The 141,279-nt window shown below is 40.3% G+C and overlaps 13 protein-coding genes across 27 annotated transcripts in view; 5 read left to right on the top strand and 8 right to left on the bottom strand.

The window, feature by feature from the left end:
* The first annotated feature begins 60,566 nt into the window (after positions 1–60,566).
* LOC104426757 (beta-glucosidase 11) lies at positions 60,567–65,453 on the top strand. 4 transcript variants are annotated; one of them, XM_018865296.2, is made up of 13 exons: positions 60,567–60,729; positions 60,873–60,996; positions 61,154–61,217; positions 61,960–62,015; positions 62,203–62,278; positions 62,386–62,457; positions 62,570–62,657; positions 62,894–63,427; positions 63,813–64,033; positions 64,445–64,473; positions 64,594–64,681; positions 64,838–64,928; positions 65,041–65,453. In XM_018865296.2, the coding sequence occupies exons 4-13, from the start codon at positions 61,965–61,967 to the stop codon at positions 65,279–65,281; spliced, it is 1,491 nt and encodes a 496-aa protein (XP_018720841.2). In that variant the 5' UTR covers positions 60,567–60,729; positions 60,873–60,996; positions 61,154–61,217; positions 61,960–61,964; the 3' UTR covers positions 65,282–65,453. The 4 variants fall into 4 exon arrangements, with proteins under 4 accessions (XP_018720841.2, XP_010038208.2, XP_018720840.2 ...); XM_010039906.3 differs by lacking the exon at positions 60,567–60,729 and having other exon boundaries at positions 60,740–60,996; positions 62,894–63,149; positions 63,312–63,427; XM_018865295.2 differs by lacking the exon at positions 60,567–60,729 and having other exon boundaries at positions 60,740–60,996.
* Positions 65,454–65,527: 74 nt separating this feature from the next.
* On the bottom strand, positions 65,528–67,476 carry LOC104426758 (universal stress protein PHOS34). Its single transcript, XM_010039907.3, has 4 exons — positions 67,097–67,476; positions 66,554–66,648; positions 65,937–66,058; positions 65,528–65,811 (listed from the first exon to the last, which is right to left on the bottom strand). Exons 1-4 carry the CDS (start codon positions 67,290–67,292, stop codon positions 65,724–65,726), a joined length of 501 nt encoding a protein of 166 aa, XP_010038209.2. The 5' UTR covers positions 67,293–67,476; the 3' UTR covers positions 65,528–65,723.
* Positions 67,477–67,590: 114 nt separating this feature from the next.
* On the bottom strand, positions 67,591–70,824 carry LOC104426756 (universal stress protein PHOS34). The gene is made up of 4 exons (XM_010039905.3): positions 70,524–70,824; positions 70,291–70,385; positions 68,121–68,242; positions 67,591–67,917 (listed from the first exon to the last, which is right to left on the bottom strand). The coding sequence occupies exons 1-4, from the start codon at positions 70,696–70,698 to the stop codon at positions 67,830–67,832; spliced, it is 480 nt and encodes a 159-aa protein (XP_010038207.2). The 5' UTR covers positions 70,699–70,824; the 3' UTR covers positions 67,591–67,829.
* Positions 70,825–73,787: 2,963 nt separating this feature from the next.
* On the bottom strand, positions 73,788–81,575 carry LOC104426755 (ABC transporter C family member 4). Of its 2 annotated transcripts, none has more exons than XM_010039903.3 (12): positions 81,182–81,575; positions 78,226–80,399; positions 77,759–78,079; positions 77,570–77,656; positions 76,864–77,484; positions 76,596–76,760; positions 76,084–76,378; positions 75,447–75,661; positions 74,996–75,301; positions 74,803–74,866; positions 74,469–74,708; positions 73,788–74,314 (listed from the first exon to the last, which is right to left on the bottom strand). In XM_010039903.3, the coding sequence occupies exons 2-12, from the start codon at positions 80,320–80,322 to the stop codon at positions 74,214–74,216; spliced, it is 4,512 nt and encodes a 1,503-aa protein (XP_010038205.2). In that variant the 5' UTR covers positions 80,323–80,399; positions 81,182–81,575; the 3' UTR covers positions 73,788–74,213. The 2 variants fall into 2 exon arrangements, with proteins under 2 accessions (XP_010038205.2, XP_010038206.2); XM_010039904.3 differs by lacking the exon at positions 81,182–81,575 and adding an exon at positions 80,531–80,683.
* A 12,250-nt stretch (positions 81,576–93,825) lies between these two features.
* LOC104426754 (uncharacterized protein Os08g0359500) lies at positions 93,826–96,496 on the top strand. The gene is made up of 6 exons (XM_010039902.3): positions 93,826–93,983; positions 94,792–94,978; positions 95,378–95,531; positions 95,617–95,657; positions 95,745–95,898; positions 96,151–96,496. The coding sequence occupies exons 1-6, from the start codon at positions 93,979–93,981 to the stop codon at positions 96,237–96,239; spliced, it is 630 nt and encodes a 209-aa protein (XP_010038204.1). The 5' UTR covers positions 93,826–93,978; the 3' UTR covers positions 96,240–96,496.
* Positions 96,497–98,411: 1,915 nt separating this feature from the next.
* On the top strand, positions 98,412–100,431 carry LOC104426753 (syntaxin-related protein KNOLLE). Its single transcript, XM_010039901.3, has 3 exons — positions 98,412–98,575; positions 98,814–99,381; positions 99,766–100,431. Exons 2-3 carry the CDS (start codon positions 98,814–98,816, stop codon positions 100,125–100,127), a joined length of 930 nt encoding a protein of 309 aa, XP_010038203.1. The 5' UTR covers positions 98,412–98,575; the 3' UTR covers positions 100,128–100,431.
* Positions 100,432–101,317: 886 nt separating this feature from the next.
* LOC104426752 (WD repeat-containing protein GTS1) lies at positions 101,318–105,541 on the top strand. Its single transcript, XM_010039899.3, has 8 exons — positions 101,318–101,603; positions 101,798–102,005; positions 102,104–102,199; positions 102,576–102,650; positions 102,804–102,914; positions 103,558–103,649; positions 104,053–104,137; positions 104,998–105,541. Exons 1-8 carry the CDS (start codon positions 101,443–101,445, stop codon positions 105,364–105,366), a joined length of 1,197 nt encoding a protein of 398 aa, XP_010038201.2. The 5' UTR covers positions 101,318–101,442; the 3' UTR covers positions 105,367–105,541.
* Positions 105,542–105,810: 269 nt separating this feature from the next.
* Positions 105,811–108,804, bottom strand: LOC104426751 (probable U6 snRNA-associated Sm-like protein LSm4). The gene is made up of 8 exons (XM_039304919.1): positions 108,620–108,804; positions 108,376–108,426; positions 108,038–108,079; positions 107,765–107,861; positions 107,548–107,627; positions 106,944–106,983; positions 106,412–106,579; positions 105,811–106,129 (listed from the first exon to the last, which is right to left on the bottom strand). The coding sequence occupies exons 2-8, from the start codon at positions 108,376–108,378 to the stop codon at positions 106,107–106,109; spliced, it is 453 nt and encodes a 150-aa protein (XP_039160853.1). The 5' UTR covers positions 108,379–108,426; positions 108,620–108,804; the 3' UTR covers positions 105,811–106,106.
* Positions 108,805–109,826: 1,022 nt separating this feature from the next.
* Positions 109,827–118,101, bottom strand: LOC104426749 (DNA mismatch repair protein PMS1). Its single transcript, XM_039305394.1, has 12 exons — positions 117,566–118,101; positions 116,776–117,099; positions 115,021–116,207; positions 114,358–114,370; positions 113,945–114,210; positions 113,731–113,857; positions 113,328–113,396; positions 113,094–113,167; positions 111,944–112,009; positions 111,210–111,313; positions 110,411–110,592; positions 109,827–110,167 (listed from the first exon to the last, which is right to left on the bottom strand). The coding sequence occupies exons 1-12, from the start codon at positions 117,812–117,814 to the stop codon at positions 110,048–110,050; spliced, it is 2,781 nt and encodes a 926-aa protein (XP_039161328.1). The 5' UTR covers positions 117,815–118,101; the 3' UTR covers positions 109,827–110,047.
* A 726-nt stretch (positions 118,102–118,827) lies between these two features.
* LOC104426748 (stress-related protein) lies at positions 118,828–120,180 on the bottom strand. Its single transcript, XM_010039895.3, has 3 exons — positions 120,024–120,180; positions 119,705–119,932; positions 118,828–119,590 (listed from the first exon to the last, which is right to left on the bottom strand). The coding sequence occupies exons 1-3, from the start codon at positions 120,057–120,059 to the stop codon at positions 119,147–119,149; spliced, it is 708 nt and encodes a 235-aa protein (XP_010038197.2). The 5' UTR covers positions 120,060–120,180; the 3' UTR covers positions 118,828–119,146.
* A 1,602-nt stretch (positions 120,181–121,782) lies between these two features.
* Positions 121,783–122,493, bottom strand: LOC104426747 (rapid alkalinization factor). The gene has a single exon (XM_010039894.3). The coding sequence runs from the start codon at positions 122,439–122,441 to the stop codon at positions 122,058–122,060; it is 384 nt and encodes a 127-aa protein (XP_010038196.1). The 5' UTR covers positions 122,442–122,493; the 3' UTR covers positions 121,783–122,057.
* A 1,869-nt stretch (positions 122,494–124,362) lies between these two features.
* On the bottom strand, positions 124,363–128,252 carry LOC104426745. Of its 11 annotated transcripts, XM_039304182.1 has the most exons (4): positions 128,074–128,252; positions 127,900–127,972; positions 127,663–127,760; positions 124,369–125,054 (listed from the first exon to the last, which is right to left on the bottom strand). In XM_039304182.1, the coding sequence occupies exons 1-4, from the start codon at positions 128,156–128,158 to the stop codon at positions 124,912–124,914; spliced, it is 399 nt and encodes a 132-aa protein (XP_039160116.1). In that variant the 5' UTR covers positions 128,159–128,252; the 3' UTR covers positions 124,369–124,911. The 11 variants fall into 11 exon arrangements, 2 of the variants coding, with proteins under 2 accessions (XP_039160117.1, XP_039160116.1); XR_005547335.1 differs by having other exon boundaries at positions 124,363–125,054; positions 127,663–127,755; positions 127,848–128,252; XM_039304183.1 differs by lacking the exon at positions 127,900–127,972 and having other exon boundaries at positions 124,367–125,054; positions 127,663–127,755.
* A 9,749-nt stretch (positions 128,253–138,001) lies between these two features.
* Positions 138,002–141,279, top strand: part of LOC104426744 (putative indole-3-acetic acid-amido synthetase GH3.9) — a 3,801-nt gene continuing 523 nt past the window's right edge. Inside the window, 4 exon segments of the mRNA XM_010039893.3 lie at positions 138,002–138,369; positions 138,478–138,579; positions 138,785–139,608; positions 141,026–141,279. The exon segment at positions 141,026–141,279 is cut by the window's right edge and continues 106 nt beyond it. Of these exon segments, the coding sequence (XP_010038195.2) occupies positions 138,077–138,369; positions 138,478–138,579; positions 138,785–139,608; positions 141,026–141,279 (1,473 nt within the window). The 5' untranslated portion in view covers positions 138,002–138,076.

Here is a 141,279-nt window from a genome sequence, read left to right as displayed (position 1 = left end):
GGACGTACTACAATTACCTCAGAAGATGTAAAGTCCGCCTTATTCTCTAAGGAGTGACAGAGAAAGTTGCGAGATGACGGTATGGCACAAGGAGTAGCGCAAGCACTGACGATTCAGGGTAGAGAACAACGTCGAGGTCCTAGTAGCAGCAAAGGTAAAAGAAGATCAAAATCACGCCATAAAAAGTCCAAGGGACATGTGAAGTACTTTGAGTATCACGAGGAGGGGCACATCAGTAGAGATTGTCCAAAGTGGATGAATAAAGATGATAGGAAAAATGCCACAAGCAGTGTGGCAAATGTTGCCAAGTGAAGAGATGGAATCACTCCATCGAAATCAAACATGAGAGCTGGTCAAAGTACCCAAGAGTCAAAAGATTGTCGGAAGTAAATGGGCCTTTAAGCGGAAAGAGGGCATTCCTGGTGTCAAGACAGCGAGGTATAAGGCGAGACTTGTGGCAATGGGATATACACAGCGTGAGAGCATTGACTACAATAAGGTATTCTCTCGTGTGGTAAGACATACTTCTATTCGTGTTTTACTTGTCTTAGTTGCTTCGCAACAGCTCGTGTTAGAGCAACTAGATGTGAAAACTGCATTTCTTCATAGTGAGTTGGAGAAGCAGATTTACATAAGCCAACCAGAGGGATTTGCTATTCCAGGTAAGGAAGATCATGTTTGCTTGTTGAAGAAATCTTTGTATGGGTTGAAACAATCTCCTAGGAATTGGTATAAACGTTTTGATGCTTTCATGGCTAGTCAAGACTATGCGAAAAATCAGATGGATAGCTACGTTTACTTTAGGAGATTGGAGAACGGTTCTTTGATTTATCTACTTTTATATGTTGATGATATGCTAATAATAGCTAAGAATATGTCTGATATCGATGTGCTGAAGAGGCCATTAAATGCTGTATTTGAGATGAAAGATTTAGGTGCTGCAAAGAAAATATTGGATATGGAGATTTTGCGTGATAGGGGCTGTAGGAGTTTTACGTCTATCTCAGAAGAAATACATTGATAATATAGTGGCACGTTTTAATATGCAGTCAGCAAAATCTGCAAGTACACATTTAGCGAAGCATTTTAAACTTTCAGAAAAATTATAACCGCAGGCTGAGGAGGAGAAGGAGCATATGTCCCGTGTTCCTTATTCTAGTGCCGTGGGTAGTATTATGTATGCTATGGTATGCACTAGGTCTGATATTTCACAAGCTGTGAGTGTGGTCAGTCGCTATATGAAGCATCTTGGTAAAGCTCATTGGGAAGCTGGAAAGTAAATCCTCAAATATTTGAAGGGGACAACCAGACGTGGGTATAGTATACTAGAAGAACAGCAATGGCAATGAGACCACTGGTTTTGTGGATTCGGATCACGCCGGTGACTTGGATGATTGCAAATCTTTAACAGGATACGTGTTTATGCTAGCGGATGGTGCAGTTAGTTGGAAAGCATCCTTACAGGATCAACTGAGGCGGAGTACATGGCACAAACCTTTGTAGTGAAGAAGGCGAAATGGTTACAAAGTTTGCTCTCAGACTTTAGGTTAGAATAGAAAAGTGTGGATATACACTATGATAACTAAGGTGCGATATATTTGGCGTATAATCCAATTTATCATGAGCGAACAAAGCATATCAACATCAGGAAACACTTCATCCGAGATGTCTTAGCTAAGGGTAATGTTATCATCAAAAAAATTGCTACAGCAGATAACCCGGCAGACATGATGACTAAGTTTGTTTCTTTGGTGAAGCTCAAGCTCGCTTAAGCTCTATTGGCGTCTCGTGGAGAGTGAGCGTCCGTCGGGGTGTTGGGAGAGCAGCATGGATTATGAGCACTATAACTTGGCTTCAAACGTCAAGCCAAGGTGGAGAATTGTTAAATTATGACTTGCGTTTGAGCATTTGCAAAATGCGATTCGCTGGACTCTTGAAGATTTACAAAAGAGAAAATAATAGAATAAAGAAAAAAAAAAGGTGCAAAGTTTTCTTTTTTTATCTACATGAGGAGGCCAAATAAGGTTAGTTACGTGGGACCCAAAGTCAAGTCTTGACTTTTGGGCACACACACAATATTAAAGCTACGGAAGAAAGCAAGTGTAGTTCTCTCCACATAAAAGCCAAACATTCATAGGCCCAGGTCAAACTTTGACAATGGCGGACAATGGAGCTGCTCAAACACGTGGCCATGAATGAGCTTGGAGGTGGTGATGGTGACTTTGCTGGTGACAACAGTAGAGGGAGATGTTACATTAGGTTCGGTTCGGAGGGAGAGAGAAACATTTGGAGTTGGTTCAATGAGTGGAGCTATTAATTACAAACATCGAGATGCTAAGCAGCTAAAATATAAACATTATTGGGGTTGTTAAATTATAACTCCAGTTTGAGCATTTGCAAAATTCAATTCACTAGACTCTTGAAGATTTATAAAAGAGAAAATAATAGAATAAAGAAAAAAAAAGGGGAGCAAAGTTTTCTTTTTTTATTTGCAGGAGGAGGCCGAATAAGGTTAGTTACGTGGGACCCAAAGTCAAGTCTTGACTTTTGGGCACACACACGATATTAAAGCTACGGAAGAAAGCAAGTGTAGTTCTCTCCACATAAAAGCCAAACATTCGTAGGCCCAGGTCAAACTTTGACAATGGCGGACAATGGAGCAGCTCAAATACGTGGCCATGAATGAGCTTGGAGGTGGTGACGGTGACTTCGCTGGTGACAATAGTAGAGGGAGATGTTACATTAGGTTCAGTTGGGAGGGAGAGAGAAACATTTGGAGTTGGTTCTATGAGTGGAGCTAGTAATTACAAACATCGAGATGCTAAGCAGCTAAAATATAAACATTAATGGGGCTGTTAAATTATGATTTGAGCTTGAGCGTTTGCAAAAATACGATTCACTGGACTTTTGAAGATTTATAAAAGAGGAAATAATAGAATAAAGAAAAAAAAAGGGGTAGCAAAGTTTTCTTTTTTTATCTGCAGGAGGAGGCCAAATAAGGTTAGTTACGTGGGGCCCAAAGTCAAGTCTTGACTTTTGGGCACACACACGATATTAAAGCTACGGAAGAAAGCAAGTGTAGTTCTCTCCACATAAAAGCCAAACATTGGCGGGCCCATGTCAAACTTTGACCATGGGCACACACATATAAACATAAAGTAACGTCTCCAGGAGGGGGGCAGCAGAAAACCCTACGTAGAAGAGTGAAGCCGCCGAAGCTCTCTGCACGTAAAAAACTTGAGGAGCACCGCTGAAGCTTACAAAGAAGATACGTGTGTGGAAAAAAAAAAGACATTGTTCTTGTTTTGATGTACATAGAGCATTTTCGTTTGAGCTTGAACGCGTGGTAATTTTGTGTTGTGAGTTTAAGTCTAAGTGAGTTGTTTATTTATAAACAATTTGGGTTTGGGGTTAAATCTAGGTGTGGGAAACACTTGAGCGTGTGAGTGATTGTAAACTCTAATTCTCTTATTATAGTGAATTATTTGCTGCTAGCTCTTCCCGTGGATGTAGGTACCGATACTCGGACAGAACCATGTAAATTTCCAGTGTCCTTATTATTTCTTGTTTATTTCTCCAGTGATTTCACATTGACATAAATTGCAAGATACTGTCATTTCCGCGTATTATATTCCAACAATTGGTATCAGAGCCTGGGATTAGATTTCTTGATTATGATTTGGAGTTTTTGCTTGTCTGATTATTATCTGAAAATTATGTTATTGCAATTATGTCTGAGAGGAAATATGAAATTGAGAAGTTTAACGGGAGCAACAACTTTGTGTTATGGAGCATCAAGATGCATTGACAACACAAAGTTTGGCCAAGGCACTGGATGGTGAAGATGGGTTGCCTATTATAATGAAAGCCTCTGAGAGGGTAGAGCTAATGGAAAAAGTAAATAGCACAATCCTGTTAAATTTGTCGGATAAGGTTTTAATAAAGGTTGCTAAGGAGAAGGATGTCACAGCATTATGGGCAAAACTTCAAGCACTCTATGTGAAGAAAGGTTTGAACAATCGCTTGTACATATTGAAGAAGATGTTTCAATTTAGATATACTGAAGGTACGTCTATCATAACCCACCTAAATGAATTTAATAAACTCATGATGGATCTAATGAACGTTGGTAAGATATTTGATGATGAAGAACAAGACATGATGTTGTTAGCCTCTTTACTAGAGTCATGAGAGCACTTTACTTGATTCATTGTTACGGGGTGTACTACAATTACCTCGAAGAGGTAAAGTCCGCCTTATTCTCTAAGGAGTGGCGAGAAAGTTGCGAGATGACGGTCCATCGTAAGGAGTAGCGCAAGCACTGACGATTCGGGGTAGAGAACAATGTCGAGGGCCTAGTTGCAACAGAGGTAAAAACATATCGAAATCACGCCATAGAAAGTCCAAGGGACGCATGAAGTGTTTTGAGTGTCACAAGGTGGAGCACATCAGGAGAGATTGTCCAAAGCGGAGGAATAAAGCTAATAGGGAGAATGCCACAAGTAGTGTCACAAACGTTGTCGAGGGGAGCACTAGTGATGCAAAAGTTGTTTTATGTGTGACTACTACTACGTCAGGAGATGAATGGGTGCTAGATTCGGGGTGTTCTTATCATATGATGCCTCATAAGAACTGGTTTACTACATACCAAACTGCAGATGGTGGTAGAGTTCTTTTGGGGAATAATGCAGTCTGTAAGGCTATGGGGATAGGGACAATTCAGATTCGGATAAACGATGGGTTGGTGCACACATTGACATATGTGAGGCATGTACCGGAGCTCAAAAAGAACCTTATTTCTCTGGGGACACTCGATGACATCGGGTGTAGGTACACCTGTGAAGGTGGAGTAGTAAAGATCTCTCGATGTTCCATGACAGTGATGAAGAGAAAAAAAATGAATGCTCTCTATCATCTATTGGGAGAGACCGTGACAAGAACCGCTTCAGTTTCATTAGGTGAGTTAGACTCTGACTTGACTCAATTACGGCATATGCGTTTGGGGTACATGAGTGAGGCAGGTAGAACGATGCTAAGTGAAAGGGGGTTATTGAAGGGTCAAAAGACAAGGAAGTTGGACTTATATGAGCACTGCATCTTTGGGAAGCGTTACTGAGTTAAGTTTACTGCAGCTATTCATTCGACCAAACGACCAGTTGAATATATTCATTCGTACGTCCGGTGCCCATCTCCTAGGTTCCTTCGAAAGGAGGTGTCCGATATATGCTGACATTTATTGACAATTATTCGAGGAAGGTATGGGTATACTTTCTGAAGCACAAATATGAAGTGTTTGATCGATTCAAGAAATTTAAGCCATTGATTGAGAAGTAGTCAAATAAACAAAACAAGTGCCTAAGAACCGATAATGGCATGAAGTTCTATGGTAAAATTTTTATTGAGTTCTGCGAGAAAGAAGGTATTGTGAGATACCGCACAGTGTCGTGGTAGGTTCGAGGATCTTAGGCGGCGGAGCGAACTCCTCTATCGTGTTCAATTTCCTCAGGCTGACCCCCTCAATCCATCGTACTGGGACACCATAGCATAATCGCGTGGTACTACAGAAGAACAGAACTTTGCTTGAGCGAGCTTGATACATGCTTTCGCATGCAAGACTTGGTAAGGAATTTTGGGCCAAAGCGGTAGATATGGCATGTTACCTGGTGAATCGATCTGCATTATCTGCTCGAGTGGAAGACTCCTGATGAAGTATGATCAGGGAAACCTGTTCATTATTTCGGATTATGTATATTCGGATGTCTTGCATATACTCATGCGAGTGATGGTAAGCTTGAGCCGAGGGCGAAGAAGTGCATATTTCTGGGTTATGCACATGGGGTGAAAGGCTACCGGCTGTGGTGCACTGATCCCAGATCACCCGGTTTTCTAATCACCAGAGATGTGATCTTCGATGAGATTGCAATGCTTCAAAAGAGGAGTTCTGAGACATAACTGGCAGAGAAGACAGATCATGATATCATTAGTGAGGTGAAGTTACTGGTGGAGACTCTGAAGACCTCGAAGGTAACAAAAGTTGAGACCACAAATGAAGCCGTAGTTCTTGAAGTTGGTGATAGTAAACAACCCGCAAAGCCACATGACACTATAGTCGCAGATAGACAGAGAAGACAAATTAAATCACCACTACGTTATGGTTATACAGATACTGCTTATGCATTGACTATAGGTGATGAGGTGGAGATAGATGAGCCTTCATCTTACTCTGAGGCGATGGCTAGTTCGGAGTCGTCGCAGTGGCTAGGGGCTATGAGTGAAAAGATGGAATTACTCCATCGAAATCAAACATGGGAGCTGGTCAAAGTACCCAAGAACCAAAAGATTGTCGGAAGTAAATGGGTCTTTAAACGGAAAGTGGGCATTCCTTGTGTCGAGACGGCGAGGTATAAGGCGAGACTTGTGGCGAAGGGATATGCACAGTGTGAGGGAATTAACTACAATGAGGTGTTCTCTCGTGTGGTATGATATACTTCTATTCGTGTTTTACTTGCCTTAGTTACTTCGCAAGATCTCGAGTTAGAGCAACTAGATGTGAAAACTGTGTTTCTTCACGGTGAGTTGGAGAAGCAGATTTACATGAGGCAACCGGAAGGATTTGCTATTTTAGGTAAGGAAGATCATGTTTGCTTGTTGAAGAAATCTTTATATGGACTGAAACAATCTCCTAGGTAGTTGTATAAACATTTTGATGCTTTCATGGCTAGTTAAGACTTCGAAAAGTCAAATTGATAGCTGCATTTACTTTAGGAGATTGGATAATGGTTATTTGATTTATCTACTTTTATATGTTGATAATATGCTGATAGCAGCTAAGAATATGTCTGATATTGATGTGCTGAAGAGACGGTTAAATGCTGAATTTTAGATGAAAGATTTAGGTGTTGTAAATAAAATATTGGGTATGGAGATTTTGCGTGATAGAGCTGCCGGAGTTTTACGTCTATCTTATAAGAAATACATTGAGAAGATAGTGGCACGTTTTAATATGCAGTCAGCAAAATTTGGAAGTACACCTTTAGCGAAGCATTTTAAACTTTCAGAAAATTATCACCGCAAGGCGAGGAGGATGAGGAGCATATGTTATGTGTTCCTTATTCTAGTGCCATGGGTAGTATTATGTATGCTATGGTGTGCACTAGGCCTGATATTTCACAAGCTGTGAGCATGGTTAATCGCTATATGAAGCGTCCTAGTAAAGCTCATTGGGAAGCTGGGAAGTGGATCCTCAGATATTAGAAGGGGACAACAGACATGCGTATAGTGTACCGGAGGGACAACAATGGCAGTGAGACCACTGGTTTTGTGGATTCGGATGATACCGGTGACTTGGCTGATTGCAAGTCTTTAGCAGGATACGTGTTTACGCTAGCGGGTGGTGCAGTTAGTTGGAAAGCGTCCTTACGGGATCACATTGCCTTGTCTTCGACTAAGGCGAAGTACATGGCACTAACCTTTGTTGCGAAGGAGGCGATATGGTTACAAAGTTTGCTCTCAGACTTTAGGTCATGTATCTACGGCAATTTTTTATATACTTTCTTAAGGAATTTCATGTTCTTTTTTTTTTTTTTTTTTTTTTAATAGAGAAAATGTTGCTTCCTCTTCCTCTCGAGGCCCACTGGGCATATCTAGGTCTGCCTATCCCAAAATGCCATAACGAGTGAGCTTGGACGAGAGATTCATCCTTCAACCTGGCTTGCGGACTCTCGTCTACACGAGTTCGATTACTTTTATAAAGAAAAACCAATATTCTTTTGGTCATGTATTTGAGGCAATTTTTTTATATACTTCCTTTAGGAATTTCATGTTCTTTATTTGTTCTTTTTAAACTCGCATAACAAAGCTTTCACTTTTACCTTGCTCTCCTCGGTTGTGTCTCCATTTAAAATTGGAAGTTTCGTTTGGTAAGCGAATTCAAATCAACAAAAAAATATTCTGGAAAAAAAATATATATTTGCAAGAACTTATCAGGATTGACATTACTTGAGGAGCTCACGATGCAAAGAAAAAAAGATTACGCCTTTTTTTTATCATTTTGTCAATAAAAAAAAATTATTTCTAAGGACTTGCTAATGCAAACTGATGGATTTTATGGCTATTGGGCCGCCCAAGCTAGGCTAACCTGGCCCGTAAATTAAAGGGCCCATAACCCTCAATTTAAAGAAAATAACCGCCAAGACAGTTATTTTGAGGGTTATTTCTTTAAAAGAGAAAATAACATGTTTTTCTCTAAGCGTGGAAGAATAGAATTGTGTGATCTAAAAGGAAAAGAAGAAGAACGAAAAAGACTCTTCCGTGTGAAGAAAATTGCTCCCACTTGATCTTTATCACAACGTTGCAATAGGTGCATTTAATCAGTGGAAAAAAAAAGTACGTTCTTTAACATAATATACCTCCAATTAGTGATAAAATGTTTTCTTGGGCCCGTTTTTGTATGCAATTTTACATTACTCGATAGTTTAGTTTAGAAATTCAGAATTAGTTTCCTTCATTGGTATTAAAGCATGTGTTCTTGTTTCCTAATTGTTAAAACATATATTTTTTTTGAATTTTTGGCTGGATATCGCAAAATGGCACCAACGAATGCTTGGGTATGAAAAACGACACTCGACCATTCTGTTCAAGGCTGTTTCTCGAAGTTCTGTGCGATAAAAATCGTTTTTGCAAGTGTAGGGTTGTAGTTCTCGTTAAGACAAGAAAAACAAGTAGCGATACGCCTCCGAAGGATGCCAGATGCACCTCCACGTGCAGCCGCAAAGGGGTGGCTTCGTCGACGCATGAGGCCCCTCAAGCACGTGTGTGGCACGCGCGTGCGATAACCATAAGCGCGTTGTGATATCTTGATTTTCAGGTTATGTTTTCAATTGAATAAGTCAGGCCTTTCATCGACGCACCTATAGTTCTATTCTCTGAGCTGATCACTTACGAGATAACTAGTTTATCTGGTGAAGCTGTTAAGGGATTTTAACGTAATAGACTTGAGAATTCAACTAGAAATCGACAGCTCGATCGTGCTAATCTACAAGGGTCATTACGGCACAGTTAAAAATTGATTAGAGACCGGAGATAGGTTGACTCGACTAAGCCATGTGATTAAGTGTGGGTGATTTCACCTAATTGCAAAATTCTCGTCGATCGACACTAGACCGATCTTTCTGTCGTTTTGGTACCCTGCGTCCGTATTTAAAATCTCGAGATTTTCACAATAACCGAGAGTCGCCAATGTGTCGAAGATGTACAATGTGGCTCGAAAATAGTCGATCACGGGTCAATTGCACTAAAAATTCACAAAAGCTACCCGGTAAATTAGGTCACACTAAAATCGCGTCAGATTGAAATTAACCGTGAATTTGAACCCGATTTCAGAAATTAAAAGTTCTATCGTGTCACAATTTATTTTAGGAACATCGACTCATCCTTTGAAGAATTTTTTATGAGCCCGGGATTTTTAGGGAAAATCAATTCGGACGATTCGGAAAAGAAAGGAAATTCGGAGGGGCCAAATTGAGTGAATGTTTGGCCTCTTTAGTGAGCTATTTGGTGAAGGAAAATTGTGAAAATCGTGTAGGCTTCCTCCGCAGCAAATTTGGTCATCAAATTGGAGAGATTTGTTAGGAAATTGAATTTCGGACATTTCAAAAAAAAGGAAAGACATTAATTGAGTGGATAATTTTGTTTGACTCCCCGCCCCCCATTTGCAGCTTCTCTCGTATGCCAGCTGCTCCTTCGCTGTCTTCTCTTTCAGCCTACGGGCCTCGATATGTCAGCCTACGATCTCAATATGTTAGCTTAGAGTGAGCAGTATACCTAGCAACTTCTGGTGAGCATTATTAGTATACTAAATCAGCCTGCGGGCGATATGTCAGCTTAAAGCAAGCAATATACTATTTATCAGCTTAATGTGAGTTATACTATCTATTTTTAGCTTAGAGTGAGCAGTCCTGATTATGATCAGACTTTATAGATAGTATTGATTTAAATGACCAGGAGATGGTCTTGTTGACATGGAATCGATTGAGTCGATTGATCGATGATTCGATCTGATTGGTTGAAATGATTGACTAGTTATTTGAATTAAACTGACTTACAGGAATGAGTGAAGGCAAAGGCAAGTCCTCTGGCTTGTGTTTGTGCTTAGGCAGCCCTTATGGCATATTTTCTTCCTAGTCAGGTCTTAAGGGGTTGAACTTGCTTAGACGTCGTCTTACCCCGTCGTGGGATAACATTTTCAGGTCCCTAGATGGCAGCTCCTCCTGAGCATTTTGGTCAGCTGAAGAATGTCACAAAACAGAGGTCTTACATTCCTCTGCATGGGAGTCCTAGGGGCTGGACCTATGAGTTGGTAAGGTCTATATTCTGGGTCGATGCGGGTCTACCCAAAAAGGTACCCCAGTGATACAGATCATGGTATCGCCAGGCTCAAGATGGCCAAAGAGAGGATCCTATACCAGAATCTGAGATACCTCTGTATGTGCTGAGGTTGCTTTTGGGAAAGGCACAACAGGTCCTCTCAGAGGTTCGGTGGTAGACGCAGTAGACCCGAATCTTGAAGATCCCAGAAGTCCGGTGTACTCGACTACAGACTCCAATGAAAGCGAGGATGTGGAGTAGGAGGAAAATTAGTAGTTCTTTACCATCCCCCCTTGTTTTGTAGACTTGACTTATGTATATATAGGCTTGGTTTGTGTATAACCCATTATGATATGTATGACCCGTTATGAGATATATATATAAGTGTGTTGTTGGTTTTAAAAATTATAGCCCTACTTTCCTATCCCATTTTTTTGTTGTCTGGGGATTTATTTATTTGCTTCCGCATGCGTAATAAAATGAATGGGTCGGCGATGTGTCCTGGGACGTCACTATTTAATCGACCAAGAGGGATGGGCACGTGCTCGGAAGATTGGGGCATGACAAGAAACCTCATGGATAGACCATGAAACAAAAGCCAAGGTGGATGTCAAACATGATTAATGAGTTGGGGGATGCTGACCACGTTTTGAGTTACGAGCAACAAGTGCAAGCAATGATCCGTTCCTTGCCTCAAAGTTGGGAGCACATGAAGGTGCACCTGACCCACAATTATAACATCAATACTTTTGAGGATGTCATGTGCCACCTTGAGCTGGAAGAAGACCACCTCTTAGCTGTTAAGCTGAAAACAAATATCTATTATGCTAATTCTAGCTCACAGGAGGCTTTGAGCTTTAAGCGCAATCGTTTGAATTTGTTCAAAAAGTGGAAAGGCAAGGGAGCAAGCTCTTTAGGTAAGAAATCGAGACTTGACCAACGTGAAAGAGGAAAACGTCCTCATGTGAAGAAAATGTCAAGGGTGAATGTGATAATTGTGATAAGAGGGTCACTTTGCTCGCGATTGTGTTTAGCCAAAGAATGTAAACACCCTCTATTTTCTAACTGAATTTAATCCTTTATGAACTGTAGATTCAGGGAGCAATAGATCATATAGCAAAGGATAGAGATGCCTTCATGAAGTTCTAATGAGTTCCAACCAAAATGAAATGGGTTTATGTAAGAAACAACTCCAAAGCTAAATTTAAAGAGATCGGCACTTGTCAGTTAGTTATGCGTGGTGGATGCACTTTGTTCCTACATGATATACTAAATGCTCTAAAAATTCGTCGAAATTCAATGTCTATTTTAGTATTGGTTTGACTTTGTTTTAATTTGAACTTTGATAATAATGATGTGGACTTGTATTTAGGTACGAGTTACTATGGTTGTTGATACTTTCTAAATGATTTTATTGTGTTAGATGTCGACTATAGAAATGTCAATGTTTGTTATTCCCTCTTCACATCTTCTAATTCATATGATAATAATATGAATATATAACATGCTAGACTTGGTCATATTGGCCAACAACAAATAAATAAATTAGCTGAAGAAGGCTTATTGGACAATATTGAAAAAATAAATTTGCTTATTTACGAGCATTGCTAGCGGGAAAAAAGCAAGGAAACCATTTGAAAAAGTAATAAAAGCTAAATTTCCTTTACAATCAATCCATTCTAACATTTATGGTACAATAAATGTAAAAGCAAGGCATAGGGCTATATATTATATCGTATTTATAAATGACTATTGTGAGGGCCCGATTTTCGTCCGCCTGAGTAGTAATGTATTTAAGTATAAATAATTAGGTGGCACCAATAGACACCACTTAGATTTTAGATAATTATGTATTTAAGTCTAAAAGCTGAATTTCCTTTGCAATTAATTTATTCTGACATATGTGGTCCAATGAATGTAAAAGTAAGGCATGGGGCTATATATTGCATCACATTTATAAATGACTATGTGACGGCTTAATTTTCGTCCGCCAAGTAGTAATGTATTTTAAATATAGATAATTAGGTGGCACCAATGGACACCGGTTAGATTTTAGATAATTATGAAATTTTAGGAATGATGGTGCTCATTTCGTATATTAGCCAAGAAATTTTAGTTTGTTTGTTTGAGTCATAGATGCAATCCTCAATCGCAAGTATTTGTGGTATGCGAAAATTGGACACGATCGATGTCGAATTTCCAAGGGCACGACCGCCTCTCGTTCTGTCTCTCTTTGTATCTCTTCTCTCTCCCCTCTCTCTTGCCGTCGCCAAGTGGCAGCCCCTCTCTTCCTCACCAATGCATGCCCATGCATGCATTTCTCTTTCCCAAGGACCATCATGGTCTCTTCTCCCCAAGGCCATCATGACCTTCCCCTTCTAAGGCAAGTGACCACCATCATCTCTCTCTCTCTCTATCTTGGTGTCCCCCTGTCCAGAAGCTCTCTCTCATTTCCCTCTCACTTGTCTCTTTCCCCTCCCTCACACTCAACCTTTCCTTCTCCCATCCCGAAGCTCCTCCGCCTCTCGACCTCCTCTACCATGGCACCGTTTTGTTACTCCGTGGGGGTTCACGCCATGAGGAGTGATGTCAAGCTTCGAGGAAGGCCAAGCCGCAATCGTTTTTCCCCCATCCAAACCGCGTCATGTCCATCCATTGTTGTCGAGACAAGTGAAATTCCAACTCTCTATGTTGTATCGGTTTGCTCATCATGCAGATCGATGAGTTCTGTCTTGGATATGCTGAGTTGTTGGTTGCATGTTGTTGATGGTTGGAATCGTGTCCCGAGAGTTGGAAGATTGTTGTTGCAGTGAATTGGTCGGGATTTTAGTTGACATGCATGCTGTTTTTGTGGCCCGAATGGTGCTGCATGTGGGTTCTAATGCTTATACTTGACGTATAGAAGTTTTCTATGATTTATGGTTGAAGATATGTTGCATGTGGTCTAAAATGTTTGATTTTGGATTATTCTTGGTCTGTAAACTTGTGTGGTTCAAATTTACAAGCCATTTAGAGCCTTAGTTTAGATTTCCAGAAACTGGAATTGCTGGACCTTGCTGGCTTGTTTATTTTGTGAAGTTTTATGTGTTTCGAATTTGAGGAAATTTCCTCCTTGAAAGTTGTACAAGACATATTGAAATATAACATATTTTAATTTTGGAATTTTCTGAGATGATATGGATGGTACAATGGCCTACTCTTTCACCGTGCTTGATCTATTTAGTGCAGTAGGAACAGTGAACCAATTGTCTTTTTGAATTTTTAGAAAATTTTACTTTTAGATTTTGGACTTTGCTTCTTTCATAAAGAGGATGTTGTAATTTATAACTTATCCAATATTCAAGATATTTTGACATGTTTAGGGCTATGAGATGAGTATAATTTTAGGACTGGTTGCTTTGTTCCAGTGCACCAGATTTTGCGTGACTATGTCCAATTTTCTACTCTTTATACAAACTGTTTTGGACTTAGTCTCCTTCATAAAAAATATTTTTTAAGGTCTTCCCTATAACATATCAAAATTTTATAAATTTTCCAGTTCATTTACTATATTTTTGGCTTTGAATTCCACGATTGTGCAATTCTAGTCGATTCAGTTCTTTAGTCCAAATTTGGTTAAATTTTATAGGAAGATGATGGAATCTTAAATTGTGGTCTGTTGATCTTCTTATCTCTTATTGTATTTATTGTTTGGATTAATTTTTTTATTAATATATTCCTTTTTGCATTTTTTAAATTTGAATTTTTTATAAGTTCCATTTTTTTCAACCAAAAAAAAATGAATAGTCCTATTTAATAGTTGGAATAATTAATAAATATGTTTCTCATTTTTTTCAAACCATAATAAAAATGGATCTTCTTTAAATATTTCTAACTTCGAATTCTCTATTTTTATTCCTATTTACCATCCTCGCAGCTAGTTCCGAAAGAACCTTTCGATGTAATACAAGAAAACAATGTGTGCATGATAGAAACTATATTTATTTGACTACCCACTTGTGTGTTTTTGGTGTTAATCTAATGCCATTTGCTTGTGGAAATTGAGCTAAAATCATGAAGGCCGATTTAGTAGAGAGGATCGTAAGGACCGATTTTGGCCTAGTGGGCCATAAGGCTTGATTTAGGCAATGGGCCACGAGTCCTGAGTGAGTGAGTGGGCTGTGAGGCCCAAGAGTGGGCGAGTGGACCACAAGGCCCAAATGGCATGCAAGTGGCATGCAAGGCCTAAGTGTGGTGTTCGTGGCCCGATTGGGTTGCAAATGGGCCACGAGCCCAAGTGCAACATAGATGAGAGCCATGAGGCCTAAGTGTGGTATTAGTGGGCCGTGGTTCCAAGAGTGTTTTCATGGATTGTGAAGGTCGAGACTTGTCGTGGGGGCATGAGGCCAGTGAAGTGTCTTGTGAGCTCATGAGGGCCACTAAGTAGGTTGTATAAGGTTTGGATTGTCTATTATGTTCTGGATTGATTTTGGAAGTGTTGTAGGTTTGGATGAACCAAGTTGCGGTGAAGTTGGTTATTTTGGCTAGGTTCTCCTTCCCTAATGGAGTCTAGACAGTTAGTTTTAGGTATTGATTGCATGATCAATTCTATTAGTGTTAACTAGAAGGCAAGTCCTTGGATGCGTGATGGTATAGATCCCTGCGTAAGTGTGACGTGGTTGTTCTTCGAGTGCTTAAACCAAGATAAATGCGTGTGAATTTGCATGCCTAAGACACTGTTTAACAAATACCATCGAACTGCAAACCAATGATGCTTCACGGAGTCAGAGAGAAATTTGGGATGCCTAGGAATAATGAACCTTAGATGCCTAGGGACAGTGAGCCCTAGATGCCCCGTTGTAGGGATTCCATGGTCAGTGGACCATGAAACTTGCATAGGCTGAATAGCGAACTAGTGTACGCCATGGCGGACCGGAGTGCACACTGGAATTTCGTTAGATGGGATTATTCCTCCTTGCGTGGTTTGGTAAGCGCACCGACCATGTGTCTTGGAGTGGAAACAAAAAGTGAAAACTAAAAGATGTGTGAAAGATGCTTGTGTGCATGGTTGCATTATTCTTCGAGATCGATAGATTATGATGGCGTAAGTGGAGATTGAGGGTCTAGACCAAACTAGGGTCTTGTTGTTCTAGTTCATTGGTCTTTAGAGTAGTGGGGATAGACCAAGTCCAAGGGAAAGTGAGTTGCGTATCTTAAACAGTTTTTCTTCATACATACGAAGGGCGAATCGTATGGTATAATGTTTTAGATATTTCATTGCTAGGCTTTAGCTTACTCTTGTGGTTGTTTACATTTTTCAGATACTTAGCCATGGACACGATTCTTGCTACCCTTGTTGCATTCTACGGCACCTAGCTAACTTTGAGGGCATAGATGAAGGCTGAATGGTTAGCTTTGTGGGAATAGTATAACCCTTTTGACGCCTCCAAAGTGTAACCCTATGATCACCCCTAATTATACATAATACAAGACATGAAAGCTGTTGGTTGTTTCTCTCTAGTGTACGTCCTTTATTATTGATGTTTGCTTGATGTTTGAAATTGTCTTCCGCATATGCTAAAAAGTAAAGATTAATATCTCATGGTAGAAAAGTGGCGGACTGGGATGCCATAACTGTACTCAATTCGGATATGTTGATTTGATTTCTCATAGATTTGAGACATTAAATTGCTTTAAAAATTTTATGAGCTTGGTAGAAAATCAATTAGAAAAGAAAATAAAAGCGTTGAGATCTGATTGAGGTCGAGAATATTTATCTGATAAGTTCAGAAATTTATGTGATGAAAAAGGAATAGAAAGACAATTATCCGTACCACATACTTCTCAACAAAATAGTGTAGTGGAAAGAAGAAACATAACCTTACTAAAAATGGTCAGATCCATGATGACACAAGCTAACTAAGTAATTACTTTTTGGGGTAATGCTTTGTTAACTATTGCCTACATACTTGATTGAGTGCTTTCTAAATCAGTTACTTCTACTTTATGTGAGTTATGGACAAGTAAAAAATCCGATTTATATTTTCTTAAGCCTTTGGGATGTGCTACCTAAATTCATGAACCCTCTCACAAGTATGACAAATTAGGTTTGAGAGGCAAAATGAGTATATTCATGAGATACTTAGAATACTCAAAATAGTATGTATTCATTGGTGAGCAAGAAAGTGTGAGTATAACTGAATTCAAATAACGAGATGTCACATTCTTAGATAATGAATTTCCTAAGAATGGCAATATAGGTGAGGATTACTCTTTATTTTAAACATTGGATCAAAATAATGAACTTAATGGAGTTTGTCTAAGTAAGAGTAATGTGAGAAGTAAGGAATCAAATTCGACTCAATCTCAATTATAACCACTAGATAAGACAATAACATAATTATCTAATTCAAGTAAGAGTATAATGGAGAATACTGTACAAAGTATACAATCTCCTATACGGCGTACAAGTCGCAAAAGTATTCCCCAACGACGTTTTGATATTGGAGGGGAAACTTTCATAGTTGCTCCACAAAATGAAGATGAGCCAAGGAATGTAAATGAGGCTCTAAATTGTCCTAATGAGGAAAAATGGATGCATGCAATGGAAGAAAAAATAGAGTCAATAAAATCAAGCCAAGTTTGGGAATTGGTTGATCTTTCAAAAGTACGCAAAGACATTAGGAACAAATGGGCTCTCAAAACAAGGCAAAAAGATGATGGCTCAATTGAGAGATATAAAGCTCGCCTTACAATAAATGTATATAATCAACAAGAAGAAATTGATTATGATGAAACTTTTCTTGTAGTGAGATTTACCTCAATTCGTTTCATTCTAGCAATTATGGCAAGTATGGATATTGAATTACATCAAATAGATGCAAAGGATGCTTTTCTCAATGGAGAATTAGAAAAAAAGATTTACATGGAACAACCCGATGGTTTCATTTCAAAAGGCCAAGAACAAAAAGTATGTCGACTTTTAAAATCGATATATGACCTTAAGTAGTCTTCAAGACAATGGCATATATGTTTTCATAATATCATAAAGGCATATGATTTTACAATAATTAAAGAAAATCATTATATTTATATCAAAAGATTCAAAGATCAATTTGTGATCTTATCATTATATATGGATGATATACTAATTGCCAAAAGCAATATGGAGTTAGTTAATGCTATTAAGAATTGGTTATCTTCCAATTTTGAGATGAAAGATATAGGTGAAACTACATATATTCTTGGAGTTAAGATTTCAAAATATCGTTTAAAAATATTATTGTCTCTTTCGCAAGAGACATATATAAATAAAACACTTGAACGATTCCGTATGCAATACTATAAACTCATAAATAATCTTATTGCAAAAGGTGAAGGATTGAGCCATGGACTGTGTCTTGAGACTCCACAAGAATGGGGACAAATGAAATGTGTCATTATGCTAGTGCTGTTGAAAGCTTAATGTGTGCTATGATATGTACAATACCTAACATGTGTTTATAGTTGGAATGGTAAGTAGATACCAATCTAATTTAGTTCAAGCACATTGGACTGCTGTCAAAAGAATCCTGAGGAATCTAAATGGTATTGCTAACTATATGCTGAGTTATCAAGTAAGGGATCTGCAGCTTGAAGGCTATTTAAATGCTGACTGGAAATGAGATTTAGATAAAAGGAAATCTACCTCTACATTTATATTATTAATGAACAATGTCATCATATTTTAGAGCAGTAAGAAACAAATATGTATAGCCTTATCCACAATGGAAGCCGAGTTCATGGCATTATCATCGGCAGTATAAGAGGGTGTTTGGCTTAAGAGATTTTTGGATCATTTAGATGTTGCTAAGAATGTTGCAAGCTCATTGTTGGATAATTGTAATAGCCAAGCAACGATAGTTTACACCAAGGATCCAAAATATTATTGCAAGACCAAACATATAGATACTAAGTACTATTTTGTCAAAGATATAGTTACATGAACAGATATGAACTTGTAATACATATCTACGCATAGAATAATAGCAGATCCTATGACAAAGCCAATTCCTAGATATGCTTTTCATGGAAATGTAAAATCTCTAGGACTGCTAGAAGCTGATGTACTAATATTGTAATTTCCCTAAGTTCACTATTAATGAAGCTTTCTATCATCATTAATACCTATGAGTTTGTTTAACGTTAGTGCATCCTAAATGTTTAGTGCATTATGTTAAGAAAGTATATCCGACAAATAAGAGATTAACTTATTCACACAAGTAATCGCATCTATTTACTATATGGTAAATAAAGATGGGACAAGTTTAAGCTTATTATCTAGAAGATAATTAAAAGCTCAAGCTTAAAATATATATGTCATCTTAACTGAGTGTTAAGATGAGATCATAATATTTATTATACCCAAAAGTAAAATAATCCACGTGTTTTACTTTATCTATCTTTAATGCCAGATGTGAGTTCAAATGGAGTCTTTAAACATAGTAGATTTGTGAACTCAAGTTAGACAATGAATACGTTGAACTATCATCTGTATGGTATTTGATATAGAGACATACACTCTATGGAAAAGGAGATAATATCGGAATACGTATTTCATACTACGTATACATTAGATGACCAATAAGAGTTGGTAAAAAATTTGATCTCAACTTTAAACCGTGTAAGACTCTTGAGGATAAAAGTTCCTCAATCAAGCGCCCTCACAAATCTTACTTATTCTCAAAATTTCTATTCAATGTTTGCTATCTTAAAATATTGCCAATGATTATGGAATTAATTCAATCTAATGGAACATTTTAAGAAAATCAAATTGAATTGAAATTGAGAGTTTTGAGGGAAGAGGAAGATCAATTTGTTATTGATGTCAGATTCTATATGTATTCATAAGTCGACCAATTATGATTATTTATGTTTAATCGTAATTGTGAATACAATATATAGTCGAAATAATTATGCTCAATTTCAGCTGCTATATATTCTTAACAGATGTATTATAACGAACTCTCAAAATATGTTGGTCGCACGGATTATTTACTAGTATGAATATTGCAAAGAAGAAAGAACCATATTTATCCCATCATGGGTGAGTGGGAGAAAATGGAATTTATGGCTATCGGGCCGCTCAAGTTGGGCTCACCCGGCCCGTAACTCAAAGGGCCAACAACCCACAATTTAAAGAAAATAACCGCTAAAATAATTATTTTGAGGGTTACTTCTTTAAAAAGAGAAAAGAACATGTTTTTTTCTGTAAGTGTGGAAGAATAGAATTGTGTGTTCTAAAAGGAAAAGAAGAAGAACAAAAAAGGCTCTCTCCCTTGAGAAGAAAATTGTTTGCACTTGATTTGTCTCATGACGCTGCAATAGGTACATTTATTCCATGAAAAAACGAGGTACGTTCTTTAACGTAATGTACCTTCAATCAGTGATACAAGGTTTTTCAGGGCTCGGTTTTTGTATGCAGTTTTACGGTACTCAATAGTTCGAGTTCAGAAATTCGGAATTAGTTTCCTTCACAAACAAAGAAAAAATTTCCACTTCGCAGTGTAAACCAATGCATGCTATTTCATAAAAAAGTGCAGTTTAAAAAATTGCTTTTTTTATTTTTATTTTTGTGGAATAAAAAGTAGGATGCTATTTCTTTTCGCACCTATAGTTATCTACAAACGTTTTCATCGGCTTCAATTTGATGTAATTATGCATTAAATATCATATTGGCTCTACGATGAAACGGTCGTAAAAAGTTGTACCGTAAGCTAGTTTGTCATACCAATATTCATTTTATAGTAGCACCCGATATATCTAGCTTCAAAGAACAGCGATCATCAAATTGTACCATGTCGTGAATTGATTCCATTTTTTGTAATATAGAGCAATATCTCGTAACTTTCTTTTGCACATGACTTGACAGACTAAAGAAAATTTTGGCCAAATTTGAAGACAGTTAATATGTCGCAACCTTCTAAGCAGAGTTCCGTTAAGGAAAGCAGGTTTAGCTAATTGTCGAGAGGGAATTACAGTTACCTCTACTCAAGATTTGCTCGGATCTTCCTCAGCGTGGATTGTCCCATACCCTTACCACGCACGCTAAATTGGCAAATTCAAATTCAGTTGATCTAAAGACAGAATTCTATCTTATAAGGTGATGTGGGAGCATCCAACTTAGCTCCATCAACTAACTCGGCACCGTCAATGCTCATTCAAGCAAGATAAGATTTGGGCATAATGTGCTTAAATGGGTCGAGATTAAAGTTTCTGAATAAGGAGATACCAATCCATTCCCTACTGAGTTATCAATAAGACGATACTAATGGGATCCAAGTAAAGAGTTATCGACAATTAGAGTGTTATCGAGTGAAGAGTTACTGATACTTCTCAATACACTTTTAGTTGCTAATTTCGAAATTTATCAACAACCTATCAATGGGAAACTATTCTAGGCAATTTCCATGCATATTTGGTGAGCTTTTAAGATGCTTATCTTATGGTTTTAAGCTTGGAGGACGAATTTGGAAGATAAGGCACAAGCATGAAGAGTCAAGAATACAAGTTCTGCATTATTAATTACATTTTTTAGTTCCTTAGAGTCTTTAATGATGTGTAAGTTTCAAAGAGTCAAAGTTCTTATTCCCTAGGCTCTTTATTATACTTTCTAGTTCTGAAGTTCTTTAATGTTTCAATAGTTCCCAAAATATCATCTTTCCTATACTTAGAGGAAGACTCTCCATTGTAACGGAGACTAGACAATTTTGATAAATGAAAATATTTGAGATTTTCTCTGTGTGAGTGAATATCTTCGGAGAGTGGATAACTCCTTTATCGGTCTCTTTATCCTTGGAAAGTGGATTACTCCTCGGTGGTGAGGCAAGAAGCACTTTATTCTCGGTTGGTGGATTTCCTTTAGGCCCTAGTGGTGAGCTTCTCTATCCCAAAGTCCTTTATTCTTGGCAAGTGGTTTGTCCTTTAAGCCCTAGTAATGAACTTTGTTTATCCCGATCGTCATCCTTGATTGGTGGCACATCCTTTATACCTTGGTGACAATCATTTTCTATCCTCACATTTGCATTTCATCCCTCCACAACCATCCCCATACACACCATTCTCATATGCTTAACCACAAAAATCCCTATATCCCATAATCACTCGCCCACACACGCATCATAAGGAGTTGTCATTTACTTATTGAAGCCAGTGAGGAGCCAAGTAGAACGCGAGAGAATGTTCCACATCCTACTATCACAACCTCACCGAACAGTGCACTACCTAGGGTTTAGTTAATGAATTACTAAGCATAAACTTAGCTCGGGCTCTCCCAAGTCAATTCCAATTCGCAACTTAAATTCAAGTTATTAACATACAAATGATTTTTATCTAGAAGTTGTCACTAATCTGTTTATTTGTGAGTCTATTAGAAACCCAAGTAAAGTATTGAAAATATTACTTTACTTCTTCAAATCAAAATTTATGGATTCAGAGACTTAATAATGCTTGATTACTCTAATACCCTTTTGGTACCTTTTCTCTTTTATTTTCAAAATATTTTGTATGCAGCTTGAATTAATTTTTAACCTAACCACTAATGTGACATCCCAGAATTTCAACTCCGTTTTTCACTGAATAAATCGGGCATTTCATTGACACGCCTATAAGGCTATTCTCAGAGCTGATCACTCTCGAGATAACTAGACTATCTAAGGAAGCCATTAAGGATTTTAAGGCAAATAGACTTGAGAATTCGACCAGAAATCGGCTTCTCGACCGTGCTTATCTTTAGAGGTCAATATAGCACAATATAAAATCGATTGGAAATCAGAGATAGACTGGTTCGACTGAGATGTGTGGCTAATCGTGGGTGACACCACTAAATTAGAAAATTCTCGTCGACCGGCACTAAACTGATTTTCCTATTGTTTTGGGACCCTGTGTCCGTATTTGGATCATCGAGATTTTCACGACAATTGAGAGTCGCCAATGAGTCGAGTGGGTTCATAGTGGCTCGAAGAAAATCGACCACAAGTTAGTTGCACTAAAAATGCCTAAAAGTTACCTGGTAGCCTAGGTCACGCTAAAAACGCGCCAAATGAAATTAATTATGAATTCAAGTCCGATTTCAGAAATTGGAATTTCTGTCATGTCATAATAAATTCTAGAAGTGTCGACTCAGTCTCAGAAGATTTTTTTTCGACACCCGACACTTTTTGGGAAAAAGTTGTCGTGTGGCCATTTCATTCAATTGAAGCCGGAATTATTTTGTTGGTGAAATTGAGAAGCATGGGGGATTCTTGGATAAGGAAAATAATCAATTTGATAAAGGAAATATCAATTGATTTTTGGGAGAGTTATTTGAGAAAAATTTAAGAGAGATTTTGGATGCAAAATGCAAGTGTAGACCAAGTGCTTTAATTTGGATTTCCCTTGGTTATTGAGGTGCCAATTCAAGAGAATTTGGGATAAGAATTTCCTACTTGGGGAAATTCTTTTCTTTTATTTTTCTTCCCAATTCTTTCCTTTTTGGCCAAGCATCCAAGCATCTTTCTCTCCCCCTTTTTCTTTCTTTTCTTTTTCTCTCTCTCTCTCTTTCCCCCTCTCCCTCCCCTTTGTGCGAGCACCCCTTCCACCGAATTGTGGGCTGTCTCCCTCCTTGCTTTTCTACCTTTGACTTTTAAAACCCCCTTTTTCTCTCTTATTCTTATCTCTTCTTCTCTCTCTTCTCTCTTCTCTCTTCTTCTCTCTCCCTCGACACACTCTCTTCCCCCCTCACCATTCGAACGAAACCAGAAGCGGAAGAAGAAGCCGAGACAACAACACCGAGAGAAGAAGACCGAAGCAGCTCGCCGTCGCCGCCACACGCCGCCGGGCTGCTGTTCGCACCACCCACGCAACGCCGCGCATTCCGCCGCCCGCCCCTCGTGTCCAGGCGTCCTCCCCCGTGCGACCTTGCCTCTATCCAGCCGCGTTCAGTCGCCTCCGGCCACCGTCCAGCTCCATCCGACCTCACCGGAGCTCCCCTCACCCTCCGCTTGCCTCGCCTCGCCAACTCAGCCACCGGACGAGCTTCGTCCAGCCAAGAACAGTGGCTGGAAAAGTGGGTTTCCAGCACTGTTCAAGGTCCGCTTTGGGCCGTTTCCGAGCCCCGAACCCGAGCCGTGCTTTGGAGTTTATCGTTCCTCACGCCGTCCCCGTCGAATTGATCCGATTTGCGCACGATTCCGGTGAGTAATCTCACTAATCCTTGCTTAGTGGACTACTTACACTTAAGGTTGTTTAGTTTTAATTAATTAGGTTTAGGTGGTTAGATTAGTATAATTAGTATTTATTAGTCAATTGTGATGCGAATTAGACAAATTGAGTGTGCATTTAGCAAGTAGATTTGGTCTACTATTTATTGAGGGTAGCCCAAGATTTTTCCCGACCCTTATCGGGCTTCAATTTGGCAATTCAGGCCTAAGTAGAATTTTTAGTAATTAAATATTATTTTACAAAATTAATTTAATTAATTATTTATTTTCCGAAAATTCAACCGGGTGGCTAGTGACCGAATTTTATGCTGATGATCGTGGTGAAGTCCGTTTATTTAATTGAACTCTGATTTGAGCTAAATTGGATTTATTGTAATTAATTATTAATTTTCGAAATTAATTATTTATTTATTTATTTTTCGGAAATTAAGGCTGGGTTAGCCAACGACTAAAATTTTGTGATGATCGTCGTGGTGCAGTCCATTTATTTAATTGAGCTTTATTTTGTGCTCAAATGAATTAATTGTGATTATAAGATTATTTTCTGGATTAATTAATTTGGATAATTAATTGGAAAATAACCTAGTGTCGGTTGACAGCACCAAAAGTGTTTTGGTGGACTACAAATAATGGTGGGATTTGTGGAAATTAAATTATAATATTTTGGCTAAGGCCGACCGTGTACCCACACACGAATATTTTATCGAGAAGGATAAAAATTGTGATTTGATTAAATGATTATTTTCGGCATACTATAAGAGTGGCCGGCAGCTTCTGGTGAGCATATTATTATATCATATCAGTGGATCTGGCAGCTTCCAGTGAGCATATGGTATACTATATCGGCCTTCGGGCAATATGTCAGCTTTGGGTGAGTAGTATACCGGTATATTATATCGACCTACCGGCAATATGTCAGCTTTGGGTGAGCAGTATACCTTATTATCAGCTTTGGGTGAGCAATATATTATCAACTTTGGGTGAGCATATGGTATACTATATCGGCCTTCGGGCGATATGTCAGCTTTGGGTGAGCAGTATACCGGTATACTATATCAACCTACGGGCGATATGTTAGCTTTGGGTGAGCAGTATACCTTATTATCAGTTTTGGGTGGGCATATATAGTATACTAAATTAGCCTAGGGGCCCTACTCTATCAGCTTTGGGCGAGCATATACGTAGTATACTATATTATCAGCTTTAGGCTCGCTATACTATCTATTTGTCAGCTTTGGGTGAGCAATCCTGATTTGATAGGACTTTATAGATAATATTGAATGTGCCGACCAAGCATGGGTCGTGATGACATGTAATTGACTAAGTCGATTGATCGATGATTTGATCTGAGTGTGATTTGATGTGATTCATTGGCTTGATTTGATGTTGTGAATTGATCGATTGAATGGAAGTGACCGTGAGTGGTCTTGTTGGTGTGTAATCGACTAGGTCGATTTGATCGATGCTTCGATCTGTGATATGATTGCTTGGGTGCCTATTTGATCTGTGCTAATATGCAGGTGGAATCTGAGGCCAAGGTAAGTCATCTGACTCGTGTTGTGCATAGGCAGCCCTAAGGTGTATTGGTTTACTAATTGAGTCTTAGTGGGGTAGAACTTGTTGAGACGTAGTCTCATCCCGGTTGTGGGACAACATTTCAGGACCCTAATGAGGAGCTGAAGAGGAGGAATCTAAGAAGGAGAACTCTGAGGTGAAACCCGAGGAGAAGGATTTTTGGAAGAAGAAGATAATCCTAAGAGGAATGCAGTACGACTCGGATGAGGACCGAGATCCCATCCGCTTTTGTGAATACTGTCTTGATGTGAATAGAGTGAGACTAGAAAGTTGTGAATAGTTCTGTGAAGTACTCTGGTTTGTGTTTTGTGTAAAAGTTTGGTTGTGGTTTTCAATACGAAAAATATGGCCTGCTTTTCTATCCCATTGTTTTATTGTCTAGGGATTTTCTTTATGCTTCCGCATGCGCATATTAAGTAGGACAGGATCGGCGATGCGTCCTAGGACGTCGCTATTAAATGACCAATGAGGGATGGGCACGCGATCGAGGATTGGGGCGTGACAACTAACATTTGAGGTGTTCATGCAATGCATTACCATTAATGTGAAACTCAATAATCAAATCATTAAATAAATGGTGAAAGCCACGGAAAATCATAAACTATACCTATTAAAACCTAAAAAATTTTATGTGATGCCAAAAATTCAAAACTTGTATATGTGTGACACGGTTGCCCTCTATCAAAGTTTTGTCAATGATAACCTTAAAAAATATGCATACATAGATGCCAAAAAGTAAATTGTGTTTGCATGCGCCCATGTAGCTTAAGAGAATTAAAAATGACTTTTTGGCTAGAAAAATCATCTAATGGAATCTTAACAAATGTTCAATATGTCACATAAGTACAAGTTTAGGGTTTTTTTTATGTCTTAAGAAAAAGTTTAGGATAATGTGCCATAGTGAGCATAATTTTTTAAGATAAATTTGTCATAGTAGATATAGTTTGAGGTCTCTAGTGGCTTTTTCTCTTAAATAAATCACAAGGATAAGAAAGAAATGCTTACCTCAAAGCAATGCAATCCATCTACAAAGTTAGTCATGAACACATATTCAACCAAAATCTGGTTTCTAATTGCCAAGCAATTTCACTAAAATATTGTATGATTTTCTCTTATTTAAATGAAAACTAAGCTATACGTGATGCATGTAATGCTAAAGGATAAGAAAGAAATGCTTACCTCAAAGCAATGCAATTAATCTGCAAAGTTAGTCATTAACACATATTCAACCTAAATATGATTTCGACTACATGACCTAACTCTAATGATAGTCAATAATTAATTGCAACTACTTTAACAATTAAATGAACTTAGACATGCAATTACTAAATGACGCAAAATTTATGCACCTAACACGCATGTGATATTCTTGTCTGTTTCAATAAAATTCATAATTAGAAAATAATGAAAATAATTTGCTTAAATATCCAATTCTATTTAGGAATTAAACTAGGCCTAATCATAATTTAAATTGCAATATTATCTTAACTAGATAAAATCTATCCTAGCATGCAATTTATCTGGAAAAAAAAATGACACAAATCTTATCTATATTTATTCTAATTGGAAAAATCACACAAATGGTCCATGAATTTTGGTCTAATGTGCAATGCGGTCCCTAAACTTTTAATTTGTTCAATATGGTCTTTTAACTTTAGCCAAATGTGCAATGTGATTCTTGAACTTTGAATTTGTTCAATGTGGTCTCTAGGCTTTTGGTATATATTCAATTTTTTCCCTGAATTATATGAATATATCCAATATTGTCCCTGAACAAGAATTAATGAAATGACAACATTAAACATTTTTATATAATTCATAAACTAAATTGAACATATGCCAAAATTTCATGGACCGCATTGAACAAATTGATATTTCAGGGAACACATTACATTTTGGGCTAAAGTTCAGAGATCGCATTGAGCAAATTAAAAGTTCAAAGACTACATTGCACATTTGGCCAAAGTTAGAGACCATTTGCGTCATTATCTCGTTCTACCTAATCCTTTTTTGATATTTTCGGGTTGGAATCAATCAAGCCAAATAAAGATAATGAGAGATAATCATTCGACCACTAAAGATAAGCATTGAATATTCCCATCAATCTGAATTTGGAAATAAACAAAATCGACAATCGTATCTAATAGCTTGTAGTTAGGATTGATCAATTTTCTATGCAATAGTGAATCATATCTTGCGCATGAAATCAGACTATTGACCATATAAGTGTTATGGATTAACAAATTTTCCTAATTTGAAGGATTCTCAACGGATAGGCATATTAATCAAACATTTGAATTTGATAACAATAATTCAAATTAAATAATACAATAATTAAATTGAATTCAAATAATGTTTTTACCTAATTTGAAACATCGTATGGATGACATTTCCAAATTCAAATGATGGATGGTGGATCACGGGTGGCCGGTAGTGGTGTACCACAATGTGGATGGCTTGCGAGCGAAGATAGTGACTCACAACAAGGATGGCCAACAGTGAAGGGCTGCTAGCTCGGTGGCTAGCCGAGAAAGGGTTGATCGTGGTGTGGCTGGTTCAGCACGGTGGCTCGACCACGACGAGGAGCCACCTGCAAATGAAAATAGGATGACTCTTCTTGGTGGAGGATGGAAAGGGGCAGTAGCTCGTCGTCGCCACCGAGGGAGGGCAACAAGGCTGCTCGACATGAGGAGCAACAGCGAGGCAAGCAAGGAGCAACAACACTGTGTGCTCAACATTACAAGGCAGCAATTCATCATGGAATAGGATGAGGAGCAGCGGCGTCGCCAAGGCTGGAGCAAGGAGGAGTCGCAGCCATAGAGACAAAGTAACAACATCAGCGACATAGCTTGGTCACGGCTTGGATCGGGGTATGACTTGAGCGGCAAGGCAAAGCAGTATGGTCATCACGACTAGGGTTTGTCGCGGTGCTTGGAGCAAGGGCATCATCAAGCAACTAGGGACCAATTGTGGTGGTGCAGCAGGAGGAGTCGTCGATGGGCCAATAAAAAAATCAGCCGCGGAAGAGATGCGAAACCAAGAAAGCTCAACCATGGAGGAGTTTGGCCGAATGGTGATGGCCGAACTCTCTTTTTTCTCTCTATTCCTCACGTATATCTCTCAATGTGTGCTTTAAATTATGAATTGTCGACCTCTTGAATTAGGGGGCATAACATTTTTATTTAGTGTTAACTCTAGTTTTAATTGACTTTCATCGGGTTGATTTAGGCCTTACTAAAGTAATGGGTTTAAATAACCTAAGGCCTAACTCTAATTTAATTATAATGGGTTGATCTCAACTTAATTGGAGCTGAATAGGCGCCCTCCTCAACATTAATGGTCGACTTGGAACTAGCTGGTTGCGAAAGAATATGGTCCAAAACAAAAGGGATTGATTAAGATAAGACTTTCTCACTTGTAGCCATGCTAAAATCCCTTAAAATTATGTTGGCTATAGCTACATACTTTAACTATTAGATTTTCCAAATGAATGTCAAAACAGCTTTCAAAATGGGTTCCTTGAAAAAGACATCTATATGGAATGACCACGAGTTTTTGAATCCAATGATAATAGTCGGAAGATGTGCAAGATTAACATAGCCATTTATGGACTCAAATAAGCCTCTAGAAGTTAGAACATCCATTTAAATGAGGTAATCAAATCGTTTAACTTCATCAAAAAACCCGAATGAACTTTGTACATACAAGAAGGTTAGTGGGAGCACAATTATGTTTCTAGTTCTATATGTCGATGGCATACCTTTGATTGGGAATGATACACCTATGATATCATTGATCAAAATATTTTGTCAGAAAAATTCTACACGAAAGATTTAGGAGAGGCAACCTATGTTTTGAATTTCAAGATCTATAGAGATAGATTAAGACAATTGATTAGCCTTTCACAATCTACGTACATAGACAAAGTTCTAGCATGTTTTAACATGCAATATTCGAAAAGAAGATTATTGCCTTTAAGGCGTGGAATTCATCTTTCTAAGGAAATGTGTCCCAACACTCCTGAAGAAAGAAAGAAAATGACATAAATAACCTTATGCTTCCACTATTGGAAGCATAATGTATGTCATGCAATGTACAAAACCTGATATCGCAGACACTGTAAAGCATTACTAGTAGATATCAATCCTATTAAGTTATGTCTCGAATTTGAGCTATTTATGCCTGGCCTAGATGGATGATAAGGATAAGCATTGTTTATTTGGCTTTATCTGATTTATTTGGTATGATGGTAATTTCATAAATATCCAAGTTTTACCAAGAATTGGACTTTTTGGCAAAATCGTACAGTGAACATAAAAGCCAAAGTTGAAGTTGTTGACTCTTGGGCACACGTATAAAACACGTGGATTTCTTTAACGAGAGGGCAGCCCCGCACAAGCCAAGAAGCCGTATAAGGAGCAAGCCACCGTACGAAGCAAAAAAAGAAAGAACGCAGTTCTTGTTTCACTGTATGCGAGCATTTTGCTTTGGGCTTGAACACTCGGTGACTTGTGCTGTAAATTTTACATCCAATTGAGTAATTTATTTGTAAACACTTTAGGTTCAAGTTTAAATCTAAGTGTGGGAAACACTCAAGCGTGCGAGCGACTATAACTTTAATTCTCCGATTATAGTGAATTATTTACTACTGACTCTCCCCATGGATAAATGTACAAATACTTGGATCAAACCACATAAATTTTTTATATCCTTTATTATTAATTTCTTATTTCTCTTGTGATTTCACGTTGACTTAATTTGTAAGATCCTATCATTTTCGTGTTCATATTACAATAATTAGTATCGAGCTTGGGATCGGATTTCTTGATTGTAATTTGAGGCTTTTGATTGTGTGATTATTATTTGGAAATTTTGTTTGTTGAAATTATGTTCGGGGCAAAAGTTGAAATTGAAAATTTTAACTGGAGGGACAACTTTGGGTTGTGAAGCATCAATATGCGTACGCTTTGACAACCCAAGGTTTAGCCAATGCATTGGATGGCGAAGATGAGTTGCCGTTATAATGAAAGCCATTGATAGGGTAGAGCTAATAAAGAAGGCAAAGAGTATAATTTTGTTGAACCTGTCAAATGAGGTGTTAATGGGGGTGGCCGAGAAAAAGATGCCACAGCGTTATGAGTAAAACTTCATGTACTCTATGCAACAAAATATTCAAACAATCGCTTGTACATGTTAAAGAGGATATTTCAGTTTAGATATACTGAATGTACGTTTATCAGATCCTGCTTGGATGAATTCAATAAACTAATGGATTTGAAGAATGTCTCTTGCCTCATAACGAGAAACATCATTGGTAGAGGATGTTTTAGGGCGCGGGCAAAGGGTCAAAATCTTTTGGATAAAATTCATCTTCAAATGGAGCAGATTCAAAGGCACAATTTCTCTAAAACTACGAGAGAAATTAGGATTTTTGCAACACTGAGCTATAGGCCTCATCCGGCTTTACAAGGATTTTCTTGAAAACGTTGTACTCCGCATAAATTATCTCGGCAAGTTCATCCAAGGTAATAATGTAATTTTGTTTTTGAAAGGTGAATACAAGTCCTTGTTTGGAAAATGGAGATTGGAATAAAACAGGGCCATAAGACCAAGAAGGGCTTCCTCTTTCATAGAGCAAAAGAATTTCAATTTTAGAGATTCAAAAAGATCGGAGAAAGATGCCATGAGCATCAAGAAAATCAAAGTTGACAAATCTGTGCGGAATAGTTCCTCTTTCATAAAAAGCATCGTTGGCATCTTTATGGTCTTGAGATAAAAACAATTCAGAGTCAAACGAATAATCATGTTCAAAACTTTCAGTTGGTTCAAAGTTTTGGAATACCTAATCGTCGCCATCTTCTCGATGTTAATCACCGGATCCTTATTTAGCTTAATACATGCCTCGCTTCCTTCTGGTCGAACAATAACTGGTTTAGGGGGCACTTCAGTTTGTCACGAAGAATTGGAATGCTTTCCTCTTTTTCTCCAAAATCATTTAGTTGATGTTTCATCCAAATGAGTTGTGGGCAACAGCTTCCGAAAGCGATATATTCAACCTCAATAGTAGATAGGGCAATTGAGCTTTATTTCTTTGAGAACCAAGATATTAACATACTTCCCATAATTAGCAAGTATTTAATGTACTCTTTCTATCGATTTCACAACCTGCAAAGTTAGCATTCGAATATCCAAGTACTATAAAGTTTGTATCTTTGGGATACCAGATTTCTAGTTTTGGAAAAGGTCCAATGTATCGAATGATTAGTTTAATAGCAGACAGATGCGATTCTTTTGGATCAGATTGAAAGCGAGCACACAAGCATGTGCTTAATAGAATATCAGGTCTAGATGCTATTAGATATAGTAGAGAACCTATCATGCTTCTGTATAACTCAGAGTCAACAGATTTACATTTTTCATCTTTGTCTAACTTGATAGAAGATGACATAAGTGTCTCTATCTTTTTGCATTCTTCTAAACCAAATTTCTTCGTTATCTCCTTAACATACTCTTCTTAATGTATGAAAGTTCCTTTAGGAGTTTGCTTGATTTGAAGTCCAAAAAAGAAGCCGAGTTCACCGATTAAGCTTTTCTCGAACTCACTTTTCGTAATGTTTGCAAAATCCTTGCACAAGACATCTTCAGAGGCTCCAACAATAATATCATCAACATATATTTGGATGATAAGCAGATCTTTCCCTTTCTTCTTGATAAAGAGCATAGTATCTATCTTACTTCTCAAAATCATGATCGATTAAGAATGTACCGAATCTTTCATGCCAAGTTCCCGGTGCTTACTTCAGTCTGTATAATGCCTTTTTGAGTTGATAGACATCCTTTGGTCTACCTGGATCCTCAAATTTTGGGGGTTGCTCAAAATAGACTTCTTCTTTAATATAACCACTTAGAAATGCACTTTTGATGTCCATTTGATACAATATGAAGTTGTGATAACAAGTATATGGTAGTAGTAATCATATAGCTTCTAGTCTAGTAGTAGGAGTATAAGTTTCATTGAAATCAACACCTTCCTCCTGTGAGTAACCTTTTGCGACTAATCTTGTCACACCCCGATCCTCGAGCGCGCGCCCATCCGTCAATGGTCGATACAAATGCGACGTTCTCAGGACGCGTCGCCAACCCATTCATTTTAATACGCATGCGAAAGCGAAACAATAAACCCCTGACAATAAATAACATGAAATAGGAAAGCAGGACAACATTTCACAAAAGCCAACTTTATATAAACAACGGGGTTTATGTACAAAACGAGTCTAGTCAAAAGTCTATAAAAGGTCGGCTCTCAAAAGAAGCTGTCCTATGACAAACTAGTCGGACACATACGCCGATCCTTCAAACTCCACCTCCACGAGACTCTAGGCTTTGGGTCCTCCACAACCACCATTTAAGGACCTGAAAAGTTAAGCCCACAATGGGGTGAGACATTGTCTTAGCAAGTTCACCCCCTAAACCCCAATTAGGAAGGAAATACACCCAAGTGTGGCCTAGCCACACAATACAGAGAACTTACCTCGCCTCAGATCCCTCCTGCACGTCAGCACAGTTCATATACACAATGCAGATAATCACAGCACACAACAATTGAAACGCCTCATCAACTCAATCAATCACAAGGGTCCCGATTATAAGGCCAAACCGTTATGACACATCCAATACTATGCCACCCAGTTTTGTCTCATAATCAGCCACATCTAACTCAAACAATCATGCGTTCCAATTGTTAATTTCGCCCCCTCAAGAGTACGGCCTACTCCCAAGTTCGGCGGTCTATTGGTGTAGCTAAGCATCGTCTCACCACCATTGAGCACGGCTTCGTCTCTCAAAGACGGCTTTCCCGAAAGAGCATAGATCCAGAATCTACTGCGACCCGAATCCCATTAAGTGGGTAACCCATATAGGGTAACGTCCGGCATAAACACTTGGGACAAGTTCTCTTAACCTACACACAAACATTCAATCTCGGCTCAAGACACCATGCATTGCACTCAAATGCCTCAATTCAAATAGTGATCTTGGCCTATTTTCTTCATATTAAAAACATCCCGGAAAATAGTCGTGTGTGGGTACACGGTCGAGTCGATCCTTAAAAATTGATATCCTCTCGTTTAAAATCCTAATGATTTATATAATATATAAAATCATTTTCTGTATTAAAACCCGACACCAAATAGCTTAGTTTGGAACCCAAAAATTCATTCAATTTAGCCCATCCGAATTTCCGTTCTTTTCCGAATCGTCGGAATTGATTTTCCGTAAAAATCTTGAGCTCACCGAAAATTCTTCGAAGGATGAGTTGACGTTCCTAAAATGACTCGTGACATGACAGAACTTTCAATTTCTGAAATCAGGTTCAAATTCGCAGTTAATTTCAACTGAACGCGATTTTAGCATGACCTAACCTACCGGGTAGCTTTTAGGAATTTTTAGTGCAATTGACTCGTGATCGATTATTTTCGAGCCACAACGTACATCTTTGACACATTGGCGACTCTCTATTGTCGTGAAAATCTCGAGATTTCAAATACGGACACGAGGTACGAAAATGACAGAAAAATCGATCTAGTACCGTTCAACTGAAATTTTGCAATTAGATGGAATCACCCACACACTAATCACATACCTCTATCGAATCGACCTCTGGTCTCTAATCGATTTTAACAATGTTGTAATGACCCTTGCAGATTAGCACGGTCGAGTAGTCAATTCCTAGTCGAATTCTCAAGTCTATTGCATTTAGATTCCTTAACGACTTCACCTAATAGGCTAGTTATCCCGTAAGTGGCCAACTCAAAGAAAATAACTATAGGTGCGTCGATGAAAAGCCCAACTTATTCAATCGAAAACAGAACCTGAAAATCGGATGTCACAACTTTCCCCTCTTATAAAAATTTCGTTCTCAAAATTTAAACCATTACAAATCTTTAAACAAAAGGTGGGGGTATAGTCGTCTCGTCGAATCTTCACTTTCCCAAGTTGCTCCCTCTATGCCGTGGTGTTGCTAGACCACTTTAACAAACGGGATTATCTTGGTGCGCAGAATCTGTTCTTTCCAATCCACAATTTGAACCAGGCTTTCCACGTACAACACTCTGTCGTCCACATCTAAATCCTCAAAATTTAGCACGTGTGTCGAGTCAGGCTCATACTTCCTCAACATCGACACGTAAAAGACGTCATGAACTTGCGCCAGTCTCGGCAATAATGCAAGACAATACGCTAGGATCCCGATTCTCTCAAAAATCTCAAAGGGACCTATGTACCTCGAACTCAGCTTTCCCTTCTTGCCAAAGCGTGGGGTACCCCTCATTGGTGACACCTTCAGAAAGACGTGATCACCAACTTGGACCTCCAAAGGCCTTCGACGCTTATCTGCGTAGCTTTTCTAACAGCCCTGAGCGGTCTTTAATCTGTCCCTGATAACGGCAATTGCATCCACTGACTGCTGAACCAACTCTGGGCCTGTGATCTTCCATTTTCTGACCTCATCCCAACACACTGGCATTCTGCACACTCTGCCATACAACGCTTCAAAATGAGCCATCTGAATGCTCTGCTAGTAGCTGTTGTTGTAGGCAAACTTGACAAAATGAAGTTGTTCCTGCCAGCTTCCCTTGAAATCCAACACGCAAGCTCGCAAAGCATGTCTTCGAGGGTTTGAATCATCCTCTCGGGCACCGGCCATCCGTCCGAGGATGATAGGTCATACTATCCGCAAACTTCGTTCCTAAGGTGATCTGTAAAATTTTCCAAAAGGCCGTTGTAAACCTCGGGTCTCGGTGCCGGGTGTAATCGTCACCAGCACTCTATGCAGACGAACAATCTGACACACGTATAACTTTGCGTGCCTGTCCAAATCAATGTCCTTTCATACTGCGATGAAGTGAACCGATTTTGTCAGTCTGTTGATCACTACCCAAATGGAATCATTTCCTCTTTGACTCTTTGGTAAGCCTGTCACAAAATCCATGGTGATGTGTTTCCATTCCCATTCGGGAATCTCGAGAGGTTGCAGAAATCCTCCTAGCTTACAGTGCTGTGCCTTTTCTTGTTGACATGTCAGATACTTGGCGACATGCTTGGTGATGTTCGCCTGCATCAGACCACCAATAGTGTTGACGTAAATTTGAATACATTTTCATGCTACCAGGATGAATGCTGTAACTGCTACGATGAGCTTCTAATAAAATTTCTTCCTTAAGCTCCACATCGTTGGTACACATAATCGTCCTCGGAACCTTAGTGTTCCATCCTCGAAATCTGAAAGTCAGCCTTCCTCTTTCGATATCCTTTTGCAAGATTTTCTTTTTTGAATATCTGGGTCTGTTGGCTGAAGCGTCTTGATTCTGATCTGCACTTCTTGCTCATTTCTGAGGGTGGCCATAAGATTCGAAATGTGGCCTACCTCAAATTTGAAAACCGAATCTCGAGCTCTCTTGAGTAAAATCCATTCCTTAAGTACCATTTGCGCAAATGAAGATTTCCGACTCAGCGCATCTGCGACTTTATTAGCCTTTCTAAGGTGATATAGAATATCACAATCATAGTCCTTCAGAGTTCCATCCAAATGACGCTATCTCATATTCAACTCCTTCGAGAAAATAGGTACTTGAAACTTTGATGGTCGGTGAAGATTTGGAACCTTTCTCCACACGAATAATGTCTCCAAATCTTCGTAGCGAAAATGATTGCAGAGTTCTAAGTCATGCGTCGGGTAATTCAGCTCATGAGGTCTCAATCGACGAGACGCGTATGCAACAACCCTACCATGTTGCATCAACACGCAACCCGTCCTCTAAACCGACACATCACTATAGATCTCATATCCTCTAGGACCAGATGGTATAGTCAGCATAGGTGCGGTAGTCGGCTTTTGCTTAAGCTCTTGGAAACTATGCTCGCACTTGTCTGTCCACACAAACTTCTATCCCTTCTTCAATAGACGAGTCAAAGGCGACGCTAATGTTGAAAACCCTTCCACAAACTGTCTGTAATACCCTGCTAAACCCAGAAAACTTCGACCTCTCGTCACGGTTGTCGGTCTTGGCCGCCTGATAACCTTTGCTTCAATCTTGGTCGGGTCCACGAAGATTTCTTCGCTTGAAATCACGTGACCTAAGAAAGCAATATGAGTCAACCAAAACTCGCACTTGCTAAACTTAGCGTACAACTCGTGACTCCTCAAAGTCTCAAGTACTCTCCTTAAGTGTCTTTGATGCTCTTTAGGACTTCTTGAGTATACCAGGATATCGTCGATGAACACGATCACAAACCGATCCAAGTATTCTTTGAAAACTCGGTTAATTAAATCCATAAAAGCAGCTGAGGCGTTCGTCAAGCCAAACGGCATTACAGTGAACTCATAATGACCGTATCGAGTACGAAATTCTAACTTCGGTATGTCCTCCTTCCTAATCCTCAGCTGATGATATCCCGTCCTCAGGTCGATTTTAGAAAATATCAACGCTCCTTGTAACTAGTCAAACAAGCCATTGATCCTCGGCAATGGATACTTGTTCTTGATCGTCACCTGATTGAGTTGACAATAGTCAATGCATAGTCGCAACGAACCATCTTTCTTCTTCACGAATAGAACTGGTGCTCTCCAAGTTGATGCACTGGGACGTAGGAATCCATTATCCAACAATTCCTGCATTTGCACCTTCAATTATTTCAGCTCTGATAACGCCATCTGATAAGAAGCCTTAGAGATTGGCTCTGTCTGGGGGGCTAGCTCTATCACAAACTCTATTTCCCTTTCTGGCGGTGGACCTAGCAATTCCTTTGGAAACATGTCTGGAAATTCTTGCACCATTGTGATGTCCTCGATCTTCAGCTCATCAACTGTCGTATCCATGACAGTCGCCAAGTAACCTTGGCAACCCCGTCTAATAAACAAAGTTGCCTCAAGCGACAAGATTAAGGTAATTGAGGTTCTCCTCGACTCTCAATAAACTCAAAACTTTCACCCGCTAACGAGTTAAATTGAATCACTTTACGATAACAGTCCATCTGAGCTCGTTGCTTGGTGAGCCAGTCCATGCCAATTATCACGTCAAAATCATACATGGCTAGGACTATCAAATCTATCCTCCCCTCTCGCTCACTAATCGCTAACTTGCAACCAGGACAATCCACTGTAGCTAACACCTTATCCTTTAACAATGTAGATATACTGACCACTGACTCCAACAACTTAGGAATCAATCCTACCAACTTAACATACTACTCGGCTATAAATGAATAAGTAGCTCCAGGGTCAAATAAAGCATAAGCAGCATGGTCATTCAACGAGATCATACCAGTGATCACATCAAGCGCATCCTCAACCTTGTCCTCTCGTGATAACGTACATCCTTCCTTGAGCCGGAGGTCGGTTCAAACCACCCCGCAATGCATTTGGTGGCGTGACTCCTCGAAGCTGACCCATCAGTGGCAGTGGCGGTAACTGAGGTCCCATTTGTCTTCTAGGACAATTCCTCGCTATGTGACCCTGCTGGCCACACACAAAACAAGCACCCGTCTTAGCAGGGCACGAGGCTAATCCATGTCGTCTCCCACAAGTACAACACACTCCATTCGCTCGTGACTTGCCTATCCCACCCTTCCTGTTGGGCGAAATAGAATACCTTCCTCCGGTCATCGGTCTCTTCCCAAACCGATTTCCATCCCGGTTCGAACCAAACCGCGACCCAGATGCATCGGCTTGTTTGTTCTGGTCTCTCTCTATCAGCTGGGCCCGTTCGTACAAGTCATTGTAGCCGTTCAAATTGAACCACACCAGCAGACTCCTTAACTCATGTTTGAGTCCATCTCTGAATCTCCTAGCTCGGTCTACCGGATCCTCGACCAATCTAGGGGCGTACTACGACAATTCAGCGAACTTCTTTTCATACCAATCCACTGTCACTGTACCTTAGCGAAGGCACTGAAATTCCACCATCTTCAGTTCTTTGGCACCGTCGAAAAAGTATTTGCCGTTGAACACTTCAACGAAGGCGTTCCATTCCGGAACCACACCTTCAGAAATACTATTGCTTTGGTGGCCCTCCACCAAGTACTTGCAATCCCCTACAACTAATAGACTGCAAGGACGACCTTCTCCATCTCAGTGCACATCAATAGTGCAAAGGCCTTCTCCAAACCCTGGATCCATAGGGCTACAGTTTCGAGATCTCCTGTGCCAGTAAACTTCGGTGGTTTAACTTTAGAAACTGTTCCACTAGTTTGTGCATCGACCTCACAGCGACCACATTCTCAGGTGGAACCTCGGCAGGTGCAACAGCAAGTGCGGCAGCGGCTACAACAGCAGCAACATCAGCGGCGACAGTAACAGCAACATTGGCAACAGCAGTAGTGGCAGCTGTAGCAGCGGTGGTAATAGCGGCGGCTTGATTCTAGGCCATTGCCCCCATCGATTCCCCAAGGCCTCTAGCACCCGCATGATCCCGATAGTTCTGGATCATCGAGATCTGCTACACCAGCACCGACTGGAGGTGGTGTTACTCCACTCACACTGGCCTAAGCTAGCGCTCTACCACGACCACTTCGAGTACCGACCCTTGTCGACGTCCTACCCCCGAGTTATCGGTCCAATGGTCCTCTTTTTAGGATTCCTATGATCTTGATCACTCATAATACGACTTTCTACAAAACCTGTTTCCAATTCCATACGAATTAAAAACCGAGTGATTCCTACAAAATAATCTACCAATCGCTTATCACTCACATGCATCAAAGATAAATTAAAAGTCATTCATACTAACTATCCTAAGAACCCATCGCACCTTATCACTCCAACTACCAACCTGCTCTTATACCACTTAAACGGGGACGTCACGCCTCGATCCTCGAGCGCGCCCATCCTCAATGGTCGATACAAATGCGACGTTCCCGGGACGCGTCACCATCCCATTCATTTTAATACACATGCAGAAGCGAAACAATAAACCCCCGACAAAAATAATATAGGATAAGAAAGCAGGGCAACATTTCACAAAAGCCAACTTTATATAAACAACTGGGTTTAGGTACAAAACGAGTCTAGTCAAAGTCTACAAAAGATTGGCTCTAAAAAAGAAGCTGTCCTACGACATACTAGTCGGACACATACGCCGATTCTTCAAACTCCACCTCCATAGACTCCGGGGCTTCGAGTCCTCCACAACCACCATCTAAGGACCCGAAAATTTAAGCCCACAATGGGGTAAGACATTGTCTCAACAAGTTCACCCCCTAAACCCCTATTAGGAAGAAAATACACCTAAGGGTGGCCTAGCCACACAATATAAAGGACTTACCTCGCCTTAATTCCCTCCCCGCACATCAGCACAATTCATATACACAATGCAGATATTCACAAAGACACAACAATTGAAACGCCCCATCAACTCAATCAATCACAGGGGTCCCGATTATAAGGCCAAACCGTTATGACATGTCCCGTATCGTGTCACCCAGTTTTGTCTCATAATCAGTGCATCTAATTCAAACAATCAAGCGTTCCAATTGTTAATTTCGCCCCTCAAGGGTACGGCCTACTCCCAAGTACGGTCTACTGGTGTAGCCAAGCATCATCTCACCACCATTGAGCACGGCTTCGTCTCTCAAAGACGGCTTTCCCGAAGGAACATAGGTCTAGAATCTATTGCGACCCGAATCCCATTAAGTGGGTAACCCATATAGGGTAACGTCCGGTGTAAACGCTTGGAACGAGTTCTCTTAACCTACACACGACCATTCAATCTCGGCCTAGGACACCGTGCATTGCACTCAAATGCCTCAATTCAAATAGTGATCCTGACCTATTTTCTTCATATTAAACACATCCCGGAAAATAGTCGTGTGTGGGTACATGGTCGTCAATCCTTAAAAATTGATATCCTCCCATTTAAAATCTCACTATTTTATATAGTATATAAAACCATTTTCTATGTTAAAACCCGACACCCGAGATTTTCTAAATAAATATTGAAATTTCCTAAATTTTGGAATAAATAAGCCAAATTTCAATCAGCACTCAATATGCACAAATTAACACCCAATTGCATAAACTAAACACGCCATTGCGATAAGCATGAAATTCCGGTCACCTACGCTATCCCTTGTCTAATTTCCAGAAAAAATAATTAATAATTAAATAAATTATCGACAATTAAACAAATTACAAAATAAATAAATTAAAGCACTCAATTAAATCAACCTAAACTAACTAGGCTAATTAATCGAACTAGCAAATAAATCTAACCATTCTACCTAATTTAATCTAATTACACTAATTATATAATCCAACTAATTCCTAACTAAATCCACCTAACTATTATAGTTAAACTAACTAACTAACTAACTAAATACTTACTCTAACTAAATCATCCTAAGCTTAATTAACTTGACTAACCCACCAATTAGCCCATTAATCTACTTCTAAGTGTCATTAGCTTACTAATTAGGAATTAGAACATAAACTCACCGGTTTAGCGCGAAAACCGGTTCACGGCAACGGCAGCGCAACGATGGCCAAAACTCGAGTCTACGGCGACGCCAACGAGAGCTCAGATCGGGCCGAGAAGCCTTGCAAGCTCACACCAAAATTGCTGGGCTCGATCCAGGATTGAAGAAGCTGCTGGTCGAGCCGAGTTGCGAGCTGCTGAGCTCAACTGACGAGCTGGGATGTGCGGCCTGCTGGGCTCAACTTCGAGCTTCGCTAGGCTCGTGAAAGGAAGACGGACGAAGGGGCAGCTGGATTCGGTGGAAGGATACGTGGGCGTTGCTTCGGTGGAGACACTGGCAAGAAGAAATCGTGGGGCTGAAACAAGGAGAGGAGCTATGGCGTCTTCGAGGCAGCTGCTGGCAGAAGGCCCGCAGTCAACTTCGGTGGAGAGAATTTGTTGGTAGTTGACCGAGCGGGGAAGAAGACGCCGGCGATGGACGAGTGGTAGCGAGCAGGGAGTCAGCGAAGGAAAGAGGGGAAACGGACGAAGGAAAGGAGCTCTTCGGTCGCTGCTTGGGGGGAAGAGTTGCGGCTGGCAAGTGGCAGCGAAATGGAGGGGGTTGCAGGCGTGCAGAGCAGAATTTGGCCGCTGCTGAGGAGAGAAAATGACGTGGAGATGGGCTGTTCGAAGGGAAAGAGGAAGACGGAAGCGTGCGAGAGAAGATTGGGGAAGGGGGCAAAAGTCAACAATAAATATCCAATTCAATTTTCGACCAAAAAAAAAATATCCAATTCAATTAAAGCTTGGTCCCCCAAAGTTTCCAATCATATCCCTCTTGTCCCCAATTACTTTCTTGCCTATAATTTCCCACAAATAATCCACTTTGATGCCAAAAAATTCAGCCCCCATCCAAGGCTCCGAATTTCCTCAATTGGACTTCCATTTCTTCACCAAATTCTCCAATTTGACGTCCAATTTTTGCTAAGGAGGAACCCCACAAAATTTCTGCAAGTTCCCTTCACCAAATAGCTCGGTTTGGAAGCCAAAATCCCTTCAATTTGGTCCATCCAAATTTCCATTCTTTTCCGAATCGTCCGAATTGATTTTCTGTAAAAATCCCGAGCTCACTGAAAATTCTTCAAAGGATGAGTCGGCATTCCTAAAATGACTCGTGACATGACAGAACTTTCAATTTCTAAAATCGGGTTCAAATTCGCAGTTAATTTCAACCGGACGCGATTTTAGCGTAACCTAACCTACTGAGTAGCTTTTAGGAATTTTTAGTGCAATTAACCCGTGGTCGATTATTTTCGAGCCACAATGTACATCTTTGATACATTGGCGACTCTTGGTTGTTGTGAAAATCTCGATGTTTCAAATACAGAAACAGGGTACGAAAATGATCGAAAAATCGGTCTAGTGTCATTCGACTGAAATTTTGCAATTAGGTGGAATCACCCACACACTAATCACATACCTCTATCGAATCGACCTATCTCCGGTCTCTAAACAATTTTAACAGTATCGTAATGACCCTTGCAGATTAGCACGGTCAAGCGCCGATTCCTAGTCGAATTCTCGAGTCTATTGCATTTAGATTCCTTAATGGCTTCACCCGATAAGCTAGTTATCCCGTGAGTGGCCAACTCAAGGAAAAGAACTATAGGCGCGTCGATGAAAAGCCCAACTTATCCAATCGAAAACAGAACTTGAAAATCAAGATGTCACAAATATTGCCTTGTTGCAGATCACATTACCTTTCTCATCGAGTTTGTTTCAAATACCCATTTTGTTCCTATAACTGAATGATTTTTGGGTCTTGTAACCAATTCCCATACATCATTAACCTTGAATTGATGTAGCTTATTTTGCATAGCTTCAATCCAATTTTTATCGGTGATGACTTCTTCAATTCCTTTAGGTTCTAGCTAGGATATAAGAGCCGGGAGTTCGGCATATTCTTGAGAGATGACCTAGTCTTGATTCCTTCATCTACTTTCCCAATGATTTGTTCCTTTAGGTTTTCTATTTTGAATCTCCAGTCCTTAGGAGTTTGCTTTTGATTTGAAGGATCTGCTGGGGATTAAGTCCACGGCTATTTATTTGTGATTGGAATAGATATTAGTATGACATCTTCACAATCATTAGCTTGCACCTGTTTTTTATCATCCTTAAATCTTACATTGATAGATTCTTCCACTACTTGCGAATCTATATTGAGTACATGATAAGCTTTGCTAGTAGTAGAGTATCCAAGAAAAATACCTTCACTTGCTCTTGCATCAAATTTCCTAATGTTGTCATTTGCATTCTTGAGAATGAAACATTTTCATCCGAATACATTAAAGTAGTGAATAGTGGGCTTCCTTCCTTAGAAGATTTCATAGGGGTCTTTTCTACTAGAGGTCATAGTAGCACTCTATTAGTATAACATGCAGTAGCAACTACTTCAATCAAGAAGTGGGAACACCACTTTCAATCATCATGAGTTGGGCCATTTCTTGTAGTGATCGATTCCTTCTTCTAGCTATTCCATTTTGCTAGGGAGTATAGGCAGTGGAAAGATTATGTTCCACTCCATTTTCATCACAGTATTCAGTAAAGCTTTGATTATCGATCTCTCCTCCATGGTCAGTCCCGATGGTTGTGATGCTATATCCTTTCTCATTTTGAATTCGGCGTACAAATTTCTCAAATGAGTGAAATGTTTCATCTTTGTGAGAATAGGAACATTACACATGTAAATCTTGAATAATTATCAATGATTACAAGACAAAATTTCCTTCCACCTAGGCTTCTAGTTCTTGTAATTCCAAATAGATCCATGTGTAATAGTTGCAAGGGTCTGTTAGTAGCAATAGATTTTATAGACTTGAAAGAGCTTTTTACTTGTTTTTCCCAATGTACATGCATTGCAAGTCACATTTGCTATAATTGATCTTTAGTATTCCACAAACAAGATCTTTTAGAAGATATCTTGTGAATTTGCTTGGCATTGACATGACCTAATCTCTTGTGCCACAATTCACACTCATCCTTCATAGATATTAGGCAATATGCTTCCTCAAAGTTGATGTTCAATAAGTAAATATTGCCATACCTATTTCCAGTAAAGGATTGGGATTTGTCTTTGTTAGTGCCAATGCACTTACCTTCTTCAAACCTTATTCTGTATCCGTTGTTGCAAAGCTGGCTAATGTTTATGAGGTTGTGCTTTAGCCCTTTGACAAGCGAAACATCTTTAGCAATCAAATTTCCTAACATGATGTTTCCTTTGCCGACAATTCTACCTTTATATTTTCCTCCAAAGGTGATTGTTCCTCCATTTATAGTGGTGAGGTTTATAAATCTTGCGCACCCTTCTATCATAGTGATATTTATAACAACATGCAGGAGGTTTTTACTTCAATCTATCATTTATTTTGGGAAAATGATTCTTCTCATCTTCATTTTCATCACGTCCCAAGCCACTTTTGTTGTAGTGGAGAATTCAAATTGAGAGAATGTGCTTCAAAGTTTTTGTGCCAAGAGAAAATTTGGTGTTGATTTTTGAAATCTCATCTCTGTAATTCTCATTCTCGACTCGAAGAAGTTTTACTTCATTCACTCGAAGATCAAGTTCCTTCTTCAGTTTGTCAATGAGAACTTTACCAGCGAAGTTTTCAGTAGTGAGATCATAAACTTCCTTTTTCAAAACAGAAATCCTTTCGAAGTTCTTTGGTGTTCTTCAAACATTTCCCTTAAAAAGCTTGTAATTCTTCATTAGATAGTTCAGAATTTTTTACCTCATGTTCTGAGTCAACCATAAGACAAATATTTGTTTTCTCTTCATCGCTTGACTCACAATCAATATCACTCCATGTTTCTGCTTTCAGCACCTTTTTCTTCTTCTCGAATTTTCCTTTTTTTTTTATTGTGAGATGGGCAATTTGGCTTTATGTGACCTAGTTTCCTGCATTCATAGCACATGATGTCCTTATCTTTGGATTCTTCTTTGTTCATGTAAGGCTTCTTGTCGTCTGAATGCTTAGATGATCTTTTTTCCTTTGTAGTTTCCTCCTTTCCTCATGAAATTCTTGAACCTCTTTGTCAATAGTGCCATGTCTTCATTGCTTTCTTATTCGTTTGACGGCATTTGTCCACTTACATCATCATGGTCATCTTTAAATATAATAATCTTCTTACCTTTTGAGTTGTTTTCCCCAATCCAGAAGCTCAACTTCATAATACATGAAAGTTCCTATCAACTCATCCATTGTGATTAGCTGAATCCTCATTGTTTCTCGCAATGAAGTCTTCACAGTGCTCCATTCTTTGGGTAAGGCTCGCAATGGCTGTGATATCCGGATTTTGCCAGACCTCGAATACATAACGGTCCGTGACGGGTAGACGAATTTGTCGTCGGACTGCGTTGTTGGCGCCACTTTCTGCCGCCGTTTCATCATTACCATTGCCAGACCAATACATCACGTTTCGTGATGATCTTACGACGTACCCTCATAATCACATCTTTGCCACGTCAAGACAAGCCGATCATTGCATAACTTATCGTCTCATTGAAAATTTCTTACGTAACACCACACGCAAGACCGTGGTTCCTTCCAAATGATACGTCGCCAAGTTGAGTTCCATGCAACTTTTCTTCTAGCCATGCACACGTCCAAGCAGACACGTCCAAGCAGTCAAGGAAATGGAAAAAGGTTGACCAAAATCTTCGGCCACGTCCAACCATGTGTCCCTTAAGCAAACGAAGATGTTGACTTTGATCATGCAGCAACCATGCACGTTGTTCCCCTCTGTCGACCACCATGCATACGTACATTTGGAGAGCCGAGAATTCTGCTGCCCCGCGTCAACCATTTCACTCTTGGCAGTCAACCAAAGAGAAAGGTTGACTCCCGAAATTTGCAGCCACGTCAAGCTGCTCATGCTGCATGCAAACGAAGAATTCTGGCCATCAAACCCACAGCCACGTTTCTCTTTTCTTTCAGCCGGTCAACCAGAGTGAAGATCTTGACCAAGCAGCCACGTTACCCTTCTTCGGTGGACAGCAAAGGAGACCTTAGATTATGCTGCAGCCACGTACGTGCATGGAGTTGCAAGTGTCATGGGCGAAGGGAACACTCCCCACACGAAGACACGGAGTCATGGAGTTGTCTCCGTTCCCTACTGCCACGAAATTTGGGTTATTGACTAACAAAGTCAACCGAGAGCAAGCGGAGAGAGACGACCTCTTTTTCTTTTCCATGGTTATAGTTTCATTCGCCAATTTTAGTTTCATTGGCCCATCATTCCTCAGCAAACCTTCAACAGAAAATTCCTCACGGTCTCATTCCCTCCCTGCTACTCATCAACGGCCACCCACGCCACTGTCGCTTCAGTTCGGACCATAGCAGCTTGAGATTTTTGGAAATTGCCACCAGCCGCATCTCCGTCCGCCGTCGCGTCGTCCAGTCACCAGCCATGCTCGTAGCTGCAGCTCACGGTTCGCTCACTGCCGACGCCACTGGACTTGAGGCAAGTCAATATCTACTAAGTCAATATCTACTAACCTATACGACGTTAACTCCGTCGTTGCTTGATGAAGTGCGTCCCAAATATAGAAGAAACTTTGTTGAAACCCAACAAATATAGAAGGCACCGAGGCTGATTACAGGGGTTCATGGCGCACAGAAATCTCTCTGTTTTTTAAACAACACATTAGATTTATGATTAATTAGATATCCCGTTAGGTGCCCTATCATGTCGCGATCAGCTTCTTTATTTCATAACCTTGGGCAATGTGTCGTGAATCTGAAAATTCCAACAAATTCTAATGACCATTATAAAAGAATGATCAATTCTCCAACATCACAAAACATCATGAACTAGTTCAATTTGCCATAGCAAAGGGCGATATGACGTGAATTTAGAATGCCCCGCCATCCAACTTTTTTCCCCTCTATGTTGTATGTAATGTACTTACCTTATCACTATGAAGAAAAGATGAGGAACAAAAGTAGTTAGTGAAAAATACATAGGATTCGTTGTGAGAAGAAGATGGAAAAATAGAAATTTTTTTATTCATTAATAATTTTCAATCTCTACCCCAAATTTCCTCCCTCTCTCTGGTTCCCATATATATATATATATATATATATATATATATATATATATATATATATATATATATATATATATATATATATATAAACGAAGAGATTATATAGGGAGTGAGCAGCATTACCATCCTCTGTAGTGTTAGAGATATTCAGGAAAATCATGATAGTTTCTATATCTCAAAATCATGATAGTTTCTATATCTCTTAAGATTATGCAAATATATGTCTTTGATTGTGCATATCTTGATTGAAAATTCTCCATTTTGTCTTTTCCGCATTCTTACATTTTAGTGGGTATTAGAGCCTCCTTTCCTAAGGCAATCCTAATGCATTAGGTGAACTTCGCACCTGATGCACCTCAGAAATTTCTCAATTATATTTTTTTTTTTCCACTTTGTCATTCTCAACAATGCACCCATGCATCCCAAGCAAGTAAACCCATCCCCGTCTCTCCCAAGTGCATCATTCTTGTCTAAGTAAGTGTCATAGTGGTTGTTGTTGATGCCTAAATTTTAGCATTTTATTTAGTTATAATTGCATAAAAAAAAGGAGTAAGTTTTAAGTCTCTAGCAAAAATATCAAGTTAAATTGCATATAATTATTAGGAGCATAGTCATTAATATCGATAAACCCATAGCATTGCATTGATGCTGATGGACTGGCGTGAGGAGGGTTCCGAGCTTGCTAATTGGACTATTAACCGTGATGAGTGAAAATTGGGCCAAGTCCTTGAATATTGTAAGAGCCGAAATTTTCCGCTGAAAAATTGAGCAATTAATCTTGATTTGATTATTATTCAAATCTTGGAGGATCATTGTTCAATTTGATTTGCTATTATCAGGATCCTAAGAGATAATAGAAGTTTTCGCATTGGTAAAGTGTATTTCTTAGAAATTTAAATTGGGAATTTTAGAATAAACCTAGCACTTACACGATTAAAGGGAGAAGAGGCCACACGGTCGAGATACACGGCCATAAGAAAGCGAGAGAAGAAAATAAAGGGGGGGTCGGCCATTAGAGTTATTGGGTTGCATCTCACGTTGCTGGCCTGGGCGTCTTCATCAGAACGTTCTTGATTGGTACGCCATCACTTTGCAGGAGACAATCCAGAGAGAGACAGAGAGCAACCGAAAGCACAAAAAAAGGAGGAGACTTTGAAGCGGCGTTCCTTGTCTGGATTGGTACAAGCCGAGAGAGATAGCGGAATCTTTCGCAAAGAGAGAAAAAGTGGAGCCACGATATCCTAACGTGCACACTACCTTCGTGTCGCACCCTTGCGTTGCCAATCTGTCGTTGTCCACCGGCGAGTCTTTTGCAGCGGCGCTCTACCTCGTCATCATGTCAAGCTGAGTCCACACCGTGCAGCATATTTCCAACGGCGTTGACGTTTTCTCAATGAAACCCGCGATCTCGGTGGTCCTTTAACGTCAACGACACTCAGTGTTCGCGACCGTTGCCTGCTGTTTCCTGCACAGCACATTCACCAGACTCAACGATCTCTGGCGGAACACCGCTCGACTCTGTTGCCCCGACAACTACCCCGCATGTTTACATTAATCACTTGTGGTTCCTGCAGATTGCCGATGGCCCTCCAGCAAGTCTTTATCGTCGACCAGCTAGCTTACGAAGCTTGCTGGTTTTAATCTCTTTCTTGAGGTGAGAATCAACTTGAACAAGCTCAAAAATGAACTAGAGTAGAAGATAGGAAGAAATCGTGAGCTCCGACGAGGATCCGGACGAGCTTCAACCACCACAACGTCAAGGACCAGTCAATAAGTAAGATCGCAAGGCTAGGAGGGGCAAAGGACCCGCAGGATCGCCAAATTGGCGATCGGAATTGCCCGTTGCTCCTTATGTGCCTTTCGGCATTAAGCACGTAAGGATGCCCAAGGAGGTTTGGTCGTCGATCAGCGGCTTTTGACCGAAGGAAGCAGGTGTTGCGATCAACAAGGGGGAGCCGTGAGGTAGATCGAAGATGTGGTGGCCCGCCAGTGGCAGGCAGTGGGAGTAGGCCGGCCAAGAGAGAGAGAGAGAGATTGTTGTAGTGAGAGAAAGTTGCCTTCTTAAATGAGCTCCACCTTGAATTTTTGGAGGGATAATGCATATGTAGTCCCCCCCAAGATGAGATCCGGGCTAGGGATTTAATCTTCCAAGATAAGATCAAAAGTCCTTAATTGTTAAACTTTCTTGTGATTGGAGGAAATCAAGCACGTCATATTGGAAGGCTAGGATGAAAACCTCAATGAATGGCCAAGATTAATTTTTGATTAGTGATTAATCAAGGGTATTTTAGTAATTTCCTAACTTTAGGGCATTTTTGTAATTTCATTCAAAAAGGGGATGGGGGTGGTCAGCCAAAGAGTTGGCCACCTCGTGGTGGTCACTAGCCATCAAAACCTTGTCGAAAATGGTCATTTGCCACTGAAGGCGAATCAGACCAATTTAAATCGATTTTGACTAATTCGATCGATCTTTGGCAAAGAATGCATGCTATTAGATCATTAAAAATACTTGTCCTATTCGATCAAACATTTTAGTAACATCTCAAATTAGTCCAATTATCTCATAAATGATATTAGTTGCACTCAGATTTAATGGGCACGCATATTCGGATTTTCTAACCACTTAACGCAATTTCCGCAATTCCCATCCTCAATTGCCAAATTGATCGCAATCGAATTCAATTTAATGAAATATCAATTGAACTTATGATGACCTAATACATTCAAATTGACATTAACACGATGAAACGAACACACTAAAATGAAATTTATGTTCAACTATCAAATTGATCCTTAATTTATCAAATTGAACCTTAATCTAAAATGGGTCAACTTGAATTGCATCGATGGAAACACATTAGCTTGACTTTTCAAAGTTCAATTAAGCTAAATCCATCAAATTGAATGTTCCCTAGTGAAATTGACAAAATCAATTCCGGACTTAGACTATCATTAAGAAAAGGAATTCATTAACGGTGAAATCTTTCAAACTTTGAAGAACTCTTTGAGGCTCTTGATTAGGGTTAAAAATGGAAATTTTCATCGCGTCATGCCAAACTCTAAAATTGGTTCAATGACTAATCGTGAATAGATCAAAATATCGTACAGGAAATTAAGCTAAAATATAACTAGAAAGAAAGTAGTTTTATTTTTATTGAAATTTGAACCTAAATCTGAAAAAAAAATGGAAAAATAGATTCATAATCGATTTTTGAGAATTTTTTTGTGGCCAAAGTCAAATTGAAGCTAAAATAAGATGTTTTGTAGATTTTCACCTTTTTTATTTTTTTATTTTTTTTTTGGTTAAAGGTTGACCAAAAGTTAATATTAATTATTAAAATAATGATTAATAGGAAAATTTTTGATTTTTTTTTTTTAAATTATGACCAAAGTGAAATTAGGACTTTTTGTGAACTTTTTGTACAAAAAGCCAAATTTTGATGCGGGTTGACTTTTACAACTTTTAACTTTTTTTTAGTTTTTGATGAAATGACTAGGAAATTAATCACAAATGAAGGACCCATAAAAAGAAATGAAAAATGATATTTTTGCTCGAGAAACGTGTTCCATCTCGATTGGAAATCTTAATCTCAAATTTTTCCATTGAGGACACATTGGCTAAAAAACAAGTATCAATAGTTATCTCATTTACTCCAATGTGACGAAGATCTACAAAGATAGCCCTTAAAAGCAAATATTCCACAGATACAGTGAACTTAGCTCTCGTGCTACAATACAAAATCTCAAATTCAACGATTTCAAGAATTACTATTATCATGATCACCTTGACGCTCTTCTACTCTAAAAGTCAGAGAAATACACCATAAATGTCAAAACTTGGCACGGGTGGATAAATAAGTGCCAAACTTTCAAAATGTATACTAAAGTGTCATATTCAGAGAAAAAAATGAACATTTAAGTGCGAATGGTGAGAATTTCCGACCAAATAGTTGAAGTGGCTTTTTCCGACAAGATTTTTAATTGATATGGCAATTCGTTTAAAAAAAGATTATCAACGTAGACACCAAGACTATGCTAAATGACTTCATTTTTTTAGCATTTAAGTTATCACTTTCTGCAAAACTTGGCATATAAGTGTTCACTTTTAACTACGAGTAACACTTAAGTGATCACTTACATCATAACTTGACGCTTGAGTAATCTTTTTTTAACCATGACTGGCACTTAAGTGAACATTGAGGATGACGTCGTTTTAGACAAGGATTCCCAAAGTAGACATGTTGGCAAGCTACGTAAACCGGTTTTATTAATAACATAATGCCATGTCATATTTCTAGCTAACACGTTGAATTTCTGGTAAGCTCGTTAGAGTTGGCACTTAAATATCTAATTTTAAAAAAAATGCATTTAAATGTACCTTTTTAATTTTTGGCTTCCATTCGTGCCAAGTTTTAGCACTTTTTTGGTGTACTTTCTCCTCTAAAGTTGATGCTGCTCCATCTCTATGCACCTAAGTTCGGTTAAAGCACTACAACATTGTCTCTATTTCATCTTAGAACTTTCTAAAGATACTTTGGGTATATATAGAGAGTCGCTTCATAATAACACCCGATTTTCAACCAAGGTTCAAATTGTCTGGAATCAAAATCGGCACAAGCTTTTTTTTTTTATACTTATCTTTGAGTGCAAGGTCATAGTTAGAGATAAAATCACTCAAACATGTTTGTCTATGTATGTATCCATCAAAAAAAAAAAAAGCATTCACTCACTTTTTGATTAGTTGATATGCCCACGAGAAAGGAATTTTTCAAATATATTGGCACCCACTTTTTCCTATTCCTCATACAATGTTCGAAGTCAGTCATTATCATGGAATCCATGTGCATGAATTAGCTCACCTTCCAAGCAATCTCAAAATCACTTACATATAATGAGTTGTAAACTACTATTCTATTGCTAACTTTATACCATTATATTGAAAATGACCTACTAATTTTTGTAGCAATTTTTGCATTACATTTCATAAACAAAGGCAATGACGAAAGCAAATTGCTTTATAGTGGTCAGTAATAATAGCTTGAGGGGCGTTTCCTGACATGCAATCAAGTCAAGCTTTAATCAACCCGGGATGAAAGAGCTTGTTGTCTCATTGCAAGCAAACCACATCCTGACAAAACTAAGTGACCATGATGATTGACACCAACAAATGGAGAAAAAGGCATATCATATTTATTTGTCAAATAAGTGGTATCAAATATGACTACATCTCCAAAATATATATGCGCATCTCTTGATTGTGCGTCCACCCAAAAAACATTATGCAATCTCTATTCATCATCCAAATCAAACATAAAATAAAACTATAATTTTTCAAATGCATGGTTGAAAAATAATTGAAAAGTGCTTGCCCATCTCCTTCTTACAATTTCAACATTTTTGTACTTTGTAACATGATGCTGAACATCTTCTTTCAAAATGTAAGATCTCATTTCCTCCTTCTTCAACAACTAATTCTTGAAATGAATTATTTGTTCTAACCCTACATCATAGTGCAACTTGATTTTTCTTTTTTGTTCAGGAGTCAATATTCTGTGTGATGTAAAGAATATAGTGCTTGAAGAGTGTAAGCGAAAGAGGAAAATTGATATTTTTATAATTAGGATTACATCAATATATATAGTGAGCCTTGGGGTTCACTAATAATGAAGAAGACTAAACTATCCTTCAACAGAAGAAGACTAAGCTACCCTTCAACACTCCCCTCAAGCTGGAGCATAAATATTAGAAGCCCCAACTTGTTACATAAAGTAGTCACTCTACTACCCCGTAATGACTTAGTGAAAAGATCAGCAAGTTGGTCTTTGGTCCATGTAAATTGGAGTGTTATGTCCTTATTTTGAATCTTTTCTCGCACAAAATGGCAATCTACTTCAATATGCTTCTCGTGCGCTCATGAAAACCAGATTTGAAGCAATATGCATAGCGGACTGGTTATCACAACACAAAATTGAGGAAGCTAAAGATGGCATGCTAAGTTCAAATAACAACATCCTCAATCAAAGCAACTCACTAGTCACATAATCCATTGCTCAATATTCTGCCTCTACACTTGATCAAGACATTGCCTATTGCTTCTTACTTTTCCAACTCACAAAATTGCCTCCCCAAGAACACATAGTAGCCAGAAGTTGATCTTCTATCATTAGTGCATCTAGCCTAATTAGCATCGTAGTAGCCGTGACACTAAGATGTCCATGATTCTTGAACGGATCCCTTTACCTAGTGCTCCCTTCAAGTATTTAACAACACTTTCCAATGTGTAGTGCGAGGAGTACTCATAAATTGACTAACCATGCTAACAGCAAAACAAATATTTGGTCGGGTGACAGCTAATTAGTTGAGCTTACCCACTAACCTCCGCGATACTTACTCAAATCACGAAGTAAGTCTCCATGTTCCGCATCAAGTTTCACATTAGGATCCATTAGAGTATCGATAGGCTTAGCTCCAAGAAAACCAACCTTACTAAGGATACTAAACAAAGAATGATCCACGGTGCAACGCCGCAAACCAAATCAAATAACCGCATCACTAAAATGACAAACCAAGCATGAGGAGACAGTTTTAACTCATGATGCCTTGTGCAGCAACAAACACTATTAGACTCTCCCCGAGCAACAAACCTCGAGAGTTGCTCCATACATATATACCTACGCTGCCAAGTCACCATGAAGGACATGAAGTTGATGAAGAGTCCAATCATATTGAACAGCAAGAGAAATGAAAATACAAATAGAAGGTATATTTGCGATAGGAGAAAACGATCAGCATAATCAACTCCATAGGTTTGAGTGTAACCTTTGGCAACCAAACGCGCCTTTAGCTGCTCAACAAAACCATCTAGCTAAAACTTCACTATGAAAACCCAACGAGACCCCACAAACTATTTGTCACAGGTGATTATGTAAGATGCCATGTCTCATTTTCCTATATAGCGCCCGTATTTCATCCTCCATAGCCCACTACCAACCTGGATGAGCAAAGGCTTTTGCAATAGTATTTGGCATAGACACGATAGATAAAGAAGCAACAAACGAAGAATATGTAGGAGAAAGACAATCATAGGATAAAAACTGAGAAAAAGGCTTACTAGTATGTGTATGATTAGACAAAGTAGTAGAAGGGTAAACCGGGGAATTGGGTTGACCAATGCAAGAACACATACCCTTGCACGATGCAATGGGAATATCAATAGTAGCATCGGGCTCGGGGAAGAAACTAGCGAATCAGAGACCTAGGCATTAATTGATGGAGAATCATGCATATCCAATGCAGGCAGCGATTGTACTACCTCGCGTTGAACAAGACGATGCCGTTGAAAGTCCTATCAACAAATTGAAAATCGAGCAACCCCCAAGTATACTTGGCAAGGGGACTGACGGTGAAGGAGTCATGGCCAAGGACAATGTATCTTTAAAAGGAGTCATCGATTGGGCAAGAGAAGAGTAACATGACCGATGCTCAAAAATGTTATATTTGCCAAGACATACAACCGCCGACTAACCAGACTATAATACTTGTACCCTTTCTAAGTTCGAGAGTACCTAAGAAACATACATTTGTCAGCCTCAGTAGATTGAGCTTATCATGACCAGGGGCGAGACAATGCACAAAACAAACATAGCCAAACACACGGAGTGGTAAAGAAAAAAGTGAACTTGTAGGATGGAGAGTAGAATAAGGTATGCCCCCCACGAAGTACGGAGGATAGGAGGCAATTTATGAGATAGCATGCCATAAGAATAGCATGGACAAGGAGACAACGAGCAACATTCAAGAGATGGTGATTTTTTCGTTCCGCCACCTCATTTGACTGGAGAGTATAGGGACGGGAGGTTTATTGTAAAATCCTGTGAGATAAAAAAATGATTGAAAACTAGAGTAAATGACCATATATTCTTTGGCGTTATCGGAGTGCAAACATTTAATAGAAACATAATACTGATTGAGAATCTTTAAGTAAAACATACGAAAACAGGAAAACTTCAATTCGATCTTTTATTAAATATAACCACATTACGTGGGAATAATTATCCACGAACGTAATAAGGTACTTGTAACTAGACATATCATTGACACGACATGGCCCCCAAGCATTAGAATGGACCAACTCAAAAAGACTTGACACACGACTTTGGACACTGGAAGGGAAAGATACCTAATGATGTTTGCTAAATTGGCAAGCATCGCACTAGATAGGGCTCATAAAAGATGAAACAAGAGAAAATGAAGTATGTCGGCAATGGATGACCCATACAACAATGCATTCTAAAGAAGTCAAAGGTGGTGTTCTTCGAATGGCCATAGTAATAAGTTCTTTGTTTAGGTAGTACAACCCATTGACTCATGCCCTCCACCAATCATCCATCCAGTCCTCGATCCTAAAAGACACAACGAGTGGAGGTAAATATCACAAAACAACTCGAATCTCTAGTATGGGAACTAACAAAACCAAGTTATATGGGAAAGCTGGTAAATGGTAAATAGATGAAAGAGAAAGAAAGGGACCCAAGGTTACATCTCCTTGACTAGTGATATAAGACTATGAACCGCCGCAAGTGTAACTTGTAACTAGGCGACATAGGGGTAATACTAAACAATAAGTTAGAGTTACAGTCATATGATTGGTGGCACTTTGATTCTACGACCCAAGAAGTGGGTGCAGAGAGTAAACAAGATGAACTACCTGAAAAGTTTGTGCCAAAGTAGTGAGGGGAATTGAGGAATCCACCACCTAGTGGGGACATAAAAGGACTCATACTTGGCACAAGACAACATAATAATGCTAAGCAATTCTTATGACTAATCAGCAACCTTCTACACTGAGTCACCCACTTCGACATAAGCAACCTTGTGGACAAAGCTCGGGATATAGAGTATAGTAATAAGCCTTAGTATGTTCAGGTTGCTAATAGTGGTTGCAATAACGTGAACTTCTAACACCCCTCCGCCACAACAACCACGACCCAAAGAGAAACCAAATCTGCCACAGCCACAGGAACCATGCCTCCAGCCTCCACGACCACCAGAAGACTAAGAAACCATAGCACTTACTACAAGTGCATAATAAAGTACAGATGATGAAGTAGGCATGCATCGAAGGACCCGAGAGAAGATCTTATCAACTGATGCAAGAGTACTTTGAGAAGTAATCTGTTAAGAATGAGCAAGACTAAGCCCGGAGAAATAACAACTCTCATACCTTCCTAATGCTTGGCCAACTTTTTAATGTCATCAATGGCAGGCAAATAAGTGTCCGATCTCTCACAAAGAGTGGTAAACCTAGAATAGTAATTGGATATAGACATATCTCACCACACGTGGATCAAATAACTCCTCCAAACATCACAAACATTGCTCGTATTATCTCTTCCTAAAAACTTCAATAGCACACTTGTCCCAAATGCTTTGGCTATTATATATATGTCACGTGAAGTATGTGGAATCAGCGATATTAACGTGATGTGCGAATGGCAGCATTGCTAGAGCACCAATCATTCACCTTCATTTGTTTTGTTTTTATCCAAATGAGAAGGTGAAGTCGGATCACTCATTGTTTGGTGGCCCACAATTCGTCTCAACCGTCATAGACCAAGAAAGGGTAATTGGTCTCATTTTTGCTTAACAGAACTCAACTTCAGATTAGTAAGACTAATATCCATGCTCACACTAGGTTCAAAGTTTCTAGCCATAACTCAATAATAAACGAGAAAACTATTCATATATACCAGCGACACTAAACCATCCAACACAAGTTCTGAATCAACACAAAACCTATCAAAAATTCCAACACAAACAAACCCACATCACTTTTCGTTTAAGAAATGAATTCACTAATCATTATATGAAAACCGACCGATCAAACTCTCAAATGATTGCATTCACTACTCTCTTGCAATCCTTGGCCACATCATAGAAGATGGGTAATTCGCGCATCACCTAGAAGAACTTCATATCCTATTGCTTCAAAGTGCTTGGAAAGTCGACACCAACTGGATGCTTCCCCGAAGAGGAAGGAGGAGCAAACCTCGTTGCGACGCCATTCTAGTTTGCGAGAATAGGCAAGCACAGCTACGGTTCGACGATGCTAGATCAGTTTGCCAAACCTGCGGCAGTGACTAGAGCATTGTGGATGTGCTGTCTGGCAACGGTGGTTTCTTGCGTCTAGCAATGGTAGTTTTCCGAGTGATGTAACAATGACCATCGGCTAGGGTAAAGCTGTATTTTTGTGGCTCGATACCATGTAAGGGAAAGAAGAAAATTGTTTATTTTTTTTTAGTTAGGGATTACATCAATATCTATAGTGAGCATTAGGGTTCACTAATAATGAGGAAGACTAAACTACCCTTCCACAAAGATATGTTAAATGATTATGATTGAATACAACTTTTGTTATTTCCCATACGAGACTCAACTAGATGTACTCAACCATTGTTAGGCAAGTGCATCTTTTCTCTAATCTTGATTTAATCAACTCATTTTAGTCTTGGACCCTTAACGACTGCAACAAGTACTACACCACTTTTTTCCGTTGTTGCCTTTTCTTTTACAGGTTCAACACTGTCTTGCCAAATCCCACTTTTTTAGCAAAATTGTTATAAAATGCATAAGCCTTATCATATAAATTAAAACTACATACCTATACAGGTGCAAATTTCATGTTCTTCAGTATAGTGACGCTTTCATCCCTAGTATGTTCGATTGCATTGATCATCCCGTCTTCATCACCACCACTATTTTCATTAGTGAAGTTACTTTCATTATGAACTTCATCCATCCCGAACAAGATAAGAAGAAAAAATTATGCATTTTATGTCTAAAATATATAGATACAAACTAAAATTCGATGACGGTGAATACCTATTGCTTTTTGCAATCAAAAAAGCGAGAGATGAACAAATCTTTCTCAATAGTTACACTTATTTAATTACAAAATCTTACAATAGTCGAAAAGTTCAAAGTATACAAGATAATTACATAACTATTTTTTTAGTTATTGAGTTCTTTTAAATTTGAAACAATATCTGCATAATATTTTCTTTGGCTGGAGATAAGATCCACTATTTTGAAAGTTACAATTGAGCTCTTCATATATTTTTTATTGTTTCTTCGCATATCAACCAATTTCAATTCGTTCCTTACGATTTAGTCTCTCAATTGTAGCTTGTGGGGAAAGAAATAAATGTGGAACCGGCCGAGGAAGTTTACCGGTTTCCTCAAGAAAATCTCGTGGCTGAGCTTTGACCGTGTCTCTGTCGTCGTATGGAGACAGTCCCTTCAGCATTTTCCCAATATACATTACATCATCGTATTGATCAGATGGGACAAGAATCGCCCCTCCCATGTTCATTTATTACTCTACAGCGAAACTGGCGGCCGCTGGCAGCAATGTGACCACCCTGACCCTGAAAGTGAAGAGCCCGAGTCAACATTTAATTCTTCGGTGAGGCCCAAATCTGGCAAAAGACTCGTATCTCACCGGGGAAAATGCACGTGATTACGATAAGCTGCGGTCGTGCAACTAATCTCTAAAGAGAGCATTAACTACAAGTACCTGTCAATAGTAGAGAAGAGAGTGAGATTGTCTGTCGGTGGTAGAGAAGAGAGTGAGATTCGTCATCTTCATTGCCAACTGTCGCCATTGCTGTGGCCACCACACATGTCGATTTCTAACCTTATTTATACATATGTAAATTCAATTTAAAATTGTTCAGTTTAGTTAGAAATCTTTGTGAAATTTCAATTCATGGCCAGTTTTTGCCGGAATTGATTGACGTTGGGGTATGTCAGGTAGGATGTCCATCCATAACTGGACCATCATGTCAAAGATTTCTTCGCGAAGATAGAAAGGATTATTTTGAAATTTCGTGTATAAGTTTAGGACTAGATTAATAAAATTTAGAAGTTTAGAATTAGATTGTAACATGACATTTTCTCCAAATTGTGGTCATTAAGCTTAGCTGGGAAATGAAATTGTGGTCATTAAGCTTAGCTGTGAAATGGGTTCGATGATTGCACACTCAAAAGCTAATATTTTTTATGTTCTAAAACTATTTTTCAGTTTTAGACTTATTTTTGGAATATGAATCCGTTTGATAAAATTATTTTATTTTTTTATATCTAAAATAGACTAAACTTTAGAAATAGGTTCGGAACAAAAATTAGAAGTAATTTTTTTTATTTCTCTATTTTTAAAAATGAGAAATAAAAACTCTTATCATTATTTGTCCTCACTATTAGTCAATAGCCCATTTATCGCTGTCACTGTTCTTCGATCACCTACGGTTGCTGTCGCCGATTGCTTGTCGACAGTCAACTTTAGTTGACTACCCACCACTAGTTGCCGGTCGCTGGCCACCGTCGCCGCTTGAGAGAGAAAAAATTGTATTGTTATTAAATGAATTTATATTTTGGGAATATAAATTTTGTATCGTTATCAAATATGTATTTTTACTTAAAAACTTATCTAAAAATAGAAATAGAAAAAAATTATTTCTTTTTTAGAAATCAATTTTGATTAGAATAGTTGTCATTTGCGCGTTCAATGGTTGACGTAGACTACGTCTTAAATATTCTACTTTAATTTTTGTTTCAGAATAGATAGATTTTATGTCTAAGTGGGCTCAAATCTTGGAAGCTGTGGAGGTTGCTCAACATCTGGGCCAGACAGAGGTCGGGAGCCATTGAAGACGGTGTCGGGGGAGCAGAAAAATCGTTGTTTATCGTTTTTATGGCGCGATAAACGGTGGAGACGACCGTGAGAGTGGTGCAGCAATATCATCTTTAACGGTTGGTTAGACAATATTGGGAAGGAAAAAGACATTTCTGAAAATACAATCATATTTGGATAGACGAAAAGAGACGGAAGGAAAAAAAAAAAAAGGAATTAGAATGTACAAGGAAAGATAAAGAACGATTGATCCGATCAATTTTAAGCCCATTTTAAATCTCTTTAAATATCTCTACACATGAAGGGATTTCAAAGGATTTGAAGAGATCTGTGTATTAGCATATAAATTAATTTTCTTTCTCACTTCTATCCATTATTCACATCTATTTGCAAATAAGATGATACTTCTGTCGTAATACATTCATTTCCTTTCTTTTCCATCCCTCCAAACTCTGTTTTTTTCTCTCATAATTATTTTGATTCCTTTCTTTTCGTTCCTAATTAGTATTGAAATATCCCAAGTCATATAACTATCGGATTTATGTGTATGTGTGTGTGTATATATATAAAAGATCTCCCTCCACCTATTTGTTTAAATTTTTAGGTTAAATTTTTAAACATGCTATTGAATTTCTGCTCACAAACACCTTGTTCTAGTGTATATCAAAGTGCGTCATCTATTAGCTCGCAAGTCCATCCAAACTGAGGGTTAAATTATCTTTGAAGATTAGTACAAACCGAAACCATGACCAAAAAAAAAAAGAAAGAAAGTAGTGGTAAAAAGAAAGATCGTACTGAAACTATACATGGACCAAAGAAATTGACTTATCTAGAACCTGTAAAGTGCACGGACGAAATCTCACAAAACTATATGGACCAAAGAAATGACTTATCCAGAACCTTTAAAGTGCTCGTAGATTGCTGTGCTTGCTGTTTGTGGCTCGGTCTTCGTCATATTGGGTGCTTGTGCTTGTGTAGGTAAAAGATCACATAGAGTTTCATGGTAGAAAAGCTGTTGCATTTTTGTCTTCTGACGTGCTCTCCACGAGATGAAAAGACAATCATGTTTAGAAAAATTCGAGACGCCTCACTGGAATTAAGGGTGCATGCATCGTGAGCATTCAAATCGAGTGAAAAGGGCCGAGAAAATGATGCAAACCACACGACGAGTACCCCAAGAATCGCTTGGTCTACATGAGAACCAACAATCTGTGGAAACTGGAGTCTTCCTGGACCACACGACAGAATACCAAGTCGAGAACGCAAACTTCTTGTTGTCTGTTAGTACATGAAGGATCATAAATGAGAGCAAGGACCAAGATGTTCTTGGTAACTCTCTCTCTCTCTCACACACACGCGCGCGCGCGCGTACTCTTACCCACATTCATTTACAAGCCGTAAATGATGAACTCGTTTAACTTGTGTGTGCCTGTGACCGTCAGTCCACTTTTAAAGAAAAAGAAAATGTGCAGGCTCAGTTTTTTGCTGATTCTTGCTGTGCAATCAGCTCTACCTGCTGTCTTTGGAGCTGATACATACAGTCGATACGACTTCCCACCCGGATTCGTCTTTGGTTCGGGCACATCCGCTTACCAGGTTCTAGCAACTTCCCACGTTGTTTCACTTTGGAGATATTAACAAGTTTTGGGAGAATTATGGTGAATGCTAACCATGTGCTGTTATCAACTTTCATGTTTTATTCATCATATATTTCTAATTAAAGATGTGTACCTAAAATGTGCGAGTATATTAGATTGAAGGGGCAGCAAATGAAGATGGAAGGACGCCCAGTGTCTGGGACACCTTCGCCCATGCAGGTGACGGTCGATCTATTTCTCGTCTCTGCGCGAGCTTGTGGTCACTCACACGTGCGCGTTTGTTGAGTCATCATTGTTCCTTTTCAGTTTCATGTTTGTGTTTCGTGCAAATAGTTTGTTTTCCTTTTCTCTTGCTCGCTTGCGTGAATGCACACGGTTATCTGTGGGGGAGAGATTTGCAGGTGGATGTTCACTTTGCTAGGAAACAAGCAGTTATTCTCTTAGGTTCTTCTTCATCGAACTTGCAAACTATGATTATCAGATAGTTCATAAAAAATCATAAACATTCATTATTTGTAGCAAGACTGTTTTATCAGATGGAATGGGGAGAATTTTCCCGTCAAAGGATGGAAAACTCTACTTGCTAAGCAAACTTAAACAGAATTTAGCCGCACTTATTACAGGGTATAGCTCTCCAAATTTACGCCTACCATTTATAGATCTCATCTAACTACTACTGTTGTGACTAATGGTGAAATCACCATGAAAAAAAGAGCATTCTGTGACATGGCCATACTGGCAAAGCATTCATTGTCATTCGTGGTCAAGATGATTCTGCTGATCTTAGAATATCGAGCTGTCTAGCACATTACATCAGCATCTTCAATTACAAAAGCAATTATTCTGTTTCGAACTCCAGTGAAGGTGATCGAGTCAATACTTTTGTGGCATTTTTCAGTTAAACATTTGTTCTTTTGAGGACAGTTTAACGAAAAGAGAAGTTACCCGCTTGATATTCCAGGTTTTATGAATGGAGCAACCGGAGATGTAGCTTGTGACGGGTATCACAAATACAAGGTTCGACTCCCAAAACCTGACTTATGGAACAAGATATTGCAGTGTTATGGGGAGCTGAATAATTTGTTTACACTAATTTTCTCGGTCATGGCTATAGCCTATATTACATGACCACAGAGGGATTGTAATTGTATATTTGAGGACTACGTTTTATCTATGCATTGTAAGGTAGGGGCCTTTCTTGCAGGAAGATGTTCAACTCATGGCGGAGACAGGCCTAGATGCCTACAGGTTCTCAATTTCATGGTCAAGACTCATTCCACGTAGGAACTTGTAGTTTACTCGAAAATTTAAGCTAACGCAGAGAATTAATTTGACATCCTTTTCTGAAGCATCAGACAACATTGATCTCTCTCTTTTGCTCCTCCAGATGGCCGAGGACCGGTGAATCCAAAGGGTTTACGGTATTACAATAACCTCATTAACGAACTTATTAAGAGCGGTTAGTGCAGAATCGGATCGAGAACTGCAAATGAAGTTAATGCCAATTTGCTTACAGATGTTCCTCATCATACTGCTAAACTCTATCTTTTCTGAAACTGATGGGCAAGCAGGTATCCAACCGCACATCACTTTATACCATTTTGACTTGCCACAAGAGCTTGAGGATGAGTATGGAGGCTGGGTTAGTCGTAAAATCATGTATGTATATCGAACTTTGCTGGTCTGAGTTTCAATCGTTTCTCCTCCTCCAGGGCATATAGTTAGGATTAAAACTATGAACGAATATGAAATGAGAAGCAACAATGCATAACTCAGCATGTTATCGTGATTAAGGAAACCAAAAGTCAAAATGGACATCATCGTTATAGGCGAAAAAATAGTTTGAAACCAAGACTTGCCCTTATTGAGAAGAAACTCTCCTCTTCTGGTTGCAGAGAAGATTTCACAGCTTATGCAGATGTATGCTTCAGGGAGTTTGGCGACCGTGTTCAGTATTGGTCTACTGTGAACGAGCCTAACATTTTTGCTATTGGAGGATACGACCAAGGGATTGCCCCGCCTAGACGGTGCTCTCCTCCGTTTGCATTCAACTGCACCAAAGGCAACTCCTCAACGGAGCCGTATCTTGCAGTTCATAACATCTTGTTAGCGCATGCATTGGTAGCAAAACTATATAGAGAGAAATATAAGGTATGCCGATTAGTTACAGAAATGTCTTGTGCCAGTTTTCCTGCTTCATATGTTTTTGTGGCCTCTTCGATTCTTCGGGGCCAATATGTCCTTCCTTTTGATATGATAAAACGAAAAGAAAGCATATTATCTGGCTTTGGTGCATTGACATTGGTGTTGCAGCTGAAGCAGCAGGGTTTTATAGGTCTCAGCGTGTATGTTTTTGGGATTTATCCTTTCACAAACTCGACAGAGGACCTTACTGCTGTGCAGCGAGCCAGTGATTTCTTCATCGGCTGGTAGATCTCGAATTCTTATTGCTGCAGTGTGTTTTTCTTTCTTCTTTTTAAAATCAGTGACTGCATTTCCTTACTGGAAACAGTTTCACGAAGAGAAGTTACTAGGATTCTACTCTTAACAGTGATCAGTTACTATATCAGCTCTACCCTTTAGGCCTATGCTAACAAACACGTTTGTTTCAAAGAAAATGATCATGGCTTCGCACGAGTATTTCTGCTACATCGAGACACATTTGAAGGTGGAATTCTATGCTAACCAGTAGAAAAGCGAAATTTCTACTGATTTCCGATCCGTTTCATCGTATTCTTTGACCCAAGTAATTTCTCACGCGAAGCTGTGAGGATTTTCGAAGCCCTCCAACCCTTGCCGTTGAAACATTTTCAGGTTGGTGCATCCTCTGATATATGGAGATTACCCAAGAGCGATGAAGCAAAACGTGGGGTCTAGACTTCCGGCCTTCACTCCTCTCGAATTGAAACAAGTGAAGGGTTCGGCCGACTTCCTGGGATTGATATATTACACCTCCATTACCATCAAAGATAAGTCCAGCAGCCTGGAGGAAGAACCCAGAGACTTCAACCGAGACATGGGTGTCGAATTTATCAGTACGTTTTCCTACATTTGCATTGCCATCTACATTGTTTGCTTCGAGGAACAAGCTTCACTTGAAGTTAATAATGTTTCACTGAAGAGATTTTTGCAGCAGCAGAAGTTTGCGAAGGCTACTGACAGAATTAGCTGTCAAAGACATGGATTTAGGAAGCATTTCATTTGCATAATTCACAATACATTACCCTGATGAGTGATCAAGTATGGTGGTGTCAGCCTCCCTTTTGGCCTTGTGCATAATTTGTAGACGTTTGCGTCGATATCATGCGTAATTAATAGTAATTCCGCACAAGTAAACTACCGTAATCAGACGAGTTATCGTAATCCTTGGACATTTTTCTGTGCTTGAACATTGCTAATCCAGGGCCAGTCCAAATTGACTCACTGATTTTTTTCCTTTTCGGCAGCTAATGTAAACGCTTCCCAGATTTTCGAGGTGAGGATCGATGTCTTACGCACGCAAAGTTGCGATCTTTCCTGTTTTCATCTCCTTTTCCATCCCATGGTTCGTTTGCAGTTTAGTGTTTTTATCCACTTCTCCATCCCATGGTTGTAGGAGCCGATCATGCCGGAGGGTCTTCAGCAAGTGCTTGAGTACTTCAAGCAAGTCTATGGCAACCCTCCTCTCCTCATATATGAAAATGGTCTCTCTCTCTCCCTCTCCCTCTCCTTCTCTCTCTCTCACGTAAACTCTTTCTCACCACAAAGATACAAGCGTTTGCTTCTCGAGACGAAACACCGCATCTCAGGATAATAGCACAGCCTTATCGACTCGTTCATAAGATTGCCATGCATTGCAGGGAGGCAGACTCGGCGGAACACGACTTTGCGAGACACAGAACGGATTAGCTACATTCACGCTCATATCGGAGCGGTGCTCGACTCGGTGAGGTATGTGATTCTGGAACTCAGCCTAGCCCTCCAGTCTCTTGTGAGATTTTTCCCTGGTCATGATGACCTACCTGGATCATGCTCCGGTTTTGTTTCGTGATGTATCCATCAGGAATGGGTCGAACACCATAGGCTACTTCACCTGGTCCTTCCTAGACGTGCTCGAGCTATTGGCCGGCTTCGAGTCGAGTTTCGGCCACTACTACGTCGATCTGGGCGACCCAGATTTGAAGCGTTACCCGAAGCTGTCAGCGGACTGGTATGCCCAGTTCTTGAAGGGGAAAAGCGTCGGTCCCGAACCTGGTGCTCTCATTGAAATCGGAAGCAACCTATCTGCAGCCGACAGCAAGTGAAAGCAAAAGCTAGTCAGTAGTCTCAGCTCAGGGAGCTTCGTGTTATCCCGTCACCCGCATGCCGGACAGACTCGTTATCAATATTATGTTTGATTGAACTTCTTCGCCTTAGTTAGATTGGCGATGTATGGATATGTTCAATAATCGATATATTTGAAGCAAAGTTTTGAGAAACGATCGACGGTAAGTAATAAACATGGCGTCAGAAGCTTTACCATTCATCCCAAATGCGAGATAACTGAAGGCTGAATGAACAATCTTTAGAACATATAGGCTACGAAGAGACAGAACTTGGTAATTACATTGCAAGTCTAGTCACCTGGCGTGCACGAGCTGAATGCAACCAAGTCTATCAGACAGAGGAAATTCATTTGTCGATGTCATTATATCTATACACTCCATAACGATTTATGATCTACGCAGCTGCTGTCGTCAGAAGGATTTAGCCTTCAATTTTTGGCCTCTTCACGATCATCACAGTGCAATGCGCGTGATGAGAGCAGTAGTCGCTGACGCTGCCCAGAACAGCCCTGCAGGCATAAGCATGTTCTCTTATCGTCAAATGACACAAGGAGGAAGAGACCGATCTACATAAACTCTCTTATCTTTCCACGAGCTTTGCCTTTTAGATATGAAATGAGTAAAGCGCACGTACCTTTTTATAGCTCCATGGCCGCGACTCCCAACAACTAGTACCGAAGCATGATGCTTTTCCACGGCATCACAGAGAACGTTCCTAGCATCGCCCTCCATCACTTGGAAAGTTACATCGTGAACCTGCACAAGATCACCGAAGGATAGACCGTCAGATGTTAATTTCGATACCACAGGTATTAATCGACCGGTTCATCGTATCTCCAAACTGTGCACTGGCATTTAAAAAATCACAACTAAATCATGGGTGTGACGGTCACAGCTTTATATCGATCAAATGATTCCCTTTTCACATCTAAGCGCGTAAACTATAAGGAGAATTATCTTTTTTGAATACTCTTTCTGGCCAGAGGTATCAAAGGCCGAGCTCCAAAAGTCCACCTCAAACTAAATCACAAAGACAGTATTATATCAGTGAAAATGCTGTGATGGTCACAGCTATATTTCGATTTGGGCAAAAGGTTTGTCAATCTTGAGGTCCTATAGACCTTTTCACGCACGATCAAATGCAAAACGAGGACATTATAAGAATGATGACGAAAAGCCTATAGATAAGAACACACTGCAGACACAGGATTTTAACTGGTCATGTGCTGAGAGAGGTCTGAAGCGATTTACCGATCTGCTGTTACAAATGTCCTTGGCCTTTTGTGTGACCCAAGCAGCTACTTTCTTCAAGTCGGCATCGATTATCGGCAAGACCTCTATTACTCCTGTGATATCTCCAAGTTCAATTACTGAAAATCACCATGCGATAGACCGAGAGAAAATAGCTCACTCTACTTGAGTCCCTAGGGAGCACCCAAAAAGGAAATAACAAATGCTCAAAGTTCCAATAATGAACAATAGCACGCCGTCCACCGACAGACAAGCCGCGGATTGTGCATAGCTTAAACATGGGAAATGCACCAGTCTAGACGTCCTAACAACACCTTGCTTCGGCCGTTGAAGTCTTAAAACGGTTCGTGCAAGTATCACCCTGTTTCTTCCACGAATTTCAAATTATGTCACGTCCAAATTTGGCCGTTAAAGAACCATATGTAGGACTCGAAAACGGTAAGTTAATCACAAAGCTTTGCATTCATTAGTGCTCTGAATTTTACTAGGATTTCCGGTTCATTTCCATCTACTCCTGATGTTAGAGATCAGCCGTGATGTTACCGGGATCGCCGAGGCTGATAGCAGAGGTGGGGCTGGGCTTGGCGTGGACGACGATGAGCTTGAAAGGGAAGTGAGGAGCGTAAGGAGCGAAGAAGCGGTCGAGGGTCCACTGGAGAGCGTACAAGCTGAGCTCGCTCTCGTCCACGCCGACCACCATCACTTCTTGCCGTTGCCTCTCTTGTCGAGTATCCTCCATGACGAGCTCCGACTGCGTCACGATTCCTGCCTCGCGCCTCGCTCTCTCTACCGACTTCTGAGTCTCTTCGAGAGGAACCAAACGCTCTCTCTATGAAAATATTATCGTAGGTAAACCGACAGGATGAAGCAGCTGGGAGGAGAAGGTTAGGAAGGTGGACGTGGCTTTTGACAGGTGTTGAGAGAACGAGAAGCCATACGGAATCCGGAATCATGGAGACAAATGGGGAAGAAAAAAGGAAGGCGTGAAATGTCGTCATTTGTGACAACTAAAACCTCTCGTCGGTTCAAAGAGAAACTAACAAGTAAAATCACGAAAAGATTTTCCCATGAAAGTGATGCACTTGTACATGGATTACAAACATACACAACTTGACCTGCTGTCCGAATCCTAGTATACATTTGGTCAAGAATTATATGGTCTGCACCTTATTGTATGAATAATAGTGTGATAGACTTGTGTGATTCGGAAACATGTCCGGTACAAATCAGGCCCAGCACGTTTTCACTTATTCAAGCAACGCCCCATGGTTTTGTCCTAGTGCTTAATCTTGGGTTTCTTCACAATCATCACGGTGCAGTGAGCATGGTGAGCACAGTAATCACTCACGCTGCCCAGGACAGCCCTGGAAAAACAAGAGAAGCAAATCAGCATCACGTTACGAATCAACAACCACAATTGGCACGAGTTAAAACAGTTGCTTAGGCTTGGCAGTCAACACGAACCCAATGAGCTATTTTGGCACTGTGTTGCTGAAGAGAGTGAGTGAACTGTGAATATCTGTCCGAAGGCTATATAGCAAGAAATCGAGGTTAAGTATGGCTATACCTTTTTATAGCTCCGTATCCGTGGTTGCCCACAACCAATATGGAAGCGTGGTGCTTTTCCACAGCCTCGCAGAGGACATTTCGTGCATCTCCTTCTCCCACCTCCAGTACAACATCATTCACCTGTAGAAGAGCAAATTCATCAGAAAATTTCCAAGGTCACGCCACTTTCTGAAGCACTTTAATATGTTTTCCAAGAAAAGCGATTTGTATAAGCTTTCAGTATGAACCAAGTCAAATGAGAACCAACTAAATTTTAGAGCAAATAATGCAGAAGTCACTCGATTAGAAATGGCAGGACAAAATGTTTCTAACATGTGCATACACAGAGGTAACTTAAATATTATATTGGCATATGCACAAAAATATTCGGATACCACATTAGTAACTAATTCTTGCCCCTGTTTATACAAGATGAAACCGCAAGAGCTAAGTTCTTAAAACTTTACCTCACGTAGCTTGGAGCACAAAAGTGTCGAGGATTTATACACTAAGTCATGACAAAACCATCAATTTCTGAAATCTATCTAGAAATAATGTAGATTGTCGAATTAAACTTCATAGCGGCATCAATGCATAGAGCATGGGCAGTGTTGTAACGGACCCAGGGGTTTCTGACATCTGTTTGCTAGGCATGAAGTTTTCCTCAGTAACTGGAAGACCAGGTGTCTTCAACGAAAATTTAATCAGTTAGTACAACAGAACCTTCTCGGTGCTCTTTAAACTCTTACACAATCAGTCAGGTTCCGACCGTTTTTCTTTTGACAAAGACTTTTTGAGGTGTATCTTTACCTCAAGTCTGTGGATATAGCATTGCCTCAAACCAGGGGGCTAGGCCATAAGCTGTAGCTCAAACTCCTGAGAAGATAGTCAATATGGTATATGCTCTAAATAGAGCTAGCTACTGTGTGAGCTAGCGAGACTAAGGACTCCTTCAATTGCATCAACGGACAATTGCTCCAGGTTGGTTGCCCTCACGGCCTCTTTGACGACATCAAATTTGATCACGGGAGTAGTAAACAATCATCTAAGCTGTACAAAAAAGGCCAAAAGCCAGTCCGAAAGAGCAATAAAGCTTCATAGGGTAAATTGTCAAGGGTCAAATGCAGGTAGGCCGCATCATTACTTGTAAGAAATATATAACCTCTTGGAAAGATAAGTGCCTTGTCCATGGGCCATGCTTTAGTTGCTTTGGGCCTTTGGCCAGTAAAAATGAGACAATTCACCTACCCATAGTGATAATACATGCTTTGTAGATTCGGAAGACTTGACCTAAAAACAAGACCAGTTCATAAATGGCCTCAGATGTTCATCTTCGCTTTTGCATTTAGTGTTTGAAAATGCCTTCATCCCAATATCTCTACATGTTTAGTAAAATAATTTTTTTTTCTAGTTCTTTTTTTGGCATACATTAAATGCTTGTACCAGAACGGAAAGTTGATTTTAGTGATGGATATCTTTTGGAACTTTCTCCTTCTCCAATTGTCTCCTGTACGATCATCAAGTCAAAGTGCTTATAAAACGTCAAACTAAAGATAATCATGCAACCGATTCCCCCGATCCATGTATCTTGCTAGGGGCGAGCATGTCAGACCGCCTAAACTGGGAATCGCCTAGATCAAACCGAATCGGCCGATTTGATTTGGTTCGCGGCGACATCGGTCTGATTCCTAGTTCCATTTTTGTGGAACAGGTAATTATTGATCTGGTTCCCAATTCCAAGGGGAACCAGACCAGACCAGACCAACTTTTTTTTTAATAAAATATATATTTTAATTTCTTAAAAATAGCAACAAAAACTAAAAATAGTAACAATTCATGTATTTTTCTTAATTTTTAATTTTTTTTGCTAAGAGATAAATTCCATGGAACCGGATCGGACTGGACCGGTTCGATTCCCGGTCCTAGGACAGTCTGATTCGGTCCCCGGTCCCAAAAATTGGGAATCGGTAGACCGGACCAAGAACGAATCACCCTACATCTTCTAGCCGCAGCTACAAACCAATCAAAAAATAAATTTAGCTAAACTACTCAATCACGATCGGACTGTAACTTGCTTCCTCGTCCCACAGCTTTTCTCCAGCAGAGAAACGCCAGAAAAACGCGAAATCTCAGCTTCTACGGCCCTGAAAAAGCTAGCCACCATCTAAGTCGAGTCAATCAGACCTTACCAACTTGCTACAGCAGATCTCCTTGGCCTTCTCCAGGACTCTGGCCGCGATCTTCTTGAGATCCGCCTCCACGAACGGCAGAACATCAGCAGTGCCTACAGATTGCCAACACCAAAAACCAGACAAATCACAGCCGAATCCCCCTCACCGCAAGCGCGAACTAAAAACTCACAGCTCTCGAAGCGTTGTGCTCTCACAACAACGCCGGAACGGGAAGGGAGCTCGGCGATTACCGGGGCCGGCGAGACCGACGGCGGAGGTAGCGGAAGGCTTGGCGTGGACGACGAAGAGCTTGAAGGGGTAATTCGGAGCGAGGGGAGCGAAGAAGCGGTCGAGAGTCCACTCCAGGGCGTACGTGCTGTGCTCGCTGTCGTCGATCCCGATCACCATCGCCGGCTTCTCCGCCATCGCCGCTCGAGGAAGCTCGATCGTTTCGGTTCGGGTTTGAGGAAATGCGAGCAGAACTTCGATTTGACTTCGGCCAGCGAGAGTTCAAAGCAGGAGAGAGGGAGAGAGGGAGAGAGAGAGAGAGAGTGGGGGAATCTGTTCTCGCGAATGATCGGGAGGCGGGCGATTACACGCTACGTCCGCTCTCAGTTTCGGCATCTGCGGTCGACGAATCTGGGCCGTCCGTCGGCAGCGGCTCGCGCCCACGTGTCCGCCCGTGTGCGGCTCCGCGGGGAATTGCGGTTAGGACTAGGAGCACGTGTGTTTTGCCCACGTGCGGCGACGTGAGACGCTTGGCCACGGCTAGGTGGGATGCGGGGGAAGCCAACGCAACCCTGGGTTGTTCGGTCAAATTTTTGGTTCTTAGATAGTGGGGAGATAATAATGCTAAAGTGGATGAAAGCGATGAAATTGGAAATTTGATGATGGCACGATGAATTATTGGGAACTTTAATGATTCACGATCGATTCAATTAATTTTAAATGATTTATTACTTTTTATATTTTATATTTTTTTCCTTTTATCTTCTTCTCCTACCTTTAGTCGTTGATCAAATGAGGGTCGGCGACCTTGGCCCTTGACGAGGCTCGGGCTGACATGCCTCGTCATGGCTGGGCGAGGTTTATCTCACTAGTCGGCATGAGGCTCGGCCTTGCTAGATCAAGGTGAGGTCGACCTCAAGGTCGGGCCTCGCAATGGTTAGGCAAGCCTCCGATGAGCTCGTTAGACCTTGCCCAATCGATTGTTGGTGACTGGCAGCGATGGCGATAGCTAGTGGGCGGCGATGGCCGAGGAAGAAAAAAGAGAAGGAAAAGAGAAAAGGAGAAAGAAAAATGGATTGATTTGATTCTGGAGTTATTCCTAAGAATAAAGATGCAACTTTTCTGTATTTTTTGATTTTGTTCCAAATCTTTGTCCCTAAGAATAAAAAATTTACTAAACGGATTTTTACTCTTTTTTTTTGTTTCAAGAAATAAAAGAATAGAATATAATATTATTTGACCGGTTGTCAAATAGATCCTTAGAGAAAATATTAGGTAGAGTTTTGATTCTAACGTGTTAAAATCTGAGTCCATTCATTGTATGACATGTGTCACTCGGTTCACCGGTAAAAAAGTAATAATTGGGGCCCACTTTTTCTCTTGTCCTTCTTGTCACTCACTCTCTCTTGACTCTCTCTCTCTCCAATTCCTCATCTCTTTTATGGGCAACAAAAATGGACGGCGACCGAATCAATGTTACCAGCATCTTCTCCATCCTCGGCCACAAAGCTCGAGCCTAAGGCTCGTGGCCACCATGGCCAAAAAGCTTAACCTCGAGCCTAGAGCTTATGGTAGCCATGGCAGCTCGAGTTTCGAGCACACAAACATTCTCTCTATCTTTTTCCCTAGTATGCGAGATCGCCACATTCAAAGAATCCATGGATGATTGATCTCCAAATTCACAGTTGCTATGGTTGTGGAGCTTGGGCTTGAGCCTAGTGCTCGAGGTCAAAGCAGCATGATCACTTGAGAATGAGCTCGTGAACATGGTTGCCTGAGTTGGAGCTCCCTAGCCATGGCAGCCACGAGCCTTGGGCTCAAGCTCCGCGGCCATGGTGGCATAGGAAACAAAGAAGGAAAAGAGTAAGTGCAATAGAGGAGAGAGAAGGACGAGAGTTATTGCTTTCTGACAGGTGGACTCGCGAGAGACAAATATCGTACAGTGAAAATAGACTTAAAATTTGCTAAAATAGCATAACTAAAGACCTAATATTTTCTCCAACGATTCAATAGAAGAGATAGACAATTTATTAGCAAGATACATTTACTTCTTCTTCCAAATGGAACGCCGGAATTATGCCTCTCTATACTTTGTTTTCTCTTGGTAGTATTGTACAGATATGTGTTTGTGCTGGTGACTAGTTTTTCGGATAGAGAAAATTATCAAAAAGTCTTAAACTTATTATAATTATGTCAATTTATTCATAAATTTTTTTTTGGCCAATTGAGTCTTAAAATTTTTTTGCAATCGTGTCACTTTAGTTTTTCTAATCATAATTGGCTAGCTAGCGTCGGCAACAACTTTTTTAATAATGTTTTATTTTTTTGATTTTTTTAATCTTTTTTCTCCTTTTTCCTCCTCCTCCTCCTTCCTTTGGCTACGAATGACCGGGCAACCTCACCTCGTCATCGCTGGGCGAGGGTGAGCTTGCACTCACCCCATTGAATCTGGTGAGGGGGCCCTACTGTCACTAGTTTTGGAGAGGCGAGCCCTTACCAGATCTAACAAGGGCCCGCCTCACCAGACCTAGCAATGGCAAGGCCCCCCTCATCAAATTTGGCGAGGTGTGCTCGCCCCGGCCACCTTAGTCTAGCGATTAGCGAGCCTTTGGTCGATCGTCAGAGCCAAAGGAAGAAAGAGAGAGGAGAAAAAAATGAGAAAAAAATATTAAAAAATTCAAAATTCAAAAAAATAAAATAAAATTATTAAAAAAAATTGTCACTGGCATTGGCCACCGGTTAGTTAATTTTGGTAGGAATAACCGAACTCGCACGATTGCAAAAGATTTAGAACTCAATTGACTAAAAAAATAAATTTAAGACTAAATTGGCATAATTACAATAGATTTTAAACTTTTTTTTTTTTTTTTTGGTAATTATTCATTTTCAGATGGTGGTCCTTCGTTGGAGCTAATGTATGTAGAAGCAAATACAGCTCACTTTCAATAGCGGCTGTTGATATTCTGACATTTCTGATCCGGTTTTGGGCAATCTCGAGGAAAGCGAGCCTGGTTCACATGCACTCCCGAATCACTCGGATCTCAAGTACAACCTTTCTCATCTAATGGGACACATGAGTTGAATTCAGATACACCAGGTTCACTCAAGAAATCTATCGCCGATTCACCACTTTCTTCGGTCTCAAGAGGAGTAATTCACTTGTCGGATAACGCAATGCTTACCACAGCTTCTCTTAGTTAAAAAGGCTCAACATCCAACAGTCATTCAATTGCAAATTCATTCAAGAAAACGCAAAATAATAATAATAGTAAATGAAATAAGCAGAATTTTTCTCGAAAAACTTGGATGAACTTGCTAGGGACTTCAATCGAGTCCAAACAATACATTTTTCATCAACATCAGTTCAATGATCTATGTGAAAATACAAAGCATCGTCTGTGCAATAGATATGAGAATATCTTATCGTATCACCTTCTTCCCCTCCACGGTCATGTAAGGATTCTCTTCTCGTAACTCGTACTAAATCTAACAAGGGACGTTGCCCTGGAATTGCCCTGATATATAACCGGCGTTCCTACTCCGCCGGTGCTAGCTAGAACTACTCGATTCTACGGTCGAATTTTGACATTTTTTTTTTCTTACAACCGTTGATCGCGAGAACACGGGCCTGAGAAATCCCCGGTATTGATCTTCCCCCTCGGAGGATTAGCCCAGCAAGCTGTTGGAAACCAAGCGATGAATGCTGTCACCTCTCACAGCCCGGATGAGCGGTTCGCATACTCCTGGACTAATGCTCCGAAAAGTGACGGCCTTTCGAGCAACACCGAAGGTTTATCGAATTCCTTTGCTTTTCCTGTCAATGTACAAGAAAACTTCTATGTGAACAACGTCTGCAAGTAAAGCAAATTACAGGGCATCTGCAATTGCAACAGTGGAAAAGGAAAAAAAAGACTAGACATATAATGGATTATGCTAAAATATATTGACTCGAGGAGGGAATGTCGCACCTGCATCGACGACTAGGACGCAATCGCAGTCCATGACGGTGGGGATTCTGTGAGCAATGCTGATAATCGTGCAGGTCGCAAAGTCCTCCCGGATGATCCTTTGGATCACGGCGTCGGTCTGCGAATCGACGGAAGCGGTCGCCTCGTCCATGAACAGGAGGCGGCTGCGCTTCAGCATTACCCTCCCTAAGCAAAGAAGCTGCCTTTGTCCCACACTCCAATTGTCTCCATTGTCAACCACTGCAAATTCCATGAATACAGATAAATCTTCGGCCGCTAAAGAAGAAAAACAACATCCCAACATCGCAATCTTCATCAGAGACGATTTCGTTACCTATGGAATCGAGTTTATCAGGTTTGGAAGCGATCACATCCTTAAGCTGGCACCTCTCTAGGCTCTGGTATTGACAAAGCCACATGTGAATGGTAAGTCCATTTGCAAGGATGCAAAAAGAAAATGAAAAGCACAATACGTCGTTGGGAAGATTGAATAGGACAGTTTCTCATTACAGCAAACAGAAACGTACCTTCCATATCTCTTCATCGGTGTACTTTCCAACTGGATCGACGTTGCTCCTTACAGTGCCCTCAAACAGGACAGGTTCTTGCGGGATGATCCCAAAGCGGGAGCGGAGATCGTGAAGTCCTAGAGTGCAAATGTCGATGCCGTCTATGATTATCTGCCCTTCTGTTGGCTCCACCAGCCTAAAGAAGACCTGAATGAGAGTGGACTTGCCGCTCCCTGTACGCCCGACAATACCGATCTTGTCACCCCCCTGAATGCTAAGAGTAATGCCCTTGAGCACCAAAGGCGTGTTTGGCCGATACCTAACCTGTTTGCAGATTGCAGATGATTATTACTTCACCGTTCAGAAAGGATAAAAACAGTCACCGCCAACAAATTAGAAGATCGACAAACACACATAACTATGTCTGTACTGACAAATCCATTTGAAAGATACCCATAAGTCAAGTTACCTGCAAGTCTTTGATATCAACATAGCCCTGAGAAGGCCAGTTCGGAGGCGGAACCCGATCTTTGATTTCCCATGTAGCTTCTGAAGGAATGTTCGCAAATTGCTTTATCCTCTCAACGGAGACCATCCTGTTCTCCACGAAACAACTCATATATATGGCCCAGAAGAGGACGGAATTGAGGGACATCCCGTAGGAGAGAGATAAACCAACATTCTCTGTAGAATATGGAAGATGTCAGATGACAAAACCTAGAGATGCATCAAGGGTTTGCTCGGAAAGGCAATAACAAATCCAACATATTAGAGATGTCCATAACTTAGTTTTGATTTCAGTTGAATCTACTGACTTAGTTTTCATTTCAGTTGAATCTACTGATTAAATGTATTTATCAAGAGTCATCAAGAATATCAAATTCTTTAAACGAGATAGTGCCATGACATTTACAAGATGCTCACTTAACAAACGGTGAAAGTAAATCCGATATGCAGAGTTAATGTCATTTTGGTCATCATAAGAGGGAACGCCTAGCTGATTTTGCGTCGCATGGAAAGAGAGACTTGTTGAAATACAAGACACAACCAACGTTCTAATGCCAAATGGTTAGTGTTTGTGTGATCGTGTGTAACCTAAATTGTACCTGGTCTGATGATGCTGCTGGGTAACAAGACCATGAACACAGCAGAAATGCAGAGGATTGAGCTTCCAATCAGTTCCAGACGGAAACCCAGCCACTCATTAGATCCATTGTTGTGGAAATCCATCCTCAGATTTGCATTAACTCGATTCACATTCTCTTGAGAGAACATATCCTGCTTTCTGAAAGAGCGGACTGTCATGACACCGGCAATGCTTTCCGAGAAATGATGGATTACTGGAGCTTTGGTGATGGAGTCTAGGCGCGTCAGTTCACGAGACGATGAAAGATAGTATCCCTGCGAACAAGAAGCGACAAATTTCGTTACTGCAATCTTTACATAGAAGAGACCACCGAAATCATTGGCTCTCTTTTTCAGTAGGCCAGGTTAAATTAGGCCCATCAAGTGGCAAGTTTGGTAAGCAACGAATGAACTTGAATGCTTGTACTTCCCAGATTGAGTATATTCAAAGTATTTGTGAAAAATTAGCTGACTACAAAGAAAAAATTCATACCCGGTACCAGAAATTTAGCCAGCCAAGTGGTATTATCAAGAAGACAGTCGGCCAAGCATATTGACATGTGATGATGAAGATACCGAGAACTGTGATATACATGGCAATGGCCATTCCCATGAGAAAAGGAATGAAGATGTCAACATTTGTCTGATCAGTCGATGCCTGCAGAGCAGAAAATGACAGCCATCACTAAGACAATCTTCACATAAATCGTCATGTACAATTGAAAGACATACAGAACCAATTAGGGTCAGCCGAGCCTTACCCTGGTTAAAATTCTTCCCGATGGCGTGGTGTCGAAGAATGACATTGGGGCGTGCAAGATGCTATGTAGTATTTGACTGAAGAAGATCTGTGCTGTCTTCAGCCCCAAAAGGGTAACAGAAAAGGCTCTTACTAGAATCACCACAACGGAAACACCAGCAATGATTGCATAGATGCGAATGAATAAAGAGGGGTTGAACGAAGTAGCACGCTCTTCCGCAGTCTCATATGCGAGCCAATAATCTCCGGCCATTAAGGACGATTGCCATAAAAGTGAAAGCACCACAACTGCCACCACGCCCCACCATCCGAAGGCTTCAGTGCAGTACAATTTATACACGCGCAAGCTGACTCGACCAGTCTCTCTCTCCTCGTCTTTGATGAGCTTCGAACTTCCCTTAACGGACTTGACTTGGTCTAGAGCCTTGTTCTCGCCGTTGACTTCCTCGCCATTAGCCTGAGGCCTTTGTTTTATTGGGGAATTCTCAGCCTGCGCGGCGGCATGCCCGTCCACAAGCTCCATGGAAGTTTCATGGGCTGCCACTAATGCTTTGAAATCCATGCCAGAGTTGAGCAACTCGTTGTACTTTCCTGATTGCACTATCTTCCCATCTCGCATGACCTATGAAAGAACACACCCCAAATTAAGAAAAATAAGACATGTATAAATGTTTGCGAGTCACGGAAAATTAGTAAAGCGTACTCACCAGTATGAGGTCGACATTATGCAAAAAGTCAACCTGGTGAGTAACAAGTAAAATGGTCTTGTCCTTAAGGACTCCTCTAACACATTCCTGCATCAGGAACAAGCATAATAGATGAGCATCCTAGTTCTAGTTATATTGGTGATATCATTATGATCAGGCGAAGACAGAGGAGTTAAATCATTGCATTACCTTAAATATTTCTGTTCCGGTATGGGCATCTACAGCACTGAAGACATCATCAAGAAGATAGGTATCACAATCCTGATAAACAGCTCTTGCCAGCTGAATTCGCTGCTTCTGGCCCCCACTGAGGTTGATGCCGCGCTCTCCAATCTCAGTCTGGTCTCCAAACTCCATCATTTCCAGATCCTTCTCTAAGCAGCAGACTCTGATAACTTCCACGTACCTGTCTTGGTCCATAGGCAAACCAAATAGGATATTCTCTTGGATAGTCCCATTTTGGATCCATGATGTTTGAGCAACATAGGCAGTTGTACCACATATCCTGACCTGAAAAGCCACAGATGATACATTGACATTTGATTTAAGTACTTTAAAAAAAAAAAAAAAACACTCTCGTCTTGGAATCCATAAAGCAGAACCAACATAGTTTCACTAAAAAAGATAAGCAGTTATTGCTTTATCAGAAACCATACCCTCCCCGATATCTTGTACATCTCACCAAGAACTGATGCCAGGAGAGATGACTTCCCAGATCCGACAGTCCCGACAATAGCGGTGACCTGACCTTTCTTAATCTTCATGGTAACATTTTTCAGGACTTCCTCTCCATTTTCATCGTCCCAGCTAAATACTCCATCCTTAACCTCCACCGCAACACCATCTTCACAGACCTCCACTCTTTCCACGGAATCGTCCACTAACTCTTTACTCATCATGTACCGATCCAGCCTTCCCAAGGATACCATTGCCTGCGAGAGAGAGATCATCGATTGTGGGAAGGTCCTTATTGGCTCCTGCAAAATTTTGAAAATCGTTGTGGCAGTGAAGACTGTAGCGGCATCAAGCTGAACTCCCAAGAAGATTGCGGCACCAAATGTGATGGTCGATATTAGCAATGGCGTGCTCCACATCACCACAACGTTGCCGGACACTGAGTACAAGAACTTGCTGAGCCAACTAAACTCCGATTCACGGAAACTTTGAATCCTTTTGTTGAAGTGTTCCTCCCACGCCTGGAACTTAATCACACGCATATAATTGAGCATCTCATTCGTTGCTTTCATCCTCAAGTCGCGATTCTTCATCACATTACGCTGAAATCTGTTGTTTCGCCGAGTTCCGAATACAACAAACACAAGAACACCAAAGAGTCCAACAACGGATGCTATGACTGCTCCACCAAGGTAATTGTAGAGGAGCACTAAAGCAACACTGACTTGCAAAGGCATCAACCAAATGGCATGTAACTGTAACATCATGTCCGAAAGTTGTTGGGCGTCGACTGCCATGTAGTTCACAATCTGCCCAACCCCATGAGATTGGCGAGCTGAGCATGATAACCTCAACCCTTTCCTGTAGAGCGAAGTAATAAGGGTCGACCTGATGAGCATTCCCAGCTTTTGCGAGTTGAAGTTGAATTGGTGGGTGGTCAAGACTTCGACAAACTTTGAGACAAGAAGGATCAATACGAGGTAATAACCTTCATAAGGGGAACTTCTTTCACCAGAAGTGAATTTGACAAATCTTTGGATGAGGATAGGCCCTACATACATAACGCACAGCCTAACAATTGCGAGAGAGGCCGTGAAGGCAATTTCTCTCCAAAAGCACCGGACCAATGTGGTTCGAACCGGGTGCTTTGATTTTTCGTGGGGCTTAGGCCAATTCGTTTTGAACAGCTCCGACATCCTTTCTGCTCTGTGCTCCGGTGATAAGGACGGAATTTCCTCTATTTTGAGAGGCGATTTGTAACCTTTACTCAGAAGTGGATTCATCCAAAGCCAAAAGGCCTTGGACACGAGCGAAGCCGATGTGAAGCCGGTCACATTAGATTTGGTCAAAAGCGGTTCATACTCTGCATCCATCTCTCCATTAGATTCTCGGGCCACCATTATTCCAGTGGATCCTCTGATGGCAACGAGGAGAAGGACAATAGATAGAGGGAAAGACACCATGGAGACTATGTCATCCAACCTCAAATTCTCATCTGGGGTTCCTTCTTCTGAGGTGAACCGGATGACCCCGGAAATAGCAAATAAACCGATAATGAGGAAATTCGCCACCCAGTAAGCTCTAAGGGACAGTGGATGAGCCTTCGCTTCAAACCTCTTCTCATGGATGATCATGATAGCAATAACTGCATGAGTAATGGCCTGAACCAACCAAAAGAGAGCACTCACCAGCTTCCATGGATACTCCACATCCTTGCTGAAGGCAAGGATGCAGATGATTGTGTAAGAAAATGCTAATAGGACGGTCACAATCAGAGAGAGCTTGAACCAAATACTAGTTCTGAGAATAGCTCTTTGGTTTCCGATCAAGGGCTTGTTGAAGTCAGGGATGGAGTGACTCCTGGAGGAGAATCTGGAGAAGAGCTTGAGAAGAGCGAATACAAGGAGGGCAAATAGGAAGAGAACGTCAATGGAAGAGAGCAGAGCTCTCTGAGGACATGGGGAGAGGAAGATGAACTTCAGCCATGGAAGTATGAGTGAAACAAAGCCATTGTTCTCTGGGGAAACAATCTCTGAGGTTGAACAAGAGAGGGAAGAAATCCAAGATCCAGAAGACATTGTCACAGCCTCCAGGAGAAAAAAAGCCCGAAATCAAGTTCTTTGCTCAGTTCTCATCAATCTCTCAGTCCCACTCTCTGAAGAAAAAGCAAAATAATCTATTTCAGAAATTTAGTAAGAATTCATGCGACGGCAAATACAAGGCAGGAAGAAACGAGGGAAAAAACAGTCCTAGAAGGCCAAGAAGCGAGGGAAAAAGCAGGACCACCTTTCTGTTGAGCAGACAAAAACAGTCCTCGGCTCATACAAATTATGGAAATATGACAACACTACTAGAGAAGCAGAGAACCAGAGAAGGCTTGAGAAACTGAGATATGCTATGAGCTCGGCACTGACGTAAACCTTTATATACGTTCATTAGCCCCTACCAAGACGGGTAGTTTTGACGATTAAATAGCTGCAACTTTCAGCTCTCAATCATCTCTACTTGTCAATAGCGGAAGTAAACAGTACTTTAATCGCTTCATCACCGCATAATGATAAAAGGGTTGAAGCATCAACACAAAATTACAAATTCGCTGGTGGATTACGTTCTTCGGCCTGTCGGGCGATGAACGGCAACATAGCAACAAAACAAGCGGAAGACAATGAGTAGATTAAGTGGAGCTGATAAGATAACGTTAACCCTGCCAATCAAGAAAGCAGGAAGAGAATTCCGAACGCAAGACTCGCCATGTCCAGACGATGTAACTAATAGTCTACGCGCACTGTTGAATGTTGGAAAAAAACATAAAAAAGGGTTTAAAGTTACAAAGCATTTACGTGGAGAGCAGCATGATGATAATAGAAAAACAAAACGAGAGAGACAGAGAGAGACAGAGAGAGGTTGAATTCATTTCGGGTTCAGCGTGTATCGCACCTCGAGGAAGAGAAGGCCACGGCCTCCGAAACGACAAGAGAAACGGCGGCGAGCGGCGGGGGACGTGTCGGAATCCGCCGGTTCAGGTCAGGGGCGTGCAACTCCTGCTCCTGCTCCTGCTCCTGCTCCTGCTCGTCTCATGTGGCATCAAGCTGCTACAGAAGAAGACACGCGCATAAGCACGCGGAGAGGGAGAGGGAGGGAGGAGGAGAGATTGCGTTAGGAGAATGAGTTGTGCATGAGCACAATATATGCAGAAGACAGAGGCGACGGGCATTGTTTGGTCCAACTGACATCAGCGAAGCGGACGGTGTTGAATTTTCCAGACGCCATGGTCAGAGAAACAGAGAAAACAGAGGGATGCAGGCAGAAATTAGAGCAGGTTATTAACTCCCGTGTGGATTATTAACTCCCGTGTATACGGCAAGACGAGAATGGTATAGTGTGTGAAAAAATGGGAATGTAACAAAGGGAAAGGCTGAGATATGATGCTTAGCTTTTATGAATTTTGCCAGATAACATATGTCTGTGAATATCCTGATCATCAATAACTAATTAAAATAAAACTAAAGTTACTTTTAAGATCGAAATTTATTTTTTACCATGAGCGACGCCGGAATGAAGTATTTCAACATCAGATATACAATTTTTCTATTCTCAAAAGTGAATTCATGTCGAAAATTTTCCACGGTGGACAGCGGGATTAGTGTGAAAGGGAGAAATTATTTTTCGTTTTCCACCGATTATAAAATCGAGTAAGAGATTTTTATTAAGTTAAAGAAAAAGAAAAAAAGAAAAAAGAGAGATCCAACAAGGCGGGGCAGCAATGTAGCGGTGTTCGATTCGCACATGAGAAGTCACGTGTCGGTCAAGATTGGCGGGATGCTCATTAAGAGCCAACCTAAATCCCACGTGCCGTGTCATCGCGTGGGTGCACTTTCTGGTGCGGCGGTGGGAGTAACTTTTCCCGCGGAGCGACCGCTATTGCCCGCTCCCATGTTAAGACAGTTAGGCTTTCCTGGGATATCACATGTAAATGGTTCCATCTCCTTGGTGAAAAATCAACGTTCGGCGTGATTGCGTTAGTTGGTATTCTTAACGACGGTCCAATCGCGAAAATGAGCGCGTGCTTTTCGAAATGTGCAGTAAGTACTTTGCGCTCACAATGCTCCTATAGTCATAATGGCTAGCCTCGACTCACAAAGATGATTGTTGGTATCATCATGATTATACCAACTTAAGTAAAACAAAAGGATCGACTTAAATTAGGAAGCATTAACTCTAATGTTTAAAGGTTGTGGTTTCAATTTGCCAAAAGATCAACTCTAGTCGCATTCCAGATGCGAAATTCTATGGTTAATCAATGATACTCTCCGAGTCCACGAGGGCCATCGATCTGATTAAGTTCCCCAAGTGAAAACCTATCCATCTTAAAGACACAATATTAGCCAATTAAGCTAATGATAACCCTAGCATTATGTATGAGGATAAAAGCCACAAAAATCCCTAAATATATTCACCGTAACATGTTCAATTTAAATATTTTTTGTACACATAACATTTTAAATTTATATTTATGTGACACATGTACCTTTCGTATAAAATTTGTTTATAAGAACTATTAAAAATCTTCATATTTGTGTGTCGGAAAGAAAATAGTGTTGGCATGATGCCTATGTGTCTCAAGCAAAATAAAGATGATATTATTTTGACTGAAAATTTAATGAATCTTTAACAGAAAATAAATGTGTCGCATATGCATATATTTTTTTATGTTTTCATTGCTAGAAGAAAAAGTCTTAAGATAAATGTGTTCAGTGGGCGTAGTTTGGAATTTACGACACAAGAAAACAACGTCAATAAATATGTCATGATGGGTATAATCTAATTTTTGTCCCATTTTTCCTGTTATATAAATAAATCGTGAGAGAGTCTGTCTTTCATTTGCGTACGCAAGCAGGCGTGGCGAGATCTGGACCAAGCAGCGGGGGCGGGAGCAAGTCGGGGGGCGACGTGCTCGGATGCGCGTCGGCGTACGTGGTCAAATCGGGGCTGCGAATTTTTGCATGTTGAAGTGGAAGAGGAAACGCGGCCCCATGGCCCATGCCCGCGGCTTGTCCTGTCGCGCATCATTGCCCTTCGGTCTCTTTGTACGTTTGACTGTTCGGGGGGAGCCTTGCGAATATTCTTCTCTGGTTAGGAACTTTGGTTTAATTTAAACGAATAGGATCTTGGGTCCACGTGACTAGAGGCCGACGCTCCCTTGCTAAATTGGAACGCCGTCGTCCCCGAGATCGAATCTCGAGAAGAGTAGCACGTAGCGAATTGACTATAGGAGGCTTAGGAGCTTTGGCGCTGCGCACATAAGACAAAAAAAGGAGAAGAGATGATTAGACTAACTTCTCATCGGTCATGATCAATGAATGAGCAACCTGTCTAGGTTGTAGAGTTAAATGAATGGGTTTGAATGAAAATCTCTCGTGAAAAAATCATGTCCCAAAAAATTCATCGTAAATTTTCATGATATGAATAGAAAAACCTAGCTCGAATCTGCTCAATGATCATCTCTATCATGAACGTATTTCGATAAAACCATATGATTATAACTTTTTATCACATCAATCAAGAAGTTTTTTTTTTTTTTGTCCTCTTCTCTACAATTTTCTTATGAAAGGGCATTTGGTGTCTTTGAATACGTGACTCTTTCGAGTGCACAATCACATCAGCTAGTCATCAAAGCACATAAATCTTCGGACACTAGCAATTGTGTAACTCCGTCAATCAACACGTGAAGGAGAAATGCAAGATTCGCGACTCCAAGTTACTCCTAAGAGGTGACTTTCAGGAACTCAAATTAGGAAGGAATTTCGTGTGGCCAAACTGCAAATATTTAATTTGACAAAAAAGGAGAGAGAATTTTGCTTCTTTAAAATTCGACAAATATTATTTATCTGGTAAAATAGGGTTACTCATGCAGAATCTTAAATTGAGAAAAGTTATAGTATAATAATTTGCAAGGTCACACCTCTTAATCAGATTACGTGAGAGAGAGAGAGAGCACGTTGAGTGTCTAGTTAATTATGATTGGCTTGGGATTGCTTGTCTAACAAGGAATAAAGGATTGAAATCCTCATATTTTAAGATAATAAGTATGGTGTCAAACTTGAATTTTACCACTTGTTTTTAACTTAATTTAAATTTTGTGATGCCTACACCGCTCCAGCACTACGACCTATTCTTTTTAAACAAAAATGGAATACGTGAAATTTTCACTAGGGTTGTCATAGGGAAGAACTTCTCCTGGATATGGGCGAGGGTCACCGGGTGTAGGCGATGGGGCGGTGGTCACCGCTGTCTGTATTTTTTTAATTATTCTTTTTTAAAAATTTAAGTTTTTTTTGAAAAAAAAAACTTAATCTAATTTAACTAAAATTTAGGTTAAAATTTGAGGTTTTGATCAAAACGACACCTACTTAGCACTTTAGCTAGTCTTAGCGCCACGTAGGAGAGAGAAAATAATAATAAAAAGCCATGTCAGCATTTTTTTTGGTCAAATTGGACAAAGTTAATGGAATAACATGATTACAAAATTTTAATAAGTTTTAGGATTTTAATTGCACTTTTAAAAGTTTTATGATTTAATCGCATTTTCACAACAAATTTTAAAAAATTTACTACACTTATTCCTACTTTAAATTTTGGCGATAAAGTGATGTCTTTTCCATATGTTAAAATAGTCACAAACACCCGTAATTTGATTGGATTAATTTCTCAACACATCAATTGGAAAACGCATCTCAATTGTTCATTTGATCAATTTGAATAAACTACAAATGTTTCCTTTTCCTATTTGTTGTTTTACCTATAATAAGCCATTCAACACTTTTTTGAATATCCGATTTACTGTTGTAGAGTGCGATACTGTTGTATCGGAAAAAAAATGAAATAAAAACACAAAGTCCTCCAATTTATTCCTTCTTTTTTTTGGTCCAATCCGATTTATTCCTAAGAGGTGAATGAATGTCTGGTAATCTAACTAAACATATATAGTTTGGCAAAAAAAGAGAAAAGAAAAAAACAATTTTGCTTGTCCAAAAACCAACAAGAAAACATATGAAGTGGGCGACTTGCCTTCTAATATTCAGTGGAGCCGGAGGAGATCCTTGCTCACCACGCCTATCCAAACTAGTCAGCGACAAGACATGAATGGATTTCATTGTCCCTTTGATTATATCAATAATCACGAGGACCAACGACAAGTCTTCCTCTTTTTCTAGTGCAATTAACACGGGACCATTTGATATTAATTTCGTTGATCGTTGCATTAGAAAAAAAACTAGTGGTGAAGGGCCCGCCGCCGCTCTTGTATACGCCTGTACGCAATTATTATATCGCCAACCTTTGAATTGTATGTTCAATGACATAAAAGATTTGAATTGCATGCACACATCCAATTTCTGACGAGATTAGTTGATGTAAGGGTGATCAAAGGTCCAGAATTAAATTGATAAAATTGAATTTTTTTTTTATTGAATTGACATCCGTATATTAAATTTAAAATTATTTGGGTAATTTTTCATGTATTCAACATGGAAAGTGGCTAAGGATGTTGTTTCTTTCCTTCGACAGTGACAACCCTTCATTTCTTTCTCCCCAAGCAAATTTCGAGGGCATAGAAATAATGAAGTTTGATTTGATATGCTTGCGACAAACGATGGTGAGGTGAAGTTCTTACGCTTATCGAGAAAGACCAAGACCCTCCGCAAGTCTACGTTGTTTTTAGACAGGTTAAATCACGAGATGAATTTCTCGGAATCTTCTTTTCACGGACTTTCTTCCACGAGCGTTGAATTCGTCCACTCGCGTTTCATCGTTTCATTAGCCTTCCCAGAGTAGACATGCTCTAACCCTCTAATTTTTTTTTGTCTTGGTTGGGCTAATGAAATCTCGTGCAATTTAAGGGCCTGCCTAATATGGGTTTGATTTTTGCTCCATCTAAATTTTGTGGCAAACGTATTGTGACGTTCTTTATTGCTCAAAGCATTTGAAATATCATGTGTGCATCATATGATCTCTTATGAAAGTTAGAAGTGGCCGAATACCCCGTTTTATATATATCATGTTAAGCGATGTCTACACCTCAATTAGACCACCTTCTCAAACGAACTGAAGGGCGTGCTTCTCAATATCAACTTGGTGTATTCATGATTTGACTCCTGGGTACTCCTAAATTGAATTCAAGATCATAAGGTATAAGGATTGAGCAAGCTCTTTTAACATCTAGGTGAGTGCCTTAATGATTTTTTCATATGTGATAGATGTCGTCCATCCAAAGATTGAGGTCTATATGAATATCACAATATTCCTTTTTTGAAAAGACTATTTCTTTAAAAGAACTACGACTCATTTAATCACAAAAGACTAGATCTCAATCATTGATTTTCATTCTGTTTTTATTTGTCTATTATGATGCTTTGTATCAAAACCACAACAATATACTCGTAACATGACATAAAGGTGAGTGATTTCAAGTTTCGTACAAATTCCACTTGGAATCAAGAACCTATTAATTAGAACATGTTCCTCATTTTTTAGAATCTAGAACCTACCCTACATATCTTAGAATATGGAACCTGCCCTATCACACATTCTAAGGTCTAGCTAGGTTCTACCTTTGTTATTAATTGAATGATTGCAATAAATTAGAACCTTATCGCTATTTGCTGCTATAATTTACTTAGTATGAAGATATACGAAAAATATGAACATCAATAGAATAAGAATCTTAGTTATAAAATGAAAACTCAGACTAGTGTTTTCATATTATACACTCACCATTGAATGACATGAAATATCACAAGATCGTGTGAATACATGGACTAAGAAAAATATTGAAACTTATTGTAGGTTCTAGGTTATAGGATCTAAGTTCCTTCAACTAAGAACCTATAACCTACCTATCAAAATAAGTTCATCAATTTTTGGAACCTAAAAGCTACCATATATACCTTGGAATCTAGAACTTATAGGTTTCCACAAGTTCGGTTCTTAAGTTCCAGGTTTTACCCTGAAACCATGCTTACTCCTAATGTGATATGAATATGACGCATCACAATGGGGGGATTGCTCATTTGAAGCACCATAAAAGTGCTCACTGCGTTATTATGTATGTCGGCCTCACTCGAGAAAATTTTGCATTAACTTAGTTCACAAGTGAGATGTAATGGGCAAAATAAATCACAATATAAAGATAGCACAAAACTTATGTTTTTAATGGGACTTAACGTAGGTTTCACAAACCTTTGAGATCTGATTGGCTAATCCTAAAATTTGAATTGTATCATATGGCTACCATTAAAATTTTTCTTTTGGATTAATATCCTAAAAAACCTTAAACTGGTATACTTGTGACAAATTTACCACAAACTATTTTTTTGACTACCAAAAACCCCAAACTGGTATACCTTTCACAAATTTACCCCAAACGGGTACATTTGTGACAAATTTACTTTATGTTAGTTTTCATTAAATTTTATTATCAAATTATTAAATGAAATGACATGTGATAGTTGACGGGTATACAAACTTGGGATTTTACGCTCCATTTGCCATAGTTTACAATTTTTTAAATTTTTTTGTGATATTAATCCAATTTAGCGGAGGTTATATTTGTCACAAATTTACTATTTTTGGGTTTTTTGCAGTCAAATAAATTATTTTAGGGTAAATTTATCATAAATATACCGGTTTATGATTTTTTATGGTCAGTCGGGGTAAATTTGTCACAGGTGTACCGGTTTGAGATTTTTCATGGTAAAAAAAATAATTTTGAATAAATTTGTCACATGTGTATCAGTTTGGGGGTTTTTAGAGTATTAATCATTTTCTTTTTAATTTCATCTATTGTGATTCTCTATATCAAAATCACAAAACAAAATACATATATTGTCAGTCACAGTTGGTAAGCTAGCTCCTTCTAAGGATCATGACAATTCTCATTACAATCATGCAATGGACATAACAAATCATGATAAAAAAAAAAAAAAAAAAAAAACTGCATCAAACTCTATAGGTCCCACGAATTCTCAAAATCCAATTGATCGGGCCAATAGTTTGGATTGTATTTACCATTTAAAATTTTCTATTCAATTTTCATCTACCATGATTTTCTGTATCAAAATCACAAAGCAAAATATATATATATGATGTGAATACGACATGTCACAATCAGTGAACTTGTTCATTTTAAAGATCATAAAAATTCTCATTACAACAATGTGATGCATAGAACAAATCACAGTATAAAAGCAATGTCAAACTTTGTAGGTTCCATGAATTTTCGAAATCCCATCGATTGGACCAATAGTTTGGATTGTATAATAGGGTCACCGTTTTAGTGCGATTTCCAAGGGAGCAGAAGACAATAGGGCTACAGCCTCTTGTTTTTTCTTTGGTTTCTTGATATTTCCAAGGCTAGCGTAGCACGTGGTGGAAATTTGGTTCCTTCTGTTCAATACGATTTAAAAAAATAAAATTCTTATTTTTGATAATTTTCTCAACATATATTTATTACTGGTGCGATTTCTAAATGCAACAGTATCGGGTCAAGAAGCTTTTGTCGCTTTGTGCGTGGCCGCGAGCACAATAAGAATCGTTTACGTGATCCAACGGGTAAAGCCCGACACTCCTGTCTTCACTTCCATCAATCAAGCGACCGCAATTAGTGAATCATGGGCAGCTCGGAATATTCCAGGTTCGTGCGATCCTTGTCCAAGCTTTGCTCATCTGCCCTCCCGCCGGACCGAGCTGTTCATCAATGTCTAGCTTTCAATAGCAAGCCGATGCGATAGAGAAAAATAATCGTGGAAGATGAATCGGTACCGAGATCTTAATTGTGGACACCACTTGTGAATGTCATTGATTTTCCTTAATAGGTTGCTTGCTACTGTTTATCGTGTATGAGATTCGGATTGATCGACGGCATGTGTTCCCAGAAGAGACCTAGCCTTTGCTTTCAATGACGAGGAAGCCCTGTTATCCGGGCTCTTGAAATATTGCACTACCTAATATGATATTCAATTATTTGTATAAGGTGGCATTGCTCTTGGTAGAAAATTCGAATTCGAAAAATATTTTCGAAATGAGAAAAAGAAGAAGAAGAGAGAGGCTAATCCAATAAAATGACTCATGAGATTCTTTTATATAGGACCGACCCAACTGGCCAACCATCAAACTCTACTAGTAAAATAGATTCTTTCCATGAAAAGTCCATAGTCTTCCTTTTTTTTATTTTTTTGATGACTCAGGAAATCCCATAAACCGACAGCCGGCGGAAAGAATATGGAAGCAATATAAGAAAACCACCCTCCCATGCCACCGGGTAAGTCACCAAGTAACTCCACTAGCCTCCTTGCGTTGCAAGAGATTCGAACTCCTCACCTCTCTCGTAAAGGATCACAGAAGCCTACCGAGCGACGGAGCTATCACGGCCGGTGGTGTCTTCCTCTTTTTTTTCTAGCCTAACAAAATGACAAATCTGAGTGTCTTAAAGTCGAGCGAACATTTCCATCGTAGAAAATTCGCTCGCAACGTACAGATCCACGCATATAAACACTGCACAGACGTCACACATGACGTCTAAGTTGCATTATTAGCAGATCACCATCGGAAATACGACGTAATATACCCAGATCCTGGTTTTGTCTTTGACCACATAAAAGAAGTGGGGAGTAGCGTCAGGTACCGCGTCACTCAAGTCTTTCGTTGTGTTGCTCTTTTATTCCGAAAGGACAAAATTCTTCGCAGGCACTTTGCATGGGTTGGGACCAGTCGGCGATGCCCCCCCTCCCTGTCGTCGAAGGAAAACAAACGTAGCGAAGCGCAAAAAGAGAGACCATACAAAACGTCCTCTTCCACAAGATTTTCGTCGCTGGCCCGGCCATTCGATTTCCATCACAAGCTTCGCAATCCCACCACGTTCTTGATCAAATATAAGTGAATCTGAATCGGTTGCGATCGAGAGGCTCGTTTTCGCTGGTGGCCGGGCCGTTTGCTTTGTCCGGATGCACATGCATGCGGGTGTCGCGGAGTTCATTACGAATCTTAATTGCTTCGAGTCCTTATGCCCTTTAGTATGCGTGGTTTGGTTCACCACGTCATCGATGTTGCCGTGCCGGACCACCCACAGTTCCGCACCTAACATCAACGTCCTATGCTTTGCGTGGTACGTATGTGGGTGATGCGTCGTTTTCGCGCATGTTTGAGGACATATGCTCATGCTTGTGTGGTTTCTTGCGGGTAATATGCTCCTGCGCTTTGAAATTCAAAAGAAGAAAATGTTGACCAGATTTGTCATGCTACCTCAAATCGATCGCGGCAATAAAAAGGTTAATTCGACGAAAAATCAAAACTGATCCACATGCGAGAAGTTTATTCTAAATTAACTTTTTGATTATTGATAATTTTAAATCGGTACACTTATGACAAAACTGATCAATTTATGAGAAATTTACTTCTTATTAGTTTCCGTTAAATTAGATTAATATCATGAAAACTACAAACTAATATACCTTTGATAAATGGAGGATAAAACTTCAAATTAGTACGCCCGTCTACTACCATATGTCGTTTAGTTCATTAATTTGATAGTAAAATTTAACTAAAATTAATGAAGAATAAATTTGTCATAAGTATACTAGTTTGAGGTTTTTAATAGTAAAAAGAATTAGTGTAAGATAATTTTGTTATATGTATTAATCTGAATAAAAATTAGCAAGACCTTTATTGGTGCCTAAAAGAAGTACATAAACCTGATTTTCACTCTTGCACTTTCATAAAATTGTTATATCATGCGAATCGTACAGTTTGTGCAATTAAGCTTTTCCTTGGATAGGGTGGGCTATGGTAGATAGTAGTGCCTACGGTTTTTGCCACTGCCTCCTTGTTGTCACAGCTACTGTGATCGTGGCATCGTGCTGCTGCCACGACCTCCTCCGACGGTTTTGCCACCGCCTCCTTGTTGTCACAACCACCGTGATTGTACCGCCGCCGCCGCCACCTCCGCCACAACTCCTCCTCCTCCTATCTCTCCCTCCGCGTGTAGATCCACAATAATTGATCACTCAAATCCACCAGGGTCGACCACCGCCGACCACTTCACGTCGAGATCGAGATCGAGATAGAGAGAGATTGGCAAACGAAACTCCTTTCTAATTTGACGTTTTCTGATTTAATTCATCGTTTGTTTCTCTTTGGCTTAACTTGTTTTGATAATGAATAGAGAAGATAGAGCCAAAATAAGAAAAATCAAAACTAGATGGTAGATTGGGTGCGTTTGGATGGGCATTTAGAAAGCCCATCCGGCCCCCAAAGCCCCTTCAGCCAAAGAGAGGGTGTTTGGCAACCCTCCCAAGGAGCTTTCAAATGAAAGTGGAGTCCTTGGAAATGCTGAAAACATTTTTTTCTTTCATAAACTACCCTCATTGATTTTTCATATTTCCATTATTGTCCCCGTATTTATATTTTTTTTTAAATGAAAGGAGCACCTTCGCTAGGACCGGGCGAGGGCGGCGACGGCCGCCGGCGAGCTAGATCAAGCGCCGGCGGACGTCGGCTAAGGTCGCCCGACCTCGGGCGACCCTCGGCGAGGGTCGCTCGACCTGGGGCCGCGCGACCCGGGCGATTGCTTGCCTAGGTCGCGCGACCCTCGCCTGCGGCCGCGAGACCCGGGCGGCGGTCGCCTGGTCGCGCGAGGTCGGGCGACCTCCGGCGACCCTCGGCTGGGTCGCCCGAGGTCGAGCGACCTCCGGCCCTCGGGCTGGGTCGCGCGACCCTCGCCCGCGGCCGCGAGACCCGGGGCGGCGGTCGCCCGACATCGCGCGACCTCCGTGGCCCTCGGTTGGGTCGCGCGACCCTCACGGAGGTCGCCCGACCTCGGCGACCTCGGCGACAGCCGCCGGCGCCGGATCTCGGCTCGCCGGCGAGCCACAGCCTTCGCCGGGCGAAGGGTTTAGCCGATTTTTCAAAAAAAAAAAAAAAAAGAAAAGAAAAGAAAAGAAAAAATATATATATACACATTATACCCATCAAAAGTTCATTGCAAATGTTTTTCTTACCAAACACACATTCAATACAAAGCTCATTTGCAAAATTTTTTTACCAAACACTATTGCATTTTTCCCAAGTAGCTTTGGGCTTTCGGCATTTGCATTGGACTCAAAGCCCATTGCAAATGCCGAACCAAACGCAGCCATTGACATCTAATTTGACCTTATTTTTGTACTTGTACATATGTTGCTAGACTTGTCAAACGGGTGAGTTAGGTCGGCTAAAGAATGATTCAACCCAAATAGACCCATTTAGCCCATTTTGGACCCATTTTTCCATGTAATGCAAATGCATACCTAGCCCATATCCGACTTGACCTAACCCATATACATAAAATACTTCCATATTCTGTCTAATCTAGATAAAGTTATAACTAAATTAAGATGAAAGTGCGAGTAAGTGAGCTTGAGTTCAAGTGAGGGTAAATGAGAATGAAGAAAGGCATTTAAGTGGGTTGGGTCCACGTAAGTTATAAACCTATTCACCACCCATTTAACATCCATATCATATCTAAACTTATTTATAACCCATTTAGTTATTACAAACCCATAAAACAACTTAGCCTATTGTATATATTAAGAAATGGGTGTAAGACCCATTTTGACAGATCTATTCCTACTTGAAATAAAAAAAAAAAAATGGTGTGCGCCATATATTTGTCTAAGTATTATTTACATCTCTCATCGATAGGATTGTTCACACAGGCCTTATTACATGCATTGTTCGCGCACCATATCATCAAATCAAGTCCAATTACGACATCAACTGAGTCTGCTTAGACCACGATTAGACAAGTTGTAGCCCAGTTCAATGAAGTATTTGGGCTTTCATGCTCGTTGGGTTTCCACGTTCTCCTGTGCCTACCCAAAAGCCCTCCCACATCCCAATCCTTTTCCTCCCCCCAAATCTTAACGTAGCAACGCCGGGCCGCATTCGCAACGGCCCGCCAAATTGGCATACCATATGACGAGACAAATACTTATCGGCCATTCACGACGGCCTGCTTCCTGTACCCCGCTCTTCTGCCTAGTCATGGTATAAATAGCATTGTTCATCTCGAATAGCAAGCGGTTCGACGATGGCTGCGCTTGCAATGACTAGCTAATGGCATATGATTATGAGCATTCACACGCTTCTTTCATGGCATAAGGAGAGTTTCGATAGCCGTCCAGCCATCACACTCATTTTTTTTTTTTTTCCTTATGATTCATCAATTTAAATTTTTACAGGAAATACACATATGACCCAATTTTTTTTTTTAAATTTTATTATTATTATTTTTGCTTAGAGAAAGAAATCACGATGAAATTTAGACCTGATCTTCAAATCAAAATCGAATGCGGAGGCTACCTCTTTCAAGGCCCAGATCCAGCGGGCCCACAAAGGGCCCAAACCGACGGCGCCAGGTCTATCTTTTGGAAACTGGAGAGCGGCGGCTGATTCAGGCCGTTGGATTCCAGCCGGGAGGGGACGGGGACCGTCGGTTGGGTTCCCTAGCGAGCCCAGTGCGTTTGAGAAAGTACTAGAAGTTTGCGTGCGCAGGGCATAAAGGGCACACCGAGGGGAGAGGGAGAGGGCAGAGAGAAAAGGAAGTGACGACGCCTGCAGCTCCATCACTGCGCTGCTCCTGCTAGGGTTTGGTTTTTTCTCCCCGATAGATATTTTTCGGGGCTTTCCATTTCGGGTCAACCATGAAGTAAGCTCCTCCTTCTTCTTCTGCTCCTCTCTCTCCCTCTCTCTCTTGCGTCCGTCCTCGGCATTTCCTTCTTGGTTAACCTCATGTTCGGAGCGCGCGCCTTGTAGATTTTTCTTTGGTTGCGGCTCTAGCCGAAACGCGTCGCGATTCGGCTGGTGGTCTGACCCGGTGTGATTAGAGGGTCGGGTTCTGTGTCTGCCTTTTCGATTGTCGTTCGCTGGTTTGGTTGTGGATTGAGCTGGAGTGAGGAGGGAAATTAATTAGGGCTTTTTGACTGAACGTGTTGTTTCTTGAGAAAAAAAAAAGTTTCTTTTTTTTTTTTTTTTTCTCATTTTTCTTTATGGACTCGACGGACGGTATGGAATTCTGGGTGGGCGGCTGTATTTGGTAAAATGGGAAAGGTGATTAATTTGCTCTGAAGCAGTAGGTTGCTTTGAGAACAGGGTTTTGTGTTTCTTTTGTTTTCCTTCGAAAACCTAGCAATGATATGGGTAGGCATTTTGTACTTGGTAAAATGGGAATTGTAGTTACTTTGCTCTGTAGCAGTAGAATTTTTTGGAGGGAGTGGTACTGCTTCTGGATGTCTGCGCTGATTGCGTGTGCTAAGAATTTTCCCCATCAGAGCTATGGACGTCGCAGGTGTAATTGAATCTGCCTGTTGGGGGGTTATTGCCTATAACATGCGGCTTTGGGGATTGGGTTGACTCCCTTATGTTGGATCCGTGTCCTGTGTACGAGTTGTTGGAATTTTTCTGTTTTTCCTTTTCTTTGATTGGCCTCTAACTTATAGTTAGTTGAAACCTTGTAGTCGGCATCCGGAATTGAAGTGGGCACAGAGGAAAGACAAGGTCTTTCTTACGGTGCTTCTGCCAGATGCAAAAGATGCGAAGGTCAATCTCGAGCCAGATGGCATTTTCACCTTTTCTGCTAAGGCTGGAGCAGAAAACCATCCTTATGAGCTGAAGCTGGAGCTTTTTGATAAGGTTAATGTGGAGGTAAGGAGGCCATAAGTTCCATTTATATAATGCATTTTCCATTATATACCTGGCCTATGTTCTTATGCATCTGTTTCGGCATTTAATTCAAATGTGGCCGTTATATGGATGCTGCCTATAGCTCAACCTTTTAATGGTTCCCATGTTAAGCTGCTTTAGTGTACTACAATTTTCTTTTGCCGTTGTCGGTTGACAGAAATTACCTTTTAATACTTGAGCGATCAAATTTCTCTCTCTCTCTCTCTCTCTCTTTTCCGGTCGCACTTGTTTTCTATATTGGAAGCTTCCTTGGTTAGTTTATGAGGTGAATTGTGTTAACTGTCAGATATTGGGATGGCGAGCTATGAAATAATGTTATTGTTGCTACTTATGTGCTATTTTTTCAATCTTCTTATCCAGGAGAGTAAAATCAATATTGGAGTAAGGAACATCTTCTGCATTTTGGAGAAGGCAGAGAAAGAATGGTGGAAGAAGCTGTTGCGAGGAGATGGCAAGCTCCCTCACTATGTCAAAGTAGACTGGGACAAATGGGTGGATGAAGATGAAGACACCGGTATAAATTCATAGATGCTTTGTTCACTTATATATGATGGGTTCAAGTTGGTATATACTGATGTTTTGATTGTTTGTGAATATAGGTGGTATGGGTGACTTGGATCTTGGGGGCATGGACTTCTCGGTAGGATGTTTTTGACATTGTGATTTTTGTGTGGTAGATCTCAATCGACTTTGTTTCTTTCTAATAATTTCTAATTGCAATTTTCAGAAATTTGGCGGGATGGGAATGGGTGATGACATGCCTGGGATGCCTGGGATGCCTGGAATGCCTGGAATGCCTGGGATGCCTGGAATGCCTGGAATGCCTGGGATGCCTGGGATGCCTGAAATGTCTGAGGACTATGAAGATAGTGATGATGAAGGTATGATGTTCTCTTTTATGGACATAGAATTGCCATTGTTCTATTGTCAGATTTGTTTTGATGATTAATGAAGTTGAGACTAGAAACCCTGGAAGATGCATACAGGAAGATTTGTATAACCCTGTTCTCCATACACAGTTTCTGCAACGTCAATCAGTGTTTTCAGAGACCTTTCTGGTCATTTTCATATTATTCTCTGTTGGCTGCTTTTACTCATGGATGAATGTTTGTGTGTGGTCTTATCTTATCCAGAAGTTGCAAAGCCAGGCGAGTCAAGTGCTGGTGAGGCAGGAGCAGCTGCAAAACATGAAGATGAAGCCGAGAAGAAGGAAAGTCACTGAACCCAGTACATGATTCCTATAGTGGCTAGGAGTGTCATGGTGTTACAATCTTTAATGTAACAGTCTCCGGATGATTTTTCCAGTATCTACTACTGGTGGTGGGTTGCTGTCTGTTTTTTACCTCACATAAATTATGATGTTAAGCTATAATTGGCTAGTAGCGGCACCTCATAGGTAAAATGTTTGATGAGATGTTTGACGTATTTGATTGTGACTTGATGGTTCATATGATTTTCCCTTCTCTGCGCTGCAAAACATTGGAGTCTGGCGCCTTTATATTGACCAGCGTTTTCCCCGTTCTGACTACTAGTAGCGTAGTAGTGCTTAGGGTCGTTTACAATATACGCTGAGGAGGAAAGGACTTTATGTTCTTGTCTTTTGTGGTGACAATATCAAGGTAGCAAATGGAGACATCTTGGTTTCAAAAGATTGTTTCTTTGACAGGCGCACTCTTGTGAATTTCGTTGCCCACAACGCTGTATCGAGCCAGTGCAATGACATTGCATACCATATGGGGTTAGTATGGATTGTTGGTTGCATTCTCTTTAGATAATGAGTTCCACATGATTAGGGTAGAATCAAAAATTAAAATAGAACCCAAAATCAAAGAGTTGGACTGGTGAAAATCAGTTCCATGTCAGGTTTTGTTGAGATTCGGTCCGATTCATAGTTCCCGGGTGGAAACCGGATTGAGAACCGGAAGTGGACAATTTTATGACCTTCATTTATAGGTTATTTCATGCGCATGGATATATTTAACCACATCTAACAATTTCTTAGGTAATTAAAACAAAAATCAAATCCTCCAAGATGTTTTCATGTGCACATGCAAGTCTAGCCATTTTATTAAAAGGAAACAAAGCTATAGTGTTCAATTTCATTTAATTTTTTTTTAAAAATCACATATATAAATGATAATCATTAAAAATATACTTGAATAAATGTCTTTATCAGGTGCAATTTGTTCACTTAATCGAATAATTTTTTAAAGAATCGGTAATGATGAAAAGCAAAAGTAGAGCTAACTTTTTGCCACAAAAGAAAAAGTGTAAGTTCAAAATTTTTAATTATTCGCTTTATTTGACCAACACTTCTTGTCTTTTGAATTTACGAAAAATTTATGCTTCAATTAGTTGCTAACGGCCAAATTTTCAGGACGAGGACTACAGTTTTATAATTTAAGTTTTATATTACATGTTTTGAATTTTTAATTGTTTATTTATTTTCTGTGTTCATCATTTATGAATTGTTATTATTAACAAATGGGGAATTTTCATTTTGATTACTAAAAATAAAAAAAGAAAAGAAAAGAAAAGAAATTGGCTGGTTCCAAGTTCCTTGGTAGACTTTCGAATTGACTTTTAAATCCGTGATGAGTAAATTTTAGGTTCCAAAATATATAGGGTAGGTTCTAAGTTTCAAAATTGGGAATCATTTTTGATAAGTTGATTCTAAATTTCATGTGGAATTTGGACCAATCTTAAAAACACTTGTTTCTATGCTTGACCTATACAAGCATTAAGATAGAACTGGTTACAACAATTTCGAGCATGCGCCTTGCTATTGGAATGAAGCTAGAAGATTGATTCTCAAACAATGTTCACTGTCAACTGGATTCCTTCATTATGATGTTGAGGATGGGCTTGACGTGGGGCAGGATGTTTTCAATTTTTCATGCGTGAAATAAGCTGGGCAAAAGGTTTCTTTTGATCATCCAAATCAACATGATTACAAACGGATTTGTTTCACTCGATTCTACTTCATCGATGCAAAGTTCATAGCTTCTAATTACCACTGCACATTCAATCTATATAAAACTACATCAATACAGGAATTATTACTTCAAATTATCAAACTTGAGATGATATCCTGTTATATTATTGCCGGTGGGAAAATGGGTAAGAATGCTAATTTTTATTTCTTAGATTATAAATTTGCTGGTCTGGCTCCGAATATTCGGATAACACATGAAAATGAGCCGAACGGCGTTCTGAAATACTTGTAAAGAGGGTAGTGGGTCCTCCGACCCGGCCCGGTCAACACTCAACAGAGAATCCGAGGGCAATTAAATTACGCGATCGAAATCAAAATGCATCAAACCAAATAGCCGTTGAGAGATCTCTCAACGGCTAGTCCACGACGAGCCCTTTCTCTCTCTGTCTTTTGCGAATTGAAATCTGTACTCGCTCGCTCCTGATCCTGTTCCCGATTGATAAAAGCAAACGCCACATCTCCTGAACCTTCCCATCGCCTCAAATCTCTCTCTCTCTCTCTCTCTCTCTCTCTCTCTCTCAGCTGTCTCAGGTTTCTCCAGATCTTCTTCAAGTTAGGAAAAGGTAAGAGTTGCTTGCTCGTTCTCACAGGTTGAGTTGAAAAGTTTCCTCCTTTGAGCCGCAAATGATGTTTTGCTTGAGGAAATTTTAGAAACAAGCGAAACCCACTTGGCTAAAGTTGGGAACAATCCCACCTTGAAGCTACCTTCTTCACGTTTTGCCCCTAAATTCCTAAATCAGCTCCTTTTCGAAGGAATGAGTATCATGAGAAGCTAATTTCAAATGGGTTTTGTCTTTGCAGATGAACGACCTAATGACGAAATCCTTCATGAGCTACGTCGACCTGAAGAAGGAAGCCATGAAGGACCTCGAGGCCGGCCCCGACCTCGAGATGTCGGCCTCCACGACCCAGATGGACACCAACATGGGGCTCTTCCTGGAAGAGGCGGAGAAGGTGAAGCAAGAGATGGGCCAGATCCGGGAGGTCCTGTCCCGGCTCCAGGAATTGAACGAGGAGAGCAAGACCCTCCACAAGTCCGAGGCGCTCAAGTCCCTCAGGAGCCGGATCAACGCGGACATTACGGCGGTCCTGAAGAAGGCGAGGATGATACGGTCGCAGCTGGAGGAGATGGACCGTGCGAACGCGGTGAACAAGAGGCTCTCGGGATGCAAGGAAGGGACCACCGTGTACCGGACCCGAGTGGCGGTGACCAACGGACTGAGGAAGAAGCTGAAGGAGCTGATGATGGAGTTTCAGGGGCTGAGGCAGAGGATGATGACCGAGTACAAGGACACTGTGGGCAGGCGGTATTATACCGTGACCGGGGAGTACCCAGATGAGGAGGTCATTGAGAAGATCATTTCTAATGGTAAGTAAGGTCAAGGTTTTCGGATTTGATATGTGCTTGTGTTTGGGTCGAGTTCATTTAGGATTTGAATCTTATTCAGTTGATACTGCGGAAGCCTTGTCATTTGCTATAGCTGATTCTAACGATCCGGCCTAGTTGAATGGGGGGCGAGGAATTAACGTGATTTGGTTCAGTGAATGGATGAAGGACTTCTCGTGAATGATTTGATTTACTGATTCAGGCTATGCACTCTGCATTAGTCTGGTTGCTGTCTTTGATCGGGCCTTTGTTCACCTGTTTAGTTTAATTTTGTGCTGCCCTATTAAGTTTTGCATTAAAATCTTCTTAAAATATTGCTTCTTGATTGCATATGATTAACACTCGAGTACTTTTGCCGTGCATCAGGAGGCGAGGAGTATCTCAGCAGTGCAGCACAAGAGCACGGGAGAGGCAAGGTGGTGGAGACGGTGGTGGAGATCCAGGACCGATACGACGCGGCCAAGGAGGTGGAGAAGAGCCTGCTGGAGCTGCACCAGGTGTTCCTGGACATGGCGGTGATGGTAGAGGCGCAGGGTGAGAAGATGGACGACATTGAGCACCACGTGATGAACGCTGCACACTACGTCAAGGATGGCACCAAGGACCTGAGGACCGCCAAGCAGTACCAGAGGAGCAACCGGAAGTGGATGTGTTTTGCGCTGATACTTCTGCTGGTGATCATCCTGGTGATCGTGATTCCAATCGCCACCAGCTTCAGCCATTCTTGAAGTGCTAATCATCCTCGGAGGAGTTGGAGGATCTTAACGCCCCTGATCCTGGCTTCTGCCATTCTGGAAGCGTGATTGTTGTCGGAGTTTAGAGGATCCAATGCCCCGTGATCCTGTCATCCGCTTGTTTTTTTTTTTTGTTTCCTTCTCTTCTTGTAAGATCCTAAAGATTTGAAGTGATTTGGTGTTTTGCAGAGAGAAATTGGTCCTTCCTGCTGGGACTAAATGGAGTGTCCTCTGTACTGTAATTCATTCATTTTTTGTGATATGATAACTAAGAGGAAACCAATGTTCCACTCTAGCAGCTTGTGAGTTTCATCTGCACTCCTGGCTACTCACTCATTGTTCCGACTTGTTGTCCGATCACTTTGATACCGTGTCAGAATTCGATTCTTGTGGAACTTGTTTTTTGCTGCGTTTTTGGAACCCTGACCCTCTTCTTCTCCCCTCATCTACTTGCTTTCGTAGTCTCTGCAGTGCAGAACATGTAAGCTTGCTTCGTGGAGGAACTTTGCTTAGGGATTTGAGCTTAACAGAAGTCATAAATTAGTACATTTGTGGCATACAAAAAATGCATCTTTGATAAATTCTAGAAAATATGTCATGCCTATTTTCAATTTTAAGGAAAAAAGGGGAAAAAAAATTCTTGAAAATATATCACTGAAATCTTTTTTAATGTTCACATATCACCAAAATTTCAAGAAAAAAAAAGGAAGGCACTAAAAAAATTAGTACATTTGTAATAAATTTATCATAAATTAATTTTTGAATAACAAAAATCTCAAAATCGATACATTTTTGATAAATTTATCTTTCGATAGTTTCTATTAAATTTAACCATCAAATTGTTGAGTTAGATAACACGTGATAATTAAAGGTTGTACTAATTTTGGGTTTTAAGGACATGCTGACCAATTTATGATTTTTCGTGGAGACTAACGAAATGTAATATTTATGGGTTTTTATGATCAAAAAATTAATTCGAGGGTAAATTTATATTAATTTAGAATTTTTTGTGATAAAAAAAATAGTATAAATAAATTTGTTATAGATATCGGCTTGATTTTTCGTGATATCCAAAATAAAATGAAATGAAATCATTTATTACAAAAAGATTTTCTATAAGAAAAAGGAAAGCTGTTTAATCCACGGTTTGCACCAAGGTGGGAGTTTGGAGTTCCTAAGTGCGTGGGACCCCCAGCACAAATTATCAAATGCCCCCAAAACCCTAAAACCCTAAAATCTAAATCGAACTCCTCCTCGAAGCAGGCAGCTGAAACTACTAGCTGGACGGAGCTCGCGAGAGAGAGCAAAGATGGAAGATGCCATGGACATGGAAGTGGAAGTGGAAGTGGAAGCGGAAGAACACTCTCCTTCCAGCTCGAATCCGAGCGGCTCTTCCTTCCGCAGATTCGGGCTCAAGAACTCGATCCAGACCAACTTCGGCAGCGACTACGTCTTCGAAATTACTCCCAAGTGCGTAATCTCCCCCACTTGCCCCCGCTCAATTTCCCTGTTCGATTTTCTCTGAAACTCGGAAACGGTTGAAATTGAATAGTACGCGAGTCGAGAAGTGCGTAAAATTTTTGAACTTTGCGAGACGAAACGAGCTGCTGGCAATGTTAGCTTTTCTTGTGATCTAATTAGGGGTTTTAATCGATGGGTCGAAGGTTTGATTGGTCGCTGATGGGGGTATCGTTGTCGTCCAACGCGGTGAAGCTGTATTCCCCAACGACGGGTCAGTACTGCGGAGAGTGCAGGGGGCACTCCGATACCGTCAATGGCATTTCGTTCTCAGGACCGTCGAGTCCCCACGTCTTGCACTCTTGCTCTTCCGATGGCACCATCCGAGCTTGGGACACCAGGTCTTTTAAAGAGGTAGTCATGTATGTAGCTAGGAGGACATTGCTAGAAGCCGCTTACTTAGTGTTGTATTTTGTCCTAATTAGGCAGTTTTGGATAATTGAATAATGCAGGTTTCTTGCATAAGTGCCGGGCCATCGCAGGAGATCTTCAGCTTTTCGTTCGGCGGTTCAAGTGACAGTCTTCTTTCTGCTGGATGTAAATCTCAGGTTTGCCTTGTTTACTGCACATGGAGGCAATTCTTCCTGTCTCTTAAGATGAGCTTTTGCAATGCTTACTGCATGGAGAGTTTCTTCAGCTCATACAGCTTCCTCTTGGGTCATGCTTATACTTCATATATGCTTGTGATGCATTTGGCCAACGCTTTTTTCCTTCACAACCTTTTTGCACCCATTTTTCGTGTGGGGGCGGATTGCACGAACAAGTGAACTTAGAAGACCTTTGTGTTGTGGCTCGGATAGCAAGCCCTTAGACTATGTGTATAAGGATAGACTGATGGTTACGAGTTTGAGATCAACGTTGAATGTATTATGATTATCTTTAGTATACTAATTATGTTTCATCTTCTTTTGTATGTGTCACCAGATACTCTTTTGGGATTGGAGAAACAAAAAGCAGGTTGCATGTTTAGAAGATTCTCATGTGGATGATGTTACCCAGGTTTGTCCTTATGCATGCTTTGTATGTTCTTATGAGATCCGTGAAAGAATATTCGTTGTCCAAAGTATATCTCACAGGGCGTGGGCTTGTGTCATTATTTTAGTTAGTTACGTCCATTCTACCGATTTCATGCTTTTTCCTATTTTCTATTAGGTTTGCTTTGTCCCTCACCATCAAAATAAGCTTATTTCAGCTTCAGTGGATGGGCTGATATGTATATTTGATACGGCTGGAGACATCAATGATGATGAGCATATGGAATCGGTAGGTGTGGCTATTGACTTTTAGTATTTCATAAACTTGGACATTGGTGTGGGATTGATTTTCGTGTATATAAGCAGCATAGTTTGTTTAAAATATTTAAGTTGGGTGAAGGTTGATTTGGTTAGCATTTGATGCCTGGGGTTATAGACAATGCAAAATGTACATAACCCTCTACAAGAAAATTTGGCAGTGGATGCTTAGTGATCTTGGGTTTGAATTTTATTTGGTTACTAACTTTTGTTCAATACAATGTAACGAGTCATAAGATAGTGCTTGTTCTAACCCAAATGGAGATAATATAATCTTAGTGCATGGAATGAACATGTTGCTACTGGCTATATGGTATGAAACACAATTTGGGTTTATTGCTAGTGTTAAAGGAGTTAACTATTATACTTTGATTTAGGTGTGTTTTCCTATTACCTCTTTGTTAGTTGGCTATAGTAGAATTCTGTTTTTTGGCATAGAAGAAGACCAAGAAAGGCTTGAGCTTTTTGGTGTTATTCTCCTTTTGCATTGCTCTTCTGATTTTTATGCACTCTGAAGGACCCAAATTTTGGCACCATCTAATTAAATGCTTGATCTAGAATGCTATAGTTCGGCGAATTTCTTTTACTAAGTCTATCTTTGTATATTTGTTTAGGTGATTAATGTGGGAACTTCAATTGGCAAAGTGGGGATATTTGGACAGACATTTGAAAAGCTCTGGTGTTTGACACATATTGAGACCTTAAGGTATTGATTTTCTTTTTTATGAGCAGTGAGAGCTTCCATTAGTCCTTTAGAAATGGTTTTGTTGGATTATTAATTATTATTGTTAGGATAAGCTGAATCATATCACTTTATGTTGAGTTCACATCTATCTAAAGAGGGTGTACGAATAGAAAAACAATAGACTAGGCATGATTTAGGCACGTAAAGTTCAAGTTCGAATCTCATGGACAACATAAGAGTTATTTTTATATCAACCTCTTGTAAGTAGGCATCTAAATGCAATAGCTTTAAAAGACATCTTTTATGGTCAAATGCACAAAATCTCATGGGAGACGTTGTTTTGAGTCCTATAGTGATCAAATATGTTGACTTGTCATTTGAATAAGCTGTTTTGCATATTTACTTCTAATTATTGCCTCTATAGTGTTTGGGACTGGAAAGAGGGAACAAATGAAGCCAACTTTGAAGATGCCCGAAAATTAGCATCTGATAGCTGGTCACTAGATCATGTAAGATTCCCTTTTTCTGAGCAGTCTCTCTTTCACTCTTTTATAATATACTCAAATGGTAGCATTTTAAGAGCTGGAGCTGTGGTCTAGAAAGCAACACTTGCCAGAAATGTAGGATGTGGAGCAAAGCTCAATCCGGAAGAAACTTATTATTGGGATGATGAGTCAAAACTATGATTCTTTTTGGCTCCCATTAGGCAAATGATGTTGCACATTAGGCTCATCTGTTTCATGAAACATTAGCTGACAAATATATTTCATGTTGAACGTGATTCTTTGCCAGGCTACATAATGTCATTAATACTGATGATCCTTTTCATCATTTGGTCTTCTGAACTTTGTTGCAATGGAGCAAACTTTAAAGTGTTCATCTTTGATTTACTTTCTGAATACTTGGATACGGTTCCACTTTATTTCTGCTTTATTCTATTGCTTGCTTTTCACTAAATCTCTATTGAAGGGAGAAGAATGCAATCTTAATACATGGGAATTCACAGAATGTGAAAGGACAGAGAGATTAAAGTACTAGAAAATGATCTAAAGCATGAACACAGAAGATGCTATCTAGAAGAAAATCAATTCAAGCTTCCACTGATTTGTCTATGATGGAAATGCACCCCCCATCATTTCACATCTAGTACCCTTGGTTCTTTTCAGCCCTAGATCTAGAGAAAAAATAGTGGCACATTCCTATGGTGGAGCTTGTCACATTAGTTTTGGTTGATGTATCCCTGCCTGATTTACGTCTTCTGTAGCTGGAATCATATTAGACAAATATCGAGTCTGGGTATAATCTTTGCCTGTCTGAACTTACGCGAGGTGGACTTTATTTTCTTATCCTGTTTATCCTGTCTTTGCAGATTGATTATTTTGTTGACTGTCACTCAGCTGAAGAAGGTGAAGGTTTGTGGGTGATTGGTGGCACAAATGCCGGGACTTTAGGATACTTCCCTGTAAAGTACAAGGGAGGGGCAGCAATAGGATCCCCAGAGGCCGTTCTTGGAGGTGGCCACTCGGATGTGGTTAGGAGCGTTTTGCCTATGTCGGGCATGGCAGGGACAACTTCCAAAACCCGAGGCATTTTTGGATGGACGGGTGGCGAGGATGGTCGCTTGTGTTGCTGGCTTTCTGATGACTCTTCCGCTACAAGCCGATCGTGGATGTCAAGCAATCTGGTCTTGAAGTCATCGAGAAGTCACCACAAGAAAAATAGGCACCGACCTTACTAGTTTTTTTGTCAGATTTGCTTGTTTTATTTCCATGTATCAAGCCGCATCAATGTTTGTCGCTGCAATTAACATGTGTGCAGTCGACCCGTATTTGATTGATTTTTTGTAATACATTACACAGCGACCCGTGTTCTGTATTATATTTCCCCCATCATTCTATTACCTTTTAGCAGGATGAATTTGTCTTGGATTCTTGAAGATGGTCTCTAGCTTTAAAAGCATTAATCAATATGAAGCCGTTCAAATGCCAAGATAAAAAATATGAGGAAACAAAATCTAGTTTTTACCGATAAAAGTAGGTAATATCTCTCTAACGCCGTGTGCAACCTAATAACAGAGCACTCACTGTTGAATACGCTATTCTCAAGTTGAGGACCGATCATCTCTGTAAGTACCAACTTTATAATGTCAAACACGACTAGAAGTCATTCAACAGTAGCGACATCAAAATGTCAGTTTAGCAATACTGCAATACTGATAACTTGATCGAATCATTAAAACATGTTTTGCTCAAATGTTTAATTACTTGAAAGAGAGATGTAACACGTAAAGGAAAGAAACCCCAAAATCTTGTACAACATCGATCGAATCTGCCCCCTAGACACCACCTTTACTAGGATCAATCCCCAAGAACGAGAAATCAGAATAACTCAAGCTGAACATTTCACATAAATTTTGGGCTCATAATGCCTAAAAAAAAACGCAGCAAACTTGCCCAACTTGCAACATCTTTTGTTTGTTCAGCCACGGCCTCGCCCTCCTCCTGTCACAGCAAAGCAGAATCCTTAGTATCTATACTGTAGAATTCTTTACCTAATAGATAGGCTTAAGTGTTGCCAATAGGCAAATTCGGCCTCCTGATTCAACTCATAAGTCATAACATACAGTTCAACATAAAAAATCGCTGCTAAATCCAACCATCTTGTATAACCTTTCATATTATGCTTTTAGTCAGACACAAGGATACACATATAAGTCTCATTGTCATTTTTATTTTGTTTCTTTTATTTTTTACCCATCCAAACACAAGAATGGTAGATCATACCTCTGTTTCCACTTCCCTTCCCGCCAGGTCCACCTTTGCCTCGGCCTCCGCCAGCACCCTTGCTGCCCCCATCCTCAAGCCCACGCCCAATTCCTTTAGCTGGCCTTCCACCAGGACCATCCTCTCTGCTTCTTCCTCTTCCACGCCCGACACCAGGTGGCTTTCTATCTGTACGAAGAAATGCAGACAAAGTTAAAGCAATCTCACTTTGTTTTAAAATCAACACCAGCAATATAGCAGGCAAATTTTCTAAGCAAAGTATTTCAGAGAAGAGTCTCTAGAGCAACTTTTAGAGAAGATAGGCACAGAGCATGCAGAATGGGTTTATCTAGAATACCGGTGTTTAGCGCAGTCCTAGACAAGAATCTTGCAGAATTCAGACTAAAGCTTTCGGCATCAAATCAATTAAGGACCAATTTGCATGTTCATATAAAAAATAAAACAAACAATTAAGCCTGGCGGGAGTACTTAGTTCTTCACTTGTCTAGGTTTCATTTAGGAAATGTAAACTTCCTAATTAGCTGAAACATACCTGAGCGACTCTTGGTTTCTTCCTGCACTTTATCAATTACCTGTAAGGAAAATCAAACTAGTCAGGTGACAAAAGTATATAAAACAAATGCAACAAACAAGTACAGACAAAGCCAGTAGGTGTAGTCAATGTTTGTTGAAAAGATCTTGGGCAATCAGTTGAGAACCCCAAAATAAAAGCACAAAACCACTAATGATAGCTCAGGAAAAATTCAGGTACTCTTGCATTCAGTCCAATTCTTACCCTTAAAGAGGATTTGTTATTCTATTAGAAACTTGCACATTGTACATGTGAAAAAGCCTAGCAGTCATTAGGTAACTGATGAACTTAAACTAATGAGCAACCCATAGTATCATGTATGAAGATATTTGGATCATCCAAGTAGCCTTCAAGGCAATAGATATCTGTCCACGATAAGCTATAAATAACTAGACAAGACCATGGCAATAATCCATGCAATATATATCACTTTTGCAACTCCTCTAGTGTAAAACAAACTTACATGCTGGCACGATATCATGATAAATGAAAACTACGAGGGCTAAACCTGACATCAGTTAAACACATATCTTTCCACACTTCAAGAACTTTGAGGCACACTTACCTCGTCAGGAACTCGGAGATACTTAATTGTATTTCCCCGGATATAGCACTCAGGCATTCGCCAAAATCTATCTCCATCCTGCGGAGTAAATCAGGATATCATACGATTTAGATTTCTCCTCTTGAAAGTTGAAAGGCGAGAGGATGAAACATATATCCCAAAAAAGAAGGAAAGTTTAAGTGATCATGAGTCCAGCAGGTTGAGGTTGTAAATTACTTTGAGGTACAAATGACTTCACGGAGATGGATGTTCATCCAAGTATCGCAGTTGACCAGATGTCCATTGTAAGTCTCTCCATTCTTCAGCTCCACCAACTGTCAAGAAGCCAAATCCTATTTTACTTAGGTCCATCTCAAAGCATGATATGGGTTACACAAACTCCAGCAGAACGCTGCACATTCCAAGTGCAAACACACAATCTGAGCGCGCGCATGCGAGAGAGAGAGAGAGAGAGAGAGAGAGAGAGAGAGAGAGAGAGAGTCATTCTTACCATAGGGTGGCCTTGCGCAGTCTTGAGTAGAGAAAGCGGAAGCTGCAAACATCAAGCGACCACATATGAGAATTCAAAACGACATATTCCTTAACTTCTGCACTACTATAAACCCTCTGGTCGCCAAGAGTCACCGAGCAAGACACAAACTTTCGACCACCAAATTGCTCATCCTCAATCCCTCGAAACGTCGAACAGAGCTTCAAGCCGACAAACAGAACAAGAACCGAAAGGAAGGGTAAAAAAAAAAAAAAGGCTACAAAATCCCACATTCTCTATCAACTCAATTCACTCGGCAGCGAAACGAAGGACGAACAAGAAGAGCGAAGCGCACGTACCATGTTTTACCGCGGCAAAAGATCGAACACCCGACGAGGAAAAAATAAGACCTGCCAAAGAAGAACCCAAAAGTCAGAGAAGGCACACAAAGCTCTCGATCAAATTCAAGGGAAAAGCCGTCATATCAAAGATCGGAAGGGGAGAAACCCTAAGCGTTCTTCAGGAAATCGCCATAAAAGGCGAGAGCTTGATGGGGGGAGCAGCTTAAACCCTAGAAACCGACACCGAGGGAAGAAGACATACCTTCGAAACAAGCGAGGCTCCGCACTTTTCTTCGATCTTTTCTCTTCCTCCTTTTTTTTGGCCCTCCTCCTTCGATCTCTCTCGCTTCGAAAGAGAGAGAGGAGAGAGAGATCAAAGTGAAGACACCTTCCCTTTTTTCCCCTTTTTTTTTTCCCACTAACTTTGATTTGACTGGAATGACTCGAACGCAGCTGGAGACGCTGGGGAAAAACAGATGAAGAAAATCTAATAAATCAGCCGGAAAAAAACCGAAAATTTATTTCCTGTTTTGAAATTTTTCTCCGAATGTCTAGAAATTTATTTCCTTTTCTTTAGGTACCTCAAATTTGCCCCAAAGTTTTATAATATTTTTCCCATTTAAGTTTATAATATTTTTCGTTCATTTAAGTTATCACAATTTTTAATGTCATTGACAATTTATCTTGCCCAAAACTCTGCACCTTGTCCAGATCTGATGATTGCCATAGCACCCTCATGATAAAGGGCATGATGGCCTTGGGGCCATTGGAGGGCATTCATAGTCTTACTAGAAGCGAGCAAGGCAGTTTTCCCCAAATCCAACGAGGGTCTTTTATGCTCTTCCCCGAGAGGGGCAAGGGCGCAATGGCCCTAGGAAGGCCAGCACAACCTTGCCGATGGCAAGCGAGACGGTCTCGATGCAATGGCCCTCACTCAAGGCCTTTGTCGTCCTGCTAGTCGAGTGCAAGACTTATGCGATTGGTGTACCCAAAAATAAAAGAAGGAAAATACAAAATAAAAAATAAAAGTTTTAAAAATAAATAACTAATTCCATGTAGGATAATTCTTTGGAAGCAAAATTTAAGCAAGCGAAAAAAAAAAATTATTAGCTTTTAAGAAATCACAACCAATATCTTCAACTAATCATTTCATGGACCACCTACCGATGGAAAAATTCGCGTAAACTAATAATTTTATTTTATCCCGTTTAAATAGTCTTGTATATGCAAACTGCACTTTTGCTATTCTTGTTTTACTGAAACTCTCTTTTCAATCACTCCTAGATTTTTCTATCTAGCTAATTTTAAAACTAATGGCGAAATACAATTAACTAACGAAATCAGGAGATTAAATTGTTATAATATCAATCAGGAACTTTACACAAATGTACACTGCTGACAACAGTAAAATGTTTAAAATTAAGGTAAAAGGCCGCTGCTAAAGTTCAGATCATCGCAAATCCCACCCGCAATTAAATTCATTTACACTCATTTTGATATCAATAAACTCCCTCCTCATTAAGGGAATCAAGAATTCTGAAGACAAGATTTATACAACAATTGCACGAACAACTTCCCATCCATCATCGTCTGGCAGCTAATAGAGTGCCGCCCACGGTCAGATCGTCGCATAAGTTACAAGGCTTGGTTATGCCAGTTCACAGCAACATCATGCGATGAATCGTCAAAACTAAGAAGAGTCTTCATCTGACCTTTTGCAAACCGTTGCCAAGTCGACCAAATGACGCATGGTCGGCCTTCCATGGGGGCAGTTCCAAGGAGACTTGAGATCTGCCAAATGTTCAAGTATCTGCACCAATAGCAAACCAATTATATATCACTGTCATTTTGTCATCAGCGGTTAGGCAACAAAAGTCCCATGGAAGACCACATAGGAAGTTCGTAGCCCAGAGGAAGCGCATTTGCGCAAGACTTTTGCATTAAATCGTGCTGGATGACTATTCCAGATAGTGGAATCATCTAGCCATCGAAGGTCAAGAGCTTCACCAGAGGGGCAAAATATCCATTAAAGGCAAAATGACATGTCAATCACCTTTTGCATCTCACTTTTTCCGAGAGGATCTCCAATCATGACAGAGGATCTACATGCCCGTGATGCCAGCATCGCACGAACTCTAGATGGGCATACAGAACTGATGGTGTCCGATCTGTAAGAACCAAGTATCGAGCATTCCCCTTGGCTGTCAGCGAGAGTGGAGATCAGGTCTTTGACATCTGTTTACAAAGAAAATCGGTATTCTATATCTTGAGTAGAGTAATTTCAGCTGCCACAGAAGTATCTGCAGAGTTGACTTTCTGGACGGAATGTGGAAGTCTACAGTGTAGTTGCATATGCTTATCTGCTTATCAAATGATGCTCTTGGGATCATAAAGATGAGATGAGATTTTATAAGTTATCATTATCTAGAAAGAGATGGACCTAAATTGATATTTTAATCCAAGGTGACAAGGATGATCAGCCCTTGTTCTTTTATCTCGAGATAAGTTCTTTGTAATGCTTTCCACTTGCATTCTAGAGGCATGGTTTAAATCACCGAAAAAGGTTAAGCAGCAAAATTTTGACCTTCCAAGACCACGATACAGAAGGAACCTGGCATACTTAAAGTCATTTTCAGTGTTACCTTTCATCAAATAGCATATGATTTGTCAGCCAAAACTAAGGACATGTATAATCTTCTTATGCAATAATTCCATGTCCTGTATGAGTGTCCAGATAGTATAGCTTTGACTTAATAACTAAGAAGTTATCAGATTGATGCTCAACACAAAAGCTTGACTGAACATTCTGTAATTATCATTGCCTTGAAAGAGGGAATCTAAAGAGGAAGTACCTTCTACTCCGAAGGTTATGTTTTTACTGAAGGGAATGGCTGTTAGTCTAAAATGGCATCCTGGTGGAGCATGTGGATCTTCTTCCAGAACAAAACCATTCTTCCTGACGTTTATCAAAGACACAAATGTCATGTCACCATGAAACAAAACACTGCAAGTTAAATGCACCACAAAGTTGTGGTGTGGAGTAGAATCACCAGATATGGAATGCTCACACAAATGACAATGAAATTTGTAATTCCACTTGCTAGTTGTCTAAGGACTTAATCATCACCCTAGAAATAGGATAGCGGACTACAAGTGTAGTTATGAGTAATGATAAAAGACATTGCCACTAGAATGTTATGTTGCTAGTTGTATGTGCCAACCGCAATTGTCAAAATATGAATTATTTCAATAAAGCATTTCCTCGATACTTTTTTCTTTTCAAATTAGCCTGCTTGAGTCCAAGGAACCATCCTCAGCATTCTTAATGTCTTCAAAACGCCTCTTATTACCTGAAAACCTAGCATTATGAGTTCCAAAACAGCATTGTCAAGATGGTTACAGGAAGCCGTGGAATTTTGAGGGAAGAAAGAACCTAGGAACTCTTTTTAGCTGACAAATTATTCTTTTCATTCTCCTGCAATCCTCTATCACAAGCTTTGCTTTTCTATCTTGATGATGCTCGTGACTTGGTGGCAAAGATGAAAATTCTGGTAACTGTGTAAAAACAATCAGATGAAGATTGCACCTGATTGTGTCCATATGCATTGATGCTACTACTTCTTCTTCAGGAGATAACTCCAATCTTAAAGGCCTACATATACAGTTTAGAGTAAAATCAAAACTTGAATTTCTATATTCCAATAAAATGTTTCATATCACTCAGAAAATTAACTCAATCAAGTAATTCAATCCTAAAACCAAGTCCAAACTTTGAAGTATGGTATATACACAACTGTTTTCTGCCCAAGTAACTTACTTCTTTAAGCATGGCATATGGAAAGCACGTAGAGAATGGCATTAACACAGACATTTGCATCTACCTGCTTATCACGCACACAGCAAGGTCAACACAAGTATTGCCAAATGATTCCAAGAGCGTGCAGATATAGTAGCTATGTCAGCTCCTTGAACATGTATAACCACACTAGCTGAACATTTTGTTAGAACATAGAGAAGTTCTGAGTATGTTGTTCAGCCGTCTTCTCTTAATAAACAAGATAAAATCCCCAAACGAAAACCATGGAAAATGAAGCTAAGATACTGCTAGATTATTTTGGCATGCATAAAGACCACTAATGTCAAACCTTTAAGCCTTGAACAATGAAAACAGACGCTTTGCATCACTATAATTTCATGATACCTGTATCTTTTAACTGATCATTATTTGGGAAAAAAGACACATCTTGGAGGAAATCCTAAGACAACAGACCTGAGCAGCTTCTTCCATGTTTTCTTAATAAGGAGAAACCAACACTTGGCATTTACAACAGGAAATGATGTAATGATACTGAAAGCATGGAATTACATTAATAACTGACTCTGTTCACTAAGTAAAGTCATCTCAGAGCATTTCTGAGAGTCAAAACTTCGAAGATAAATTTTCAGGTATGGCCAGGGAACGACAAACTGACACATCCAGCCAAAGAGAAAAGGCTGCAAAATATGGAAAAAATTTCCCAATAGACTCTTCAAGGATAATTTAAATGCAAGATACAGTTCACTACTTGATCAAAGTGTTCTGAAAGAAGAAAAGAGTAGCAAAACCAAAATAGATGCCCCAAATCAGTGTCTTATATGGCCTTGATAATAAAATCCAAGCAAATCTAGATTTGAAGAAGTGTTAGGTATAGGTCAATAATTAATAAACTCAATGAAGCAGATATTAAGCTCCTCACCTAAGTAAAGGCTGTTGTTTCAAGATGGTGGAATGACAGAGACGCTCAAAATTAAACTTCTCATCTGCAGCATGCTGCAGAGAAAAGAGACTTGGATCACTCATCCATCTTAGCTTAAGCGGTCGTATGAAAATTGCAGGAAAGATGCAACAAAAGCTCATCATTTGGCCAAGAAGGAAAGAAAATTTAGATAACTGAGGCAGAATTAAGCTCCAAAACAATGTTTGAATTTACCTGATCCACTATAAATAAGTCTTCATCTAACTTGCCAATGATAAAACCAAGGTTGAATTGCCCAATTACCTGCAGAATGAAATACACAGATAACAGTGTTAATGTACAAGAGCTGCTACAAAGATTGACATAATTGAGCAATTGATGGTAGCTAATACACTTTTCATTACGTGTGCTTACTATATCTCCACTGGGGTTTACAGACAAGGAAGTGGCCAGTTGCCACACATGAGAAGCAAAACCTCAGTTCAGTCATCACACAGTAAAAGGGGACCCAGAAAAGAACAACGACCATGTCTCCTACAACACTATGCTATCCCAGTTCACTTAAGCAAATCTCAGGAAAACATGCAACCTGATGCTCAAACATTTTGATGTTCATGACAAATATATGATTTATGACCTGCATTTGACGAAAATCTTCTTTCCTAAAACATATTTCCAATTCCTTTGTTGCTGCAGCTAAAGCCCTTGCTTTTCGCTCCTCATTGTCTGGCTGAGAAAGCTCCAATGTTGCAGCGGTATACTGTCTGTCAATCAGCAGCGGCAACTTCTTTTTGTCAGAAACAGAATGAAATTTTGGCTATCAGTCCTATCACAAAAGTAAAATTGCAGACCTTTTTGACTTCACACTCCTACATCTATAACCCCCTGACTGCAATCTGGAGAGCCTCATCTGTCGTCTTGTCTGTAGCTCTTGAAAAGAAAATTGCAAAGAAGAAAACATCCTTTCATTAGGCAAAGGCATCTGAGTATCTAATATGGATCCAGAAGCTAGAAAAGAGGTATCTGATGCACCAAGATCTTCTGCCAAACTGTCATTGTCCTTGCTGATTAAACCTTCCTCAGCGAGAGGCAATACTTTCTCCTGATCCACTAATACCTATAAGAGGTAGAGAATATGAAATGAAATTCAAAAACTGACAATTGAATCACTAGAAAAATGTCATCATTAAATGAGTTGGCTACAAATTATTGTCACGAGAGAAGGCTACATCAAAGTATGCTTCTAGTTGCAGAAAATGCCAACCAATTTGCTTTGCCTGGAGAGTATAGCAGTCAGTAAAATAGAAGGGATGCATATTACCAACAATCTCTATTTATTGAGGGAATAAAATTACTAGCTGGTTACAATTCCAGCAATTACCAACTCTCTTCAATTAAGGCTGGTTTGTGTGCACCAAATAATAAATTCAAGAAGCAATTTATGGCCTAAATTGAGTCCAACAGGCGTGACCAATCAAAGTGCTCCTGAAAAATGGGTTGAACCATACACACAGAAGCAATTCCAGACTTAAGCCAACAACACCAGTTAAATGATGTTTAAACATGAATGACATATGGATACTCATTGTAGCAAGCAGACCACTTCTCTTCTTTCCAATTGGATAGCAATTCACATAATTCATTTGCTCATTCTCATTCTTGTTTTCCATTCATCTTAAATCTATAAGATTCTTTTGCCATAGGACTCAAAGCATTTTATTATAGCATCACAGCATGCCTATTAGTCCCCAAATACATATTTTGACAAAAACATGGCACAATGCTTAATGTGATTGATTTATAGCATGGTTCATTTTCTACCATGGTTGTGTATATTTGCATTCACTTTCGGGCGACAGGAGAACACCCAAAGAGCTTTTGTCTGGTATTGAAACTAAGTTCAATTAAATAAAAACCTGTCACGTACCTCGTCAAGCTGTCCCTTATTGAAGCTGCCATCAGGAATATCAATTTTTCCAGAGATTTCTTTTTCTGATGCTTGGAGGGCACAAACTCAATTTCTTCATCAGAAACATTAATTTGTTCATGCTTAGCTGAACAACTTATGCCAACGGAGTGTATTTCGGAATGGTCTTTCTCCAGTGGAAGACAAAGTGCATGATTTCTCAAGACAGGCATCTCAGATAGTGCAGAGATACTGTTCTCATGTTTTCTCTTACTCACAGTAACGAAATTTTTAAGTGATGACTGAATACAGCTCGAGCGACTATGAGAATCTCTTTGAGCAATTGGATTCTCAACTGAACCTGATAGGTTTTGAGAATTTTGTTTAACATTGATGCCTTTGTGGTGGGTCTTCATTGCGTTTTCATTAACATAATTAAACTTATCAAGACTGTGAGGTTTCAGAGTGAAGTCCCGACTAACTAATTTATCATCTTTATGTTTATTCAATCCTTCCAGTACAGGGGAGGCCTGAATTTCACCTCTCACTTGTCGAGGGGAAACATCTTCATCTGCAGCATGCTCAACGACAAGATCTCTCTTATTATGGTCTTCCTCCAACGCTGATTCTTTAATCAATGGATAAGATTTATCATCAGAAGGATCCATCCTCAAGCCATCCACTTCCCTTGAAGGATCCTCGACCTTGTTAACACAAAAGCTTGCATTGCATGAGGAATAGATCTGCTGCAAACCCTCCCTTAGGGCATGTAATATGGAGCTTTCATCAGAAAAAAATATTTTCCTTTTGTCAGGGGTTACATTAACATCACAAGCTCTTGTTGGAACAGTGAAGTTCATTACTGCAACGGGATACTGCTTTGAGTTTGCACCTTTATATAACTCATTGACAAGCTTGCTTACTTTAGGCATATCAACCGGTCTTCCATTCACGAAAAAGAATTGTCTATCTCCCAAGTTGCGTCCACTACCCTGTCCAGGCTTGGAAAGAAAACCCTCAACTGTACAATCACCTGAAACACTAATTGTCACAGGCTCTAGGCATTTATATGTATTCATTCCAAACACTGTTATGATGTTATCTTTGAGAGAGCCACTTCCTTGTGTTTTAAGCACGACAGACTTTGCATTTCTTCCGGTTGTGTTGGTGCAAACAATCCGAACTCCCTTGGCAATAAGAGCGTAGGCCTGCAAATCAAAGTTATTGATGGAAATGCAAATTTTCTAATTAAACTCCTAGGATAATTTATAAGGATGCTGAAGCTGGACCGAAGAAATAACAAAATTTCATCCTTCAAATGCTAAACCTAAGAACTTAAATATATAATGATACAGCAGGATAACATAGCGGCAGACGTGTGATATACCGAATCTCCCATAAGATAATCAGAGTCTAAGTGCAACTTGAACCATAAACCCCCCCCCAAAAAAAAAAAAAAAAAAAAAAAAAAACTAATTATACAAAGAAAACCACTTGTCAAGAAAGCCTGCAAAAATCAATACCGACGAAAAGATGCACCTAGTTTCCCACACAATAACCTAACAAACTACTATGATCCAAATCAATAAGTTCAGATTTAAAAAAAATGGTAGAACATGTATAGATATTGAGCTTGCCAATTAAGCAACGGTGTGATACTCAGCAGATTTAAAGTATGTAGCCAAAGATAATCAGGGGCAAGATGGTATTGAAGGATATTTTACCATATCAAAAATAATATAACTTGGTTTGTGAAAGCTAATATGAAACACTCACATTCATTAAAGATATCAATCTCCCATATTCTTTACGGATATTGCGGCTAAATTCTTTGCTTCGCACTGGCAGATTCGAGAACAGCTTTTTGACAGTAACTGTCGTCCCAACTTTACGCGCTGTCTTCTTTTCAGCAATTAGTAAACCCGAGTGGTCAAAAGTCAAGTGCGTGGCAACCGACTCATTTTTCGTCCTTGTCTCAACTGTTAAATCACCTAAGGCACAGAGGGAGCTCAATGCCTCACCTCTAAAGCCGAAAGTCGTCAACGACTGAAGATCCGGAAAATCGGCTAGCTTGGAGGTGTGATGTTTAATGGCAAGAACCTGCATTGATCAAGGACAAAGCCAATATTAAGCAAAGTCTTGATGAAAGACCAGAAAAAAGGCTAAAAATCAAGCGCGAAATTAGTTGCGGGAAATCCACTACATTGGGAAATAGGATTCGAACTTTGCCGCTCCCCACCAAACAAGTTGAGCTTTTTCAAGTAATCAGAAACTACCGTCCTGCTTTCAGTAAGCCACATTCTCTTTTCTTATTTCCTTATTCATCCTTATTCATCCGCCCTTATTTCCTTCTACCGATCATCATAAATTTTAGAGCAATCACATCCACGTTCAGTTCAACATCATTGCCCTACGGTACGATGGCGATCGAGGATCAGAACGGATGCCATTCCAGCATCGACTGAGCTAGGAACCAATACGCCCTGACCACTCGCTCACTATTGCACACGCGAAGCGTCCGCACATATCCCGACAGGCACGCAGCCTCGACGGAGCAAAAAAATACCTTGAAGTTGCTCGGCGAGATGCCGCAGCCGTTGTCGACGACCTGGAACCACTCCTGCCCGTACTCCTTGAGGGCGATCTCGACGCTGGTGGCGCCGGCGTCGAGGCTGTTCTCGACGAGCTCCTTGACGGCGGAGGAGAGGTCGAGGATCACCTGGCCGGCGCATATCCGGTGGACGGCGCTCCTGTTGATGGGCCGAATGGCGGGAGGAGGAGGAGAGGGAGGAGCCTCCGGCGTCTCCGCCTCCATCGAAGGGGAGGCGGCGGGAGGGGGGAGAAACGGAAGCCCTAATCACGCGAGCGTCGGCGCCGCGCCTCTCGCCGTCGGAGGGGCGGCGTGAATCGGTGCGGAGATAAACGGAAAGGCGCCGATTCCACGGAGTTAGCAATCGAACGAACGGGACTGAAGAATACCGCGAGCCGGAGAGAGTGACGGAGTAGGAGTTCTGCGTTCGCGGCGGGTTTTGCCGCCAAAACTGATGGGTGTCCGAGCGGTGGTAAATTCGTAAATACGAAGCGCCGGTGAGCCCGTAATTGGAATGGGATAATTACCAAAATTCTTCCTACCGAAATATAGTCTCGCATCACTTGAAGATGGCCCTCAAATCGTGTGGGTTGGACTTACTTACATTTCCCCATCACTTAATAATAATTCTTACCAATTTTGATAAAAAGTCATTGACGCATACGATTTTTATAAATTTTTATATTATTTTCTTTTTCTATTTCCTTCCATTAGCCTTAATCGGATTAGGCAAGATTTGTCTTTGCCCACACAAGGGTTGCCCTTGTCACCCGACCCTTGCTAAATCCGGCAAGAGTGACGTGATTGTTGGTAAAGAGAAAAAGAAAAAAAAAAAACTTGAAATTTTGTGTATATTATTTACGCTAGCGTCAATAATGCCAAGTAAAACAGCCGGTTACTAGATCGTCGCATTAGCAATTTTTTTATAAAAATTAAGACTAAATTGACAATTTATAAAGAAATTTAAGATTAAATTGACATCATTGAATAGTTTATAATTAAATTAATAAAATATCAAAAAGGTTTAAAATTAAATAATTTATATAATTAAAATATTTACAATTAAATTTGCCACAAGTGAATGGCATACGCACAATCACTGGAATGTGGTTTCTCGCGTGAAAAAGCACGACCCTTGCTGATTATTCATTACTAAGTCCCACGCATGGTCAAAGAACGACTAATTAACAAGAGAGAAAATACAAGTTACTCAGAATAGGGATGGAAGAGGTCAGAGGTGTCGAAAAATATATGACTTGAATTCACCTTGATCGAAATGGAGATATTTATCCTTCAGCGCGATCAGAGATATTTGGGTTAGTAAAGCTCGGTGATCACGCATTGGGTCATGTCGTCATATCGTATCAAACATCGATGACATGAATTGGACCATCAAGTGGAAACATCGAACATCATCTAATTGGCGACGTCTCACCCGATAACAAGATTCCCATCATCGGCCTAAAGACTAAAGAGACGGGAGGGAAGACTTAACAATCGAACCAAACGGAACCCTCGAAAGCAAACGCGAGACCCTACGGAAAGCCAAAAAGGGGGTTATTCGGCCGTCGCCACCTCCCCGTTCGCGGCGGCTGCGGCGCCCGGCCCACGCTCCGCCTCGTCGAACACCTTCGCGATCCGCTCCAGCGGGACCATCGGCAGGTATCCCGACGCCGGGTAGTCCCTCTCCGCCGCGTAGCACGCCGCCCGGTTGTACTTCTCGGCCCAGTAGGCCACCGTGGGCACCGCCATCTCCGCCACCTGGGGGAAGAGCGGCATCCGGTTCAGGCGGCGCCAGGCGGCCACCGCGTACTCCTCCGCCACCGGCTCGTACTTCTCGTAGATCTCCCTCGCCGCCGGCTCCAGCCTCTTGCACCCGCTCCGGGCGGCGCCCGCGAGGCCGGCGCGCCGCACCTCCGAGGCCACGGCTCGGGCCTGGCTCGACGCTTGCTTCACCAGCGACGGCACGAGGCTGTCCAGCTCGTGCACGTACTCGTCAACCTGCAGAGCAGAAAAAAGAAAAAAGAAAAAACCCGAACATAAATATCTCCAGAGTTCGTAATCGCGACGTTACTCCGTCCCAAGAAAAAAACAGAAAGGAATGACGCAATGGACCCTGGAGTCGACGAAGCGGAGGATCTCGAAGGGAACGTGGTGGAACCGGTCGAAGAGCGGGCCGACGACGGTCTTGACGGTGGCCTCGACGGTCTGGACACCCGGCCTGAGCGGGCCGGAGTTCTCCTTGGCGAACTCGTAGAGAGTGGAGAAGCAGATCACCATGTAGATCGCGGCCATCTGGACGAAATCCAGGTACTTGAGCCTCCTCCTCTCGTCGTGCTCCACCTATATGTAACACAATTAACATCATTTCGATTCTTCGCCTCCTCCATTCAACTAACGTTCTCGATGCATCGAGATCGGAAAAATGACTTACGTTCTCGGTTTGTGGTCTGGGCTCGGAATCCGCCATTGCTCTTTCTCTAAACCCTAACGAAGGGGACGCGAAAGGAGGCCTCGCGAAGGAACGGCTTCTGCTGAGGAAAGTTGGCGAACGTTACGAGGAGGACTTGGTTTTATGAGGGGAAGGCGGAGAGGACGATAGCAACGGCTCCCATCTCTCCCATCCGAGGAGAGAGAGAGAGAGAGAGAGAGAGCCGCGCTGCCACCTGGCGCAAGGTGATTGGCGGGATCGGGTCGCGGGGCATTCAACGTCGACGGCTTCCGCGCTGACGCTGGCGATAGCGTCCCCCCGGGAACACGTGGAGGGCGCTCGGCCCAGGCGTGGCGGGGCGATGGCGACGCGTGGCGTGGCCCCCACGCCCCCGGGGGGATGGCGCGGTCACGTGTCGAGCTGGAGGTATGGACCAATGGATCGGCATCGGCACGGAAGACGAGGCGAGGCACGAGTTCCGAAGGTGGGGGGGAATCACGTGCTCGCCATCCTCCTGCCTTTATCATGGGCCGCGGGCCCCTTTTCTCCGCTGCATTTCATCATCACCGTAGATCATATTCGATTATATCGTAAAAGACTTATCCCTGGATCTGGATGTGGACAGGGACCACTTGCGGTCGTTTAAGCATATGGCGTGCCCGTCGCCGTTGCACGTGGGCCGGCCCTCCCGACGCGTGATGGGCCGTTCCGTATGAGGGCCGAATCACTTTATGGAAAGGCTGGAAGACCAGCAGCTACCGATGGCCCGGCCAGCACGGTCCATTGATCGGATTGGAAAATGGGCCCATCTTTGGGCCCAAAAATGTAAGTTTTTGGCGACAATTGGACCGGGCTGGCCCGGTACATTTCCAGTTCAGTGTCAATGCGGGTTAAATCGCTGATCATCACTCTATAGCCATGATGCTATTTCGTGCACCGAATTATGGCATGTGAACATTTTACAACGTGCTTTTAGACATACAAAAAGAAAACCTCCCGAATCGTAAGACGCTCTCCATCCCCTCCTACCCAGAACCCTCACCGCCACCACCCTGCCTCGGTGCACCGTAGCTATGGTAACGGTTGATATATAAACACATGCTCTTTCTCGATTTCTCTCTGGCACGCACAGATACTGGTGCATAGCTAGAGTTTGACAATGAGCCATAAATTATGGAGATTGCCTTGGGCAAGTTGCCATGATAAGACGGAGAAGTCAGTTCGGACTTTTTTGACACCCTTATTAGAAGGGATGGTCAATCTATAACAATTTATAATATAGAGGCACTTTATATATATATATACTTTAAGTTAAAAGTATGTTTCGAACAACACGTCAAAAAAAAAAAAAAAAAACCCCTTCTTGATTGTCACTTTTGCAAACGCATTGATATGAAGACTTCTCTGATCTGACCTCGTTCAAAGTTTCGGCCTACTTGGAAAAAAATATGAGCAAATCTTTTTATTTATTTGTGGGAAAAAACATGACCTGATAATTAATTTTCTCTTTTACCCTGGCGCGAAGGTTGCACGAATCAAAGGGAAAATTTAAGAATTTCTTTGGCAAAATTAGCACCGACGGAAGTCAAATTCTACGCTTCGAAGGCTCGGAGGTCAACGTTTCAGTATGCCACGGCTTTTGTCCATGTTAATCTTGGCGAAATTTCCTCTTTTCCCATATAAATTATTGTGTTCATACAACTTTTTCTTTGACAAAAGGGATGAAGCAGAAAATATGTGCTGGGTATCTCAAGCCGACATCTTTTCTCATATGGGATCTCCAATTCCCCAGAAATCATCTCGGAATTGCAGGGATTAGTAAACTAATGATTCGAATTAGCACGAAAATTACAATAAAACCCGAAAATTAGATGCATAAGAACATAGAACAAGCAGGCGTTAACAAGAGCGACAATACAGCATTGTCTTTATCCATCACGTACATCACATAATAGATAGATAGAGCAAGCTAATTATAAGCAGAGGGGGACCGAGAAGATTGGAGAGCTAGATCGGCAATGGGGGGTTTCGTTTCACTTAGCCGCGACACTGTGTCACGGCGGAGCATGAGCGGCTGTAGGGGTTGGACTGCGCCCCTGGCTGGCAGTTGTAGTAGGAGGCCCCCCGCTGCGAGCACGGCACCGTGTTCCGCTGCAGCGCCCCGTAGCTTATGTACTGCGATGTCGCCAGCACCCGCCGGCTCACCTCCGTGTCCATGTCGAACTCGCTGCCCTGCTCGGCCATGCACTCCGCGATGGACCCCTGGCACCGGCCCGGCTTGGAGGAGGCGGCTACCCATGCGAGCCCATCGCCGCCGCCGCCACCGCTGGCTGAGGCGCCGGATGTGGAGATGGCGGCGGCGGCGACGATGAGCGACGTGAGGAAGAGGGTGTGGAAAGTGAGGAGAGAAGGAGAGGCCATTTGGGATTCGTTGGACTCAGCGTCGTTCTTGGCTTTGGTTGATTGGCAGTGAGTTTCTCTTTTATAATAGCATTTGGTATTGGTACGCGTGTCTTTTGGTGCGTTGGGCAAGAAAACGAGTTTAAAATATAGGGTTTTAATTAACCTCGTCAAGGGCGCTTGTTTTGATCATAATCACGAAACTGCCACTTCACATGCACCCCATGTACTTTCATCTCATTTCGAAGCACAATAATATTTGATTAATTTTGAGGACACTTGATTTTATGTGAATGCCTGTCAAATTCTAAATGGGTATTGGAATAAGCGGAAGCTATATATAAAAAGAAAGCCAATTTACTTCATTAAATGCTTCATAAATCAACTTTGTGATACGTGGAATTAGTAAATACATGAGAAATTGCTGGCAACTCTTGAAATTATTAGAAAAATGAATTCTTGTACAAGATCATACATGATACACTCACCATGCCGGCTATGCACTACTTATATGAAGCTTCTAGGAAACTGTCGCGAAGAAAACGTCAAAAGTGACGACAGTCCTGCCTCCTTCTATTTTGGTCTTCATTTCTGCGATGCCTAGTATTTTCGGTGTGGTAAGTACCAATTTTTATTTTTTTTTTTTTACTTTTCGGGTAAAAGTGGTAATACCAATTACTGAGTGCCACAGCTCTCTCTTCCCTTGCCTCCAGCAGTGGTATAATAAAAGACCCAGCAATTCCTTCCTTTTTCCTTGATAATCTAAATGAAGAAAACATTAAGCTTGGTCATCGATAGAATATCTAAAAATTAAGTCATGCTTTCATCCAATAATTTAAATTTTCAGAATAACTTATTATGATCTTACAAAACATTCAAATGGTATGAGAAACATGAAATTTTAAGTTGAAATCTTTTCAAACTTTTTAGAAAAGCCTATAGTGATTTTGTTAAATTTCGTACTTACTTTGTGTTAACCATATATTGCCACTCACAAAGTGGTGGCGTAAAGAGGCCTCGAAAGGCTTAGGCTACCTAAGGTGAATTCTAAGTTCGAGTCCAGACGCTACTCATTAGTGTGCCGTGATTTTGCTTTATCGATCAATAAGCATGTCCCGATGAAGGAGCTAGCGGGCACGGTGGTCTAGGAAGCGGTCCTATGCAGTCGATGTTCATTTGACTTCGAATATAACTCCACGTACGATGACATTGCACGGTTACTTTCGTGCGATTACTTTGGCGTCACGGGAGGGGCATTCGCGAGATTAGAGATTCCAAAATCATTAGGACCTAGAAACCTTGCCAGACAGTAACACTTGAAGTTCACTAATTTCATGCAAATTCCTAAAATGCTAGAAACATAGCAACGCCGACTGCGGTGCAGGATGCCAGAGGAAGGGGCGGGGGTGGCAATCATGCAATTATGGGGGAGATCGATGGCTTCTTTCGCGAGGGCGCATTCAGTTGACCGATGACGGGGTGGCGGTAGCGACGGCTCGAGGGGTTAGCCCAACCACCGTCATCAGTTCGGCTGTCTTAATCTTTGCGCTCCTTGTACAAAGCATTTAGCATTATTCAACCTTTCAAGTGATTGATGCAAAGCCAGTTCCCACTTCGAAGACTAAGAAAATTTTTAAAAAATCATTTTATAATAATATTATATTTCTTTTCGTTGTGGTCCAAGCTATCTAACTCTAACCCTTAGGTGAGTATTTTTTATGGGTCCTCCAATCATGATGTAGTTTTGATTTGCAAATCCTTTATTTATTCATTTATTTATTTATTTATTTATTTTCATTTTCAAAAACCCTAAGTACTCGAGTCGCGGAAGAAAACCCGATAATCTTTTCCTTTTTTGTTTTTTTTCATGACGTTGGACATCAAAAGTGGTCACTAGAACAATTCAATCATATTCGATACTCAATAAGGATCAGGGCAACAACAATTTCATGGATATCTCTCGTACGATATGTCAAGCATTGCATGAATTTAATATATTTTTGTGCGTCACCTTTTAGGTAGGGTTTTGAAGAAGTCCAGCGTGTTTGTTGTTCAGCACCAAAGCCACCGCGTTTGAATTAGTAACATGCGTCCCTCTAGAAGAGGATCCATGATATTTAAATAAAAACGACCTTTTCAAAGTCGATATAAAGAAATTATATTTGATTGCTCCGTCGCTAATTGTTTTACTAACTATATTTTGTTATTTGCAGTAGTTATGTTAAATGAAAATGAACATCATCGGGGCTTTTGTAAAAGAGAGCACATGTTTTAGCCAAAGTTTTGTTTGTGAGACTCATAATTGACCAATTTACTCAGTGTTCAGTTGCCCAACATATTGAAATAGGAATCTTGAAAATGGGGATCTTGAAAATGGATATCCGTACCGTGATAATGCTTGGACCACTATTTTTATAAGGATTTCTTTCTTGGCTTTCGACACTGGGTTCTCTTTTCACCCTTCCAACTTCATATTTTTCTTCGCCAAGATTCAAGCAGATATTTGCTGCTTGGATACTCCCCAATATGAGGGGATACCAAGGTATTTCCTTGTCTTTTCTATCTCCGGAACTCTCAGCTCGTTGGCCATCTTTCTTCTTAAATTGCTTGGGTAGTCCTTGCTGAAGAATATACCTGCTTTATTCAAATAAATAGGTTGCCTTGAAACAAAGCAATACTGGTTTAGGATTATAGCCAATTTTTGACATTCCTGCACCTTTCCATTTAGGAAGAAAATCGAATCTTCTGCAAAAAGTAGGTGAGACAGTACCGCGCAATACCTGTTTAACTGTATCCCCTTTATGGTTCTATCTGCCATAGCTTTCTTCATTATCATTGATAGGAAGTTTGCAACCAATGTAAATAGATATGGGGAGAGAGGATCCCCTTGCCTTATACCTCTTGAAGGTTGGAAGTAAGGCAAGGGTTTGTCATTCAGCTTGACACTTAATGAAGTTGTTATAACACATTGCATTATCAGCTTCACCCATTTCTCATTAAATCCCATTCTAAGCTTCTAAAAAATCCCATTCTATTTGATCATAGGCCTTTTGCATGTCTAACTTTAACATCGCTTGGAATTTTTGTTTTCTTTTTTGAACCCTAAGCTAGCATAATACATCCTGAACAACCAGAATATTGTCATGAATTTGTCTTCCTCCAAATAGGGATGAACATCGGTTTAGGATCCACTTGGATCAACCTTAGATCGATCCAACCTTGCCGTTCCTAGTCTGGTTCTCAAGAAGACTAGGACGGTCTTTGGTCTTGAGATTCTTGGATCAACACTATGCGGGTCGATTCTCGGTCTTGAGGGTTTAGGGTCGATTCAACTCGAACCAACCCTAACTTTATATATTATCTATAATATATCTAAATTATTATACATACATACATATATATTATATATCTAATATAATCTTTATAACGCTTTTACATATGGTGTTACGAGTATAATTGATAAATGATTATAGGAACTTCCCATCTCATCCCATATCTCCATGAGCGATCTTAATCATTTTTATGATTTCTTGCTTTTAGTAAGTGTAAAATTTCTATTATTGTTTTATCTTAAATTTGTTGAATATGTATTAGTATTTATAATTTGGTTGCACAACATCATATTGTTGATGGATATATAATTTGAAATGATAGATTTGTCTTTTTAGGAAATATAAAAAATGAAACAAAAAATTATCAGTTGGTTCCGAATTAACCCTAAAAATGGACCGAACCCATTGGGTCAGTCCAATCCTCGGTCCCAAGCTTAATAGGGTCGATCCTCGGTTCCAAAAATTGAAAATCAACACTGTACGGGTTGATCATAGAATTAAGGAGTGGACCGGCCCAACCCAAACCATACTCACCCCCATCTTCAACAAATGCACTTTGTTCAATGTTAATCAAATCCGGTAGCCATGGTTTCAACCTATTTGCAAACACTTTAGAGATGATCTTATATGCAAAATTACACAAGCTTATAAGTCTAAACTATTCCAGCTTCTTAGGGTTCTTGACTTTTGGCACTAGAGAAATGAGTGCTCTATTCAATTGAGGGTTTAACATACCAGTTTGGAAGAAGTTACTCACCTCTGAAAACACTTCTACCTTTATGTCCTCCCAGTAGTGTTGATAGAACTGGCCATTTAGGCCATCTAGACCACGAACTTTTGATGTTCCAAACTGAAATGTTGCTTTCTTTACCTCTCTAGTGTTACTTCTAATAGTGCTAGGTTTGTTTCTTCTTTCACCTTACATGAGTAACAGTCACGGTAACCAATTGAGCTATAAAGTTCTCTAAAGAGATCAACTATCATAGTTTTTATCTTCTGTCAATCTCGGGCCCAATGGTCTCTGTAATCCATCAGCATTGAAATTTTGTTTTGTTGTCTCATTTGGATCATAATGGCATGAAAAGACTTAGCGTTTTGATCACCCCACTTAAGCCAATTGATCCTCGATCACATCCCCCAAAAAATAACAACATTTTAATGGAAGAATCAAAGTTCTAAAGCAGGAATACACTAGAGGAAGTGGGATTTGTTGAAGCACAGAAAAGACATGGGAGATCTTGGATTCAAATATTTAATATCCTTTAACAAGGCCATGCTTGGAAAATAGACTTGAAAATTAGCACAATCCCCTTCAACCCTGTGCCGCAAGATATTAGAAGGAATATACTACCCTCATAAAAGTTTCTGGAAGGCAGAGAGGGGATCCAAACCCTCTCGTGATGGCAAAGCATTTTAATGGGGAGAACAGCAATGGCAGACTCGGCAATGTGGTCAGTGGGAAATGGGGAAAGCATTAACATTAGGGAGGACAAGTGGCTGAGAAGGGGAGTAGTTGGAGGACCTGGAAATATGGGGAACATCTAAAAGTTGCTGAACTAATTAATCAAGAGGAAAACTCATGGAAAGAGCCAACCTTGCCGAATACGTTTGATGAACAAGTAGTAAGTGAAATTTTACTGTCCACATTAGACCGCAATTGATCAGGGATCAACTGGTCTGGACGGAAACGAGAACAGGACAGTATACAATAAAGAGTCGTTATAACACCTTTCACAAAGAAGACAACAAAAAAAGCACTGAGCAGGCCTCCTCATCATTTCAGACTCCAAGAAAGCTATGGAACCGAATATGGAACATGCAAACCCCCGACAAAATCAAAAAATTTATATGGAGCTTATGCCAAAACGCTCTACCGACTAAGGAAAACTTATTCAAAAGGAGGACTATACCCGATCCATTGTGTCCAATGTGCCAAGCACATGTCGAAACCCTGGAACATATATTCCTTTTATGCGAATGGTTGAGATCGGTGTGAAATGATCCTGTACTAAAAATCGAAATCTCAGAATATCATATATCCAGAATAGATTCATGGCTGGTAAATTATACGCAGAAGGAAGAGAGTTCACTAAACTTTGAATTAATCTCGACAAGTGCTTTAGAATATCTGGAATTCAAGAAACAACCTTGTCTTCAAAAGGACACATCCAGATCCGAAGCCCATGGTGGATTTAGGGTTACAAATGCTCATAAACTTTGCTAAAACAAAAAGGCGCCTTCTTTGAGAACACAGAAGGAAGAAAGATGGGATACACTAGAAAAAAGGGAATTGAAAATAAATATTGATGCAGCGCACTTACCTGGGTTAAAAGAAGGTTTAATCGGCTGTGTGTGTCGCAATTCTACCGGGATTTTGATTGATGGCTTTGCAAATAACGTATCCATCTCCTCGGCTGAGCAAGCGGAAACCCTAGCAATGCTGGAGACATTGAAATTTCTCTTTCTTCGTGTGGCACAACTCACATTGGAGTCAGACTGTCTCAACTTAGTGAACAGTTTGAAGTCTATAGAACACGTGCTCTGGGAAGAACGTGCGATGATCAGCAAGGCCCGTGAACTGTTGCTTCTTCTCTCAAGTTTAAAGATAGCCCATTGTAATAGGGCCTCTAATATTGTAGCTGATTGGGTAGCAAAATGGCATAGGAAAAAAAGCCTTCCCCAAGAACTGGTTGACAAGCCCTCAGCAGGCCCTCTGGGATATGCTATGTTTGGATATTTCGCAAGTGGGTTTGGTATTTAAATGAAGATATGAAGTTACGACCAAAAAAAAAAAAAAAAATGTACTTAGTGTTGGGATCACAAATTAATTAAGTAAATGACATAAACAGTTTATAAACTTTAGCGTGATGTGTATTGTCTTTGAACTTTAAATCTATTTAATACGATTTTTTAATTTAAGCCCAATATGCAATGTCATTATCGAAATTTTAATTTGTTTAATATAATTCATGAACTTTTGGTACATGTTCAATTTAGTTTCTAGAATGTATGAAAATGTCCAATGTTGTCTCTGAATTTGAATTAATAATAAGATAATATTGAACATTTTTATATAGTTTATGGACCAAATTGAACATGTATTAAAATTTTAGGGATCATATTGAATAAATTAAAAGTTTATGGATCACATTGCATATTAAGCTAAAGTTCAAAGATCATTTGTGTCATTATCCCAAATATTATCCATGTATAGAGTCTAACATAGTAAAAAAATAAAAGGCTTTGAAAAGTATTCATCGTGGTATTTATGGATATAGAAGTGAAAAAAATTAAGACAAGCATAATGTAATGATTTTTCACATCATCATGTCATCACATTACCTAATTTATTATGTCAATCATGTCGCCTCAAGTGTTGTAAACTACTTTATATTTTTCAAAACAATTCACAAATATCAGCACTTGACTTTTGATTTGAATAGTATAAAGCATAGCGAGTAAGTATGTGGGAAGAGGAAAGGCACAAGTGTGTGATTTTAAATTTGGAAAAAGCATTAATAAAAAAGTAAGTAAAGTGTGATTATGAAAGAAACTTTATGAAAGAATTGCCTCAAACTTCCACCTTTTCTAACACGTAAGGAAGAATAATGTGTGGCCTACGGAAAAAAAAAAAAAAAGAAAAGAAGAAAAAAAGTCATTTACTCTGTAACGTATGCATTCAAGAACATCATTTATTCTATTAAGCATAACTTCTATGGTTTCAAATTTACATAACTGTTATGTGAAATTTCCAACTTAAATTAAAGTGATTTACCACCTTTTTTCAAATTAAATTACCAATGAGTTATCAATTCTCATTTGAATTATTTGTCAACGTTTATATATATTAGTTTACCACTTTTTTATTTACCAAATTTTATTTCCCTTGATTTGAAATCCTGTACAAATTCGTAACCTTTTTTTAGAGATTACTAACTTGACTTAATATAACTCATAAACTTTTCTTCCCAATGAATTACCACATGATAGTCGTTTATCAACATTCATTTGAGTTACTTACCAACATTTATTAGTTTTTTTTTCTTATGATTTGCAATCACCAAGTTTTGCTATCGCCCACAAACTTTTATCTGCATTTCTTAGTAAAGCCTTAAATTTAGAAATTCTTTCTATAAACTACTAACCTTAAGAAGAGGAAGTCATCAACTTCTCTCCGATAAAGGATTAACTAGTTTCTTATTACCAAGGAAAACAATGTGGATTGATTATTTTGTTCATTAGGAGCTTTCTAGGAGGGAAATTAGGGTTCAAGAGATGCATCTCTTTCCCTTGTCATAATGCTCTAATGTTCAAGAACATCATTGAATAACTAAGATGGCAAATTATAAGATGGCCGATGTACGTTTCAGGGCCTTGGTGTCCCCCCTTATTGGGTCTATCAAAGTTCTTAGTATCTCACGCCTTTCTTAGCCCATTCATGATTCCACTGCCAAACCAACCTCTTTTTCTCCACGCCGTTGATTTGCGTGGAAAGCCAAAACAGCTCACGCTAGCGTTGAATTATCGAGGTAAACTATATATAATTATATGTTTTTAGTGTAATTCTCTTGCAACTATATATGTTAAAATTGACTTCAAGACAACCAAAATGTAAAATAAAATAACGGGATCGATACCAAATGACGTCCGGATGTGCTCGGTGAATAAATAAGTGAAAGAGTTCTCTGATCTTGGCAAGGTCGAAACCCCCATTACCGAGGATAAGAAGGAGGAGACAATACTCTCTTGATCACTCGCGAATACCTAAGAATCCATTAAGAAATAGGGAGAACATCATAGAAAAAGATAACGAGGAAAAATTTCCAGAAAAAAAAAAATTTATTCAATAACACAATTGCGTTGATAAGATTACCAATGTAAAATATAAACGTAAAAAAAAGGTAACGATAGAATGAAGTGTCCACCCTAGATGAAACTACCTTATAAAATTCAAGACCCAACTTTTGCATCTAGGATAATAGCTCAGACTAATACATACGAGAACAAAAATACCATAATTCTCCTATGAAGTTTCATGCAGATCTTTTGTCTCGAGCCCTCCTATTTTGCCAAAAAACCATGATTCTCCTAAAGTTTTTTCGCCTGGTAGTCACTACCTAGTGGAACTCTTTTGCATATATATCCATCAAAACCATGGTGCAACGAGTCAAACTATGAACCTAGCTAGTAGTACGTACCACCACCATTACTCCAGAAAAAGAGACGTGAAGTTTCATGCCCGATCACCTTAGATATGTCGGCCTTAGGGCCTAACATATTCTATTCACACCCAGAGCCGATCGATTGCAAGTGGAATTAGAATTCCGAGGCTGACCTTGGAGAAACTCATGCCCAACGGTAAGGTTGAGTCCGGGGCTAGCGATACTGGATACAATCTCCATTCATAGGAAATAAGGGCAAAAATATGGACAACAAAGACAATACCCAAGTGCGACACATTAGATGCAGGTGATCTGCAAGTCGACACAAATGGCGTGTTTAGTCATGTGCACATCGTTTGAATTGTTAGATGAAAGTTCAAAAGTATTAATGTGAAGTTATGACTCGCTGGCACGAATTTTCGAATCGTAAAAAAGATCAGGTCCAAGCTAATTTAGTGGCCGAGGACTGAGGTGAGTCACTTGTCAAAATCTGTTTATTTGAGAAGTTGTAAACCGGCTGGGCTCGACTCGATGATTTGATTGCCGCTTGTTGGACTCATCCAGCCAGTAGGCTCATGATGTCAATGTTTTCGAGCCTAATTGGCTTAATTCAACGGGTCAAACCTCAAACCTACCGATGTTCAATACCGTACCAGTAGTTCATTCTCATTTGAAACACTAGTGAGAAAAAAAAAATCAGATGCAGAAGTTAATTTCTAGCACCGAAAAATTTCGAGACTTTGAGCCAGGATCGACTCCCCCTCCTTTTCGCGTTACCATAGTACTTCCCGCAACCATTGAACATTAAAAAAAAAAAAAAATGTTTGATTTGAGACTTTGAGCCAAAGCTACTGAGTTATATCCTAGACACTAAGGTCTTAAAAGTTGGCAATCCCTTCATCGCAATTTTTCTTGTATGCCAACAGCTCATAACTCTCTCCACATGATCTAGCGATTTGGTGTGACTCCAACTTATAGTCAAGTAAAAGACAGGTGGGCACGAAATCATTGAGCCAACCACGCTCGATTGTTAGTTTTGAGTCATAAGAAAGTCCTCTTGTCAATTTCTTCAATTTGAATGCCATACGATAGCAAAATGATTGATTCATTTACTCTCAATTGATACACATGATATATCAAGATAAGCTGCTCATATTTAAATTAAAAGGAGTCACTTGCCTTCATGGGGTTGCCCTGTCAAAGTATTGATCATATTAGCTAAAAAGGAAAAGGAAGAAAAAACCCATAACCATCGTGATATGGCTTCACAAGTTTGATCTATATTAGTATAATACTAATATAGAACAATTTGTTAAACTTAGGTCATAAGAAAATTAGATTATCATCCTCTCGAAAGGATCTCTATACAATAAAATCAAGGGCAATTCATATAAACATAATATCCAAGTGCATGTAAGAAAATATTGACTTTATAAAGCACATGAATCTTCCACGAAGGGGACTGTGCATCTTTTATTGGCACTTTGTTTCCTTTTTTCGTACTCAATCCATCGACGTTCAAAAGGCTGTCCCCCCTCATGTAATAATGCCAGGATGCTCAATTGCCCACCACGCAAGCGTCACCTTTTTCTGCTCGTTTTGTCCTAGTTCAATAATGTCTTCTTTTTTTTTTTTTAAAAAAATCGTGGAGAAGAGATAGTGGAGAACCTTTATGAGCTCATTGGCCTTTCTTTCTCGAAATGATTCAATGAAGAAATTAAGGACTGGTCCCGGAATGCCTCTCCGAAGTGCATAGATAAGAGGGCACCATTTGAATTTATGTTTTTTTTTTTTTCTCGGTTTCTTGTCTGTCTGTACTTATTCTCAGACCCTTAGCTTCTCTCCTCCCCAAATTGGTAAAAAAGGAAAAGAAGAAGAAGATTAATATCGAAAACTATGAAGAAATTATAAAAATACACCGTTTGTCGATATTTGTCTATTTCAAAAGACTTTGTGGATACAGCATGAAAGAAACAAGGGTAATGATATCCTAAGAGCCCGTGTATTTTCACTCATCTTGTGATCGAGCACTTGGAATTTTGGACCTTTCAAATATAACTCGATGAGAGCGTCCTTCAAATTGAGTACCTCATCACATAATATTTGCCTTGGTAGACAACCTAGTTAGGTTGAAATGAAAATTTGCATATATAATGGAGTTAGAAAAGATGATAAATTTTTTCCTTTATCTTCTCTATTTATTTCCTTTTTGGGATAAGTGTACCATATGTTCTTAAAACTTGTCGTCAAAGTACAATGAAATTATAAAATTTTCAAAAAGCATAATCGGATCTTAAAACTTTCAAGAAGTACAATCAACGGAAGGATTGGGTCCAAACTTTAGAACTTAATTACAATTTTTGAAAGTTTTGAAAACTTAATTGCATTTTGTGACAAGTTTTAGAATATAATTATGAAATATTTATGACTTAATTACACATTCGTGACAAGTTTTAAGATTTCGAATACTTATATCCATTCTCTTTTCTTTTAGCCCCTTTTCTCATTCTTCTTCCTTCGTTCACGTATGATGGTATCACGTCCACAACAATTGTCACTGACCTCCGGCAGTCACCATTGTTTTCCTCTTTATCATCAATATTGACCCCCGGCTTGGCCACATACTGTCTCTGTCTCTGTCTCTGTCTTCGTCTTCTCTCTCTATAACACTGGGCAGCAGTCGCAATTGTGATTCAAGGTCACGCGACCTCAAATTCATCGTCCGCCTTCTACATCTGAGGTCGCAGATGTTGTGTGACCTCCCCCTGTGGTCGCGACCTCCATTAAAGGTCGAAGAGAGGAGGGGGGGAGGGTTAGTGGTGATGAGGTTTTATATTCGTTCTCATTGACGATGAATTATGTGGTCGATGGGTTCTGACTTGCCTAGCTAGAGAGACACACATAAGGCGTGGTGTCGTCGGACGCCACCTGTGTCAGGGAGGGCTCGTCGAACCCTCTCCAAGGATGCTCGACCGTTCTTGGCCCCTTCTCTCACTAGCCCTAGATTTCTTCCTTTTATGTATCTCTTTCAAAGTGCGTTGGTTTTTTCAAAGACATTCATCTATAAAAATAAAAAGGGAGACTAAATAACGGAGCCTACATGATCAAAGTACGACCCATGAGTCTTATAACTGACTTAACCACAAATTTTCGAACGTTTTTTTCAGTGACGGTAACATCATTTCGACTCGAAGGGAACCCAAGTAGTGGATAAGCATGATGGAATAAAAGCCCTTTCTCCAAAGTACGTTCCGGACACGATCATTGTACGGCCTATGTGCGTTGGATTAGCACATGGCGAAATACGATATTTCATGTGGGTGACATCATGACTCGAGCATTTGTCGGCCCACCCTCTCTCCCTCTGCTCCACCAACTTTTCTTTCTTCTTTTTCCCTCTGAAAATCCAAGGCCTGCCAAGGGAAAAGCTTTCTCCTTTTCTCTCCCATTACCCCCAAAGCTTCCCGAGAATAGGTAAAAGACAAGCGAAGCACTATCAGGTTTGTCTAGCTATTGTGGCCATGCGTCGTAATAATGAGCATGCAGGACATGTCTAAAAGGTAACTAGGGTTTTGACTTATATGTCAAGAGAGCCAAATTATTCTAGACCGAAAGGTATGTTGCGATGAAGAAGTAGGTTCACTTTAAGCCCTCCAAGGGTGAAATCATGGCACCGCATTCTGTCGTGGGATTCTTGTTTTGTTTCTGGCAAGTCATCTCGAGACGGATGATGTTTGGTAGGATGTGTATATTAGTGAAATATGGTGTAAAATATTAACTTGAGCAATTTTTTACATCAGTCAATTTAAATGCCCAATGTAATGGAATATATTCATGTCATTGCTACTTACGTTAGTAAATTAAGATCTTTGGGTCTATCGGAGAATGACGAGAGGAACAGGTTTCCTTAATAATGTAGAAGGACTAAAATATATGTAAATGTGCTGTCTTGGGCAAAATCAAACATACATGATTTCGAGAAGATGCTCATACTCGTCTATGTCGGCCATTTTCCTCGTGATGCATAATCGAACTCGATAAAATGATGCCATTTTGGGTGTGAAATGGCAAATTGTACAGTCTCTGGTACGACTTTAGTGCTTGTCCATATAGTGTAAGGTTATGTCAGCGAAGCAGAGAAGAGGAAAGGAAGAAAAGAGGACAGCGCATGCATGCATCATCACGAATCTGAGAGAAAAAGCAAAGCAGAAAAGGAAGGATTGCAAATGGATGCGGCGATCGACCACCAACCTTTCCTCGAAAGCTGCATGTGTTAAAGATGTTGGTTTTGGTTCCAGTTGCATGCACCCGATCCCATTTCGGATAAGGCAAGATTTTTATTCTTTTGTTGCATAAATGTATGTCATAGCAGTTCCATCCAGCATCTTCAATCCAATCCAAAGGCCAACCTCGTTCCTCTTTCTCCACTACCACCCCTTTCTGATCGAAAGTAATCCTAGGAATAAAGAAATTAATTCATAAAATTACCTTATAAGGTGACATGATAAAATCGCAATTGATGGATGTATTTAGACAAGCAGGTGATAATTAAATCACTTGAACACCAAACCCTTTTTGCATCTCTAACATTATCCTGTGATCGAACCCATCACCGGATAAATCGTCGCCAATTACTTTGCCAACCAATCATCTTCCCTAATATGGTTCCTTGCGATTATGCCTCCATGCGAAATGCTATCGCTTGATTGACCTCTTGATGCCTCCAACTTGGTTTTAAATTTCACACTGAAAGGAAGGAATTAGGGTTTCTCTACACTTTTAGTTTAAATGTGACACGCTTCAATTAAAAATTGAGAAGAGGGGCACTTATTGATTTTGTTGGCTGTTCCACTCATGTATCTCAGTACAAGAAACTACATAAAGCAAAGTATAAGGGAAAGAAAGTACATAGCTGTTGTTTATAGAGTTTAGTACAAGAACTGCCCATATTGAACCAAAGCAGCCGGTTCTAGGCAGTTCTCATGATCATCGGTCTGGTTTTTGGTTTTAAGTGTAGATCTGTTCACTTATATATATAAAAATTTTCAATGTTTTGAAAATTCTAATTGGTTATTCTTCCTTTCTCACTTGGTCACTCCTCAGTCCTCCACTCCTAATGCACTCGCATGCTCTCTCTTAGAAAGAAACCCTAGCCTCCGGTCGCCTCTTAGTCCTCCTCACACATTATCCTCTCAACTCTCTCGCCTTATCTTGCTCATTCGTAAACTTGATTCTAGAATCAAGGCTTAAGAAGTTGATTTATTTCAATGGCTTATGACCTGTCAAAGCTTGAGAAGTTGCTTACTCCTTTTATTCCTGTGAAGTGGAGATTTGTGTTCATTTATCCTCCGTTGAGAAGTTGGTTTATTTTATTTGTTTCCTTGCTCTTGCGAACTTTGTGGTAAACCCATTTTCGCAGGTGATATGTAATGTAGACTATGAATGCATTTGAAGTGAAGCTTGTGAATTTTGTGGCAAAATCTTGTACTATTGTTGTCTGATACACGATCGCCGGTGCGCTTTAGCTTAGAAAGGAAAAATAATGCTTGAAGCACTTCTTTGGCTTCTTCAGTGAAAGTTATAACTTAGAGGAGGACATATTGCTTTAGTTTCGACTTCTCTGCATAGCAACTATTTCTCTACTTACCTTACCAAAAAAAAAAAAAAAAACTATTTCTCTACTTAGATTTCGAGGCAATATATATATAATATTTATGAGTAGACTGAATGGACTTTGCAGTTTCCTAAATTGAATAAAGGTCCCGAAAATATTTCCTGAACTAATACATGATGGACCGGGTTCAGTTATCGGGTGGGTTTATGGAACTCATGGGTGGTTATGGATTCTCATTTTGTAAAACCGGTCCTAAGTAGGCAGTTTCTAGTTTTAGGGTGGGTCTAGTTCCTGAACGTGGTCACATTATGCGTTATTTGCCGTAAATTGGAATATATTTTCTTAATGTTGAGACCAAGAATGATATTCTACCACATAAGCTCGCGTTCATACATTCCGTACTTTATCCATTACTCTTAATTATAACACACCTAATAATTCACTTTGGGAGAAAAAAATTCTTTGTGAATTCCTCTGCACAGTACGTTTGATGTGATAATCGACACAATTATTGCGTCCAACACAAGTTTGCAACCTTTGGTTGCATGAGGGTGTCTGTGTTTCCGACCAGTTTTGTCCTCTAGGCTTCCCAGTGTGGAAGTGATTGCAGCAGCCACGCATTGCTCCGGCCTGGTGACTCTGATGTGCAGGAGACGAAAAGCAAAGGGACGTAAAATCCAACCCAAGATTCATAATGAAAAGACTAATAAGTATCCTGAACATCATCTACAAGCTTTATATGCCAAGCAAGAGATCGTAAGCGAGCATTTAAATAGCAGGTGGTTCCCGATTTTAGCGTGGAAACCACTCACTCTAGAACCGATTATCCCTAATTAGCATACAAAAATTGTTGTGGTCACCTTATGCATTATTTGCTGTGGTTTGAAATATGTTTTCTTAATGTTGAGATCAAGAATGATATTCTGCCATATAAGCTCATGTACATACATTCTGTACGTTAAACATACACAAATAATAATTCACTTTGGAAGAAAAAAATTTCTTTGTGAATTCCTCTGCACAGTACATTTGATCTGATAATCAACAAAATTATTGCGTCAAACGCATACGAGCAACCTTTGGCTGCATAAGGGCATCTGTGTTTCCGACCAGTTTTGTCCTCTAGGCCTCTCAGTGTGGAAGTGATGTCAGCAGCCACGTATCGCTCCAACTTGGTGACTCTAATGTGCAGGAGGCGACAAGCAAAAGGACGTAAAATCCAACCCAAGATCATTATGAAAAAAATAAGTATACTGGAACATCATCTACAAGATTTATATGTTAAGTAGTGCGAGAGATTTTAAGCAAGCATTTAAATATGCCGGTCGTATTCTCAATACCCAACGAGAGCCTGTCACATCGGATTTTGTGGATTGGTTTTTGTATAATCTAGTATTATTCGAAAGGATATGAACCTTTTTCTCACTATATATAGAGCGTTGCTCTCCACAACTATTCAACGAGAGTGAACTACCTCAGTTGCATCTTTTCCTCCATATATCACTATTTGTTTTGCTCTCTCCACGCCTTTTCTGTTTACACAAGAAAATGGATGGCAAGAAACTGGAGTACAAAGGAGAGGCTGCACTGAAAGAGATAGAGAGGCTCACATCTGAGGCTGACATTGTCCAGCAAAACATCCTGAAGGAGATCTTAGTGCAAAACCAGAAAACCGAGTACTTGAGCAAGTACTCGAGAGGGTCAGCCCTGGACGCTTGCGAGTTCAAGAAACTGGTCCCCGTGATCACTTACAAGGCCATTCAACCTTACATTGAAAGAATTGCTCATGGTGAAGATTCGTCTCTGATTACAGGAAAACCCATCACTGAAATGTTATGCAGGTCTCTCTCTAGTATATGTCTCAGCTCTATTTACTCATTTTTTCTCTGATTTAAGTTATTGGTTTTGAGCTAACTAGTGATTAAAGAATGTCGTTGTGTAATTTGTAGCTCGGGGACTTCTGCTGGAGAGCCCAAGATGATGCCATCGATTGAGGAGGACATTGACCGAAGAACCTTTCTTTATAATCTCATCATGCCCATTATGAGCCAGTTAATCAATCTGATTTTCCTTTTCCCTGCTCTCTTTCTTTGTTCTTCAAGTTGAACAGTACAAATAATTACCTAATTATCGTAGTTATCCAGCAGGTGTAAAAGTATCTCTTATCTTGATACTGCCTGTGAAGAAAACAATAATCCTTCGACATATGCTTAATATTCTTGCCTTGCATACATGACATGGAAATTCAAATTTTAGGTATCTTACGGGGCTCGACGAGGGCAAGGCCATGTACTTGTACTTCGTCAAGGCAGAAAGGTCCACCCCATGCGGCTTGCCTGCCCGGTCCGTGCTGACGAGCTACTACAAGAGCAAGCGCTTCAAGTTCCGGGCCCCCGATGCGTACAATGACTGCACGAGCCCATATGCAGCCATCCTGTGTGACGACGGCGAGCAGAGCATGTATTGCCAGCTCCTGTCAGGTCTTGTCCACCGGCACCAGGTCCTGCGGCTCGGCGCGGTCTTTGCTTCCGCGTTCCTTCGTGCCATATCGTTCCTCGAGCGCAACTGGGGCCGCATGTGCGACGACATAGCCGTCGGCTGCCTAGACCCCTTCATCACTGATCCCGAGTGCCGATCCTCCATGTCGAGCATACTACTGCCACCGAACCCCACCCTCGCGGCTGAGATCCAGGAACTCTGCAGCTCTCCATCGTGGAAGGGGATATTGTGCCGGCTTTGGCCAAGGGCGAAGTACATTGAGGCCGTCGTGACAGGGTCGATGGCGCAGTACATACCGGCCCTCGAGTACTACAGTGAGGGGAAGCTGCCGCCGGTGTGCACAATGTACGCCTCGTCGGAGTGCTACTTCGGGGTCAACCTGAGGCCGCTGTGCGACCCACACGACGTCGCGTTCACACTGCTGCCCAACATGGGCTACTTCGAGTTCATACCCCTGGGAGGGAACGGGACGCTGGTGATGGAAATCGACGAGGACGAGGAAGTGTCCGGTCGCAGGCTCGTGGACTTGGTCAATGTCCGGGTCGGGTGCTATTACGAGCTCGTGGTCACTACATTTGCTGGTGAGCATAATCTGTTTTACTTTAAGTCCCATGTTTGTAGGATCATGTCGTGTTTATCTTCTAAGAATATGATGTCACTTCGTCATGATGTTGAGTCACTATCCTTTTGTCGAAGATTAATGCACTCTAGTCATGCAAAAGGATATAGTGTCATCAATCACTAGGAATTCCATCTTTCATCTTTATTCTCTAGCATTACTAAACAGTTAATCTCTAATCATTAATCTCTAATCAATGTCACATTCCTTTGTTTTCTGTCAGCTTCCTCGAACTTTTGATACTGCTAAGGTGGAAATAAGATAGGTACACTTGGAAAATATCGGAAAGTCTTTCTTGCATTTTATTTTTCATATCAATTTGCATCTTGAGTTTTGGGAACCTACAATTAGCATCTCAAGTTGAATCAATGGTCCTATTATGAATTTGCCATTTTCCTTCCGATTTCGTCTCTCCCGGCATTTCAAATCCACCCGCAATGGAAAAACACTTTCTACCCAAAACCCAACCAACCACCCACCCACTGCTCAGCCCCTCTCCTCCTACTGCCGCCAACTTGTATCGTGCCACCAACCGCCACCCTAGCTAAGTTGCGACCCATCATCGACTACGATAGCTTGAGCTTGACCCGGATCCGATTAGGCTCCGTTTGCATCGAGCTTGACTCAAATCTATCGAGTTTGACCCAGATTTGTCAAGCTCGACTAAGCTCGATGTTGGTAGAGCTCGACCCTTAGTCGAGCCCGATCATGGTCAAGGAGGGAGAAAGGGAGAAAGAAAAAAAGGGCGGGGCACGGCATCGGTCGGGATCGATGGTAGCACTGTGGCTTCGATGGTGGGAGCCTAGAGCTGAGAGAGAGCTGGGGTGAGAGAGACAGGGGACAGGGCGAGTGGTGTTTTCGATGAATCTGTGAATTTTCAAAACTCGAGATGCAAATTTATACCGGAATGAAAAGTGGAGATGATTTTTGAAATTTTCTTTGGTCCTTTAATTCGGAATAAAATTGGTTCTTAATAAATTAGTAAAGACATGCACCCTTATCAATAGGAAAAAAAAACCTTGTTACGATGCACAACAATACCCTTCTTTCTTTAGTGTCAATCCCGGAAAAGCTATTTTTATTTCTCCGGTTTCTAATGTTTGCTTGAAGTGGGTGGAAGGAGGAGGACTAGTATGCATGGAATTCTCTTCTTTTCACTCCATAGCTCAATGAAAGTACATTGGACAAATCAAATGATTTCAAAGTTCATTTCGCTTGTTCCTATTTATGTATAATTTTTCCAGTTAATTATTACTTTAATCCCTCTCCTCTCCTCATGTTTCCTGTAATTAATTATCCAAAACACTAAAAAATCACGCCATCAAGATTATGACGATGGCGCTTTAGCCTTTATATGTGTTGTAAATGTCAATTTCCAGGGCTCTACCGGTATCGGATTGGAGATGTGCTCCAGGTAACAGGCTTTCACAATCGCGCACCACAATTCCGATTCATTTGCCGGAGGAATGTCGTCCTCAGCATCGACAATGACAAGACGAATGAGGAAGATCTCCACAAGAGCATCACAGCGGGTAAAAAACTGCTAGAGCCCCTCGACGCCTTCCTTGTGGAGTACACAAGCCGAGTGGACACTTCATCCGTCCCAGGGCACTATGTCCTCTACTGGGAAATC

This window comes from Eucalyptus grandis, chromosome 11 (assembly GCF_016545825.1).
Source record: "Eucalyptus grandis isolate ANBG69807.140 chromosome 11, ASM1654582v1, whole genome shotgun sequence".
NCBI lineage: Eukaryota > Viridiplantae > Streptophyta > Magnoliopsida > Myrtales > Myrtaceae > Eucalyptus > Eucalyptus grandis.
The sequence above is the reverse complement of the archived record's forward strand: the minus strand, read 5'-3'. Positions and strand labels throughout refer to the sequence as shown.

Excerpts from the sequence above, each read along its gene's own strand:
- LOC104426757 (XM_018865295.2), top strand. The coding sequence starts at position 60,802 with ATGATGAACTCGTTTAACTTGTGTGTGCCTGTGACCGTCAGTCCACTT. Across the intron at positions 63,428-63,812 it reads AGTGATTTCTTCATCGGCTG|GTTGGTGCATCCTCTGATAT; the intron begins GTAGATCTCGAA and ends AAACATTTTCAG. Across the intron at positions 64,034-64,444 it reads CATGGGTGTCGAATTTATCA|CTAATGTAAACGCTTCCCAG; the intron begins GTACGTTTTCCT and ends CCTTTTCGGCAG.
- LOC104426758 (XM_010039907.3), bottom strand. The coding sequence starts at position 67,292 with ATGGAGGATACTCGACAAGAGAGGCAACGGCAAGAAGTGATGGTGGTC. Across the intron at positions 66,059-66,553 it reads ACATTTGTAACAGCAGATCG|GTTCACGATGTAACTTTCCA; the intron begins GTAAATCGCTTC and ends GATCTTGTGCAG. Across the intron at positions 65,812-65,936 it reads GGCCATGGAGCTATAAAAAG|GGCTGTTCTGGGCAGCGTCA; the intron begins GTACGTGCGCTT and ends TTATGCCTGCAG.
- LOC104426756 (XM_010039905.3), bottom strand. The coding sequence starts at position 70,698 with ATGGCGGAGAAGCCGGCGATGGTGATCGGGATCGACGACAGCGAGCAC. Across the intron at positions 70,386-70,523 it reads CGTCGGTCTCGCCGGCCCCG|GCACTGCTGATGTTCTGCCG; the intron begins GTAATCGCCGAG and ends GGCAATCTGTAG. Across the intron at positions 67,918-68,120 it reads GGATACGGAGCTATAAAAAG|GGCTGTCCTGGGCAGCGTGA; the intron begins GTATAGCCATAC and ends TTGTTTTTCCAG.
- LOC104426755 (XM_010039903.3), bottom strand. The coding sequence starts at position 80,322 with ATGTCTTCTGGATCTTGGATTTCTTCCCTCTCTTGTTCAACCTCAGAG. Across the intron at positions 78,080-78,225 it reads TGTACAAGATATCGGGGAGG|GTCAGGATATGTGGTACAAC; the intron begins GTATGGTTTCTG and ends GTGGCTTTTCAG. Across the intron at positions 76,379-76,595 it reads GGCTAAATTTCTGGTACCGG|GGATACTATCTTTCATCGTC; the intron begins GTATGAATTTTT and ends TCTTGTTCGCAG.
- LOC104426754 (XM_010039902.3), top strand. Across the intron at positions 95,532-95,616 it reads GGATGAAGATGAAGACACCG|GTGGTATGGGTGACTTGGAT; the intron begins GTATAAATTCAT and ends TTGTGAATATAG. Across the intron at positions 95,899-96,150 it reads TGAAGATAGTGATGATGAAG|AAGTTGCAAAGCCAGGCGAG; the intron begins GTATGATGTTCT and ends TATCTTATCCAG.
- LOC104426753 (XM_010039901.3), top strand. The coding sequence starts at position 98,814 with ATGAACGACCTAATGACGAAATCCTTCATGAGCTACGTCGACCTGAAG. Across the intron at positions 99,382-99,765 it reads TGAGAAGATCATTTCTAATG|GAGGCGAGGAGTATCTCAGC; the intron begins GTAAGTAAGGTC and ends GCCGTGCATCAG.
- LOC104426752 (XM_010039899.3), top strand. The coding sequence starts at position 101,443 with ATGGAAGATGCCATGGACATGGAAGTGGAAGTGGAAGTGGAAGCGGAA. Across the intron at positions 102,915-103,557 it reads ATGATGAGCATATGGAATCG|GTGATTAATGTGGGAACTTC; the intron begins GTAGGTGTGGCT and ends ATATTTGTTTAG. Across the intron at positions 103,650-104,052 it reads ACACATATTGAGACCTTAAG|TGTTTGGGACTGGAAAGAGG; the intron begins GTATTGATTTTC and ends TTGCCTCTATAG.
- LOC104426751 (XM_039304919.1), bottom strand. Across the intron at positions 107,628-107,764 it reads TGAAGTCATTTGTACCTCAA|AGGATGGAGATAGATTTTGG; the intron begins AGTAATTTACAA and ends GATTTACTCCGC. Across the intron at positions 106,580-106,943 it reads AGAAACCAAGAGTCGCTCAG|ATAGAAAGCCACCTGGTGTC; the intron begins GTATGTTTCAGC and ends TTCTTCGTACAG.
- LOC104426749 (XM_039305394.1), bottom strand. The coding sequence starts at position 117,814 with ATGGAGGCGGAGACGCCGGAGGCTCCTCCCTCTCCTCCTCCTCCCGCC. Across the intron at positions 113,397-113,730 it reads AAGATTTTCGTCAAATGCAG|GTAATTGGGCAATTCAACCT; the intron begins GTCATAAATCAT and ends TTCATTCTGCAG. Across the intron at positions 113,168-113,327 it reads ACTTATTTATAGTGGATCAG|CATGCTGCAGATGAGAAGTT; the intron begins GTAAATTCAAAC and ends TTTTCTCTGCAG.
- LOC104426748 (XM_010039895.3), bottom strand. The coding sequence starts at position 120,059 with ATGGCGGATTCCGAGCCCAGACCACAAACCGAGAAC. Across the intron at positions 119,933-120,023 it reads CCAGACCACAAACCGAGAAC|GTGGAGCACGACGAGAGGAG; the intron begins GTAAGTCATTTT and ends TGTTACATATAG. Across the intron at positions 119,591-119,704 it reads TCCGCTTCGTCGACTCCAGG|GTTGACGAGTACGTGCACGA; the intron begins GTCCATTGCGTC and ends TCTGCTCTGCAG.
- LOC104426747 (XM_010039894.3), bottom strand. The coding sequence starts at position 122,441 with ATGGCCTCTCCTTCTCTCCTCACTTTCCACACCCTCTTCCTCACGTCG.
- LOC104426745 (XM_039304182.1), bottom strand. The coding sequence starts at position 128,158 with ATGGATACGTTATTTGCAAAGCCATCAATCAAAATCCCGGTAGAATTG. Across the intron at positions 127,973-128,073 it reads TAAACCTTCTTTTAACCCAG|CAAAGTTTATGAGCATTTGT; the intron begins GTAAGTGCGCTG and ends TTTTTGTTTTAG. Across the intron at positions 125,055-127,662 it reads CATTGGACACAATGGATCGG|GTATATTCTTCAGCAAGGAC; the intron begins GTATAGTCCTCC and ends TGAATAAAGCAG.